We start from the raw sequence: 138,602 nt of genomic DNA, 5'->3' as shown, positions 1-138,602 counted from the left end.
CTGCCCCTTGACCCGAGTGCTGAAGCCCGCGGGGTTGCAGACACACGAACAGGAGCAGTTGGGGTCCTGGGCAGCGGTGTCGGCCGGGGGCGCACAGCCCGCCCCCCATTCCCCGGCTGCGGGGAGACCCCATCCCGCTGGTGGGCTCGGCGATGCCAGGCCGGTACTGCACAGGCACTGGAGCCGCGTTCCAGCGCGCGCAGCTCAGACATGCTTCTCCGCTCTTGGTTGTTTTTCTTTGATGAGCCAGTAGTTTAAAACTTGAAATAAACAACGATAATTGCCTGATTTGAGGGGAGGACGCTGCTTCTCTTCCTGAGCCAAAGGAATTTGTCAGAACATAAAAATACCGTAGGCTTTCCCTACACACACGCTGCTCCCGCAGCAGCCGGCCGGGTGACTTGGGACACTCCAGCGTCCTGGTACCAGATTTTGGGGAAGCTCTTGTGTCACGTTGTCACCCTGGGGTGCACCCAAGGCCGGTGCGTGGTGTGGCACCGGGGCAGGCGGCTCGGCTCCGGGGCAGCGCATGCAGCGGGTTTACAGGCAGCGTTCGGTGGCAGGCGGGATGCTGAGCTTCATGAATCTGTAATTGCAAATGTAGGGTTGTGGTAATGAGGGAATTCAATGAATCCACAGATTTCATATCTCCGCTGACCCTCTGTGGCCCATAAATGGTCTAAATACTGATCCTCTTGTCTGTGGCCAAGAGGGAACAGTTAGTTCTTGTGTTTTTGAACAAGGCGGCATCGTCTGGCAGCGGATTTGAGGCTTTATGGAGTCATAGTCTCTGGTTCTCAAAAGCTTTTTTCAAAAGTCATTTCTTTCACTGAACCTTTAATTGCTGCCCTTGTCCCGTCGCAGCCCTTCCCTGCTCTTGTCGCATCCCCAGCCGTCACGTCCTTGTCTGATGTGCGCCGTGGGGCTCCTCTTCTGCCACACAGCACATACGGTGAATGGTTTAACCTAGACAGGCTCCGCTTCCCGCCCCTGGGCACCGTGCGCACAGATCCTCGCTCTCCTCCGCCAAGAAGCTGTGAGCAGGCAGGAGAAGGTGACAACACCGAGACAAGGAGCTGCTCCCGGACGTTGCACAACCATGAGGGTTTACAGGAGGGATCCGGCTGCACCACGCACCAACGCGCGCCAGGAGGAGGCTGGCAGAGAAATTTCTTTTCTCTTCTATTCAAATTGTCATCCCACCCCTGTCACCACCGCAGCCAAGTGTTTCCAGCTTCCACATGAAATGACACAAGGCAATCGGCCGCCTTGCCCTCCACCGTGCCCCCAGGGCGAGCCGCGGTGGGCACCGGCACTGCCGCCGTCCCTGCTCCCGTCTTGCGGCGCTGGGGCTCCTGCCGTGCCGCCCCCGCCGCACCCCTGCCGCCCCGGCTCCCCACGACAGAGGGGTGGCTGCTGCCTCCTGACGCCCGCAGCAGCCCAGCCCGGTGCCCGGTGCCTGGTGCCCGGCATCGCGGTCCCAAACACCCCGAGCACAGCCTCGGCAGCCGCCGATCCCAGGACCCGCAGCCTGGGACAGACAGGCTCTTTTCCAGCCAAGCAGAAATCCATGGCTTGGCTCTTTTCTTCCTCCCATCTGCCCAAGTTTATTTTCCTTGTTTTCTGTTTATGAGCTAGGCGAGTATTGAATTTCCCGAAGTCATTGCCATCCATTGCCACAGGTCTCGCACACAAAGACTCCCTCGGTGCCAGGATCCAAGTTTTGCAATTGGACCAGTTCCCTTTCCCTCCAACCACTGTGGAAACAGCCTTTGTTTTGCTTCAGGATCTTGTTCATCAGGCCCAAATCAAGGGCCGCTATCCAAAGCCTGGGTTTTTTGAAATCCGATTTCACTGCTTTAATGAAAACAGCATATTATTTCAGGGGACAGGGCTGAGGTCCTTGAACAGTAGGATTTTTTCTGCAGGACTTGTATATCTCTGCAAAAGCTGCGCTGTCCAGTCCTGCCAGTTCCCTCTGAATAGCAGGAACTGGAGGGACAGGGCATGAACGCTCCTCAGGGAGTTGTTAAAAGAGAAAGCTGGCTCAGAATCTCCATCCCAGCTGCAAACTGACAGCCAAGGCTGAACACCCCGCGCCCTCGGAGAGGTCGGGGAGCTTGGCAGGCATGGGAGCCTCCCCACCGTGCACGCAGGGAGCAGGCTGCAGCGGCGGCCGGGGCGGCGCAGGCTCGGCTGCGGCTGAGCGGGAACGGCCGCTGCTGCGTTCCGGCTCCTCCAGGGCATCGGTGCCTCTGTGGCCCCGAGGAATGCAGCTCCTTTCGTCGGAGCCAGTCGTCGCGTCCGGTGGGAGATGCCTCTGCACCGTGTCCTGGCAAAGGGCAGCCGCGCTCCTCATCCTGCGCAAGGCAGTCGCATCGACCTCAGACTTTTCCGATGAAAACCCCATTTATTCCAGGCCTGTAAGAGAGGAATCCCCTTAACTGCGTGCTCAGGCATGTGCCGCAACTGCCCTTGTGTATGTCAGAGCCAGGGAACGGTTCTGTAATCACCCATTTTTATTTAATTGTAACGCCCCTGTCCCACTAACTGTTCCAGATGCTCTAATGGTTCCTAGCTCTGGGCTCTAAAACATGCTGTTCTTTTCACCCTGGTCCCCGCCCTTCAAGCACAAACAATGGTTTTGCTGGGTTTTGAGCCTTATGTGTGCCAACGGGATGTGGGGAGAGAATCCCCTCCATGCCAAATTCAGTTGATAATAAAAAACAGGAAAGGAGCTTAGATGCCAGCTTAGAAGGAGCTGAGCAGCCCTGGTCTGCTCGCTGCGGCGTGCGGATGTCGCCATCGCCCAGCAGCAGGGTGGGATGCAGGGGGAGGCGAGGGGAGAGGGACGGGGTGGAGGAGGCTGAAGTTTCACAGAGGGGCTTTGGCTCTGGTGAAGTCGAACCCTGTGAGTCCGCACACAGCAGCAGCGATGCTCCCCACGGCCCTCGGCTGTGGCCGCAGCGCCCGGCGGGTGCTGGCTGCTCCCAGCGAGCACCAGGGATGGTGTGGGGGTGAGGGGACCACCGGGGACCACGGCAGCGTGGGCAGGGCCCTGTGCCGGGCACACCCAGGCGCTGCCTTTGTGCATCAGGAGGCGTACCGGGGGCTGTGAGCATCCTGCGCCCCGGCAGAGCCACGAGCATCCCGTGCTGTGGCAGTGCCGCTGCCTGCACACCCGCAGCCTGCCCCACCAGCAGCCGCTGCCCTGCCAGCAGCCGGTGGATGCTGCGCTCACGCTGCTGGCACTGCTGCCCTTCGTGGTGGCTACTGGCCGTGGGCAGGCGGCAAAGGCTGGTCCCTGTGGGAGCCCTGGCCTGGCCTTTGCAGAAACCAGGCTGGGAAGCCTGGCTGCTCCATCCTGCCCACTGCACGGCTGTTGTGGGGTGCTAACGAACGGCCCTGGTTATTAACAGCCTAGCGTCACCTTTGCTGTCCCTTGGGGGATCGGTTATCCGCATCTCCGTGCTGATGGCGGAGATGGGGAGGAGCAGCCCCGGCTGCAGCCGGGAAACCGGTGTTATCAGCACTGGGGGCACATGGGGCTGGTGGCCGGAGGAAGAGGACCCTGGCTCCCAGGACTGATTGTTGCTATAGTCTCTGCAGGTTCCTACATCTCCTCTTTTATCCCTTCTTCATATATATTTCAGAATGATATAAATTCTCCGCTATGAACCCCGCTGCGTGAGCACAAAAGAGAAGTTGCAGGCGGGCCCAAGAGAAAGGGAGGATAAAAAAAACCACAGGAGAAAATTAATAAAGCATTTGAGAAAGGGAGGGGGCGCCTCGCTGGGAAAGTGTGTAGCACACAGGGCTCCCCAAAGCACATCAAAGCCTGACTCTGAAATTAGCCCAACTGTTGGGAATGTAAAGCAGGGGATTCTCCCACTGGGCTGTGGATTGAGAGTCCCCCCACGGGCTGCGAGGCACTGACATTTGTATTTATCCGGGCTAGAAGCTCCATCATGGAGCTTTTCAAAGGGCACTGCTGGGACCCAGCAGGCCACCTCCCCAGCATGGCAAACACTGCACTTTTAATTACTGCTCCGAGACGGCACATGTGCCCGACCCCCACACTAATTCTTGTTGCAATTACAGCGATCTAATTGAGTTTATTCACTCTCTGCAGCTTTTGTGTCTTTCTTTCTTGCACTCCCTGCCGGTGAGAGCCGGGGCCTCCATTGATCCGCTAGGTAGTAATATGGGCAACGCCGGCGTGCCGCCCCTCGGGGTCCCGCCAGCCTTATTGTGTCCATTGAGCTGCCGTCGCTGCTGGGAAATGCCAAATCCCTCCCGAGCCAGAGCCCTGCCCGGCAGCGGGGTGACCCCTCCACCGGCTCAGACGCCGAGCCGCGCTCGCAGCATTTCACCATGTCGGCATGCGGCGTGCGCTCGACATTTTGTTTGGAGAAGCAATTTTACATTTTTATAGGAAAATTACTTCCAATTAACAGAGACACGGTGCCATGGAAGTCGCAAATAGGCCCTCTGTGCGCAGGGATGACGAGCTGTCCAACGGGGACCATAAAGGTCTCCAGCCACGTTCATGCAGCCAGAGGAGAAGCCGGAGCCTTTTGGCCCCAGGCAGTCGGGGGGCCCCGTGTCCCCCTGTCCCCCCCCTCGCTTTCTGCAGTTGCCCCCGGGAGGTCTGAGACCGCCGGGTTCTCAACCAGAAAATGCACCTGCCCGTCGGGGAGGGAAGGGCTTTTGGAAAGGGGGGTCCCTGGGCGCTGCCGCCGTCTCCTGGTTGCCCGCACGGTCTGTGCCCGGCAAGCATCGCCTCCCCCCGCAATGCCCGTATCGGAGGCTGCGGAGCTCGCCGGAAAAGTGCCTTCGCAGTAACCCCGTTATTAGCCAGGCACCCAGAACTCTGTGCCTAGCGGATGCAATCACGTGGCTAAATAATTATCTCCTTAGAGGCCCGTAGCCGTGCCTTGCACCTGCGGCAGACTCTGGCAAGCACTGCGGGGTCTGGAACGAGGACCCGGCTGTCATCTGCCCAGCAGGGCCCGGTGGTGTTAGGGAGTCCCAGGCGTGGTATTGGGAAGAGCCCCTGGATGCTGCCCCTCCGGCTTTTGGTTTTTTATATGCTGGCAAATGTTGATGTGTACTGAAAAAAAAAACCAACCCCCCATCTGCAAGCTACCATTGGAAATATTTTAATTTTGACTAGAAATCAAATCAAAATCCACTTGGTTTTTTGATAAAATCCACTTAGTTTTTTTGGTCTCTTGGGGAGTAGACTTTGCCTCCTCTTTTCCATCACTCTCGCCTCTTCTTTCTGTTTTTCCCTTCCCTCCTTGCTGTCTCCCTGGATTACACGGCAGTGGGGGGACGTGAACCACGCTCCCAGCCCAGCGCCCCAGCCGCAGGGTCTGCTGCCACCACTCGCCGGAGTGGCCTCTTGCTTTTTCGAGCCTAGTTGATGAACAATAATAAAAATAAAGCATATTGGTGCTTGAAATTAAACCTTTCTCGTGCAATAATAACTGAAGAAATGCTGGACCTTCTGCAGGGGAATGAACAGGGCACCCCCCTGAGACGGCCAGCAGGCAGCGGTGCCAGGACCGAGCCCCCGCGGGAGCTGCCGTGCGACGGCCGCCACGCCACGGGGTGAGCTGGGACCCCCGGGGTGCCCCCATCCCCAGAGGCTCCCGGAGGAGAACCTCTTCTTGGAGAGCCCTGGTGGGAACATCTGCCCGTGGCTTCTGTGGATGCTCTCGAAGAGGGAGCTGAGCAGACACATGGTAACTGGCAACCGGCCCAATGAGGGAGGAGGGGGAGGAATTAACTCTCATTTAAGTCCACTTTTGTTGTAAATAAACTATAATCACTTCAAACCTTTTGCTTAATCAGAAAAGGATGTTGAACATTAAGCAAACAGTCAGCAGGCTTGTCTTACTGCTGGATTAGAGATATTAAATGCCAGCGATACTTGCTTTTTTTAATCTGTCCTGCAGCTGCATTATTAAAACAAACACATTTGCAGACCTGCAAAAAACCTAAATGAAAACAAAAGATGAGATTGAAGCTTTCCCAAGGGCAATATCTGAAATCTGGATAATTTTAAAATCTACGTTTAGTCTTCATCTTTTGAACCAAATAATGGAGGGAAATGACACATAATAAAATTAACCACTGGAATTAGCAGCATATTCTCTAACGGAGCCAGGTTAAAATCTAGTAACCTCTCCATGCGGAGACGGCACCTCCAGAGCCCGCGCACTGCTCCCCGTCAGCACGGCCTGGGGCTCCTTCTGCGGTCCTGGTTTTCTGTTGGAGAGAGCAAACAGCCTTTGTTCTTACAAGGACACAACTTTTTGCAGTAACTGGTGGTTTTTCTTAAAGCTCCAACTTCTGGACTCCAGTGAATGAGCCCAGAGAGAGACTCTTGCAGGAGTTCATTAAACTCACACCTTTCTTTGAAAAAATGAAGGTTTCTAGCTTCCTTGGTGGCAGAGAAAAGCTTGAAAGTATGATGCCTATGAGTCCAGCTGGAGTTGAAGAGAAGCACATATTCATCGTTTTTTCAAGATTTGAGCACTTGCGCTGGCCAGGGAGCAGCAGCCGGGCCCCGAGAGCTTCGAGAAGCCACGAGGAGAGCTGAAGTGACCCGGCCAGTGTCTGCCAGGGCGTGAAACTCCGCTTTCCCAGAACTGCCCCCAAAATAGGTAACGGGGGGCGAGGGCGATGGGCAGCGGCACAGCGCGGGCGCAGGGGAGGTGGCGACAGCCGGTGCGTCGTGGGGTGGCCTCGGCTGGAGAGAGCGGATCTCGAGAGCAGAGCACGACGGGCCACTGCCCGACTTGGGAGCCGGCCCCGGGGAGGCACCGAGGACGAGGCGTCGCCCTGCGAGGCAGGGAGCAGAGAGCGGGGTCCTGCCCTCGGACTGGGGTGCGAGCGGGCCCCTCCTCGCCCAGCTGGAGTTACGCAGCCTCTGCCACCCTGCCCAGAGCTCCGGCATCCTTTTGTTCCTCCCTCCAGCCCCGGGGACAATAAAACCAGATTTTAAAGGCACCAGAGGAAAATGCCAGCTCCGCGGGGCTGGGTGGGCTGGGACGTGCAGCTGTCTCAGGACGGCAGAGTTAAAGTGAGTGTCCATTGCTGACAGGGATGCCAGCCAGCAATTTATTTTCCACATTAATTTTGATTATGAGTTCTTATATGGTCGCAGAGTCCAATTTTCACAAGGGAAATTTCCCCCCTACACACACAGGACAACAAATCAGATTGACCTAAAGTTGTTCTTTCCTAAATTTCTTGTGGAATCTTGGCTGGACACAAGTTGTCTCAAATGCAATTACACTGTCATAAATAATTTTCCACCTCTTTTTTCTGTCTCAACCATCCCGCTCCCCTGCGGTCAGTGGAAATTTCCCCCTTTTATTAGGTTAGACTTGTTGGCACTGAGAAAAACTCTGCGCTCATGGCATCATTGTCTGCACTGAGCCAAATCCTCAGAGATCTCCCTCCCACTAACACAAAGGCTGGATAACGAAGCCTGTAGCTGGGTGACGAGCTGCCACCCTTCCATGAGCCCGAGGTCTCCTTGTCCTGACTCGGGAAACACCCACCCGCGTGTCATTAACTTTGAGCACCCGCATAAACCTCGGCGAGCTCAGGAGCCGGAGCACCAGCTCTCCGCTGGGGTGAGGAGGTATGGGTTAAAGCTCGTGCTTCAAGTCAAATACGTGCTAGCAATGCTTTGCTGCAGCTAGACGTTAGTGAAGGGTTATTGTACGCACATTTCTCAAGGTTTTGGCCAAAATACACCGTTTTCTAGCACCTGCTCAGCTCCCGAGCAGCTCCCTGCACTTTCCTCGTGGCAGAGCCGGGCGTATGTGGCCGAGTCCTTCCAGACAAAGGGCTCGGCAATGTGACTAACATCTGCCACATGTGGACACGTCCTTCTGCTATTTAGTACTCGACTGTGCTCTTCTTTACTGTGCCTTTCATACGAGCTGCATCCCCAAACCACTTCACAGAGCAGACTAATTACAATCATGGGTACAAAGCCATGCAGGGAGAAAAAGCCCTCTTTAAGCCATCCAGAGAGTGGGGGGGTCACGTTCAGCCCCCAGGCTGCTCTGGAGGGTGAGGGGCAGATCCCTCCCTGGGCTCAGTCACACCCAGGCCAAGTCTGGGCAGATTTCTTTAATTCAGCACCTTCAAGGGCTGGTAAACGACTTTCAAGGGTCATTAGAAGTATTAGTGGTCCTAAAAGCCCCGTGTTCCTAGTAGGAGCAGTGCACTCCGGCTGCCGGCAGGAGCTGGGGCATGCAGCAGAGCGGGACAGCCATGGTGGGCACGGCGGGAGGCTGCGGCTGCCCCTCGGTTTATCCCTGACGAACCACCCAGCTCCTCCGGGTTTCCGAACACGAGGACACTGCCTCTGCCACCGACCAAAGGAGGAAGGACTGGCCGTCCCCAGCCTTCGCAGACCGCTGCGGGTGCCTGCCAGCAGTCTGCAGGACATGAGCAGGGCGTCTCAGGCCACAGATCCAATTTTGCAACGTTGCAGTAAAGCCTCAAACAGTTGGATACATCTGCAGCGAGAAGTTTGTTTCTTGACACTTACTTCACTGCCCTCCCAGAGATGGGACCGTCTCGCTCTGTCCTTACGTAGGTTCTGGTTTCTGTCCGAATGAGGAGCGCTCATCCTCTTCCCGTTCCTGTGCCTGTGTGTTTTGAATTAAATCATATATCGGAGACATTCAGGAAAGTGTGAAGTAATTTTTATTTAGAGGATGAAAAAGTGTGAGGGGAATAAAAATAAGATGATTTGATGAAATTGCGCTGTCCAATATTAGTAACTGATTAACAGGAAAATATAGAGGAGTCTGCAACCATGAGCCATGTGAGAGCGCTGCCAAGACTGCGAGCCACATTACTCAGTAAGTGGAAAGTCCAGGTAAAGCCCATCCCCTGGCTACACATGTGGTAGTGATTTGAGCAGATCCTCTGTCAGAGCAGCTGACATCATGGCGAGAGGTATTTACAGCCGACAAGGAGAGCTCGGTGCGGACCTTGGCCCCCCTCCCCTTTTTTTTTGTTTTATTCTGAGCTGTTATTATAAAGTATTATTTATGAAGTGGTGAGAGCATGAGCAGCACAGCCCTGCCAAACTTAAAGCACTTTTCATTTAACAGAATGAAAATTATTTTAACATGAGTATCTGAAGCAAAGATCCGCGGATTCTGGACAGCTTTATAGAGGGAGGCTATAAATTCTGAGCTCACAAATGTATTTTCTTCACCAATAGGCTTCTCTTCACCTCTGAAAGTTTATTTTCAATAAACACAAGCTAACTCTCCAACAGTTTCCAGAGGAGGATGTTAGCAGCTATTACTGTACCTAATCAACTGCGATCCGTGAATCGTTCCAGCGAGACACTTAGAGACATGTTTTCGTGCCGTCCCCGCGCTGCGCTATTGCACAAGGCTCACCTCCAGCTGCCGAGGTCGGCGGGGAGCATCGCGACGGCCCCATCCATTACGGACCTGAGCCAGGGCCACCGGAGGCAGCAGGACTCGTTCTGCTGACATCCCTGAGCTTTCCATTAAGCTGCAACAGGACAAATATCTCTTTGGCGCACCCACTTAACTCCTCTGACAGAGGTCAAGCTCCGCATCCATGGGAAGGGGCCAGCCGGGGCTGCGAGCGGAGCCCTCGCCCACCTCCAGCTCCAGCTGCACCGGCCCCGGCCCGGCTGCCCGCGCCAGAGAGAGATTTGCTCAAAGAGGGAGAGGCACCCCGCTCCCTTCCCCTCCCCATGCCGCCGTCGTCCCTTCGCCCGCGGGTGCTCAGCCTTCGTGGGCTGCTTGCCCCCCGGAGCGGGAGCACCCTCTGCAGAGAGTGACCCCTCATCCCTGGGGCGATTCGGGAACGCACTTGAACCCTGCCCTGCGAGGAGCCTTCACCTTCTCTGGACGTTACTGCCTGTGCTCACACGGATGCAAAACATCATGTGAGCGAGGCTGACACCAGAGGCGTCCTCCTCCTCTGTTTACTTAGGAAGACATTTTCCTCTTTTCCAGTCTCCTTTTCTCCCGCTCTTTATCCCTGCGATTGCCGGGGACGTGTAGCGGCGGGGGGGCAGCCCTGGCGAGGTGATGTGCCTTTGCTGCTGGGGGAGCGGGGCGATGCTGCGGGCTGAGCGGGACCAGCCCGAGGGGGCCGGGAGGCAGAGGAACACAGCGAGGGGGTGCCAGTGCAAAACCTGGATGAAAAGCCTGTGTGGATGAAAATCCACCAGAGCCCCCTCTGCTCCCGTCCTGCCCCCCGCTGCAGCAGGGCCCCTGCCAGAACCCAGAGCCAGTGGAAACGTACGATGGTTTTCAAACGTGCAATCGGGCGTTTTCCGCTCGCAAAAGCCAGCGATCAGTCGCAGGCTGGTGGGGCTGCGAGGCCCTGGCCCACGCTTGGGTACATTTTGCAGTAGAGCTGGAGGCCCGGGATCTCAGGTGATCTCCGTTTCCGACGCTCGGAGGTGACCTGCTGACGCTGGGATGTTTTGCTTTGCTTCCTTGTCTGGGCCAAACGCAGCCAGCGGGGTATTTGTATTTCTTTCTCACATAGCTTAGAACGCCAATTGCTGTCATATTATTTTTGTTTGGGATTTCATGTCAGTTCAGTATGCTACTGAAATGTATCCTCCCCACAGACGAAGGCTGTTGGGAAACCACAAGCTTCGTGAAATTCAAAATTGGTAAGCAACAAAATTATGAAACCACAGGAAATGAAATGAGCAATTCCTGCAATTCTTGCTTTTTCCCTCAACTCCTCCATTGCTCTTAGAAAATTGTGCATTAAATGAGGCGTTAGCAAATGCTTCCTGTCCTCCAGTAAGATTCCTGGCTTTCTGAGTGTGGAGTGGGTGCTGAGAAGGATGGAGGGGAAGAGCCATAGAGGGTAACGGTGACTCATACCAACAGACACCACAAAGCTGGGAGTGAAAAAAATACATCAGGATCAGCGGGCAGAGGATGACAGGAGACCCCCATGATGACAATAGGCAGTGACATCTGTGACCCGCCAGCACACAAGATGTACACTGAGGGCAGCCTGGCAGCTTGGAGAGCAGCGGCTCGCTCTTTGCTCTGCTCTGTGTTTTATGGGTTGGTACTTCGTCTTGCTGTTTGCACCACTGCAGCGGGACGGCTCAGCGCCGCTGCTCCGCCTGTTGTCCCCATCTCACACCAGGGTGCGGGACTGCACAGCGAGCGTGCACGATGCCAGCCCCGTGCCTGGCATTGGGCAAGTCACTTGACCTCTCGGTCCGATGGGGTGTTGGTCTTTCCCAACCTCATGGGGAGAAAGCTACCGAGTTTGGGAACATTAACCGCTGCGATGTGACCCAGAACAGGTGCAGCGCGGCTCGCAGCACATCTCCTTGCCGAGTCGAGCCTTGTCCCATGATGTGGAGCCCTGGAGTCCTTCATCCTCTCTCAACTTTTCATTGCAAGTGCAGTTACAGGCTAAGCGGCAAGCCGGCTGACGTGATTCTGACTATGGTTGCGCTTCTCTACTGCAATTTGGTTTGCATTTCGCTGTTGACATGTTTATGGGGTGATGATGCTGGGGCAACGGCCCCTGTGGGTAAGTGAGAGACATCAGCATTTTTTCCCCCGTTTGAAGAACACACTAGCTGCACGAATAGCCAGAAGCTGGAAGTTGTGGTACGACTAAATCCAGGACTCCATGACGCTCCGAGGCATGATTTGCGCTGCTTCACAAAAACAGCGACCGCAGCAGCCTCAGACCTTTTCTTCACATCACCAAGGTGCAGCTCCAGCCTGGCTTTGGAAAGGCAGGCCAACGCCTTGCAAGCAAGCACATCAGCAGGGTGCTGCTTGCAGTCGTTCTTATACTTCATCTTGCTTTTGGAAAGGGAGAGAGCGGTGGTTGGGTCTGTGGACTGCAAACATCCACACGTCTTCTCCAGACGTAGGGGTTTGCAGAGGGGCCGGAGAGGTTGCCAATGTTCAAGCGGCAGCCCGCGATTCAGTGAGTTATCCTTCCAGGGCAGACTTACTGCATTTCTTGTGAACAATTTCAGCTGTAGCGTAGGTGTCAAAGTGACTGCTTGCACAACGCGGAGGATGAGACAGGGTCTCCGGTGGGTATGTGCTGCAGCACACACCACTCGCACCGGGCCTGTTAGCCCAGAGCAGCATCTTGGAGAGGGTGGAAGAGCACCGCTGTGTTGCTTTGGTTGACACCGTCTCTGTGGGATGAAACGGGAGCGACAGGAAGCCCCGCTCTGCAGATTCCTCCAAATCCTTTATCAAATGGCTCAGCGAGGGCCAGCTGCCTTGAGGAACGTACTTTGCCATTCGAGAGACTGTCACAGCCTGCAGAGAGCGAAGCAGCAGCTCCCGAGCACTCGGCAGCATGTCGGGAGAGCAGCTGCCTCTGTGCATCGTGCGTTGCTGGCTCCGGCAGGATGTCCTGGTGCCTCAGATGAGCTGCGAGTCTCCAGGATTTCCCCAAGAAATGTCAAGGGACAGGGCAGAAAATGATGCTTTTCAATAACAAGGAAATATTCCCTGAATGAAACCAGATCTGTTTATTTTGAGTTCACTGTTGCGAATCATTGCAAAGAGAACCCAGTCCTACAGAATGGATCCAATGTGGATGTGAACCACATGAGGTGCAGGTTTGATCCAGCACAGAAACATTTTGAATTTGCTTTTTTTAATCTAATTTCTTATTGAAACAATGTGGTTTGCATGAAGGTTTTGATGTTTTGTTTTAAAACCACACATCTAATTTTAAATGTTTAAGGCTTATAAATAATACAGTAATTTTGATGCAGCCAAAGAAGATCTCATGCGAGAAACAGATAAATCAGTAAATCAGTACCTCATTTACATGTTTAACATGTGCCACATTTCATTCCCTATCCTCCTTGGATGGGACTCAAAGGGACTCTCCAAAGAATTTGCCCCCACATCCCTGCTTCATCCTGAGATAGAAACAAATTCCAGTTTGGACAAAACAGCTTTTATCACAGATGTCAGCAATTAAATTGTCCATTAAATAAAACATTCGCTCACCTTATTTTTCCCTTTTCTCATTTGCTAAGATGAGAAATGTTTCCCTCCATAGCTGCATTCCACCAAGAAGGCTTCCCGGCACATCCCTGGGCAGTGCTGGGAGCTCTCGTGGGACATGAGCTCTCGCAGGGGAACGCAGAGCTGCTCGGTGGAGCCGGGGCTGCGGAGCCCATTGCCCTCACGTGGGATCAGTCCGGGGTCCCAGCTGCAGTGGCAGGACGACGAGCGCCCGTCTGCTGCCGGAGAGAAGGCCTGCCATGGCCGGTGTTGAGACACCGGCGGGGTAACCCGGGCTGCTGGGGCTGGCCAAGGCCAGGATGCGGCCCTGCGCTGCTGCGTCCACGGGCACAACGAGCACACACCAAAGCAGCGGTGCGGAGGGAAAGCGGGAGCTGTGGCCCCTTAGCCCCCCTCGGGGGACCTGCCCTGGGAGTGAATGTCTCCTCCAGAGCTACCTTCGGCCAGCTGGGTACTCCCCGGATAAAGGGCACAGCATAAGCAAAAGCTTTAGGGAATTGAAGAATGAGCTAAGATTGCTTTAACGTACCCACACGTACCTCTGTTCTCCATGCCTGCGCCCATCTCCCCGGCGAGGACACCCACACCAGCACTGCTGCCGCAGAACCGCTCCTTTTCACCTGCTTTTCTGCCTGTCATCAGCCCTCCGATAAGCGCTCAAGTATTAACTGATTTCCTCCTTGCTTCCACCTAAGATACCTGCTGTCTCCTGCAGAAGGGTTAATCTCAGTCAATTAGTTCAGCCACTCCAGCCATGAAAATGAAACGTGCCCCAATTATTGTCTCTCCTCCTACGGTGTCAGACTGAAATCTCATTAGCACTTGCGTACAACCGAGAATGCACTAATGGGGGTGTTAGATGTGTTAATGGAAAACATTTTCCTTTATCCTTTGGCAAATCCAGCTGTTTCCACCAACAAAGTGTGGAAATTGATCTGGAAGAGTCTGCACGTCCAGGCTTTGAAGGTGTGAAGTGTTAAAAAGAACAGAGCACTAAGAAGTACACTAATCCCAGGCTCATCCAGCATCCCCTCGCTTCCCTGGTGTCTGTCCCTCTGTTCTCCCGATTAGCGCTATCGGATTTTTGCAAGGTGCAAGGACCCAAATTTTGAGCCATTTTATCAGCTGATGTGAGTCAATGTGTAGCTCTCAGCCTTATAAGAACAGCGCCTTTAACTCCAGCTGAAGGGCTGGCTAATCCGAGAAGAGCCCTGTACTTGGGAAAAGATACTATGATTGCAAAGGACACATTGTTTTGGCAATTTCAGTATTTCCCTGCAAAGTGGATGAGAAGAATGTGAAAAGCAAAACCTGAGTGTCTTTACATCCTGCTGAATAATTAATGTCCCATTTTCTTTACATTTTTGTATGAAAATAATACCGCTCTGAAAGCTGAATTTAAATGTGATGCCAGCTCACCCAGCAGTGCTATCCTCCGCTCTTAGTTCACACACTATGGAAAGCAGAGGTTTTCCACCAAATGGAAATTCCAGATTGTAGGACACAACTGTGCCAGCTCCAGCTCCGGCAGCTGTGTAGAGTGGGAACCCCAGTACGAGAGGAGACTTAGCACACTGCAGGCAGGAGGGGAAAGAAATCCTCTGGCAGAGAGAGAAAAACTGCAGAGGGGTGAGTGATATGAGGAACAAATAAATCTCTTTATCTTAATACGACAGCTCAAAAATTTCTCATGTCAGATAAATCAGAGAGCCAGAGGCAGGCGCGCTACGAGGCAGGCAAAAAAGGGGTGCAGAATTTCCCAAGGTCCAGGAGAGATGGCTGAATGTTCAGCCGCATGCTTGAATTTTAAGAAACTAAGTCGCAAACAATTGCAGGTCATTTCAAGCTCAAAGCATGAGCTTGAAATTCAGGTCCCCCCCGGACCCACGCTGACAGCAGAGCTGGCCCTGCCCCGGCTGCCCGGGCTGTGCCACACAGCCCCCACCCGGTTTGCGTTAAGGCTAAAGCTCCTCCAGAGAATGTAAGGCCAACGCAAACAGATTACGATTAATCCCGTCTGAAGCTGCAATGCAATTGTTTCCTGGCAGTGCTCTGCCTGCTCGGGAGCAGGACGGCGCTGTGCGGGGCTGGGACTCGCATTAGCAGGGAGCGAGTCTGCTAGCTCTGCGTGGGGAATGAGGCAGGGAAAATATCTTGCTGTTGCAAAAGGGTTTGATGAAAGCCAGGAGAATGAGCACTAGACCTCAGGCAGTGCTGTGTGAGCGTCGGGGGTGTACGTCCTGCTCCTCAAGCTTGTTGAAAGTCTCTGAGCCCATTTCTGGATATCTATTTCCAAAGTTCTGGTAGATCTTTGTACTTCATTAAAATTACAAAACTACATTGTGTTAAATCTCATCAACTTTACCAAATACAGCTAATCTAAATTCCAGGAAGAAAAAAACCATTTTTCACAGGGGCGTCCTGATTGCTACATCCCTGCATGCTGAAAGGGGTAGCATGGGGAAAGTGTGGCGGGACCTCCCGGGGCTGGTGGGACATCGCTGCCTGCCAGGGCCCGGCACGGGGCCGGCTGCTGCCCACCGCAGCCCCGGGGACCTCCCTGCATGAGAGGCAGCTGCGGCGTCACAAAGGCAGCTCGTGGCAAGGCTGCTGCACAGGGCGCCCGCGCCGGCCGCTGCGGCCGGGGAGCCCGGGCAGCCCGTCCCGAGACGGTGTGCCTGCAGGAGAGCCTCCTCCTGCACGCCGTGCTCCCGGGCATGCCTCCACTACGCCTGTTTGAAAGGTTAAAAGCATTCTTGATCTGGCCCCAGTGCAGGTCTGTATTAGAAATAAATGAAAAAGGAGAGAAGAAAAAACTATTATTTGACTTTTATTGAAGTTTCAGGAGGGATACAGGCCAATATAACTCTCCTTTTTATTGATAAAAGTGCCATTAAATGTTGCATTCCCCCATCCCTTTCCACTTCTTGTTGTAAGGTGCCTGGCAGTGGATGGGCAGGGGGCACGCTGCTCCCTTAGGGAGCCAGGATGTTTCGGTCCAGGGTGCCCCGTACCTGCCGAGGGCTGCTGGCCCATCGGCATGGTGCAGGGAGTGTCGGCAGAGCAGGGAATGACGGCAGCACGATGCCCCTTGGCGCCGATTTCACAGAGATGCTGTAGCTCTAACCAAAAAGATACTGTTTGTTTAGTTTGGCAAGGAAATCCACTTTTCTTTCACTGTGTTTATTGACATATGAATCAGAGCTGGCACCGAGAGCGAGGACTCAACAGTTGTGTACAAGCAAGAGAGCGTGTGTCAGGCAGCGCAGTGAAAGCTGCAGTAATGAGACTATTAATCATGTCACTCCCAGCCAGGGAAACCCCACAGTCCCCGGTGCGTGGGACACTCATGCTGCTCTGCGAGAGGGAGCCCCGTCACGTGGCTGCTGCGCTGCTGCCTGCGCTGCCTGCCTCCGGGCTAGGAATCATTTCAAGACGTATAGATGTGCGTTTGTGCCGCCGCTCCCCACCGCTGCCCTGCCACGGCCGTGGGGGTCCTGCTGGAGACCCCAGCCTGGCGACGAGAGCTGCCCCAGCCCCTGGGGGCTGCGGGACTTGGTGTGCCACGGCCCTCCTGCACTCTTCTGACCTTTCCTAAGTGCTGAGCTGAGATTATCCCTGACCTCCCCAAGTGAGACACCGGGGCAAAGCCCTCACCCCGGGAAGCCCTGATGGATGGTGTCTGCACCCACCCGTCCTTAGGTAGGGGCGGCCAGCAGCCCAGCTCGGCTCCCCGAGACAGTGCTGGCACGTCCTCGCACTGGGCTGCAGCCGAAGAGTCACGTCCCTCCCCTCCCCGAGCGCCAGCAGTGCCACAAAGCCCCAGCCAGAGCCAGCCTGGCAACAGGCCGGTTTGGTTTTGTTTCCTTCTGCAGTTCCAGATGAAGCTTCAAAAAGGAGCATTTGTGGAGATGAGGGAGACGGAGGGAAGCCAGCAGCCAGGCTGGGGCACGAGGGGCTGGGGTGGAGCTGGGCACCAGCAAAGCTCATGGCACCGTGGCAGCCCATGGCACCGTGGCAGCCCATGGCACAGGGCAGCCCATGGCACCGCGGCAGCCCATGGCACCGTGGCAGCCCATGGCACAGGGCAGCCCATGGCACTGCGGCAGCCCGTGGCACTATGGCAGCCCGTGGTACAAGGCAGCCCATGGCACAGGGCAGCCCATGGCACTGTGGCAGCCCGTGGCACAAGGCAGCCCATGGCACAGGGCAGCCCATGGCACCGCGGTAGCCCATGGCACCGTGGCAGCCCACACTGCCACAGCGCCCGAGTGGGCAGAGGGGGCGGATGGAGGGGGTTACTCCCACTGGTGGCAGTGCTCATGGCGGGATCCTGGTGCTCCTCCTGCCCCTCCGTCCCCAGCCCCATCTCACCCATGCAGGGCCGCCTCCCAGCATCCAGCCTGCTCCGGTCTGCATCCCCCTGCGCCTCAGCTCTGCCCGCCCCGCTGACTCCCTTCTGCTTCCACGTGCCCCCGCGCACACGTGCCCCTCGCCTCTGCCCCCCCCGCTCTGCCTTCCCAGAACTAGCAGGACAGCTAGTTAAAAAAAAAAAGCAATTTTTATTCAGGATTAATAGACATTTTTAGTCATTATTTTTCATAACTTGAGAGGATTTACTTCGTTTGATCCTGGGATATAAAATCTTCCCCTTCAGGGAAATTCCCACTGAAAGTACTAACCTAAATAAGAGGTTTTCTTGTAAAATTTCAGAAGAAGCATTCTTTTGAAAATGATGGCATTTCAGGGGGAGTTTGCAATGAGAGTTTTACTTTGAGTGCAACACTCAGTTTGACCTTAATTATGGAGCTGTCCCTGCTGCTTCATTAAACAGATAAATAATAATAAGAAGCAGATTTGCTTAATGTCAGTGTGGAGTTAGTGGGCCAAGTTCAGTTCAACTTAAGTGCTACATCAATGCCTATGCTACTGCTTCAAGCATGATAAGTAATGATAGCCGTTACATGTGGTGGACACGATGCCGTTGGAGCATCCTTCCCCCGTGAGGTCTCCAATCCAACCGGTGCAGGAGCCCGTCGCTCCCTGGCAGGCTGCGGCCGCCAGACGTTGATGGCGTCCGTGTCTCAGGATGCGGGTACACGTTTCGTCCCATTTCTACAAGATGATGTGTGAGCAGCCAAACCAGGCAACGTGCAACACGTGAAAGCTGAGCTTGCCTGTACACAAAAAAGCCTCTTTGTGTTTATCGTGTGCCAGCAACAAGGTTAACCTCCTCCTCTGTGCTGTGGCTGCTCTGGTACCGCTTGGTATCAATAAACTACTGGAGGAGGTTGGTGAAATCAGGAAAACACTAGCTTATGAGCACTGCGCTGGGTCACCCATTAACAGTCTCTTGGCAAATGGAGCAGTCATCACAGCATGTATTTCATTTATGAAAGTAGAGCCCCAGGACGGCTGCTAGTCATTCAGCCGGGGGTGAATGAAGTGAGATCTTTCTCTGCTTAACTGCAATCACACAAGGAGAGCACTGTGCCGAGCGCTGTGCCTGCAGCCCTGGCTGGGAACGGGGCTCAGCCCTGCCTCCGCCGCCGATTGCCTTGCACAACCCCAGCTCGCCCAGCACATGGCCCGTCCTGTCTGCCCCGGCTGGGGGCTCCTGGTGCACATCTCCCCCCTTGCTGCTGGGGGGCCTTGGCCGGAGAGCTGCATCCTGGTGAGGGAGGGTACGGACCAAGGTGGGGAGCTCCGGAGGAGAGGGAGGACGGTCGGAGGTCTGGAAACTGCAGTCTGTGGGAAAGGATGGGCAGGGCTGGTTCACGGCAGCTGGGTACAGTCCCCGAGCGCACTGGGATGGCGCCCACACATCTCCCCTTCCCCAGCTCCCCAGGACTGAGGCGAGGGCAGCACAGGCAATGCTGAAGCCCAGTTTTCTTGCCTGCTTTCCCCTGGCTCCCAGGGGCTCGCTCGCCCCCAGCTCTCCAGCGCAGACATTTCTGCGTGGATGCACTGAGAGTCACCGACGTTTCTGCCAACAGCAAGATGCCGCCTTGCGAACGCTCCCGTCCTGCCAGCCCCGGGCCAGCCCCGCTGCAGCGCGGGTGTGCGGGTCGCTGCTCCGGCGTGGCAGGATGGGGGCACGGCTGGTTGTGGGGGACGGGGTCTGCAGCCCCGCACCAGCCCGGCACCCGCTTTCCCACATCCAGGAACCAGCTCCAGAAAAACAAGCGCCGTCGCTGCTGCTCATCTTCTAGATATTCTGATTAGAACAATGGAGCTGATTAATGCAAACCAGATATGAAATTCAGAAAGAGGAGGGGGAGGATGAAAACCACTCGTCCGCCCTGCACCGCCCGGGAAGTCGGGGAGCCGTGCAGCCATGTCCTCCTCTTGCTGAGCGTTCCTGCCCCGCGTGCCGGGTGCAGCACGTGGTGAGGGCAACGCCGGCGCCGGGGAAGCTGCGAACACAGACCGTGCACCCGGGCCCCTGGCTGGCAAGGACACCAACACGTGTTTGGTTTTACTACAGCGAGTATTTCCACTGGGGTCTGTGCGCTAAGGGAATGCAGGGTATGGCCGAGATGCAGCGAAAAGCACAAGGTAAAGAGGACGGGTGAAACAGAGAAAAATACCCGTTCCTGATCTCATTCATTTGGAGTCAGCGCAAGATCTTTCCAATCTTAGCACATAAATTAAATTTTAAATTAAACATGAATTTTAAGTTGATGACACCCCTTTAAATAAACAACAACATCAGTATCTTGCTAGCAATCAGCTCCTGATCAATTATCTATGTTTTCACAAATGCACTGTTATTGTATAGTGTCTGCAGTTCCTTCATATATTGCAGCATCCTGAATCAAAGAAATCTTTCACACGAACATCACGGTCTGAAAACAATAGAACTGAACACCACTTCTTCAACTTAAATTGCTAACAGACCACAAAATTAAATAGATTTTTTCCATCTGAGAACTCTCCACAGCAGAGTCGATCATGAAGGACACAGTAATATCTCTGAATAATTGCGCAGGAAGTGGATCTTACTAATCGTTGCAGCTTTTGCTCAGACATCGGGGAGCTACAGCAAACAAAACCCGCGGAGCTGTGGCGTGTCTGATGCTCTGACGTCTGCGTGTCGTGCATGGTGCTCTGTCACCTTCCCTTACGGATATTGCATTTTGAAACGCTCCTGCGGAGGGCTGGGACAGCTCCACCCCACCTCGGGGGGCTGAGGTGTTGGGGCTGTGCTACCTCGGGTCACATTTGAACTGCTCTAAGCCACTGCTCAAAGACGGTTAATTATTCTCTGGCTGCTGTTCCTGCGCGTGCAGGACGGATGAACGGACCGAAGCTACCGGGAAGGTGCCCGGGCTGCGCCGCAGCGTGGAGCAGGCTGGAAGGCGAAACAGCTTCAGTCCTGTCCGGTGCCCACGAGTCCCGAGGGAGGCTTGCCGCGGTGGTGGCACCTGCTGCCCGCTCTGCACCCACGCCCGGCTAGCTCCCAAGGACGCGGGGGCTTTTCAGTCGCATTTTGGTCCTAAATCTCAAAATCAGAAAAAAGTTGAGCTAAAATTTAGCTTTCCCCTCTGAGTTACTTTCTTGGCAAAAGTACAGGCTGTGTGACAGCTGCTACTCCAGACACTAAAAATGTTCAGTCATCATAGAAAATAAAAATCCTTGTTGCTTTTCAGCCGAGAACCCATGTAATCACCATGTAACTAAATTAGAAATGGGTGACTTTGCTTAGTTTCAGTTTCACATGATCCAGACAAGACCTGTTTGGTTGACTCATCTGGGAACTGTACTTTATTACATCTTCAAAAGTTCAATAACGTTCAGAAAAAAAGATATCTCTTATGATATCTAGCTAGTGCCTGCCATGCGTATTTTACCACGATAACTTTTATATTCTGAATTTCTGACATCAAAACGAGGCTCTTTCTTTGAACTCAGACTTTGCTGTTTTTCTCATCGCTGGGATTATTTTTCTGCTGCTCAATTGGAGGTGCGATGCCCAGGACCCCTGGCTGCAGTACCGAGGACCTGGTGGTCCAGTGCCCAGGAGCCGGGGGTGCAACGCCGCAGCCCCCCGCCGCTGCCGGGCTGAGCCGATTGACACCAGCTGCAGAGGCTCCGGCTCCGCGTGTCCGTGGTGGCTCCGCGCCCCGCGGGGAGCTTTGCGCAAGGCGATCTGCTGTGAGGATTTGCACATAAGTCACAGGGTTTAACCGAAATCCAATTTGCCAGAGAGGAGTCTTGGTTTAGATTATGGAAGAACAATTCACTTGTGGGTGTGCTGGGAGGGGAGCGGGCGCAGGGCCGGGGGGGGGGGGAGGCCTTTCCCTGCCCACCGCCAGGTTCGGTGGAGAGTTCACTGAGCCTGAATGAAAACAAATGTAAAACTGATAGGTACATTTGTAACCCATTACCAGGCAGGCTTTATGAAACCCTGAACTTGCTGGCAAGGGGAGGGAGGTGGCGGCTTCCAAAATATTTTTTCTTAAATGAGAAAGCTGCTTCAGATCGCGCCAGTTCTCATGCGGGTGCTTGGACGAGGCCGAGCCCCCGTGCCTGAACCCAGGCAGCCGCCGGAAAACAAACCCCGGCTGCACCTTGATCTAATTACTGCCGCCGCAGAGGCCTCGCTTCCCTCCGCAGGGCTGCAGCCGCCCCGGCAGCTGCGTCCCGCTGGGGCAGGGGCGGGATGGGGGTCGGGGCGCGGGGTGCTGGGTGCGCGGTACAGGGTGCTGGGTGCAGGCTCACTGCCCAGCCTCTGCTGATGGAGCCCCCGGGGACTTTGCAGATGCCGGCAGGAGCAGGGGCTGCCCCCCCGCCTACCAAAGGGGAGCTGCGAGATGCTTCCGATGCCCGATGCGGCAGAGGCAGAGCTTGTGGAGGTTTGGAACGCAGCAGATCACATCTCTAAGACGAAGGTGTGAGCAGATATTTTCAGCATAGTTGAGCAGCTTGGCCAGCTATGGGTGGGGTTTTTTTCTTTCAAAAGGACGGCAAAAACTGCATCCCTCACGTGAAGCCTGCGCTCTGCCAGATTTCAGTCCTCTGGTTCAGGGCATGAAAGTACGAAGGATTCTCACAGGAGGGGTTTGCCAGAATATTTTTTTAGGCATCGTAAAAATTTCTCCCTTAGTCTCATTCTCAGATGCAACTGAACCATTTCAGGTGAAACTTTTCAGAAAACAAAACAAAATACAATGAAATAAAATGCGTCCTGAGGAAGGCACACAGTCGAGAAAATGTCAACCCTGTTGACTTGCATTTTGCAGATTTAATAGCAACTGCATGTAGGTGCTTATAATATGAGGCACCGGGCAGCCTTAGCAATGGCCTGTCTGCAGTAGGCTTTCTATTATAAGGGCCAGGGAGGCATTTTGAATTTCCTAGTTGTAGAAATAGAATTAAAAAAAAAAAAAAAGAATACAGAATAGAAGACAAATTAAAAAGAAATCAATCTAGTTTTCAGTCAGCACCACAACGGACTCTGGACTGTCGCTGCCCCCCCAGCACAGGGCTCCTGGCACAGGAGAAGGTGCCAGTTTGTACCAGCGGGGTGGGAGGGACGTGCGGCTCATTAAATGAACGCTACCACCCGTGGCAGCTGGGTGTTTGGTCACTCGATGGATGTTTGGTCTCCGGGAAGGGAGCCCCAGCGAAGCGTCACTCGGCACAAAGGGGCTGCAGAGCCGAGCCCGGGGCGTGAGAACAAGACGGCATCTGCCCTGGGCCGGCCCCCGGCTTGGAGGGGCTCGGGGGGCTCCGAGGGGTGCGTGGGACTGCCAGGGCGGGTGGGCTGGGGCTGCGCACCCCTGCGCGTGGGGCTTACGGGCCAGTGTGCACCCCAGGAAAGGCTCTTCTGCCAGGACCCCATCTCTGCCTATTATCTCTTGAAATTAAAAAGACAGCAAACCAGTTCTCTCCCCTGTGACTGCACGATGCTTTGGGATCTCTCCGTTTGCATTTAACCGTAGGTGGGGCAGTGTTTTTGCCGTTGCCTTTCCCCGGTGCAGCCAGCTGTGAAGAGGAGCCCCACTCGGGGAATCTCCCAGCACACGAACCACAGAGAGGGTGGGAGCAGCTTCCCTGCCCATTGGGGCTTTCTCTGGGCTCGTGACTCCCTGGGATGACTGGATGCGCCAGGCAGACTCCAGAACAGCAGCATCCCTCTCCCCAGCACAGATCCCCCCAGCTGCTGGTCACTTCTCCGGAGCTTCCAGGGATTTGTTCAGGAACTGCTGCCGGGACGTGGCGGCGCAGCGCAGAGGGGATGCGGGGGAGCGAAGCCAGAGGCAGCACCTGCGAGCCTGCGGGTGCACATGCGGGTCCTCCGTCCCCATCCACGAGCAGGGACATGCTCTCTAATCCACACCATTAGCAAAGGCCACTCCATTAACACGGGTGGGGATTAGCAAACAGGCCCCGGGGGAGTTTTAGCCAGGCAAGCTGGAGGAAATGAATCCCTGCACATGCTTCCTTTTCAGAGGGGGCACCATCACTTCATGGCATGGAAGCGATGTGTGAGCATAAGTATCCCATTACAGACATCTGTGCGATAGCCCGAGCGCTCCCCAGCGCTCACCACACCGGCCGGCTCGCTGAGCGTTTGAAAATGGAGACATCAAAGGTGTCTGCTTTATTTATGAGTCATGTTCTAGTGACTCATTTTGGTCAAAGCATGTGTTGGGGATGTTTTAGCCATTCTGATAATGTAGTTGTATAAAACCAGTACCCATCTGTTATGTAACAGGGCACGTTCCCCAGTCTCACAGGGACGGGGATGGTGTCACCGTAGGGATGCAGCAGCCCGCCACAGTCTCCAGGGCAGGAGGGTCCCTGGCGAGGTGTCCGCAGGGGGTCGGTGTGTGCCCCTCACTGGGGTGTGCCCGCGCCAGTGCGTGTCCTCAGCAAGTCCGCAGGACCTTTTCCACCTCTTCCCAGCATGGCGGTGGCATGGCGGTGGCACGGCAGTGGCACGGCGGTGGCACAGCAGTGGCAGCCAGGGCTGCGGGGCTGGGGGCACTGGCAGCTCCATCCAGACAAGGGGGTCACTGCGGGTCTCTGAATGCAGCCAGCCTGGAGCAGGCAGCCAGAGCCAAACAGACTGAACTGTGGAGTCATTCTCTGTTCTATTTTCAGGTAGTCACATTATTTTACAGCCCTCACCAGCGCAGAATCGGAAATCCTTCATGCCTGTTAGGTTGCGATACTTGTCCCTCAGCAAGGACACCAGTGGGGAGCCCTGAGCTGCTGCAGAACGGGAATGGGAGCGAATTTCCACCTAAGCAGCAGACCTGCTGCAAGGCTGCAACTCGCTTTGCTTGCTGAGCACCAGCACATGTTCTAGTATCGGGTTCCCAAGTGTAAATGACGCTACCTGCCAGTGCAGGAGCTTTTTATGGATGTGTTCACGCTTGAAAATTTGACCCTCAAATCCTGTGCAATGCACATGAATTTTGAAGGAAGAAATATTGGATTTTATTTCTTAAAGGAAAATAAATGTGATTTCAGAATAAATCAATAGAACATGACTTTGCTCAGTGGAATAAGCCAAGTGGAGACATGAAAAAATAAACTCTTTCTGACAACTCCTGCTGAAAGATTCTCATCTATCCAGGTCATGGGATCAACAGCAAGAATGGCAGCCACTTGAACTCTGGCAGGCAGCCCTCCGTGGCTTTGACAGATGTTCCTGGCACTAAAGCACGAGGATGCTTTGCTGATTGCTTCTGGTCCGGACAAGGCTGGCTCCTGGGCAGCCGCAGAGCCTCCGTGTGCCGCGCTGGGAAGGCGCAGCTCTGGGAGCGCTCCCTGGCTTTGGCAGGCAATGCCCTCGTGAAGAGTCCTGTGCTGGGCATCACCTGGGAGGGGGATCCCTGAGACCCCCCCAGCCTCCCCCTGCATCCCGTCCCGGCGTGGAGGTAGCGGGCTATGGTGGCACTGGCGGCTCAGGGGTTAAGGCAGGCGTTAGGGGCAGCGGGCGAAGAGCTCAGCCTTCACCAGCAGCCTCTGAAGATGTTGAAGCATCGCGAAGGGCTCCGGAGGCACCGGGGAACTGTGCGTCCGCCTCCCTTTGCACTGCCTGTAGATGTGGATCCCGATGTCCTGGGAGACAAGAGCCTCCCACTCCGGTGCAGAAGCACCCAGTTCCTGCCCACGCAGCCAGGCCAGACCTGGGGTGCACCTTGGGGCTCTGCGCTCCCGGGGGAGGCCCAGCTTCCCCATCCTCCCTTTGCCTACGGGAGATGACGGTATTAAGCCAACGAAGAGCGATCTGGGAAGGCTGGCAGGACAAAGTTCCGCTGCGAGCTCAAAAGGTGGCACCTGGAGTCCCAGCAAAGTCACTAAAATAGGGAGAAATTCTCATTTAATTTGGTTCATTTGTTATAATGATTCTTCACCGTGGGCCATATTAAACACTTCAGTGATTTTTGCCTCTAAAACCCTCTTGCAGGGATTGTGATGAAAGGTATATTTATTGTACTTCAGCTTGGAAAGTTGTTTCAGATGTTTCCAATTCATCAACCAGTTCAGACATCTGTTCCTGGTTGGGGCAGAAAAGCTTAACTTGCACACACACACAAAAAGCGCTCATTTTGGAGATTTTTATGATGAGCTTTCTAATCCTAACAAGTTGTCAAATAGCTCTAATAGCCAGGTCGCCCGTGGCCCCCCTCGCCCCCCGGCCGCCAGGTAGGAGCCGCTCGGCTCCGGGGGCTCGGTGATGGCCCCCCACATGGGGCTGCCCCCCAGGGCTGCCCCCCCGCTGGGGCCGGAGGGGAGAGACCCCCCCAGTGCCACCCCGCGAGGGGCTGGTCCAGGCGGGATGGGTCTGGGGCTGCGCAGCCAGACCAATGGGTTCGTCTAGGGATTGCAAAATCTGGCTTTAAGTCGGAACAAAACTATAATATTTAGAAATACGCCGCTACAGAAATTAAAACCTCAAAGCAAATTTTGAGGGAGGGGGACTGAAACATTTCATCGAGGCAAAAATCAATCGCTTTGTTTTGGTTACAACTTTTCAATAAATATAATCTATTTCACTCTACCAAAAAAGGCAGTGAGGTCATTCCAAATAAAAAATCAAAATGATTCATTCAGAAAATGTCAAAACAGGATGTTTTGATAGTGTCAGCAGTCTCTTGCCAGATTTCTTTCGAAAGATATTTTGGTTAAATCGACTAGGTTGCAGGAGGTGCTGTGATTTTGGAAGAAGAACCACATGCTCTGACAGGACACGGGCAGACCCATCTCCCTCCCCTATCCCTGGTCCACAATTTTCTTCCAGCACTCATTAATACTGGCCGCTAAGAGGACTGTGACTGTAACGAATCCCAACAGCTCCCATCCCAAAAGCTGAGTCATGAGGCCAAGTTGAAGGCAGACACTGTTTGTGCTTTGCAAAAATAATCCCCTCAAATCCAAGCAAGATGCACACACGCGCACACAAACACACACACACACATGCACTCCCCCCCCCCCCCCCCCGCCCCAAACCCCAGCAGCTCCCGGGCAGTTAAGGCTCTGGCTTTACCCCCGTTATTGCCCGGCCTTTCTGCTCTCCCCCAGGCTCCACCGTGCACAGCAGGACTGGACCTGCTGCGGGCTCCCACGTGCTGTCGCAATGCCAGGGGGGCGAGGAGAGCCCCCAGCCCCACACAGGGTGCTGCTGAGCGGCAGCTGAGGATACCCTGAGAGCATCGCTAAGAGCCCTTTGCAGCGCTGATGAACGGCAGCGCCGAGGCTCGGTCATTGCTGCAGATGCCTTTTGCCTGCAGACACGCTCGCCGAGCATACCTGCCGAGGAGGTACGATGGATGAGCTGAAGGCTTGTTTCCAACACACAGTAAAAGCTGTGGCCTGTTGGTACAAGGCCAATTAGCGCAGGAACAACTGAACATGGTGAACTGCAGGAATTTTGTCCTGGGTGCAGAGAAGGCTTCTCACGCTCCAGCCAAAGAGAAGGTGAGATGCTCTGAAGGTACCTGAGGATGGATCCATCACCCACAGCCCTGCAGCCCATTGCAACCAGATGCCGCTCACACGGGAAGGCTGGGCTGGAGCAAGCAGGGTGGCTTAGACCCTGGACCCAGGCTCTCCCTGGGCTTCAGTCCTTCCCCTCGGCATTTAATGAGGTCCTGGCAGTTCTTGGCATTTAATGAGGTGCCGGCAGTCCCCAGGGACTGCCAGGTCTGGACAGAAAGGACAGAGCCCTGGCAGGGCAGTGCCTCAGCTGCAAGCAGGCGACAGCTTTGGACGTCTGTCTAGCAGATAAGCCATAGGTTTTGGGGGAGCCAGGGGATCCCTACCTGGGCGCCCGTGCCAGGGCCTGCCCCTGTCCCCCATCTCGAGGGTCCCAGCGGGCAGTTGCACCCGTCTGGCGACGGAGGCCCGGGGCGAGCAGGCTCCGTTTGACCTGGAGCGTGTCCGGTTTCTCCAGCCACACCAACGCGTTTGGTGATGGATGTGACTTTCCAGTACAGCCACGGAGAGCGAGGAGCGAGGTGCTGCCTGCCGCCCCCCCCGAGGCGGGCAGGGGGGCTGGGGACCCTCTGGGCAGAACCGGCAGCTCTGGGAACCACCGGCTCCCAGCACCAGGCTGTTTTCCTGGGAGAGAGGGGCTCCGGGAATGTCAGCTCCTTAATTAATCCTGAGCCTTGTCACCTGCCTGGGGTGTGAACCCCCAGACACACTCTGTGTCTGGCCCAAAGGGAGAGTGAGAAAAGTTAATTGAACTACGTTCTTCAAATTCACACAGAAGCTCTCCTGTTTTTCTATGCCAAGCAGCCTGAGAGTTTCCTGGAGCCTAATCCCCGGTGAGAGACAGACTGTCTAGCGACTCGGTGAATGCGGCAAATCCGGGCCGGGTGAATCTGCCCTCTGGTGCCGCGCGGAGATTCTTTAATTAAAGCAAATGTTGCCATGGTGGGGCATAGAAAGCTCTTGACAGATGCAAGCTGGGGAACAACAGACAACGCGCAATCTCATTAGCACCTGCAGCTCCATCTGGTTATTGGATTGGGATGCTTTGAATTTTTATTGTATGGCCTCCTTAGGTTCTCACCCCTCTCGCAGTGCGAGGCGCAGGTTTGTGGCAGGTCGCAGGCATCCCCACTCTGATCGGCACCGGCTCGTCTCCCAGCGTGATGGGACCCTTTCTGCGGGTATTAGAGAAACAACAGCTTCTGCTCTGATCTTTGGAAACGAGGCAGGTTCGAGCGAGCTCGTGCCTGGCGTGGATGAGGTACGTCTGTTAACACAGCACCCCTCTGCGGACGGCAGGCAGGTGCGGATCCTGCCCTCAGCCCAGGGAACAGCCACCGACAGACAGCTGAGCATCTCACACCCGCCTCTGGAAGGGATGGGAGAAGCCGGGTCATCTAAGGGCTCCCGGTGCTGCTGCCCGCGCTCCCAGTGAAAGGCAGACTGGCTGCCCCACAAGCTGAATATGCCACACAGGACCAGTCACATCCTGGGGAGCTGGAGCGGGACGCACTGGTGAAATGGCGTGCAACGGCACAAAGGGGCTGCAGAGCAGGCAGCCGCACGCTGCGAGCAGGGTGATGGGACGGAGAGGTGCTGCCCTTGCTGCAGAAGCCAGGTTTGCAGGAGTGAGGGAAAAGAGGGTTTGTGCCTATCCCTGATTCTTTCTGTAAAATCCTGTTGTGGCCTCCCATGTTAGAAGCAATGACTCATGCTGGAGGCAGGCTCCTAGCTGGGTATGCCTGCTGTCCCATCCCATCCGTCCCATCCCATCCCATCCCATCCCGGAGCAGCTGCACCGGGGCTGTCCCTGTCCAGCAGCACACGGCCCATCCGCTGAAGTGTGGTGAGGAGGCCTCCGGGTCCATTTCTTATCCACATCCCAGGCAGCCGCCACAATCAGAAGAGTCTGCTTTTTGCAGTAATTATCTTATTTGCCTTTGCTCAGCCAGCTTTATTTGTAAACTGAATGGAAATCAGAATGATCCAACTTCAAAGCTGAGCCGGGATGCTGGGAGCTGGGCACCACCTGGTGCTCTTACCCCGGCCGATGGTGGCCCGGGATGAGCAGAGCTTCAACATTCACTGAAGTGCAGAGTCTTGCTATTTAGCATCCTCCATCCCACCCTGGCATATCCTCCCGTTCCCAGTCTCTCCCCATGGCCAGCACAATTCACAAACAGGGTGTGACGGAGCCTTTGAGGCAGCACTCGGCCCCGAAGAGCCGTGCAGCACTTGCTGTTGCTGCTGCTGTGCTTCCAATTAGCTCACATCTGTTACAGCTATCCTTCCCTCCAGCCCCCACCTCGAGCGCCTGCAAGTGATTTTATGCAGTAATAACAGAAATCACGAAACCTGAAATGAATCTAAACAAAAGGAATCATTCAAATTACCCTTAACCCTTTGAAGACCAGGCCCTGTCCGTAACAAAGAGGCTCAGGTTCGATGTACTCCATGACACAGATCCAGCATCTTGGCCAAATGAGTCATGACCTGCAGGAGAACCCAGCTGCACGGCTGACTCAGGCTCCCAAGCACAATGGATTATTTATGCTGGGAGTATCTGACACAGATGTGTGGTGCAGCACCCCGTGGTTCGCATGGCATCCAACCTCTTCGCTCGGCGCACAGCAAACCTGGCCTCTGCTTTGCTGTGCAAGCTGGGGGTCCCACAGTGACACCTGACTTCAGTGTCTAGAGTTTTCCTGCTGGAGGGAACAGACACATTTGCGTTGGGAAAGCTGCTGGGGTGTCCTGTTTTCCCCTTCCCTTGTGCGATGCAGTGTTACGTAATGTAAGATTTAATTTCTCCTTGGCTTAGGCAAGCTGCTCCTGCTATATTGCTCCAGTGCATCTGGGGGGGAGCACTCTCCTGTGCATTTCTCATGGCGCGGCTCCCACAGACCGCAGGGGTCCCTCCAGACGGGCAGATGGAGCACTGCGAATGTTCTCAAGAACAGCATGCAAACCCACGCCCCAGGACGTGGTGTCACCAGTGGAGTTCGCAGGGAGCCGGCAGTGCCCAGAGCGCTGGTGACATGCTGCCCGGAGTCTGTGGCTCCCTGCCCCGCAGCACACAGCTCTGTCCCGTGGCGCTGCCGGCCATGCCGCTGTCCCAAAGAACCGCTGCAGCCTCGCAGGGAAACGAGCAGGTCCTTCGCCGAGGTCCGCACTGTGGTTTCCCACAGAAGCAGCACCATCCAAGCAGCAGCTGCTCTCCTCCTGGAGTTCTGCTTTAGCAGCCAGAAGCTCTGCAGACCCACCAAGCGCTATCTCCTGGCCTCTCCGCTGTCCCTCTCTGGTCTGTGCGGTTGAGATCTCCCACTGGTTCCACCTTCCCACTGCAAAGGTCAATACACGTTACTCCCCTAAACGACTCGGGCTGATAACCAACGTGCTTAGCAGGCTCTGTAGTGACTGGGTGTATCACGGCTTGTGGCCAGGCTCATCCTGGGATGGCCGGATGGTTTTGACACCAGATCGCTTGGTCGTCAGAGGGTAGGCAAGGACTCACGGACTTCTGCGACGAAGCGGGCAGAGCCCGGCGGCCATGATCTTAGCCCAAGAATGGAGCTGTCCTACACCATGGCCACCCTGGGATTCCTGGCCTGGAAGGCTCCAGATGTCCACAGCGTTTTTATTACTGTACTCCAGAATTCTCAAAGGCCCAAATAAATAAATAATAAAGCTTTTTTTTTTTTTTTTTAGGAACCCACCAGCTTCTTTCAACATGGCCCAACTCCGAGGCATTTCTGTGGGTTGTTGCAAATGACCCCCAAGCAGGAGGTTAATGCTGGTGGTTGTGGTTAGCAGTCACCCACAAGCTGGAGGCTTCTGACACTGCTAATAAGGCACATGTGTGTGAACGGAGAATACAGCATGTGGCAGCACCAGGATTTCCTGCGTTCGGGGTTGTCTGAAGCTCTCCGGCATGACGAGCCACCAGGGCTCAGGTTTCCCTGACCTGCCGGGGCAGGCTCCCGGCACACGGCGCTCGGCCGGCAGCAGGACGGCACTGCCGTCCCGAGTGCTGCGCTTCTCCTCTGCCACCTGCAAGGAGCTGGGCGATGAACACCAGTTCTGGTGTGGAGGAGGCTTGTACAGCCACGAGCATCTGAAAGGGAATCACGTGGGTGGGCAACACTTCCCTCTCTCTGCCCCACCAGCGGCTCAGCACACGTCCTCCCCTTTCCTGCTGGTCTCCAACAACAAAGGGTCAGAGGGTTCAGATTTTGACTAAAGATCCATCTACATCTAAGGCTGGTTGTGATTTAATACTGGTTATTTGCACTACAGAGACCTGTGTCCAGGAACCTGTCTTGCGTGGCAATGAGCATCTCTTGAGCCTGCCCACACAGCCGACATCTCTGTAGGCTTTCTGTTCCAGCAGCAGAGAGCTGCCCTGCACACAGCAACCCAGCCTCTCCTATTTTCCCTGCTCCCCTCCTTTCCAGGCTCCAAAATTCCCAAATAAGCTCAACCCCAACTTGAGCAGCTGACTGGGGACACAACTGCAGAGCAGAGAGTAAAGCACCGATTCATCCATGTTGGTGTGGTGACCACAACTAACGGTTACTTACCCTTCTGTATCCCCCATACGAATATGGATCCCATGTGAACACCTGGCTAATCTAAGGGAAAAAAAAGGAGCATTAAAGATGATATATTCAATAAATTAATGTCCACCTCTCCAGAGAGATGTCAGAAGAAGAAAAGGTGGAGAAGGCTCCCAGGCAGGATGAAGGGTGGGAAGAAGGCGAGTTCCCCATGGCACACGGGAAGGTGGTGGCTTGCTGGCCACAGATCTAAGTATTTGCGAAGCCCATTCTCATCTCTGTCAAGCAGATAAATTACTCCAAACCCAGAATTCTTAGGAATTTGCCTTACAAGCAGTGCAGTATTTTGACAAGTTGCACTGCTAAAGAAATGCCATTTTTGCAGCAGCAGTATCACATTTTGCTATCACGCTGTAACAGCTATTTTTGCAGAGGGGGATCTACACTCCTCTTGCTCTGCAGTCACAGTAAATGTGTTTTTCACTTTCTTACCACGCTTAAAAATAGCATTAAGTTTTTGCTGATCACATGATTAAAAAAAAAAAGCTAATTGAATGATGCAGGGAGTAAAAACATGTGGCACAGTAAAAACAAATTAGGTTCGCATATGTTTTGTGTAACCCTCAAGACTTGTCTGTATTAGATATCAGTAATGAAAAGAACATTAAACTCTAACAGCACAAAATACCATACGCTTAGGAATTCAAAGAGGAACAATGTATTTGCGTTGGATGCTCCTGAATGGAAAATGCTCACAAATAAGCATTTTTTCCTTAGCTGTGGAAAAAAAACTATCGTTCCTCTACTTTTCAGTAACTTTTTAGTAAGCTTTTAGGCGCTGCTGCCGAGTCACTGGAAGCTGCCTGTGCATTCACCCTGTGCGGCGGCTGCTGGCCCGGGGGCGTGGGAGCGGGGGACCACGGCCACGTGCCCGGCAGCGGGAGCAACACGCACGGGGGGCTGCTGAACCCCATACGCACGGTGCCTGCTGCGGGGCTGCAGGCAGGGGCTGGGGCAGGCAGGGTCGCCAGCTCCTCACCCGGGCTCTCCTCTGACCCACAGCTCGGTGACAGCCACAAGGACACAGGCTTTGCCTTGGTTTTGTCCTGCGTACTGGGGAGAGGCATGGGTGGTGGTGGGGAGCCATGCCTCATCCCTGTCCCCATCCCTGTCCCTGTCCCCATCCCTCTCCCTGTCCCCATCCCATCCCATTGCGAGGCCCCCGGGTGCAGCCCCCGGCGGGAGCGTGTGTTTATCCCTCCTGTTTACGAGCTGCAAGTGGGGATCCTCGGCGTGACTCACCGCCTGCAGCCACCAGTCAACCACAACTAGTTTGCCTCGGAAAAAGGGGGGAGGGCAGCGTGAAGAGGGAGGAAGAGCTGGAAAACGTTAGGAAAAGGCAGCAAAGGCTCTAAAGAGACCAGAGGCAGCTGAGAAAAACAACAAACAGTCTTAGAAGGGTATTAACATTTTAACGAGAATTCCTTTAATTTAATCACAATAAGATTCACCAAGAGGAGGAAGAAACAGAAAGCTTCATCTGAGCCCTTAACAAAAAAATCTTCATGCTACGGGCCAGTGCTCCTGCAATTAATTCCCCTTGGTGGAGCGTTTCCATGTGCACCTCCGGAGTCAGAGCTTTCACGCCTTGGCATTCGCAGAGCAGCCGAAGGGACGGCAGAGATTTATTCGCTTTCATCTTCTGCATCTTCTTCTGATGTTTGTGGCATCGCAGACATTGCCACAGCCGCTCTCTGGGATGTCCCAAGTGGAAACATGTGAGGTGGCAGGAGGCTCTGCCCCAGGGCCCTCTGCAAAAACACCCTGCGAGTCGCTGGGCACGGGGCTGTGAGCGGCGGGGATGCCTCGGGGGGTGGGGGCTGGGGCCCCCCGAAATGGGGTGCTGACAAGGCACCAGCCAGAGGTGTCCGGGAAATCCTGCTGTGGGCAGAACTGAGCGGGAGTGCGGCCGTGTTGGTGGGAGCAGCATCTGCAGAGGCTCTGCCGGGGCCCTGCGCCCCCCGTCCCGTGAGACCCCCGGCGCGCTCACAGGGGGACTCGAGGTGAGATGTCCCCAGCAGGCAGGGTGACCCTGCCCAGGGCAGCAGGGTGTCACGTCTGAGCCAAGGAAGCTGCTTGGTAAGTGCTTCCCTCGCCCTGCCCCAGCAAATAAAATAAACTCATTTGGGTTTTACGTGGAAGCAACATTTTACTGCCTCTGAGATCAGCCGTGGTGCAAGGGAGCCCAAGACAGACAATACAAATGACACGTCCTAAACGGCATTTTTAAAAGCTCAAGGCAAGCTTGTAAAGATTTTATTTGTATACGAGGCTGTAATGAATAAAGGAATTGGCATTGCCGCCTCCGCCACCCTCCAAGAGCCCTGTCTGCTTTCCCGAAGTAAACGCACCAGGGAGCAGCGGCCGTGACGCCAGGACCTCGGCGCCCGGGCGGCCGCGGCGTGGGGCTCGGTGCACGGCCGCGCTCGGGGCGCGGGCAGAGGCGGCTCCGAGGATCTCATGCCCCCCCGGCTCAGGGAGCAGGGCTGGGGGCACCTCTCCCCATCGCCCCGCGCAGCCCGGCTCCGCTCACAGCCACAGTGTTGCTGAAGGGCAAAGCCGCTGCCGGCACTGCTGGTGACAAGGTGCCCCCTTTCCAGGCTTACTGCTTTGGGAAGTATTTTAACAAAAACATATTTTGCATTTAACCATTTTCCTTGGGAAAAAAGCGGGGCGCAGAGATGCTGAGCGCCCGGGGAGGGCTGTCCTGAAGCGCTCGGCTGGGATCCTGCCAGCCGGGGCGGCCACGCAGTGCCCTGCTCCAAGCCAGGCTCCCACCGCCGTGCCCGCACCCCGGCTCCCCAGGCGGCTCCTGCCCCCCCCGGCCTCCCCGGCACAAAATCCACCGCTGCCCTTTCCCAGACGCCCTTCCCAGGCTGCGCAGGGTGATTTCACCACGCTAATCCCAGGCAACTGCTGAACCATTGTCTGCCCAGCGCTGAGCTAGGATATTATGGCTGGGAAAACTTCCTTCCGAACTGCAAGCTGTGTGAACAGAACTTGTTTAAAATAGCTGCTTTAACAAACAAACAGGGCCAGCTCCATTTCCATCAGCATCTCCCCTCCTCAAACATCAACATTTACGTTTCGGTAACAGAAGACCACCTTTAGAGCAGCCACAGCCGCGGCCACGGTGATCGTCAGAGCTCTTGCCTGCATTACTGGCAAAGGGCAGGAGAGAGGAAGCCGCTGAACGGCCAATTTGTGCAGCGACAGAATCCCAGGCATCCCAGCGTAGACGCGCCGGCACCCACTGCCCGGACCTCGGCTCCACAGGGTGGCCGAGCAGCAAGGGGCACCACAGGCACCACGGGAAGGGGCTGGTGTTTCTCGGTGCGTTCCTTGGGATGGAAAGGAGTGTTGCTGTCAGAAAGCCCGTGAACCACAAAGCATCCCAAGGATGGACTTTGAGCCCACATTGTTTTCATCTGGATGTTATTATTAAAGAAGTCACTTGCATGTTTTCTGGTAAAACAGTTTGCTGAAATGTTTCCTCTTCTCCTCCAGCTCAGACCAGAACCCGATGGGAGCACACACGGGGCCTGACTGTGTGCACGTGGGCAAGGGGTCAGATGGGATGGAGGTGCAGTTGGCTCAGCAAACACCTCTGCAAGTAACCGGGGCGGAGGTGGGAGAGGGCCAGCGGCCGCCCAAGCATCAAGGCATTGTCAGGGCTGGGTGACCCTGGGGTACCCGACCTTCCAGCTCCCAGAGCTGGGGCTGGAGCTCGCAAAGGGCAGGGCCTCTCTGGGACACCAAAATACAGCTGGGTTTCCAGCACTGTGCAGCCTTGCTGCAGGCAGTGCAGAAGCAGAGGAAAGAAGTTTTGCAGAAGAAGGAGAAGCCCAAGCAGCTGGCTCAGCCCACAGCCGCTCCCACCGCTTGGGGTGCCAGTGGGGACGGGCCACCCGCCTGGGCAGCACAGCACCGCACGGCCGGCACGGCTGTTCCCGCCAGGCAGGGCGAAGCTCAGCCCATCCGTGTTCGTGGCAGCTGCTGTGGCCAAAGGCGGCACCGGGGAGCTCACGTCAAAGTCTGGGGCAGCCGGCTCCCTGCAGCGGCCAGCCCGTGGGCTTCTCTGATGCCAGCCAGCCCGCACAGGGGACACACAGTGAAGCTGCTGCAGTGCTGCAGAGAAATCATGTTGCATCTAGAGGTATCTGATAAAGCTAAACAGTTGGGCTTGTCCAAAAAAGAAGCATGGCGTTGTGATGGGCAGGAACCCAGGGGTGCTGCCGCTGCCTCTCCAAGCCAGTTCTGGAGAAGAAAGGGTGGCCTGTGCTTTGGAAACCACTTTCACCGACTGGTAAACCCAGAGGATCCCTGCTTAGCTGGAAACTACCCCTCCAACAGAGCAAATTAATTATGTCCCAAGGACAGTGTGAGAAGCAGCGAGGAGGCCAGCTGGAAGCAGCGCTGAGTCCTCTCGCACCAAGGGCCAAGTTCCACTTCGCATGACATCAGTGGGTGCTTTGACTGCGATGCCAATGTAATCAAGGTCTGTCCCGGGTGCAGACAGCTGCCTTCATGGAGAGGAGAAAATCCAGGCCTCCTCCATGGCGCTCCCAGTGCAAACGGTCCCTTCCCTGCTCCGCATTTGCGAGGGGATTTGGAGTGCATCACCCTGCACTGCAGTTCAGGCAGACTGCCCTTGGCACGCACGCGGCGTCCTCGAGCCGCTCACCGGGACAGCCCCATCGCCCGGAGAGCCCCGGCGAGGAGGAGCCGGTTTGGGACAGGGCGTCCCTCTCCGGCGTGCTGCCCGGAGGTGGCAGCCCCGAGGGGCTGGGAAAGGTGGCGGGGGCTGCCTGGGGGGCGGTGGGCAACCGAGTGTGCAGAGTCCCTTTGCCCTTGGAAGAGGGCAAGCACAGCCATGTGAGATGCTTTCAGCCCTGTGGAGCAGGGACAGGGACGGGCAGAGAGCTGTCGCTGGGGCCTCTCCTCCACCCGGGCTGAGGACAGGACAAAAACCTCACTGAGGGAGACCATTTCATTACAGTAAACAGCTCTTTGGGGGCCCCTCCTGCTGGTGCCGGTGCTTTGCTGGGTGACAGTCCGTGCGTGCAGCCCCGTGTGACACGCAGCAGGCCGTGATGGACGCGTGCAGCTCGCTCCTTCCCGCACTGAGCCGGGCAGCGCCGTCCCTGAGGACGTGGTAAAGAAGGTGGGAAGCGGCGCAGGAGCAGAGGGAGGAGAGAGCCGGTGCCAGCCCCGGGGGACTCCGCAGTCCTCCTCAGCTGCAGTTGTGTGTCAGGGACGGTCCCTGCTCAGCCTTGGCATTTCAGCTTCCTGCACCCCTCTCTGCTTCAGCACCAGCCCTTGGAGCCCTGCCTGCCTGACATGCAGGATGGGGACATCCCTCCTGGGAGCGAGCAGGGCAGCGCGGGTGATGGGCACAGGTCCGACACGGCTTGTCCGAGCCCATCCCTGCGCTGCTCCCGAGCGCCGGCAGAGCCAGGCAGGCGTGCCACGAGCTGGGGGAGGCCTCGCGCCGTGCGCTGCCTCCCCTGCCAGCAGCGCTCAGGTTACACTTGACATCGTGAAGTGGCAGCAAAATGGATTTAATTTATTTACTTTTTAAATGTAATGATGGAAAACAAAACATGTTGCAAAAGTTGTTTGTTTCGTACCAGCTCTGCACAGACCCACTGAGGAAGGAGTGGCTCCTGGCAGCTCCCGCTCTTTGGAGACCGGCGATTACTGAGCCGACACGCTGTGCCAAGGACCAGACGGCTTCTGGAGACACCCTCCCCACCCAGGGGCTGCGCTGGGCACGGCTGACCCTCAGAGTGGGCCATCTCCCCGGCTAGGGTGCCTGCGCCCGCAGGGGCTCCCGGGGCCGGCCAAGCTGCATACCCGCTGCTGTGCAGAGGCGTAGGTGCCGCAGAGAGAACCCAGGCTTCAGGAAGCCCGAGCGAGCGATGAAGGTGGAGAGAGCTGTAAGCGAAGGGCATGCTCCTGCACACCCCCCAGCAACACGCTCGGTCTGTTTTGTCCTGTGCCTGCTGCAGGGCTTGGCACCCCTCCGGACCGGGCACGGCGCAGGGGCAATGCAGGGAGCGTGCCTGCCCTGCGCCTCTTGGGAGAAGGGGAACCCCCCAACGCAGCCTGCACCTCCCAAGGCAGGACGGGGTGTGTGGATGAGAGGGGAGCCGTTGGCAGAGCCCACCGGCCCCGCCAGCAGCGCAGGGGCTGGTGGTGCCCGGGTGCCTGGCACGGAGCAGCCCTGCCGTGCTGGCAAGGGGCTCGAACGTGGCGCGGGGTTGGGGCTGGGTCGCATGGGAGGGAAGGTGGCTGGTGCGTCCTGAAAGCCGGGCCCCGAGATGCCCCTGAGGCGCCAGGCCCCTTGGTCCGAACTTTCCCGTGGCACCGTCAGCCCTCAAAATTTATGATGGACCACCGAGCCTGGGCATTGTCAAGCGCCTAATTGAAAACACTGTAATGGCAACACGGCAACGTAGCCTGGGAGCCCGATGCTGATGGCCACCCAGGTGCCCCGTGGCACCGGGGTCCCGGCACGGCGCAGCTGGTGTGCAGTGGAGGTGCGGGGCTGGGGTCCCGTTCGCTGGGTGCTGCCTGGCCCCGGGTCCATCCCAGTCAGGCATCTGTGGGCAGGGGAGAGGCCCCAGAGAAACCTCCCGCAGACGTGCTGCCTCCTGCACGGGAGGGTGCTCTTTCCCAGAACTTTGGTTAGGAGATACTCATGAGTTAATTAATCCTTGAGTTTTTAAGCAGAGACATATTTATGAGCCTTGTAAGAGGCTGGGGCCCGGAGAGACATTTCTTTATTCTTCCTCCAGCTCAGCTGAAGGAAACCATAAGGGGAAAGAGCGACTGAGCCACGAAAGCATGGAAGATGGATTTCGGGCTGGTGATGGGGAAACAAAACCCAACTTGCCTGGGTGGGAACAGTGGCCAAGTGACAGCTCCCTTCCCTCTCCTTTGTCTTCTCATCCTTTGTCTACAGGGTGCTTGCTAGAGCCTGGCTGCTGGATGCCAGGGTATCTCCAGCGTTTGAAGTGCATATGTGAAGCACACATGTGGCGTGAGTGCCCACCGCGAGCCTCCCTGGCTCCTTCGGGCTGGAGGGGGCAGCTGTCGTGGTCCCATTGCCCCCCGCCGGCAGCACACAGCACAGGCAGTGCCGGCTGGTGCTTTGGGGTGAGGGTTCGGTCCCTTGAGCTCCTGGCACCCCGCAGCTGGAGCCACCCAAAGAACAGCTAGCGAGGACAGAGGCAGGGACCGTGCTGCCTGCACCTCCCTCGGGACGGCCCTCCTCCCGCAGCCAGCTCTCTCCTCTCCTCTCCTCTGCCCTCGCCTGACTGGGCTGCCCTGAGAGGGCCAGGGTCACCTCTGATTTCTTTCCCCCCACACTGCTGCAGGGCATCCTCTGCAGCCCCTGCTCAAACACACCTGCATGCACTCGCAGCTCTCCAAACTGCACCATAAGAGGACTTGTGGATAAGGAAGGTGTTAAACCAGCTTCTCGTTCCCTGCGATTCTCGTGTGCAGTCTCCCGACACCAGTGAGCGAGCGCTGTCCCCCAGGAGCCTGCATTCCCCTGCCGAGTGGACCTGACGGGCTTCTCTCTCAAGAGATCTGGGACACCACTGGGAGCGGGTGGAAATTGCCATCGGTCACCTGCAGCCAGGGGAGCAGAGGAGTGCAGCGATGCTGATTACCTCAGCCAAGACGCCGATGGAAAACCAAGAGTGGAAGAAACATCCACTGTGCTTTTGCTGGGCTTCTCTGCTGCATCACAAGCAGCCGAGAAAGTGCGTGAAGGGGACAACCAGATGCCTTCCTGGGCAGGGCACATTTTTCCAGGGTAAGAGGAACTTCGAACTGAGGTTATTTTGCTTTATCCCTTTCCTCGGAGCGAGCTGCTTATGACATTCCCTGTCTCTCTGCAATCACCGGTTTATCTATCCACCTCAAATGATGCTTCCGCAGCTTTACTGCGCATCTTGGCCAATAGCGGCAGAGAAATGTGGCCACCACATGTTGGCAGCAATTGAATCCTGGGCACATTTTTTCTCTGCATAGCCTTTAAGCTGTGGGAACCATTTCAAAGGAAACCATTCCCCCTATAACATGCTTGTGATCTGAAGATGTCTATTTAGATGGCAGCCCGGCATTAATTTAGCAATTCACTACAGAGTTTGGCGTGATGTTTAAAGCACTAAAATAAATTGTGGTGAAGTCGTTTCCCTCAAACCAGATTGTGTGGTTTACATTATTTGTCAACCTTAAGTACAACTGGCATGTTTGTATCACTCATGCAAAGCCCCATTGTGCCTCTCTAGAAGGGGGAAGAATCCGCACAGAAACGCATCCAAGTTCCTGCCCCGGCAGTCTCATGTCCCTGGGAGATCTGCCCCGGAGGCACGCAGCCCAACTGTCTGGAAGAGAGCCTGGGCTTTCCTCAGGATGATGGGTGTTAAGTGCAGGCTCATATAGGTTATATTACAAAGGGCCGTTTTAATCAGACGCAGATTTGTACTTTCTGCCTGCAGTGCCTAAAATCCACTGAGCCACAATGACTTAGACACGCACATACGAGCGCACACACATGCACACCGCCATGTGAACGGGGCTGCACGGGTAACCCGGGCGGCTGCTTGCCCACCGAGGACGGTGCCCACCGCCAGCACCGGGTGGGTGACAGCCTGTCCCCGCCGCCCCACGCTCGGTGGCCTCTCGCCCTGCCTGGCGTGCCCAGGGGACGGTCGTGGCCAGGAGCTGCAGGAAGGGAAGGGGCAGGTGAGGGGGAGGCTGCCCCAAGCCTCTCGGGAGCCTGCTGGGTGCCTTGGGGCTGCCTTCTGGCAGGTCCTCTCTCTCCAGAGCGGCTGGTTTGATGTCCCAGCCACACAGGCAGCCAAAGGGAGCTGGGACGGGCTGAAGGCTGCCAGTCTCACTCAGGGGACATCTGGGGAGGTGTTTGCCTCTGGCCAGGCTGAGATGCTGCCCCAGCCTGGCTGGAGCACCAGGCACCACTGCGGGGTCCCCCTGTCTCACCGGCCGTGCCCAGGTCATCGCAGTGCCACCAGACCTGCCTGTTCCTGCCACCTTTGGCTATTGGTGTGCCACGGGGACGTGTGCGGGGTCAGGCGGGGACAGCACGTCGGCACTTTCACCCACGCCGCCAGGAGCAGGTTGGAGGGGCGTGCTGTGGTGCTGCGCCTGCCTCTGGGTGAGCAGGCGGGATCCCGCCTGTGATCTCAGTGCTTTATCCCTTCCTTCCCTTCCCTCAGTCCCGGCAGCCAGAGAAATCCCCGGATGGCTGTCACGGCTCTCCGCACACAAGCTGGCTGGCAGCGCCGAGGGTGTTTCATTCCTCCACCTCCCAGTGACTCACTAATGCCAGAAGGGCTGTCCTGCGGGAAGCGGCCAAGGCTTTGCACTGACACAATTGCACTCGCACGTCTCCTCCAGCCCCTGGCAGCTGTCGCAGGCTCTCACGGAGGGTGCTCCCCACCCCACTGAGCCGCCCCTGGGCGCCGGGAGCACAGGGCAGGTCTGCTCTGCAGGGAAGAGGCAACCTCCCAGCCCTCCGCTCCGACGGTCTCATCGCATGCCCTGGGGATCACTGTCCAGTGACCGAGGGTCCTCTGTCTCCCTCTGCCCGGCCCCCCCAAGCCACCTGCCCCCTCCTCTGCAGGTCTCTGGACCCGGTTCAGAGCACGTTCCCCACCGTGCTGCCCGGAGCGGTTCAGCAGGTGTGTACCCTCCATGCTCTCCTCCCGCAGTTCACCGCGCTGCAGCATACTCTCGGAGAGCAGGAGCTCGTCAGCTGCATTTCTTCTGCAGCATCTCTGGATTGTAAAAGACACCCAATTTTCTGGAAATTGAATTCAGACAATAAAAAACTCTGCTGCTCCCAAGAGCCGTCCGTGTGCGCTCTGGCCGTGTACAAGTTTGTGCTTTCATTGGATGATGGCAGAAACTCCCTTGCTCGTATGAAAATTCAAAGGGACAGAGCAGAAGCGGAGCCAGGCTGCACAGACATCTGGCAGCACTGGCTGCAGCCTCTGGAAGCAGACGCCCGTCCCCTCTCGTACCCCGCACCCCGCAGCCCTGGCAGCCGCACAGCCAGCACCCAGGTAGCCTGCGCAGTGTTTGTCCTCGGCAATACTTTAGATGAGACATTGCCCAGTACAAACACATCGTACTAAGGGCAGCACAAAAGCTCCCAGCCACTGCATTAAATAATTGTCACATTTTTCTTCTGTAAGGATTAACATTCCTGCTAACCTTGCAAACCTTCATTGAACTATTGTCACCCCCCGAAACGCGGCACAATCGCCAAGGGATTAGGGTGTCTGCGGAGCAGCCTGTCCTCGCCATTGTGCGCTCCCGGCAGGGTGAGGAAATACTGCGACATCAGCCGATAAGTCCCTGTGGCGGGGACGCCAAATTCACTGCAGGGCCAGGCACAAGGCAGCCCCGCGGGAGCCGGGGGCTGAACGCCTGCGGTGGCACCTGGGAGCCGTCCCTGCAGCCGGCGGGCAGCTGGGACCGCGGCCGGGCCGGTGGCACCCGCGCTCGGGGCTGCCCTCCCGGCACGGGCAACCACTGCCTTGGGCACCGGGGAGCCAGGCGGGCCCCCAGCCCTGTCCCCTCCTGGCAGCAGGTCTCTCTGCTCGGCTCTGCCAGCGTCCGGCCGCTGCCCACACCAGGCTGCTGGGCCTCCTAAGCCAGGCGAGCACGTTCATAAATCTGAATGCTGAGGAAATCCCATAAAAATTTAACAGGAAATACAGAGCCATAAAGGGAAGCTGTTGGCATTTCTTGCTGGCTGTCGGCAATGCCCGCTGTGTGTGCTGCGCTCAGGCACCTGGCAGCCACAGCGGGACCTTGGCCGGGACAGACTGGATTAGCAGCTAGTTCCCACGGCCCTCCCTTTGGAGCAGGAGGAGAGGAGTATGGCAGCAACACAGACTGATGCTCTCAGGAGCAGGACTTCAGTTTCTGCAGAGCTCAGTCTCACAGACATACAGCACAGGCAGAAGCTGTGTTGCAAGGATGCAAAAGAGAAAAAGAATGCTAAAGCAAACACAAGCTTTATGCACGTAGGTCCCAGGAGGGTCTTACAGTGCTTATAAATGACAATACATGTTGTCGTCCCAACACCCGTGTTCAGTAGCAAAGGAAAAGAAGTGGGAAGTGTCTCCAGCTCTGGAGCCATTGCACAATAACAGAGGATGGAAAACAACTTCATCTGCTTGTCCCCAACATCTGGGCCCTGCATCAGCATCCCCACTCCCATAGCACTTTCCCAATAGAAAGAACCATCCCCTCCAGAGAGAACTGGGGAGGATGGAGAGAGAAGAGAGTCCAGAGAGAGTGTGGTGCACTGGGAGCAGAGCCCAGCATGCTTCTGATGTGCCCGGTTTGGACCGCTCAGCCAGCGAACACCAAGCGCCTGCTCCAGTCCTCTGCTCAGCGCAGATAAGGACTCTTCTAGCAAGGACAGAGTGAAGTCTCCATCATGGATGGGTGTCAGTTTTTTGGGCATTCATTTCTGGCAAAGGGCTTGAGCAGGCTCTTGGAGAGGCGGCTGGATTGGGGCTTGTCCTTTGCAGACCTGCACGAAGAGGATCTGCAATGGCAAAAGCAGCATCTGGACCCCCGCAGCCCAGCAGGATCTGTGCTTGCCAGCTCTTTGGCAAAGCACTCAGTATTTGGAAGCCAGCACTTGCTCATTGTTACTGCTGTGCAGTGGGATTTCATGGTAGTTTTTCATCAGCTTTGCACGTGTTTGATTGTACAAATAGGGACTGAACCTCCCCACAAGTGACAGCAGCCTGGCTGCCCAGGGTCCGTTGGGGTTTTGGAGGAAAGATGTTCGTTCTCATCCAGAAACTCACTGTATTCTCTGTGCATGTGGGGAGAATTTGGCTTCTCTTTTCTGGCATCATGGCAGGGAAAGGGCTTCTCCCTCTGCCTTGGGGACGTGCAGGTGGCCACGCGTGGGAAAAGAGCTCTCCTAAAACATGCCTTCTGCAAGGAAGTTCAGAACAAATGTGATGCCAGCATGAACATAAAGAGAAGAAGGTCACCCAAAGCCCAAGTGAATTTCCTTTTCATTGGGCTTTGCCAGCAGGTGGGAGCGAGCGTCCTGGGGAATGGTGTGGGTGGCCGTGGGACCCCCTGGGGCTGCACCGGTGACACTGTCCTCGGCACCGGGCTGCACCGGTGACACTGTCCTCGGCACCGTCTCCCAGGGGGTGCATCTCAGGACACACGCTGAGGGTTTGGCTGGTGGTTGGCCATACAGCAACCGGGAGCTGCCCCTGCTAAATCCTGCAGCGGGAGCTTTCCCTGGACACCTCTGCTGGAGGCGATACGTGGGCTTTGCATTTTAATCTGTTTTGCTTCGTCTGGAGAAGCTTTGAGAAATGAGTCCTGCAGTCAAGCTGGCTCTTCTCGGACTAATCTCATGAGGCTGAAATGAGCCCTCGTGGGCAGAGAAGGACTGGCTGGGGCACTCAGAGCCTCTGAGCGCTGGCTGCACCCTGTGCCGCTGCGGGACTTCTTCTCATTGAACCCTTCTCAGACCATCCCTCATTTTCTATCAGGGTGCCCATTTTCAAAAGCAGGTGGTGACTCTGGTTACCAGGATCCATCCCAAGACATCTGGAGGGAGGCTAATTTTCAGGAGACAGCAGCAGATGGGCCTATGGCCTGTTGAAAATTCCTGTATTGTCCTGAAGTTTCTAGTTGGTTTTGAAAACACAAGCAGCTGCAAAAATCTCCATCTTCCGAAGGCAGGAGATGGTGATGACCCCTCTTTGCTGGTCTGGCTCCTGCGCAGGGCAGAGCACAGCGCAGGGCAGCACTCGGCCACGCACGCGCAACTGCTGCCACCATGAAATCGGGAAAGTTTCACTGGATTCATTTTTCACCAGAGAAGGTCATGAGGTCCGGGATGGGCATCCCACCCTGGGAGGAGAAGTTGGCTCATGCCAGCGCAGCCACCAGCGCGGCGGTCCGAGCCGCCGGCAGGCTGGGGCGGGCGGGAGTCCCCGCTTCGCCCGGCTCAGCGTGACTGATAGCTATTGGCTATTCCGGAGCTGGTTTCCATGAGGACTTTTTTTTTTTGGTAAAAACGTTGAACAATTCTGGATTCATCCCCATGTGGAGCGGGAAAAATTTTGAAATCTCGAACATTTTTGAGGGCTTAAAAACAATTTCCCACCCAGTTATAGCCACCAGTCTCATCAGGATGTGTTTGAAACCACTCCAGCAGGAGCTGAGCAGAGCTGGTCTCAGCTGGATACCGCTCTCGACGAGAAATGCCGTGGTCAGGGGTCATGTTTCTTCAGAAAAAAAGTATCTTCAATAGCTCAGGAAGTTATTAGTGTCTGCTAACAATAAGAGCTTTGGATTGATTCAATAGATGCTCATTTTAATTGTAAAATGCCAGTAATGAGAAATGTGCCATCCAATGACTCATTTTTCCCTTGTAAAAATTATTGGACATTTTTATTAGTTTTACAAATGACAGGACCTCGTATTTCTGAGAACACTTTATACAAGCCTTGCACAAGCCCACTCTCATAAAAGCGTGTCTGTGGTGACATCCGGAGCCACAAGAAGGGGAGCGGTAGAAAGGCCCAAAGTGGTGAGGACAGCCCACAAGTGGAACTGGCAGGACCGAACCCCAAGAGGGTGGGAAGGGGTGGATACAGTGCCGGAGACATGAGCTTCGGCGCTCCTTCCCAGCAGTGCCTTTCTGGAGAGGCACAGGGCAGACAGGGGGATGAGTGCCAGCCGGCGCCCGGAGGTCCGCCCGGCACAGAGCCCCGGCGTGGGGCAGCCGCGCCGGCGCTGAGCGGCCGCCCGGGTGGGCGATGCGCCGGGCGCAGGGAGGGCAGGAGCCAGCCCCGGCCGGGCACAGCTGAGCCAAGGTAAGCGCCGTCCCCAGCCGCGGCCCCTCTGCGGCCGGCACCGGCCAGAGCGGGACCACGCAACCTCCTCCTCCGCTCCCGACGGAGACGCCGCTTCGCGCCGTTAACCCCAGCGCCCGGCTTTATCCATCTTGGCGTTATCTCTGCCGGCAGACAGCAGGGGCCCAGGGTGCGCCGGGCTGACCGCGGAGCGCGCCTGCCCTTGGCTTGCAAGAAACAAGATAAGGGGCCAGGGAGCAGGGGGCAGGGGGCAGGGGGCGCGGGGACATCCCGGACCCAGCCCGGCTGCGGCAGCATCGCTGCTGGGCTGCGCGGCTGGACGGGGCTGGTGGGGAGCGCCAGCAGGATGTTCCTCCTTCTCCGGAGAATGGAAGAGCTGCTTTGGCCAGACCGTGCTCTTTTCCAGACCGTGCATGGGAAAATCCAAGCAATTTCCCATGGAGAATTAATTTGCAGAAGGGGGAAAAAAATCGTTTTAGAGAATTTCTCATTTCAGCATTTCATTTCTCCTCTCTGGTTGACATTATTTGTATTTTTGTTTACTTCTCCTCATGACAAGTCATCTGTAATTCTGCGCAGTGTACCATGAGCTGGCATGATATGACATAATGCAAGAGCTGAGATAGCCTACTTCTATTTTAGTTTGGAGGATATTTTAAACTTTATGTTATCCAGGAAATTTCTGAAATATTTGTCTTCATTCCAAGCCAGAATGAAAACAATTTTTGAAATGTCGGAAGTTCCCGTGAAACAAGTAGCGAGAGCTTCCAGCTCCACTGCCGCGTGCGACAGGGCGGCCGGCGGGGAGGCCCCGGCCCCGTGCCGGAGGGCGGCAGCAGGCAGCGGGCAGCAGGGAGCAGGGAATGGGCAGCAAGCAGTGGGCAGCAGGCAGCGGGCAGCATGCCTCTCCCCGTGCCTTGCTGCAGCCTGGCACGTGTTTGCTTTCCAGCAGCACGACTGCAATTGTGCATTTAGGGCAGGGGGTTAATGGGAGGGATGGCTGAAGGAAGGGCTCAGGGAGACAGCCTGGCACGTCCCTGTGCCCGCAGGCAGCAGCAGGCACAGGGACGGCATCGGCTTGGACCTGGCACATGCCACAGCCTCCCAGCGTCATCCAGGCAAGGAGCTGGGACAGGGAGCAGGACGTGCCGCAGTGTCAGCCGAGGGCCATCGGGACAGGCAGCTCCGCCACGAGCCTGTGCAGCAGGCACAGCCCTGCATCTCCCTTCCCATCTGAGGCAGGACACGATGGCGGGCTGGGAGGGCTGTAGAGGTTGGGTTGTGGCAGCTTCCCCCGGCGCCGTTCTTGGTCGGTGCAGTTCTGGGCCTGTCTGCGGGCTCTCCGCAGGGGCGTCAGTCCACCCCAAGCCCCCGGGGCTGATGCCTGGCAGAGAAGGTTGAGGCTGTGTGGGGCAGAGAAGCGACTCCAGCAGCCTCCCCACGCTCCAGGGCAGATGGCTTCCTCGCACCAGGACGTGCCAGGAGGGACCCGTGGTCACTTTGCAAACCCTGTCTGGTTTGTGGGGCACCAGCCCGGGGAGGGAGAGGCTCAGCCAGCAGCCACAGGGCCGCAGGCAGGAGGGATCTGCTCCGAGCCACCAGCCCCTACACTGCATCCTCTGAGACTGAGCTGTCGTGGGACAGGCAGCGCTCTGCGGGGACTGCAGGAAGCCAGGGTCCCCGTATCTGTGTGTCTGGGTGGAAAGCGCTGTCAGGTTCCCCAAGTATTTGCCTTTGCCTCTGTGCTGAGACACTCAGTCCTCAGAGCTTTGTTTTGTGTGCTCTGGGAATCGACAATTTGTAAAGACATGCTGCTGGGCTAATCCTCCATCAGCTCCTGGAGCAGAGACCAGCTGGGATCTGGCAGCTCTCTCCCTTCTCCCACTTCAGTCTGCTAAAACAGTGAGTGTCTCTGTAACCAGTAGCTTACAGGTTTTGACTTATACGCAAAGCAGAGCAGCAGCTTTCTGCAGTCGGCAGCCGGGACTGCACAGGCACGTCGTCCTTCTGCGCCAGCACGGCGACCTGCTGGGCGGGAATGCCGGCTGCGCCAACAAGGTGCTGTGCGCCGCGCTGAGTCCTGGGGGCGATGCCAGCCTTGGTGGTGAAATCATCTTGGCTCTCTCCTGGCTTCAGAGCTGTTGTTATGCCCTGGAGACGCTCTTAGGGAAGGGAGCTCTTTCCACGGCACGGTTTGCTGTGGCTCCGGTCCACGAGCTAATGCATCAGGGAAGCAATAAAATTAGACTCTAAAAAAAGGTACCTTCCTCTTTGTACGCAGGAAACCTCATACACTGCACGTACCTTTAACAGAGAGCACAGTAGCACCGTGAGTCTTGAACCAAGCTAAAGATCACTTGTGCTGTCTCCTCTGTTGAGCCCCAGTGTGCCGGCTCGGTGAGCAGCAGGCTCCACGGCCGTGCCGAACAAGCACCCGGTACACCACTAGGCATGGGGAGACACGTGCTGCCTCGCTCGAGGGAGGTTTGGGAGAACAGGGAGGACTTGGATCTCCAAGGTGCTGAGATTTCACTGGGGCCAGGAGTCAGTGGGTAGATAGGTGCTGGCTGGCGTCAAACCCCAGATCTTTCCCATCGGTTAGCAGGTAGTGAACATGGAGCTGGAACCAGTGTGCACTAATCCTGGGTCTGCCAAGGAGAAAGGCTGCACAGTGACATCCTCAGCGAGCCAGCTGTCAGTGGAACATAAATACAGCCCTGAGAGCTGCGCTGTGCCCCAGGCTGCTGCATGCAATTTGGAGGAGGCAGAACAGCAGGATGCTGCTGTTAACCACTGGCTGCCCAAACAGACACCAGTGTCCCCACAGACTGGCTGGCTCACTCCAGCCGGACCCCAGCTTGCCTGTGCCCACTTGCTCCCGATCCCAGCCAGTGCCGCTGCGGCTCGGTTTGGGGTTAGCCGTGACTGGTGCCGTGGGAGGGCAGCACAAGTGGTGCCATCGGAGAGGCTGTGGGGCATGCCAAAACGTTCAGCGCCTCTTTGCCGAAGTCGTGCTCTGACGGGACAGCCGGGCTGTCACCTCCAGCACGCCATGTGGAAGCTGGCAGGAGAAACTTGCCGGCAGAGCCGTGTGTGCCGTGCCCATCACTGGAGTGCCGCCGTCCTGGGTTTGGGATTGAGGTCCCGGGGCCGTGCCCATGACCCCAAGGTGCGGCTGGCACAAGAGCTGCCCCATCCATCGCCTCTTGAGCTATATCTGGCAGCGGTGGGTGCCTGGGGGGGCCACGGAGCCAAGGGACCAGCTCTGCGGCACAAGGGGACCTGCCCCAGGTCATCTCAGATGCCAGTGGCCAAGCAGGGACCTGGCTCACCCCAGTTGTCCCCCTGCTCCCAGGTATGTGCTGGGGGGGCACAGTCACATGCTGGGGTGGGAAATCCGCTGCTGGCCGGGACCAGCGCGTGGCTGGGGTTTGCCCTTCGCAAAGACAGGCAGCGTCTCCCCACGATGGGAAGGTGAGGCAGGGGCAAAGGGACAAGGGTCCCTCGCCCATCGCCCCCACGGCACAGAGCTGCCCCCGCAGCGCGGCGGGGTCCCCTGTGAGCAGGGGGTGCCCTGGGGAACCGCGGGAGCTGGGAATCCATTGGGCTCGTTCCCGGAAAATGGGATCATCCCGCAGTCCTCCGTGGGAAGGTACCAGTGCCATTGCTCCGCATGTAAAGGGCCTGTGATTTTCAAGAAAACTCATTTTGAAGCTGACTGGAGTCTGTCAGAGCAAATTAGTTGCAGTTTCAGCTAGCCACTTGTTTCTGGTTTAACCCTGGGAAAGCAACTGGGCTACAAATGTTTACCTTATGAGGTAAACCATCAATATCCTTGAAACTTTGATTAAAAAAAATACCGGACTAGAGCATCTTGTGGGTTTCTTTTTTTTTTTTTTCCTGATTCGTTTCACAATATGCCAGAAGCATGGCTTGAGTTAGGGCTTTGGCAGGGGCTTTTATCATGATGGATATAGTGGAGGATAGAAAAGAAATTTGGTTATCAGAGGATGCCAGAACTCAACTTCCTAGCACATACATTTAATAATGCAAAAGTTCTCCTTTAAAGGTCTCCTTAGAACAAATCCTAGTCATCACAAAATCCATAGAGATAAATTAAATTACATTTTAATAGTGGAGAACTCATTCCTGGGCCGGGCGCAACAGTGAAAGTATGTTCTCTCTTAGACAAGAGTAGCCTCATCTCCCATCAAAATTCTGAATGTTACCATATGAAAAACTTAATTGGAAATGAAACCCCGAAGCTCCCAGGGCAGAGGCACTACGAGAGGCTGTCATGGCTGTGGTATCTCTCTTGCCGACATTACAGTCACTGGAGCATTATTATTCTCCCCTCTTGTAAATGAAAAGGCATCTCCAAGAAATAGCATCTAATACGCATTTGCTGGAACTGCATCCAGAAGCAGCTGGCCACAGACAGTTTTGTCCAGCATAACCTAAGCTCTTCCTCAGGGAGCAAAGATGGAAAGCAAGGAGCAGCACTGCGCTTCCCACACACGCTTCGTGCACTTTGGAGCCCCAGAACGGGCTTCGGTAGTGCCCGCTCTGCCGCCCAGCCTGGCGCGCCGGCGAGGGCCTGGCTGAAGCGTTCTTGCCTTCGCCTGGGATCATTGTTTTCAGCTCTGCCATCTTTTAAAGCCAGGCTCAATCCATTCTCTTCTTCATGCTGTCATCTTGAAGATATTTAGAATACGTACAAATGCTTCCCGTGCAGACACAGATATTTAAAGTGGACGGTGCGTGCAATAAGTGCTGCAGTACAGAGTGATGCGGGGTAATACGGGGTGCAGGCTGGGCCAGCCTCACCTCGAGGTGCTGCGTGATGAACACTTCCAAACACTGAAAGAAAGGGAAAAAAAGTCAGAAAGAGAGGGAAGAGCTGCCGCAGCTCCTCTGCTCATCCCTCCCGCCGAGCTGTGCGCCCAGTGACTGGGGCAGGGCTTGCCCCAGCATGGCGGGCTATCCTGCCCTTCACTTCCTCATCTTCCTTCGTCATCCTCCTTATCTCAGCCTCCTCCTTCCCCTTGCCCCAGCCCCGGGAGCCTGAATCCCTGCTCTCTGCCCTGCCACCTCCATTCCCGAAAGCAGGGCCTGGCCCCCCGTGCTCGCTGGCTTCCTCCCTGCAGCTCCCTGCAGTGCGCGGGGCTGGGCCTTGCTCCTCTCAATGTCTGTACAATTACCAAAATCCCTCGGCAGAATTAGCTCCTTGCAGAGTACTGCATTCAATTAATTATATAGTTTAAAACACAATACGTAGACATATCCCATCCACACCAGCAAAGCTTTTGGCTCCGCTGGAAATCTCTGAAAAGCCGCAGTGCAGGAGAAGGCAGGCTGTGCGCACAGGCCTAGCCGTGCTCCTTCAGCGTAGTCACAGGAGATAGTCTTTAATTGTAATTAAAATAATTATAGGTGTCCTGCAAATGTCTCGGAGAACGCAGCAGAGCAAGCACATTTCTACAGCTTTTGCTGCACAAGGATCCCCTCAACATATGTTTTCAGCTGATTTATTTAGGCTGGTTTCAGTACAGTGATATTCCTATCTGCCTGTGTGGGCCTGGACTGACCTGTGCGGCTCCTTCCCCAGGGTACACATGTCCGCTGTTAGTGGGGACACGGGGACAGGCACTATTCACCCTTCAGTGCCGCTTCGGTACAACCCGGAGCACCAGTGTCAGTGCCATGGCCCTTTGCGGGTCAGCGGGAACCTCCGGCTCATGCCCGTGGGGTTCCCAAATCACCCCAGGGTCCCAAAACTGCTCCAGGGTCCCAAAACCATCCGAGGGTCTCAAAACGGCCCCAAGGGTCCCTGCTGCCGGCACCCTGCTCTCTGCAAGGGTGCAGCTGGGGCAGCAAGGAGCCGAGCCAGGGGCTCACCCTGGCCCCAGCCACTCCTGGGCCCTGTGTCGGTCCCAGAGCCAGCCCAGCCGGCCATGGCTCTCTGCTCTCGCTGCTGCAGGTTACTGACAGGGGGACTCGGGACTCCCAAGGTCACAGCCTGCGTCCCCATGCAGCGATGGGAGCCCGCAACAATTACAAGCTTCCTGCGTGTCCTTCCTCTGGGGTTTTGTCACACATGATGTCTCACATCTGGGACTTGACTAGTTGGTGGGGATGGTAGTGCTATTTCCATGTCAAGCTGTAGCTTTTTTACCCCCAGCCGTTTCAGGGCTTACAGCTATTGTGTGGTTTTTTTAATGTTGCAAGAATTTATATTGGGAAAAAAGTGTCTTTTTTTTTTTCTTTTCTCAATGCCTTGGGAAATGTCATCCAGCAGGAATGTTCCCAAGAGTTGCTCGTGGCCAAGAGGAGGATGGGCTCGAGCAGGGGCCCGCATGCCCAGCTCCCGTCCCTGTGCCCAGCCTCCCGGGACTGGCTCTTTGGGCTGTGGCTCCCTCGGGTGCCCCATCCCTGCTCCCCAAACTCTGCCCCGTGCTCCTGGAAAAGTGGGGCCAGCCCGGCCCCATGGCAGCACCAGCTCCTGCTCCGCTGCTGCTGGGCGCAACAGCAGCAGAGGCAGAAGGGAGGGGGCAGATGCCTGGAGAGGAACACGCTGTTCACGGAGCCGCTCCTGCTGCAGAGGCTCTCAGTTTCGTGTCCTCTTGGCTGTGCCAGTGGCCTCTTCCACTTCCAGCTCTGGACAGAGTTACAAGAAACGCTGGAATTCCCAGCCCTGTGGTGTGTCATCATTTAAACTTGTCTTTAATAGTGTCCCAAAGCAATTTTCTTTTCCCGAACATCAAAGCCCCCAGAGCAATGCTGGGAGAGGCAGGGCTTCCCCCACGAATCCCGGTGGCTCCCGCGCCCCCCTGCCCTGCCCCGCTTGCGGGAGCTGGATGCCCTCCTTGGCTGCGGACGGCAGACCGGGCTGGTCGTCCCTTCACATGCTGGCCCATAGAGCAGACCCTGCTTCAGCCCGAGTGAGAAGTGTGATGTGCTTTGGAAATGGATTGGCACTGTGTGATGGATTGGAGCTTTGGCTGGGTTTGCTGAGCAGCTGGACTTTCATCCTGGGGAGAGCGATGCATCTCAGGTACGGTTGTGAGAGCAAAGGGAGGAAGACCTGAGACATTGGACACGGGATGAAAAGGCAGATCTTCCCCATGAAACTACAAGTGAGGTTTGTATTGATTGCCCCACTGTGAAGGTGCTGGATGCCTTTTTCCAGGCTCAGCATCACATCGCAGACCACTTCCACAGGACTCATTATGGGACAGAAAAGGCTGCAGGCAGAAGTGTCCGCGTTCGCCAATGGTTTTGCTATGACCGACCTCAGAGGGCTCTGGCTTATGTGTGGGGAAGGGAGGGCAGGGAGGAGCTGAGCTGCTGAAGAGCTGAGTTGTCCGAGAAAGGTGCTTGCAAACCTGCCTGCCTGTTGGGCTTTTATGCGGCAGGGAACAGATGAACTCAGAGAGAGACAGCAGGGGGCAATGCCGGGGGCCATGCCTGGGGCGTGGGGCAATGCGTGGGGCAATGCGTGGGGCAATGAGCAGGGCAGTGCACGAGGCAGTGCAGGGGCCACGCGCCGGCAGTGCAGAGGGAGCCCCAGCCTGCCCAGCACTTGGTGAGGAGCGTGGCGGCCCCAGCTGGGCCGGGGCTGGGGACGGAGCCATGGCCCCCTTGCCATAACCCTGCTGTCCCCCACGATGATAGCAGCGCTGGGGAAGAACAGCAAGGCACTTGTGCTCCAGCACTGGGGGGAAGGCTCCACCTTGCAGATGTGAAGTAAGGTGACCTGTCCAGGGACTGACACAGGGATGGGGCAGGTGCCGGCGGGCGGGAGCAGGCACGGCTTGGCTGCGGCTGTCATGTATGGCCTGATGACAACACACCTCAAAAACCCAGCCCCAGGAGCAGGTACCAAGGGAAAAAAAAAATGAGGAGAAAGAAATAGCAAGGAGATACCAGTCTGCATCTCCTTTTCTGGCAGGATACAGAGTGGTCCTCCACCCTCCTGCATGCCAGGGGATGCTGGAGGATGCTGGGGGAGGCTGGGGGATGCTGGGGGATGCAGGTGGAGCCACTCCTCAGTGGGACCCCTGTGCCCAGGGTGCCCCCACTGTCCCACCAGCACTGCCCTCCTCCCCAGCCTCAGAAGTTTTTATAGAAAAAATTGTAGCAGCTCCTGCCTCTACAAACACAGTGCGCTGCTGTCCCTGCCAGAGCTCAGTGCTGGTTTGCCTCAAGGAATCTGTGAGATCCGTCCTGCTGTGATCTGTAACAATATTGGGATTAAATTAGCTTCCCTGAGCTGCAGAGGGGTCAGTGTGTGAGGCCCCCTGGTTAATCCAGCAGGCCAAAGAGAACAGAAGCCTCCCTGCATTGGGAAAGGAAAACAACGGGGTCTGTTTGCAATCCGTGGAGCTAATTCAAACAGCATTCCTCAAACAACAGGGGAAAAGGGCCTTCGAAGCAAATGAGAAAGGAGCATTTCCCAACATGCGCATAACGTCGCTCCTTGGAAAGAGGTGAAATGTCCAGCCTGCACAGGGTGCGGTGTCAGAAAACCTGGCAGGCATGAAAGAGAGATCCTGAAAAGCAGGGTAGCTCGTCGGGGCACACACACGAACTCTGCCTCCCTGCCCCATGCCTGGTGAGCCCAAAGCAAGTCGATCTTCTCGGACCCCTCTTGACCTGCCCACGGGGGCGCGGGGGGTGCAGGCAGGCACCCGGCAGGCTGTCCGCGCCACGTCTGGGGTGGGATGGGGCATGCGGATCTTGCTCTTCCTTCACCCACAAAGAGTTTTACGCAGAAGTCATTTCACAGCTCTGCAGCTCGGGGCTGCTCAGCACCAAACAGAGGTGACCTCCCTGGGGATGCTCCCGGACGGAGACATGCTTCCCGGCACAGACGGCTGCCAGGCTGCCAGCACCGCCCCCTCCAAGCAAGGCCAGCGAGCAGCGCTGCCCGGCCAAAAGCCCAGGCTTGCTTGCTCTGCCCGGGAAGAAGAGGCATGCCTGGGTGATCCTATCAGAAAGTCAGCTCCCCTTCCTCTCACTCCCACATCTCCCCGTGGAAGGCATGATCCTGCGTGCCCCCGTGCCTGACCCCCCAGTGCAGCTTGTGCAGCCTGTGTCAGGAACTCGATAGTTGTCTTTGCAACCAGAGCAGTTGTTTATGCAGTAAGTTAGGCACTTGGGATAACTGTATTACCAGGGACAGAGGACTGCAGGTGTTCAGATATTATTAAAAACAATTGCTCAGGCTATCAATCATTCTGCAGGAGATAAGCCTTCTGAGAAGCAGACCTCTGTGTCGAAGCAGGGTGCAGAAAAGCAGCACACCACAGGTCAAGGCTAGGAGTGTCAGAGACAACTTCAGGACGTTCTTGCTTTCCTTCTGCTTTCTCGGCGAGCGTCTTTTTTGCTTTTTGCTTATGCTGAGATATTATCAAAGGCTGATGAGGCACCAGGGATGAGTAATGCACCCTCTGTGCCAGCTGAGAACTTGTAGGCACTGGTACCTGCCTCTGCACACAGGGTTAATGTCGAGGGCGCAGAGCCCTGGGTCTGACACAAGCTGCGGTGCTCAGTGCTGGAGCTGCTGGGTGCAGACCCACCGCCTGCGCCCCAGGGACCGCCCCTGCCCTCAGCTGCACCCAGAGGCTGAGGGACATGGCCCCTGGCAGGAGGCAGCTCGGTCCCAGCCTGGAAGTCCCCGTGGTCCCCGGGCAGGGTGGGCTTTCCATGGAGGAGAGGCCTTTCCCCTGGCCGAGGGAGGCAGAGGGGGATGCAGGGCAGGAACCAGAAAGGGATGAACTCAGACCAAAAAATGGCAGGTTTTTAATGGGGAGGGGAGCCTTGAACAGTGGGCTGGGGATGTGGGGGAGTCGGCAGTTCCTCTGCAGAAATGGGGGAGCAAGGCTCTCCCCCCAGCTTTGTGCAGAGCAGGACACGGAGCCTGGCCAGGGAAAGGCTGGAGCTGAACGGGCAGGGTTGCCCAGGCTGGGTGATATCTGTTATGCAGGATTAGACCTGCCGCTTGCTTTTCCACCTAATGCAACCAAAACTGGTGAATTCAGGTGGCCTTTGTCTGCTTCGGGAACGTCCCGATGCCCCTTTCCCCCAGCCTGGCGGGCACCTGCTCGGCAAGGACTTCTGTGGGCGGCAGGGGAAATCTCCCAGGTCAGCAGCTCTGCTTTCAATCTGGAGCCGCTTGGCGTGTCCCGCTAAAATGTGGAATTTCATGTCTTACAGTACAAGAGAGAAACAGCCTGTTTAGGATTAATTTAGGATCAGCCTCAACAGCCATTAGCTAAAGAAAACCAAACCGGTAAATTAGCTGCCTGTCAGAAGGGGAAGAAATGTGGGACTTGATGCTGGATTTATTGTTGAGGGTGTTAAGGCAGGATTTAGTGTGATTTACTGTCCTCTGCAATGATACCTTCTAACACCAGGGAGCTGGCAAGCACGTCTCCTTTGCCTTCAGTCAGATATACTGCTCTGTTCGCTAATTATTGACGTGTCCGGTAGCGCTGTTCTTGCAGCTGGGGTTGTCAGCATTTCCATTATAGAGCTCTGTCTTTGGGGTTTATTGCTCAGCTATAAACATTTGCTCCAGACTGAAACTTGATCTACAGCTGTCAACTGGAGTTGCAGTGCTGAGAGAGATTAGAAAGAAAAAGGTTTGGCTATTCAATGCAAGCATAAAATAGAAGATCTTCGGTTCATTAGATTTTTCACTCTTGCAGTCAACTAAGTGATTTTGTCCCAGAGCAACATTTGATGGTACTTCAGAATTTCCTAGAACAGAAAGTAAAAAAGCTCCAAATATAAATAGAAAAGGTCTTTAATATGGCGGCTTGCAACAGTGACCGCTTAGCATCTGCCCAATATTCAAAACACATTCACTAATGCTCCTGTGAGATAGCAATGATCTCAGAAGATATCGTTTACAAGTAGGAAACTAGGGACATTTAATGAGGTGCCAAAGAAAATTCAGGATGACTAAAACTTCCATATACATGTGCATTAACACAAACACAATGCAAAGGAAAAGCTGCGTAAAGGGTGAATTTTCCTTCTTGCCTGTTTTGGGTTATTTTGCATCTTTGTGTTCATACCTGCCCCCACACAAGTGCTGTGCAAAGCAGAGATGATTGCAAGTGTGTGAAGAACGCAGATCTGTGAGACTTTCCAAACCTCAGTGTGTCTGGGGGGCTGCTCTATGCCACGTCCTGTACCCTAGCCCTCCTCTTCCTCGGGGCTGCCAGTTCCGTACCGAGTCCCACAAGCGCTCTAGGGCTCGTGGCAGCGACTGCTGGGGATGCTCAGAGACCCGTCTTCAGCGGGGGCTCGTGGGCAGCCGAGTATTGAAGGGGACCTGCCCTGGCCCCCAGCAAGGGACCCGGGGGGGATTCAGGAGCCAACCGTAGGGCCCGTCACAGCCTTTGGGACAGCCTATGCCCGCCGGCTTCCAGCTAGGAGCCCTGCAAGCTTGGGGAGGATCAAGTGAAGATAATGCTGCTCCTCGTTGCTTCAAGACTTTTGTAAGCACTGCAGGGTGAGTCACCCTGCTTGGCATGGGTGTCTCACCCACCAGCATGTTGTCCTGTGATGTCCCTAGGAACCCTTGGAAGCTAAGACAGAATTTTACTCATTACAGAAGAATTATGGCATCTGCTCGAGTGGATCTTACACCTAAAATAAACACTGAAACGTGTTCAGATGGTTGGAGAAGTTGACCCACAAAAGGGGGAAGGTAAAGATGGAGCATTCAGTGCATCTCCTGCACCTCCCTGACTCCTGCCCATTGCAGGTCACTGGTTTGGGCTTTAAGGAAACTACCTTGTGTTACGGCCAAATAACCTTCATGTAGAGAGTTTAGAAGATATTGCCACTGATTTTTGCAGCACCCCTCAAAAAGCACAGCCTGCAAATTACCTTCAGCCAGAGAAAGCCAGAGGCAATTGGACAAGGAAAGCATTAGAGAGGGGCAAGCTTTCTGTCTGAGATTCCCAAGAGAGGGAAGGTGAACGTGAAGAAGCAGCAGCCTCCTCCACAGCTGCTGAGGCTGAGAGCGCGGGTGGCTCAGCAAAGCAGGGAGATGTACTACATCCTCATGTACTGAGGAAGATGGTCTTAAATGGTAAGGAAGGGAGGATGGGGCAGACATTGCCGTCCCTCCCACCGCACCCTTGTGTCCTCCCAAGCCCACCCTTGGGTGGGAGTGGGCCCTGACCCCGCAAAGCAGGAACGTGCAACCTGCCCACACTCCACCCTCCCCAGGAGACTGCCAGGGTCCGCGGGGCACGGCGCGTCGAGGGGCTGGCCGGCAGCTTGCCACACAGCCGTGCCCCTGGGACCACCCACCGGGACACCAGGGCTCTCAGCAGAGCCCCACAGCCACAGGCACTGCATCAGCCCCGCGAGAGCCGGGGACGAGGGTCAGTCATGGGTGGGGACCCGCAGCCGCCGGCCACATGGCACTGACGGCCGCTCGGGAAGCAGGCAGACACCGATTCCTGTTTATGGCTTGTACAGAGAGACACTGGTGCAGGGTCCAGCACGGCTCCGTGGCCACGTGCCCCGGGAGCACCAGCTCCCCGCCTGAGCCGCCGGTGCAGGGGATGTGAGAGGGGATGGGGACCCCCTGCGCCTCTCCCCAGGCTCCCCCAGGGCTGGGGCACTTCTGCCTCCTCCGTGGGGGACAAGCAGGTTGGGGCTGCCCGCTGCCGAGCGCAGCCGGGTCGGAACGGCATCACACGCCAGAAGGTTGGCGAGGGCGAGTTGCCGGATGATGCCCAGGCCGGATCCTGCTCAGCCCGCCAGGCGCGGTGGGTCTCGGGGAAGGTGCCCGAGCCTCGACGTTCCCCGTGCGCCCGCACGAAGCAGGGGTCCATCCCGCGTCCCTCCTGGCCGCCCCAGTTCGGGTGGAGAAGGGAAGGGGAGCTGACGACGGCACGGGGAGGCGAGCTCCTGGGCTGCTCAGGTGTGATGGAGGGCAGGTGTCCCAGCGCAGCCTCACCGCCGTCACGCTGTGCTCCTGAGCGTGAGCGTTTCCTCCGGCTGCACAGCCAGAGACTGAAAAATAAGCAGGCTTTCAAGCTCTTCGCCTTAGTGCCTTCCCCCCTCCAGAGGATAATAAGCTGCTTTTAATATTTGACATGTTTATTAACAGATGCAGTTGTGACAGCTGATGACTTCATATGCCAGTTACCACTGAAATGTTAGTAATAACTCGGAATTAACTGTCATAAATAAAAAAGACTACAAAGACAACTCGATGGTGTGTCACTCTGCAGTAATTTACTGAGACCCCGTTGGCTCTGGATGCAACGCTGGAAGGTCCTTTGTGGAGCTCCAGTCCGGGTTTTGCAACAGTCACAATATTTTGGCTGGATATTGTCTTAGGAGGTGGTACTAGTGGGGTGGAATTCCCTCATGCAGGAGTTTGCACTAGATGCCTTTACAAAGCTGGATACTCTGGTAATAATAATAATAAAAAGCCCCTACCCGGTGGATGGGGATGGAGTCTACGGCATTGAGACCAGGATTTATTAATGTGCAAATTGCTCTGATATGATCACATACTTTCTGCTTTGCATACGCAGGGAGCAGCGTGGGCTGATGGAGTATGAACTAGCCTGGGCGATCTTTACGAGCTGAAATCCTGCACATCACAGAAGGGTTTGTTTCTCTGCGCAAAACCTTGGAAGCTGTTAGAAACCTGCTTTAAAAAACAAGTGAACAAAATACCCAGACCCAAACGCACCAGACTTCTCCATGAACTCGCCATGAATATATTTTTCATTTTTTTTGACAGAAACGTGCATGTAACTTTCTCTGGAGGAACCGAGGATTTTTGTAGTTGGTCTTGTAGTATTTTAAAACTGAGAAACCAGTAGAGTCTTTTCAGCAGTGATGAGGGAGTGACAAGTCAGAGGTAAGGGTTTCAGAATGCATGTTTGTTTAGATGAAGCTTTTGCAATGTGGGCTGCTAATGAGGAACGCAAGCCTTGTCAGCATCCGACTTGCGGGTTTGCCTTGTGCAATGTGGATAATGAGTTCAGACAATGAAAGCTGTGAGAAATCACAGCACGATCTGTTGGGATCCCCGTCTCCCCCACCCCCAAGGTGCGTGGGGCTTTGCAGGGAAGCTGGGCTGCTGCGTGCTGTCCCCTGCCACTGTTTTACCTTCCCAGACCCGGGAAGGGGACACGGAGAGCTAGTCGCAATATCGATCAGTTTGCCGGAGCTCGTTGCTGATACTGGACCAGCCCCAGGGTCCCGCCGGCCGCAGCGCAGACGCTGAGTGCTGCGCAGCGGGCTGCAGTGCCCTGCCTGCTTTCCCACTGACTTCCAGAGACGGGAGTGTGCCCGAGCTGAGCAATGAGGGGACGAGGCAGTTAAGCAGTTGCTGTCTCAATATTTTCGTGGCTGCGCCTAACTCAGCCTCCCGCAGAGGACGGCACCCATGGGGGCACGGCAGGCACCCAGAGAGTGCGGGGTAAGTACGTACTCCCTGGGTTTTCGGATGGGGGATCAGTGGGGAAATGGTTAACAGCGATCATGGTAATAATCAGACGTCCGTGTTAACACCCCATGCTGATGTGCAGGGGAAGCGCTGCTGGATCTCGGCACTGGGCTGCCGAGCCCGTGGGTTAGTGAGGGCTCGGGGCTCGCTGCAGCGTGCTTCCGCAGCCAGGCAGGGACGCGGCTCCCCAACGAGGGCTCGGGTCAAGGTGACGTTTCAGCCTCCGTCCTCCTGGTCCTCTGCACCGACTGAGCCAGGGTGCTGTGAGACGTAGGTGCGGGCAACTGGGGAATGGTCACCCCTGGACTGCTGGTGTTTCTTGTAGGCTCAGGTGTGTGCATTCCCTTGAATGGCCCTGCAGATGGATGAGGGGGTGTTCAGGTGATGCGGTTTTGGTCTTACAGTAAAAGGCATTCAAATAGGGTAATACTGGCAGAAGCAAACGTTGCACGGCATGGCAGGCATGGAGTCTTCACTCTCCTGCACAGGGGTCAGTGGGTACCAGTGCAAAAAAACCTGTTACCTGAAGGTCTGTGAACTTGGGGCAGTGCTTTCAGTGCTGTTTGTGGTGGCCAGGTTTATGCTGAGATCCGCGGAGGACCAGCACTTGCAGCGAAATATCTGCCTGGAGTGTTCTCCAGTTTGAATGATTTTGTCTGAAGTCCATCCGTGACCCTGGAGCAGGTGAGCTCCTCACTGCCCGATCACCTCATCCCCGCTGCGGTGCCAGGGCTGCGGAGGCTGGGTGGGAGGATGGCGGCAGCATCGTGGGCCTGGGAATGCCGACGCTGCGACATGCCTGGAAACCACCCTGGAAAAAAGGCTCGTTTCAGCTGGATCAGCTCCCCGGCCCCAGCGTGGCTGCCGCGAGAGCAGCAGCACCACCCTGAGGGACACAGCAGGGAGCGAGCTGGGGGTGCAGGGGCACCCGCTCCGGGGCCGCAGGGGCATGGATGTGACCCCCTGAGCACAGCTGAAATGAGCCGTCCATGCCGGAGTGAGCAGGCAGCGGCAGAGCAGGGCATAAACTCCATGTTTCCATCACCTGAGCTAGACTTGAGCTGGCAGAGCACCTCCCTGCCTGCACTACAGGGCCATGAGACTGCAGTGAACACCAGAGCTGGGGGCCAGGTCAGCTTCCCCTGGCCTGTGGACATGGCCCCGGAGTGGGAAAGCAGGGACCACGCAGCCGAGAGAGGCAGGGACCGGCCGGCAGAGACACCTTCCCCGGGGCTGCGCGAGGGCGACCTGTCGTCTCCCCAAGGATGGAAGTGCCCGTCTTTGCCCGAGACCCTGGCAAACACAGAGACAGCCTTCCAGCTGTACCCACCAACAACCTGCCTCCGAGGATGGTCCTCTGGGACTGCGGCTTCCCCACACGCTCGTGTGCAGCCAGGTGGCGTGGGCCGGCTGCAGGATGTCCTTCGTTGCAAACCACCCCGAGCGATGCCAGGCTCTGTAGAGCTCACAGCTGGGTCCCCCTGTCCGGGTGGTGCAGGCTGCTGTCACCCCTCAAAAAGGCAGAACTCGCATGTGCTTGCGCCAGGCTCGCGGCAATGGCCGGTCTGGAGAAAGCTCAGGCTGCCCTGCTCGCTCCTTCCCTCCCACCAACCGAACGCCCTGTCCTGCCCGATGCCCAAAGCTGAGGCTGCTGGTTATTTTTCCCAGTTGTGTTTTCTTCTGCTGCTGAAATCGGTGGTGCTCCTGGCTCTGCAGGGCTCAGGTTTCCCAGGCAGTGACGTTTCAGTGGGAGAGGCAGTGCACTGGGAAGCCCTGCAGGAAGCTCACGCTTGGCAGATGCTTCCTTTGCACATGGCCAAGCAGAAAGCCCCAGGTGCTGTTTAGGGTCTTTGCCCCGGGCTTCGTCTCTGCTTTTGCCTGGAGAAGCTGATTAGCACAGCGGCTTGTGACTCACTGGGCTCCTGTAAGCCCTGGGAATTTGCTTTTAAAAAGCCTACATTTAGAGTCACTTGTGGAAGGTTGCTGTAGGTCCTTGTTTGGACACATCTACACTGAAATAAGAGGGGAATTGGGTATTGAGCTGAACGTGTGCACAGTCGTGTAGGATGAGAGCCTTAACAGCCCTGGCTGTGCTTCCCGTTTGGCATTAGACCCCCCTGCTCCCTGCACACTCAGGGTCTCCAGGAGTGGGGGCTGTACGCTAACATGGTGTGTATCCGCTCTGCGCCTCCCAGGGAATCTGCTGAGCGTGTCCCTGCATGGCAACAGGACCTTTAGGGTTGTTGAGGAACCCTTTTGATGGAAGAACGAGGTTTTCAGTGCCCTGGTCTGTGTTGCTCTGAAAGGGACTGTTTTGCAGTTCCTGATCTGAAATTTGCTTTGGTTGCTGCTGTTCTAGTGCATCTTGTCCCTGGTTGGCATTTGGTAAGTGACTTATTGAACTGTAGGAGGCTTAAACCTCCGTGACGTTGTACCTAATAGAAATAGGTTTGCTTTTTCAGTGACTGCAGCTAAATCCCCAGGCAGCTTCCCAGTCTGTGGTACCGGAGCTGTGCCTGCCGGGACGACTCCAGTGCATTTTCAGATGCTGCTCTGTTTTTGTGGAGAAGCAGCACACACCGAGCCTGCAGCCTGCTTCAGGGCTTTGCTGCTTCCTTCTCCTCCAGACCAGTATGCCGCCTCTCTGCGCTAGCAAGAGGGTAATGGAAATCCCCCAGTAAAAAATTTCCTGATGTTTTACAATGCTGAAGCACAAGCGCTCCTGGAGAGAGGCCTGTGGCACTATTAATCGCAGCATTACTTGGAGCAGCTACTGTGCCGGGCACTGCACAAGGCGGGCGAGGAGCCGGTGCTGAGCGGAGCCAGGGGCTGGAGCCGGCGGGGAGGCCGGGGTGCTGCTGCGGCAGAGCTCCGGAGCGACTCCCCGCTGCCAGGCTGGGGCAGAGGGGCAGCCGCAGGCAGGAGCCTCTCCTCGGCGTATTCCCCATTAGTGGGTCACAGCATGGCTCCGCAGATCTGGGGAATGCAGTGCAGAAGCTGGTGGAAGGAGTCAGACCTCAACAATGCTGTGGAGAACTCTGCTGCCAGATTGGTTTTTATTATTTTATTTTTTCAGTGAAGTTTATGGGTTAGGGATTTTGCAGAACTTGGCACTCGGATATAATATCAAATGAAGACCTTCTGGTTCGGAAATTTGACTTAGTGCAGCCTTCTTTTATTGCTTCAAGGATTAAGCAGAACAAAGTGGCTCTGCATGTGCATGTGCAGAGATGTTTGCTGGCTGGAGGCGTGTGAGACACCCTGTGGCAGTCGCAATGACTGAGCCGTGCGTGTGTGGGACCTTCTTCCGTGGAGGGTTTCACAGTGCTGCGCACGTAGCGTTAGCACCGTCTCTGTCTTGCCGACAGGGAAACACCCCTCGGAAAGACAGCGAGAGAGAGAGAGACCTTCCCAAAGAGAATGAGGGCCCCCAAACCTGCTACCTGCAGCACCGCGCTGCCTTCCTCCCGCTGCGGGGCTGGCAGAGCAGACAGGGAGCTCCAGCCATGGGGGTCACCCGGCGCAGGCAGGACGGTGCTGGCAGAGCAGAGGCATCGGGTTCGGGGAGCGCCAGCACCGTGGGCACATCTCTGTGTGCCTGTAAAATAGGAATAATGGTGCCGCAGGGCTGAACGAGCTGCCTGGGGTGCCCAGGCAGACGGGGTGCTTGGTATTGCTGGTCCTGCAGCACCCCAGCTTGCACCGCCTGTACAGCCCTCACCCGCTGCCTCTGCCTCCTGCCCGGAGGGTTTTTGTGCCGAGGTAGCCGCGCAGCCGGCGCGGGGCAGGCAGCCAGCACCGAGCCGCTCTTCGGTGCTCACCTCTTTGCCCCTCTCCCTTGCTGCTGCCCGCCGAGGCCGGCTCTGGTGATAGTCCCTGACCACGCCTGGATGAGGCTCCCGCTCCGTACGCCTGCCGGCACTCGCCTCCCCGGGGCTGGTTCCTGACACCCGCGTCTCCTGGCAGGCGCCGGGGGAGGAGGGAAGATGTGTGCTTCAGAGCCCGCTGGCTCTGCTCCCTCGCCGGGCTGGGGAGCCGCGCAGCCACACCTGGGGCTGCGAGCTTTAGATGTCTTGGGGAAGCTTTGCCTGCCGGAGACTTTTGCCAAGGGAGGGCAAGGCATGCAGCGAGATAAACGCGTGTGTGGGCTTCTGCTTGTTTGAAAGATGCCTCCTCTCCTGCTGGCTATATCCCACCTGTTGGGGTTCAGCCATGCTGCAAGAGCAGCTCGGCCACTCTCCGGGGCAGGGCCGGACTGGGGAGGGTGCGGGGGCTCACGGTGGCAGCAGTGCCTCCTGATGCAGGGTGCAGGGTGCCGGGTGCCGCACCAGCATCGCCCCATCCTACTGCTGCTTGACACTGGCTCGGGGGCTTTGGTGGGTGCCGGGGAGCTGTGCCACCCTCGGATGGGACAGTGCCGGTCTGCAGGAGCACATCTCCTCCTGCCCCTGCGTAGTCGCCTTTATCTCCCCTCCGGTACCTGCTGGGATTTGTCCCCCTGCAGCCCTGCTCTGGCTGGCTCAGACGCCAAGCAGCAGCTCATCGTGCCGGGAGCAAGGACCACCGCATGCCCCACAGACCCCATCCTTGCACGTGGCCCGCTCTCCTTACCAGCCCGCTCTCGTTTCCTCCTCCTCTTCCTCCTCCCGCTCCCCTCCCAGCGCCTCTGATATCTGGGTGCCATTATCGTTATTTGGCGGGCTTGTTGAAAGTTTACACAAAGGCAGGTTGGGGAATCTGCCGGCAGCGTGGAGCTGGCTGCTGCCATGAACAACCTCCCGGAGCCGGACTCTGCCTGCCCTGGGGCTGGGGAGGGCTCGGGGCGATTTGTCCTGGGTGCCGTCCCCCATGCCCGAGCCTGCCGGGTGCGGGGCTGGGAGACTGCTGGGATCAAACCAACCTGGGTGAAACCCTGCAAAACAGCGACTCTTCCTGCAGGCAAAGACAGTTCTGAAACCTGTTCTCCTTGTGTATTCACACCCCCTAAACAGACTACCAAGGTGAAATTCAGATTTTCTATCCAGCTCCAGGACCTGGAAACCCAAATTCCCCTGCACTCATAGCCGATGTCCAGCCGGCTGTTGGCAGCCGACCTGGCAGTTCCCGGGGGTTCATTATTGCTGCTGCTGCTGTAATCGGACTTTGTCCTGCCTCCAGCCCTCGCACAAGCATCTGGTCCTTCTCTCCCAGACTCAGTAAACCTTTGGAGAGCCCGTTTACATTACGGAGAGCCTGATACATTCAGCAAGAGGCAATATATCAGCAATTTAGTTATTGTGGATTAGGTCTCGAATATCCCGGGGATATAATGTTGGTCTTTCTCACCTTGTGTGTAGGAGGACTAATGGTAAATTATCCGGATGGTTTACATTTTCTGGTTTGTATTGGAGCTCCCAAGGACCAATTTATCCTGATTAAATTGCAAACAAGACTTACTGTCATCTCAGATGCAGGGGCCAGGTCTCTCCATAAACGAATTCAGAGCAATTCAGGTTACCCCAAATTCTTCCTGTCGATGGGATAATGGCATAAATCCTGCTAATGTTTAGACTGGAAATTGTTTGCGGCAACCTGAGCTTGACTGATGGCTGCAATAGCATAAAGAATCATAATTTGTGTCCTGAGGTAAGGGTGGGAAGAGCTGGAAGCCCGGCCCTTCTGCTGCAGCCTCTGCTGGTGGGCATGCCGCAGACACTGTGTGCTTGCAGGGAGGTTTTGAAACATGGGGATCGTGCTAGTGACCCGCCTTGGCACTGGCTTTCCAGCATCTGGGATGCCAGTAGCTTTTCTGCACTCAGTGGGCAGCTGCAGCCGGAGGCCCGGGCTCTCTTTGGGCTAGAAAGCAAGGGAACAAGGAGGAAAAGGTGTGTGCTTGTCTGGTTTGTGTTGTGGCCTCAAGGTTTCCCATGGCACTTCCCTGCCCTTGCACTGAACAAGCCCTGAGAGATGGGGTATGTGGCGGCGGCATAAGCTTCACGCTGGCTCTTGGCACGCTGGGGCTGTATTTGCTCCCTAAGAATATCCCTGCTGCTGTCCCCGCACCGAGGGGACTTTGCCTAAACTGAGAGTGTTGTGTAAACACTGCAGGACGCGGAGCGGGTTCAGCGTGTACTTCCTGCGAACGCGCTTCACCTGCAAAGCCGCCGCAATTAAAAACAAGGGGCAGCCAGACTGGGGCGGCGGCACCGGGCTCCTTCCAGCGCGGCTGGCGCTCAGCGGTAACGTGGGGAGAGCTTGGGCCGTGCTGGACTGACGCTGCCCCGCTCACACCAGCTAGCATCCCCGGGGTCCTCTGGCTGTGCCGTGCCGTGCTGTGCCGTGCATCGCCATACTGTGCCGTGCCATCTGTCCGGAGGGTCCCTCCTCGCCCGGCTGCCTGTGCTGCCTCACCCGTGCGCAGGGGAGCCCCGCGCCGTGCCCAGGTCCCCGCACGTCAGCACGCTGCGGAGGGAGGCCGCAGGGCTGGGGTGGGATCCCCTCTCTGCACGGCTCTCTGCTCTGGTAAACACTCCCCACAGCCCAGCTTAAGCACTTGACAGTGTTTATAAAGCAGCTTGCAGCAAACAGACTTGGAAGTGCAGAACAAGTTGGTGTTTACACAAGCGACTAATTATTTATTTGAAAATCCTGTGGATGAGCTGTGGGCTGTAACGACAAGCACATGGGGAGCGCTGCGCTCCTGCCCCAACAGCGCTCGGCAGAGTCGCAGCAGGGACACGGTGAAAAGTTCAAAGCCATCGGGGCGGGAGGACGACGGCTGTGCTCTGCAGCGCCCGATGGCCTCCAGGCCTCGCCGGCACACGCGAGCCAAAGCTGCCATGAGGTGCCCGCTCCGGGGCACATCTCGGCATCAAGGCACGTGCTGCTACAATGCCCAGCAGTACCCGGGTCACATCTCCCTGCAGCCGCTGACTCAAGATGCTGCCAGCCTGCTACCGCTGCTGTGGGCAGCCCTCTCCGTTCAGGTATTTTGCTGCCGTAGCTGTAACCACCCTACAGCTGGGCTGGAGCCGGGGAGCTGCTCTGGCCGGTGGCCCCTCGGCAGGTCCCCCACCCCACAGTGGGCATGGGTAGGGGCCAGCACCCCGGGGCCTGCGTCCATCCTGCAGGCAGCGCGCAGGCTGCGGCCGGGCTTCGTTCCAGCACCATCGCCACTGGCCATTTGGGGCATCGGCGATTGCGCAGTTATTTTAAAGGGATTAAAACCATTTTCCGTTTCATTTGACTTCACAGAGTGAATGTTGTCGCCTTTATTCCCACACAATGGCAGCCGTTGGTGGGGCTTCGCTCTGCCAGCTGCAGAGAGAAGAGCGTGGCCCTGCCTGGCAGTGCCAGAGCTCTCGGTGCAGCCCGGAGGTCACCCTTCCTGCACGCCAGCCGCAGGGTACATGGAAAACCACCTCCCCGGTCATTTGCCAGGGGAGCAGCACACTGCTCCGCAGCAGCCCTGCCTGCGCTGCCTCTCCCCTGGAGTCGGGCAGCGCAGGCAGCAGGAGCAAGGTCTCGGATGCTCCAGGGCGAGGATGGGGCAGGTGGCGGCTCCCGGGCTGCCTGCACCCGGAGCCCTGCACGCTGGGCTGCCATCCGGCAATTTCCCGCTGCACTGGGCTTCCCTTTGCTCTCCAAGAAGTTCGCGCAGAGCAATTGGTTTGTTGCCCAGCCTGTCCTCCCGGCATCGCCGTCTCATCGCCCTGTCCTGCCACGCACGTTGGGCAACTCGCCGCCGCCGCTTGGCGAGAGCAGCGCGGCACTTACAGACATGCTCGCTGCCGAACGCCGGGCTTCCTCCGCTGGCATGGCCGGGCAAGAGCTGGTGAGCCCTGGGCAGAGCAGCTCCTGCGCTCGGCCCCACCCGGCACTGCCTCTGCCCGCGCAGGCAGCGCTGACCCTTCCCAGCCACTCTGGGGGAATGGGAGCTGGGAGGTTTGGAAATTCCCTCCGAGCAGAAAAGCGGCGTTTCGAGCAGCTCGTGGGACGATCCCGCCCCGTCCCCAGGCAGCCCCGTCTCTGGCTTGGGACTGCAAGCTGGCTTTCTGCTTGGCTCGACTACCAGCCCCAGAGGTGCCCACTTGATGGGAAACATCTTGTGCGCTTGGCAGTCCGCAGAGGCCATCTGCTACTCGAGGAGGGGCGGCCGAGGGGGACTGGCACTATTTTAAACAAGTTACAGCTCTAACCGTATGCAGCATCGGCAGATGGCAAAGCTGCGCTAGGCGTTTCTACATGTGCTAACTGTTATTAAGCAATGCAGTGACTTGTGGATGAGGTTGGAGGGCGATTTGCCCCACGCCACTCCGGGTGCCGCCGTCTGCCTGCACCCTCTGCACGCTGCTCCCCCTGTTCGCCCCACAGCTTCCACGCTCGCCTGCTGCAGTGCCAAGCCCCAGCCGTTACGGGAGCAATGTCGACTGTCGAGTTAATCTGTTCTCCTCTTCCTTTGCAGTTCCTGCGAGTGCACTTGGAAACTGCAAGCAGCTAACGCTCGCTGCCAGAGCCCCCAGATGGGACTAGAGCCAAGCTCCTGTGCTCCTTACAGGGATGAAGGTAGAGCCATGTTACCTGCTACCTAAGCTCGCTGTTGCTGATGTAGTTTGTGGATATGGTCCCGTACCAGGCTTCATGCACAGACTCTCAGCTCTGATCCCGCCCGAGACGTTTTAGCGGCAGCAGAGAGATCCCCAGCTGCGGAGCAGGCTCCTCCGACCACCCTGCGACAGAGGGGCTGCAGCGCTGGAGAGTTACTATGCAGCTTGGACTGTTTGTGGTGGTGGTTTTTCTAAGCTCGATGGATCTAACAGGCAGCAGCAAAGTGGTGAAGGGCAAGAGGCAAAGACGAAGTATGTATGAAACGCTTTTCTTCTCTACTTCCTCTCGTGATGCTGTACGGTCCGTGCAGATGGTGAATGTGTTTACCAAACACAGAGAGCTGGGCAGAGCCTGGGGTGACCCGTGAGCCCTCGGAGCTCCCCGGGTCCCACTCCCGTGCAGAGACGTGCACTACCCTGTCCCGCTGGACCTGCCACAGCCCCGAGCCGCAGGCAATTGCCCCGGCGCCCCGGCAGCTGCCCCCACTAACCCCGCAGGCAGCGCCGGGCAGGGACGGGGAGGAGCTGCCCCACAGCCTGTGGCTCGGGGCAGGGACCGGCCAGCGCTGCTCCCCGGGGCTGCGGCCTTTGGGTAAGCTGGTGCCCACAGCAGCGCTCATGGCCGGAGGAGTTTGCTCTGCAGAGCAGGACGGGGTCGGCCTCCCCCCTTCCCGCAGTGCCCCCACTGCCGTGGCCCCTGCCCGCCTTCGGCCCCGCAGGCACTGAGCGGGCAGGCAGCAGCACGCATCCCACCCTGCGCCCCGCCGAAGCTGGCAGCCTCCGGGTCCCCCACCATCGTCAGGCGCCTTCCCGGGAGAAGTGAGCGGTAGAAGGAAGGGAAGGGAGCGTGTGAGCACGAGCCGAGCATCGCTCCCCATCTGCCTCCCCAGCGCTGCTCTGCTGGCAGGCTCCTGCCCCGCACCGTCCTTTCTCCTGCGGCCACCTCGTCCCGCCCGGAGCCCCCCGGCAGGCTCTGCCCCGGGCAGCGGCCATGCACGGGTGCCTGCTCAGCTGCTGCAGGGGTGTTGGGCCATGGGGCAGCCGGGCCGCGGTACAACCTGAGGTGCACGGGGTTTTAATTATCCCTCCAGCCCAGACGGTCCTTGGCCGGTTCCAGCTCGGGGCTCACACACAACAACCAGGCTGAATCGGCACAAGAGCAGCCACATGGGTTTGCCATCATTTATGTAAGCTAGTTTTAGAACTGGTTTACATTAAAACTGTTTTAAATTAAATTATATAAAAATGATTTTATATTAAAACTGGGACTGCTGAGCCCTGTGAGAACAAGGAAAACTTGATGTCATGGCTAATGCTATAAAGTGCAATTTCCAGCAAGGGCCCGGTTTATACCTTTGCCATAGAGGCAGACCTTGGCACCGCGGCCCAGTGCTGCGGGAGGGATGGGGCCGGGTCCCCCGGGGGTCCCTGCGTACGGGGGGCCAGGGCCCAAAATGCCGAGGGAAGGTCCCAGCCCAGACCTGGCAAACCCTCCTGGCAGCCGGGCACTGAGGGTCCACGGGGCTGGGGACCCCCTCTGCATTCTGTTTCATTTCCCAAGGCTGCGGCAGCCTCCGTGCCCCCAGACCCAGCGATGGGGCTGGGACAGGCAGCGGGGGAGCTGCCGGGGTCTCAGGTCACTGTGGGGGGAGAGGAAAGTTTTCTTACCTCTCGGTCTGGCATGTGAACACTATGGTGCTCCACGCTTGCTTTTGAAGTGTAGTAAACACAGTATTTAAAAGAATACATTTTTTAAATACACAGCTTTTCTATAAACAAGGACACTGCTTGCATAATAAACTAATAAAAATAACCTGCATTCTAGCCTGCAAAGAATGCTATTGGTTTCAAAACAAGCAGCATTTTATATGATAATTAAAAGCAGAAAACTCACAAAACATGGGATTGAGTATTTTTCTTGGACTGAACTTAGAAGCTGAGAACACATCTCTATTTTGGGGGCAGTGAAATCTCCTGCGCTGCCAGATATAGTTAACATAAGTGGGGTCAGAGCGAGATCTAGCTTGGGACGCAGCCTGGCTCGAAGTGCAGCACAGAATTAGTCAGACGGTTTCGCTCCAGCACCGCGTGGCTCTGGTCCCTGCTCGTCCTGCAGCGCGCCCGTAGCTCGGCACTGCCAGCTCCGAGAGGGGACGCGGCGGGGAGGTGCTGGCCCACCCGGGCACGTGTCCCTCATGGGTGTCTGCCCAGCACGGGCGGCCGGGCTGATGGAGAGGGCTGGGAGGCAGGGGCTGGTGGGGAGACAGCGCTGGGACCCTGTGTAGAGTTGGTGGCTGCTTCTGGGTCCTGCTCCTCACTGCTGCTGCTGTCGTGACCCTTGCGCCTGTGCTTGGCGTGGCACTGGCGCCTGCAGGCATGGGGCACGGGGCCGTGACGCCCGGCTGGAGCGGTGCCGGGAGCCGCAGCGAGCGTGTCACTGCAGCAGGAGCCCAGTCCTCGGGCTGCCCCGGTCCCTGCCCTTCCTGGCGGTGGTGCCGGTGTTTTGAGGCCGAAGCCGGTGCATGCAGAGCCCGGCCATGCAGACGGGCACTAACCGCTGCCTCTCTCTTGCTCTTCCAGTTAGCACCGAGCTGAGTCAGGGCTGTGCCAGAGGCTGCGACCTGTGCTCCGAGTTCAATGGATGCTTGAGATGTTCCCCCAAACTCTTCATCCTTCTGGAGAGGAATGATATCCGGCAAATTGGGATTTGCCTACCATCTTGTCCACTGGGATACTTCGGCCTTCGCAATACAGACATGAACAAGTGCATCAGTGAGTATGGGGGTGGGAGGGAACGGGCGAAATGCTGTGGGGTGGTGGTGCTTTGCGGTGCTTTGCAGGGGATCGTGCTGCCTCCGGTCAGGTGAGAGGAGATGCTGTGGCTGTATCGAAGGGGTGAACGCAGTGCTGAGCAGGGCAGCGGTCTACCCAGGGAATAACCCCATAATTTATGCTGATGATGGCTAATGCACCTTGAGCGCCCAGGCGCTTCCCCGCCGCGGCACTGTGCAGCTGGGGCAGCGTGCAGCCAGGCTGAGATGCTCCTTCCCTTTGAACAGCCGCTAGATACTGCCCGAACAGGGCCCTCAGAAGGCGGGTAAGCATCCACTGCCCCCACATCAGCCCTTCCATGCAGGTTTTGACTTGAGTTTTGGCCTTCCTGGTCTTTGAGAGCCTCTGTGGATCTCTCCGTGCTGCGGGCAGGCGGTGGTAACGGACCAATTGTCCATCAGCAGAGGCACCGCAGAGCCTTCAGGGCTGGGTTACCCCTTCGCAGCACGCTCAGCACCACCCAGGTACGCTGTGGACATGGCATCTTGCAGGACATTTGGGAAGCTCTGTTACCTGGGCTGCCAGACTGGCACCCTCTTTCTTTGGGAGGGAGGAGGAGGAGGGAGATCCTTTCAGCTTTTAAGGTACTGCTCGCACAAGTACCTTTTCTTCTCTCCTCTGCCCGTTCACCATAGCCAAGCAGCTCTCTGAACGCGATCCTTGGCCTGGGGCTGCCTCTTTCAGCCAGAGCACCAGGAAGAAGCTGGACATGGAAAAATGTGATCACTTCCCTGGCAGTTTCATGCAAACCACCCTCACGGCCAGATTTCTGTCTAACTCCATTTCTTTGCAGCTCATACTGTAGCTGCAGCTGGAGCAGTTGATACGGCACTTTATTCTTTGCACTGTCCCACTTTGGCTGACTGATGCTCAAGCTGAACACCCGCCCAAACCTTTTCCCCCCTGCCTGATTTCGATCTGGCAGCGGCTGCTGCTGGCTATGAGAGCTGCAGCACAGTGGCTCTGTCCTGTACCAGGGAACAGTGCAAAGAAAACTGACTCCTATCTGAGTAGCACAACCAGGCCTGGCAGGACGTTCAGAGACTTGCCCTGGCTGTTGGCAGACCCCTTGGAGCCAGGAGCGAACTCCAGTTAGCAGTCAAGAGCTTCCTGAGTCTTTTGCTCACATCAGACTACATGACGGCTTTGTGTTTTTTTCCCCCAGAATGCAAAATTGAGAACTGTGAGTCCTGTTTCAGTCGAAACTTTTGCACAAAATGTAAGGAAGGTTTGTATTTGCACAAAGGGAGATGTTACGTCACATGCCCCGAAGGCTACTCTGCTGCCAACGGCACCATGGAGTGCAGCAGTCCTGGTAAGCGATGCTGGGGCACCTTTCACTGAGCTTTTTGTGCATCTGTTGGGTCCAGTCGCACGTGTTGCTACGGTTTGGTTTAGATGATAAAATGAACCCCTGAGAGACGATGGCTCATCGTGCCCATGTCGAGGGGGTGACGGTACAGGGCAGACCCAGCCCTTCAGAGGGCAGAGCCCTCTGGAAACCAGCCTAGACGGGGAGCAGCACCCCAGCGTTGCTGCCGCGTGTTTGTGAAGCGTGACTCAGAGTTTGTGCGGTACGGCAAGGAAGGGGGTGCCTTGAAAACTTAGGAAGCTGCTGGGGAAACACACGTACCCTTCAAGCCTAAAGTGGGGGAGAGGTGCGGTGCTGTGCAAGGGCTCCGGGAAGTCCTGAGGCAGCAACGGAGAAATGAGAGTTACTGCTGGCCTCTCTTGTTATCTGGCAGCACAATGTGAAATGAGTGAGTGGGGGCCCTGGGGGCCCTGCTCCAAGAAGAGGAAGCTCTGTGGCTTCAAGAAGGGCAACGAAGACCGAACGCGGCGGATTCTACAGGCTCCCTCCGGAGACGTGTCCCTGTGTCCTGCCACCACGGAGGTGCGGCGATGCACCGTGCAGAAGAACCAGTGCCCCGAAGGTGAGCAGACGTGGAATATCTCGCCATCCCTCCCCAGCACCCTTTATTTGTCAGGCACAAGTATTCAGCCAATTGTCCAGTATCATAAATGTGCTGCGCATCCCACTGCCCCTCTGCGGTACAGGGAACACGACGTGACGGCAGCTAGAAAGACCCCTGGGTGGAACTGGTACAGACCCCTGGGTGGGTGATGCTCAGCACAGCTTGCCGCGTGTCCCCTGGGTTTTCAGATATTTTAGCTTCTTCCCAGGCCAGAGAGCAGCAAGGCAGCTGAGCAGCCGAAGGTGCACGCCTGTGCGCTGCGGTGGTGGGAGTCATCTTCTCCTCTACCAGAATGCTTAGGTCTGTGTTTTTCCCAGGAATCAGAGAGTCTTCAGGATGAATGGTGGTTTGGTCATCCTCTTACGGGATGGACAAGGATTGCAGCTGGGTTGAGTGTTTTGAGGGAAACCGGTTCTGAGCAGTGACTAACACCACAGGGCTTAAACAGCCGGGCAGGGGGAGGCAGACACGGCCGATCTGTTCCTCTGATGCACACAGCAGCGTGCGTTAGCTAAGGGGCTTGGTATGCAGCCGCGGAGAAATGCAAGTGTTAACACTTCTGCTGGAGACGGACAATTACAAAGCTAAATCCAGATTTGATCCTTCTTCCCTGTTTATATTTAGGCAACAGCTCGCACTGCAGAGCACAGCCGGGCAGACAGGGCGGCTCTCGGGCACCTCTCTGCGCGGGGACGGGCGCAGGCCCTTCGGGCCACCCCCGGCAGCAGCGGGCCGCGGGCCAGCTCGCTCTGCCGGAGAGCCTCACGGTGCCCCTTTGCTTTGCTGCAGGGAAAAGGAAGAAAAAGGAAGAGCAAGGAAAGGAAGACAATGCAAATGGGAACAGAAATCAGAAAGACACCAAAGACGCTAAGTCTGGCACCAAGAAGAGAAAGAGCAAACAGAGAGGGGCTGCGGTCCCCGCGACGTCCGCTAGCCCTGCCCAGTAGCTGCCCCTTTATGTCACCTGATGGCAAGACTTCATTGCTGCTATGTATATGAAAGCTTTATTGAACCAGAGCACTGCTACACAACATGTACACGTGTCCAGAAAAACAGACATATACTCCCAGATCAACCCACAGACCCAACAGAAACCACGTACACGATATTTAAGGAGGCTGCACACACACGCACCACCCAGGATCGCAGAAGGATGCTGCCGAGAAGAGGAGTGGGAGCGCACACGGAGGGAAGCCCATCTCCCCAGGGCTCCACAGGGCACGCTGCGGGGAGGAGAGGTGGCGTATGAGTCAGCGAAGGACCCAGGCGCGAGACTTCATGACCAAAGGCCTCAGCTCGAGACGGGACGCGTGGCCCCAGCGCAGCACGGCCGCAGCCAGAGGGACGAGACTGGACCCGCACGGCCGCTCTCCCTGACCTGGGACCCGGACTCACACAAAGGCAGGGGCCTCTTTCTCTTCCCCCCACCCTTTATTTTGTGTTTTAAGCTGTATGACTTTATCATTGCGAATACATGTTAAACGTTTGTGGTAAGAGGTCAGTGGTATCTGCCCTGAATCTGCTTCAAAGAGTTATTTCAAATTAAAAAAACAAAAAAACAAAATGACAACCAGCTTCCTGAGTGTGTGGTTCATGCCTTGGCCCCTATGGAGGCTGGTGTCCCACAGGACAGAGACTCACTTGTGGAAGGGAAACTCACCAAAGCTTTAAGAAAATCCCAGAAAACGTTGCCAGCTGCACTGCAGCCACAGATCAGCCGTCCTGCGCTCGCAGGAGCCCAGCTGCGCTCCGCGGAGCCCCTGAGGAATTTCCCACTGAAGGATCCAGTTAACATGCACCAGATTGAGAAAATGAGAGGTTACAACCACGCTCGTCCATCTGCCCGGACACCACCCAGGCGGTAGCAGGAGGGAAGGCAGGTGGGAGGGGGAAGGCACGGTTCGGGCTCTGCAGAAGAGAAGCAAACTTTTAAGTTTGGTGGAAACTACTGGTCTGCATGCCACCGACTGGAATTCCCTGGATTCAGCACAAGCACTCCTGCTTTGCAAGAGCCAACGCCCGGGCAGAGGAACCGGGGTGAGGACCGTGCAGGACAGAGACCGAGTGAGACCCGCGCGGGGCGCACATGAACGCTGCCTTCTCTGCACAGAGAGCTTTACCCCCGGCAGTGTCTCGAGGTGGCATACTGCTCAGTTTCCCTTCTATTTTAAAATCTGCTTCCTCGATATAAGTATGTACAGACATTTAATTCCTCTAGAGTTCAGCAAAAGCCCTCTGGTCCTGAGGGACGGAGCCAGGGGAGGTGCCGTGGCTCCCAGAGATGTGCCCCGGGGCGGATCAGTGACCTGCTGCTGAAGCTCCTAGCTCCCCTGGTAAGGTGACGGGCAGGGAAAAGCTCACCCCAAAGCTAAACCTGGCGAATACAATCTCCGCTGCGCTTGCTTTCGTACCGCCTTCTCTGCTCTGCGGTTTTGGAGGGCAGAGCGAGCCAGCGAGTGTGCGGGGACGCCTGCGGGAGAGCCCCCCGCTCGCTCCGACGGGTCGCCTGCCCGCGCCCGGCACTCCTGGTCTTCTCCTGCGAAGAGCCGGCGGTTCGTGGCGCCCGCCGAGGACTCGGCTCCGGCGGCGGACACCTAAACTCTCCCTTCGCCCCGTCCGCTTTGCGGCTGGTTTGGCTCAGCGCAGAACGTGGGAGCTGCACAGTTGTTTCAGCTCCGGAGCTGTACCAAGCTCTCCGTGACTGCTCTGCTGGCAGCAAAACCTTTCAGCCCATCATCCACTTTGTGTTTAAGTAAACAAGAAGCCGTTATATCTTTTAAAGGGGATTCCATTTCAGCACAATGATAAACGACCAGCGTACCAAGCAGAGAGAGAAAGAGGTTCTTAAGTCATCCTTTGAGTTGTTTATGGATCGTGTTCAGACGATTCCTGAAAGCCTCCCAGCTGAAAGATCAGATCTCACTTTATTTTCTAGCCTCAGCTAGCCTGTGAGATAAGTATTTTGTTTGTGCCATGGCGTTGCATGTAAGCAGAACCGTTTTTCCCTTCCGCTTTTTAGCAGCAATAATCAGTAACCCTTTCATGAACCTCACCAGCTTGCTAATTCATAAACGACTCCTCCCTCCCTCCTGCTGCAGTATCTCAATCCAGTTCTCAACAAGGATTAGAGAAAAGAGAGAGTGCATTAGTAAGGTTTTACACACGGAGGCTCTGCTAACTGACTGGATTCCCTACAGTAACTCACGGCAATATTAGCACAACTATTTCAAAACTAAACTGCATATAATAAATCCACACAACCTATTTTATAGAACTCTCTAGAGTTTTTTAGAAAAACTGACAAACATCTTTCTGTTGTAGCCTTTTCCCTTCTGTCTTCCTTTTTCATAGCAAAACGGGAAGAAAAAGGGAGAAAGGCAAAGGAAAGTTTAAAATGCATATTAAGAAAATCCAAGATTTTTCAGTATGGGTGATTTTAAAATTAAATTGTTTTAGAAAAATTAGGAGGAAAATACAAAAAATAAATCCAATTTCTTTTCTTTTTTAAATCAGCTCGAGAATTGTGCTTATTCCCACTCCCAGAGAGCTGGTTCATTTATGAATTTAGAAACATTTTGCCTTTGACCAACGTGATTTGCACGCTGAGCTCAACAGTCCAAGCCGGAGATTTCCTTAGATAGGTTGATGTCATCTCAACTCACATGCACATGAACGCTCTCTTTCAGCCCACCAAATAAAATCTGTTGTGGTGTTCTCTCCATGGCATCACTGTAAAATATGCTTCTTTAAACAAATAAATAAATACATGGGTTTGCTGAACAAGCTTGGTTTGCTTTATTCACCAAAACTGGAGCCAAATCCCAACTCATCAAAAACGTCTCGAAAGAGAGAGCCTCTCCGAGGTAACTTCTGTCTACTGTCCAGACGCCAACCGTACCTATACGGATCATGGCATGGAAATGTTGCTGCTCCGACTTCGGCACGTGTTCGTGTTCTGTACTTTGACCACCTAGTTGCTGAACTGGAGAAGTAGTTGCTAGATGTATAGACAGACAGACAGATCCTTGTCAGAAACTCTGTTGCATAGAAAACATCTTCATCTTTACTGGTGAACAAACTGGTGTTTATTCACTGGACAGAATTCTACTCAAAATCTGCAGGACAGTTTCTAGGCAGTTTACTTAGCTTTTGGGTAATTCATGCCATGTAATGGGGAACAAAGGGCAAGGAATAATGTATTAACCGCTGACTATCGTGGGTTTGGAACTGTTTAATTGCTGCCTCATTTGCCGAGATTTAGGAGCTAAAGCAGATAAATTTCACCAAACACAGGTTGGTTGTATTATGTTCTTATCCTCTCTGTGTAATACAAATGTGTATTTTTCATCAGCTACAGTCAAGTTAAATGTGTGCACACATACTCCTCAAACAATAATTTACTAGCTTTCCACCCCCATGGAGATGGAGGCAATGTATATACACTTTTTAGTTCATGTTTACATTAAAATGATTTCTCACTCAGAAGAAATCTTAGCTTTGATTAAAGGAAATAAAGTAGGATAGTGAAACAGGTTATCCCTAATACTATTATTTGGATTACATTGTCTAAGAACACTAAAAGGGATATTTTATATATATTTACAGATTTTAAGTCAATAGTCTTCACAGAGAGAGATGTTAGGCATAACATTTAAAAAACCCCCTCTATTAAAATTACAGAAATACCAGCTGTACTTAACCAGTCACCATAAATAAACCATGCCGATGGCATTTAAATACATGATAATACATTATACCCAACTGAATGCCAAACCATAGTGTAGATGGAGCTGCTTGCCAGAATCTCCATGATTTTTGAAGAGCAGCAGGATCTTAGCAGAAAATAAAGAGGCAGCCAGGTAGATAATACATTGTTATTTACAGCACAAGCTACAACGCCTGGTTAGAACCTCGTCTGCCATTCACCACTGAAACGGCCTGCACAAGGCCACGTCAAACCCTGCGACGCGCAAGGCTAACATGCACGATGCAGCATGTGCAGCTTTCCAGAAAAGAAGTCACTTTTCATGAGTATTAAAATCAAATCACAAAAGTAAAACATTTATATGTAAATGCTTTAGCTTCCAGATTGCTAGTAAACACTTAATTCCCGTGAGAGAGATCTGCAGCACTGGCGTACGTTCAAGAGTACAGCAGAAGGCTCTGCAAGCCTGCGAGAACCGCGCGGGACTGAGCACGACGTTGGCTCCCAGGGCTCGACCCCGCTGGGCACAGCGCAGCCCGCGCTCCCAAAGTCCTTTTTCTCCTTTTTGCCTTTTTCGCTTGACTTCGGTTTTCTCCTCCCGCCAGCTTTCCCCTATTGCTTTCGGACGCCATTTTGGGAACTCCAGATCCAAGGCAACGATATCTGGGATCGCTTTGGGTTTTTTTCTGTTAAGGAGCCATCAAACCTCGAGCCTCTTGCCAAGGAGCCCTGCCTCCCACTCTTGCAAGCTATATCCCTGAAAACCTATTCCTGAGGAACTGCGTTGGGAAAACTACTGTGGTGATAAACCATCTACGGTATCTTCTGGCCGTGCTTGGGATGATTTTGAAGGCTTGCTACGAAACCTACTTCTGTCCTTGTGCTCTGCAGGGAATCAACAAGGAGAGTAAGATGGCTGATGTTGCCTTTATGCTGTTAAATAAAACAAAGTAGCTCAATACCACACCGAAAAAGTGCTCTGAGTACAAGTTCAGTCTTGTTCTGAAGTCTTGGAAATCTATTTTTCCTTCATTTAATTGACAAAATCTGTAGATCATACAAGGAAGACAGTCCCTGCCAAAAATCAAACATCACTAGTTTTTAATAATACAATGGGAATAACCCCTTAGAACATATGTAATTATGGCAATGAGTCATTCTGATGGCATCACATAACCACATTCACTGGGATTTTGACAAGGAAGAGGCCACATAAAATTCAAAGTGATTTCATTTCAGCAATGGTCAGGCTAGTCCTGTCAATGAAGCCGAGGCCGTTTGGCAGATCCAGCAGGCCTGGCATCTATCACTAACCCCCCTGTCCTGTCTGGTACGCAGTATGGACAACATCCCGCTGTAGCCAATTTAAAAAGAAGAAAAAAAAAAAAAGTTAAAAATTGAAACGGGAGGATGCATCAATAGCAAATGAAAAGCTTGTGAGTCATACAGCAACAAAAAATTCGTTTAGTAGAGTAAAATATCTGACTCGTATGTTATCAGATACAGAAGTAAACAACCACAGCTACAGAGATACTGCAAGTTAAATACTAACTGTTAGCCCCAGTAATGTAATTTTGGTCAGGAAATCCATGAGAGAGAGGAGAGCGCAGCTGAAGGGATGAATTTGTTCCAGTTTGAATGCAATTCCCCTGTGTTATCAGTATAATCTTTTCTTATGACAGAAAATACAGGCTTGTAGCCCACTCCGATTGGGACGACAGGGCTCACCCTAAGCAAGGCTGGGGAGAGCGGTGCTGAGACCTGCCTGTAAAAGCTTTCAACGTGGGAATTCAACAATTAACTCTGAGGCATTACCAGTAAGAGTTCTCCACGACATAACCTCATGTCTAAAGCTAGCTATTTCTATTCTTTCACAGGAAGAGACAGCAATTTTCTGGATGCACTCCAAGATATCTTGCTAACAATAAGAAGAGTGTTTTCTTAAGGAAAAGGAAGAAAGAGTGGGGGAGAACAGAGCAAGTATTACTCAACTATTTAGTCTAAAAATTTGAAAATCAAAAGGATCTTCTGACAGATTGATATCAACTCTAATAGAAAACACTCTTGTCCTGGGAAAACTCTTCTACATGAGCCTCAAGTCTGATAGCTTAAACAATTATCTACAATTTGGAATTAATTTTTAATGCCCACATCAATGTGTATTTTTTAAATGCCCAAGGCATAGATAATTCTATTAAGAGGAAAAACAGAAATCGTAGGCTTAACCAAAACAGACTCAAAATTCAAGACCGCCATCTTACAAAACATCTCAGAAGTCTTGACTCATTAGGACTTCATTGTACCACAGGGACTATGCATTACCTAAACGCAAAATGCTGAAAATCATTAAAAGAACAAAATCTCAGAAGCTCTGTTCTTGTTCTGGATTTAGAAGAGCATTAGCAGAACTAGAAGGAAATCGAACTAGCCATGAATACTCTGCTCCTAATGAGCATTTCAGAACGATGGGCCAGACCTTCGTTTTGGGGAATGATTCCCCAACGTGCTGAGCAGTTTGGCCCCAGGCCAATCTCTGGTATAAATTAACACCGTTTCAGCGGAGCTTTGTTAATTCCCCCTAGGTGAGGATCTTTCCAATTTCTATTAAAATCTGGCAGGAACATGAATGTAGGCTTAGTCTTTAGACATATAATTTGCCTAAATTTGATTTCAGTTACTGCACTGTCCATGCGATTCTTTACATGCGTATAAAAAAGCCAGTGTTATTATTTCTAATTTTAAAGTCATTGCCAGTAACCCAGAAAAAACAACCCTGTGTGCCTATAAACATCCCACCAATACTGCCCTGCCGCATGTAAGTATGCTCTGCAACGCCAGTGCTCCCACCAGCATCCCCGTACCGACAAACCAGTTTGCTGACCGCACGCATTCATCTGCAAATGGAAAGAAGCATTAATGCCAAGCTCCCAAGTGATTCTTATTATGTTTCTGTGAACAAACAACATTTCACAAACAATGAGGGCTCCTGTGCCAGCACCCTCGTTATTACAGCCTTCTCTTCCTTTGAAACGGCCTGCGGTCCCGCCGCTGCCCAGGGCGGGAGCCCGCTCCAGACAGCGGCGTCCCGAGCGAGGCACAGCCGGCGGCAGGGCCGCGTCCCGCCCCCCGCTCCGGACGGGCCCCCGCGGCCCACCGCGCTTCGCCCGCCCCGCAGGCCGCGCTGCCGGAGAGGAGCCCTCCCGCGAACCTCGGCCTGGCGGGGCCGGGCGGGCCGGGAGCGCCCCGCGGCACAGGCCGCCCCGGCGGGCCCCACGGGCCGCCGCCCCTCTCGCCGCGCCCGCGGGCGGGTGATGGCGGACGCGCGGCACCCGCGGCGTGGCCCCGAGCCGGGGAGGCCCCGGGAAGCCCCGGGGACCGGGGGGGGACCGGGGCGGCGGGGCCGGGCCGGCCCCACGCGTTGCCATGGCGACCGGGGGGCGGGGCACACGTGGTTGTCAAGGCAACCTGAGGCGACTGCGCAGCCGGAAGAGGGGATCAGCGGAAGTGCGTCATGCCGGTGACCCCCACGCCGGAAGTGCTTGTGCGGCCGCTTCCTGCTCGGTGCGGCGTGTGTGGCGGAGCGGCCTTTTCGTTCTTCCCGGTCCGGCCGTGAGCGCTGCCCCGCCCCGCGCAGGGGGCTCTGTTCAGCGCGATGGTGAAGCCACGCTACAAGGGCCGCAGCACCATCAACCCCTCCCGCGCCAGCACCAATCCCGGTACGTGTGGGGGCCGCGGGCCGGGCCGGGCCATACCGTATCGGGCCGGGCCTGACACTTTCTTGTCTCCGCAGATCGTGTGGGGGGCGCGGGAGGAAACAACATGCGGGACCGAGCCACCATCCGGCGCCTCAACATGTACCGGCAGAAGGAGCGGAGGTGAGCGCGGCTCGGCCCGAGGGAGGCGGCGGGGTCCCGGCCTGGCCGCGCCGCCGCCGTTACCGGTGCCGCGGGGCGCAGGCGGCTCCGTGCGCCCGCCCGGGCCTAGGTGCTGCGTGGTTTCCCGCGGGCCAGGCCGGGGCGCGGGGCCGGGCTCCCGCCGGGCACGGCAGTGAGCGGGCGCCGGTAGCTGCGCTGTCGGTAACGCTGCCGGGCCGCGCCCCGCGGGACGCACCGGAGCCTTGCGGCGCGGGGAGCGCGTTTGTCAGTGCAGACCGGCAGTGTGGCCTCTGGTGCCGGCACGTTCAGCCGGTGTGGCAGATGGAACCGCGCCGAGGGCAGCTGCCCTTGCTCTGGTGCCAAAATGCTTGTTTATTGGCGCGGAGCCACTCCTTCGTGTTTTCCGTAATACCGTGAGCTGGGAGGCCTCATCCTCAGCTCCAAACAGACCAGCGATGTGTATCAGGGAATGCGGCTGGAAAACGTGTGATGCGGAACAGCTGATATGATCTCACTGGAATGTCGTGAACCCAAAAATGCCCAGAATTCCTTTATTTCCCACAACAGCATAACACAAAAGCTCATCTCAAAATGTCTGAAGAGCCTGACTTCCATACGGCTCCTTCGCTGAGAGACACCCCGTCACTCTGCTTGAGAATCACTGGCTGTGGAGCAGCTCCTGCCTTGTAAACACATCTCTGCCACGTTGGAGATGCCGCGGGGGTTTCTGAGAGTCCTGGTTCAGATTAGCAGTTTTGGTTTGTTTTGCCAGATTTCACTTTGTTTTGAGAGCAGACTGGGGAATATGTATTTTAAAAAAAATTAGTAAATTTAAGCCAGGTCTTAACTTGGAAATTATCTTACGATGAGTGTTCTGCACCAACGGATGGGTAGAGCTGATTAAAAGTTCCACGTGAGTCCATGAGAGAAGAAAGCGACGTTTACTAGGACATCGTTCTTTAGTGCTTTTTGCACCCCAATAAGCCATTCCCAGTCTGACATAAGCAGCCTTCATCAAGAGTCTGGTCAAGCTGGAGTGAGACTTAGGAGTGTGCACTGGCTGACATCACTTCTTCTGTTCCAGGGTTTAAGTTAATTAGCCTTTACAGGCAGTACCGTCCCTGGTAACAATCTCTGGGGTGCCAGTTCTAGATGAAGGGTCTTTCTGGATTTTGTAGATGTACTTCTGGTCTAGTGAATGAAAGTGCTAGAGGGGTGTGTGCTGCCCTTGCCTATTTACACGTGTTCTCATTTTTCACTTAGAAACAAACATGGTAAAGTGATTAAGCCTCTACAGTATCAGTCAACAGTGGCACCAGGCACAGTTGCAAGAGTGGAACCAAATATTAAATGGTTTGGTGAGTGGTTTTTTTCAACTTTCAGACTCAGCAAGCTGAAAAACTGTTAAACTTTGTGTGTTTGGAGGGTGTTTATGTCAGAACTGTGGTCTCAGTGCTGTGTGGGACAGATACTGAAAATGAAGGTGAAGGACCCCCACCGCAGGCGTGCGTATGGGCTCACACTTTGCGTGTACCTGTACTTTGGGTGTTTGCTTTCCGAGCACTCCTCTAAAGTGTGGTTATTCTGTCTCCTTTGGTCATTTTCTGGGGTTTGCCCATGTGTAGGTATGTTGTAGCCTATGTATGTTAAGTGTCCTAGGGATACATTAACACTTTTTTATTCCGGATGGAGTATTAATATTTTATTAGTGTACCTGGGTCTTCGAAGCAGTTAAGATGAGGACTGGTCAGGTGCAATATTTATTTTTACACGCAGGAAATACTCGTGTGATCAAGCAATCATCCCTACAGAAATTTCAAGAAGAGATGGAAACTGTCATGAAAGATCCTTACAGAGTGGTCATGAAGCAGAGGAAGTTGCCGATGTCCCTTTTCTATGATCGGATTAAACCACACGTGGGTATCATTGAGCTGTACAGGGTGAAGGCTGGATTATGTGCACAGCGGTGTCACGGATATTATTTATGTGTGGGGGATTGTGCTGTCTCTGTTCAGTCTGGTGAAGCGTTGTGTTCTAGAAGCGTTGGGAGGGGCAATTATAGCGGATGACTTGGGGAAGGATGTTTTTGAGAGCCTGTCACTGTGGACATCAAATGTGAAGGCAAAGAAACAGTGTATTACTTCCCCGTAGTTGTGAGAAGATCTATTATGTATTAGAAATTCTCATTTTCCGATAGGAAACTTAGGCCAACCTAGGATGTTTTAGGGTACCAGCTTAGGATGGCTGTAGCAGCTCGCCACCTTATGTTCTAATGCTTCTGATAGCTTGTGTGACAGAGGGGCCTTTTCTGAGGGCGCTTTGCGCTGCAGACACTGTCCTGTGATGAATTTGAACTCAAATATGTGCTTTTTATCTTGAATCAGAATTTCTTGTGCATGCAGCCTTCACTTCTAGTACATCAAGTTTTAGTTATTCCCAGGTTTCTTTCATGACATCTGAACTATTATTTTGGACTCTTGCTGGCTGTTTCTTCATACGGAAACTTTCCAGGTTAATGTCATAAAAATGTTACCTAAATTAAGGAAAAAGTTATAAGAAACTAAAATGTGCATTACAAAAACAAATTACTTCTTTCAGCAATGAATTATATGCCATTCCAAGAAAAGTTGGCATTCGTTACAGGCTTTAAAATCTACAATTTTGATTGTAATGATCCCTGACAAAAATCTGTGAATTTGGCGAGATTTGTGCACTTGTTAGAAAAATAAGAAATGATCAAAGACAGCAGCTAAATTTTCATCATTGTAGCTTTAATTACATTTGACATCACTTATGGTGAAAGAACTGAAGCATAGTTCTTTGGCAAGTGCAATGTGTTTTGTTGCTTATTAAATATCCACTCTTACGTTTCTCAAAGATTAAGCTGGAAAACTCAAACATTGTTAGGTGGGCGCCTGTAACTCTTGTCACAGGTTGCAGAGTTGCGTTGAACTAAGGTCTTGTTCATTGTGTGTCATGAGAGATGGAAAAAACAGTGTTTGTGGGTTTTTTTACCAACCTGTTTTTGCTTAGACCTCCAGAGTTCACATTCTTGACACAGAAACATTTGAAACAACATTTGGCCCCAAATCACAGAGGAAAAGACCAAATCTTTCTGCAAGTGATGTGCAGTCTCTGGTGGAGAATGCTGAAGCCTCATCAGGATCTTATGATCAGGGCAAGGACCGAGACCTGGTGACAGAAGACACCGGTGTAAGGTAAATAGAAAGGGGAAATTATTCATTGTTTGCATTTCTGAAAAGCTAGCTTTATTTTTAAAGAAGTATCTAGTACAGCCATCGATGCTGTTACTGTGTGAGGAGTAAGGAAAGTGAAATTAGCTGAATTTGGGATTTTTTAATCCTGTTTTGTCCCTATGTGTTTAACCGAACTGTTGCTTCCATGAGACTCTTCTTTCTTTATTCATAATTCATTTTCTGTTGCATGTCAGAATATCTCCAAACTCATGTTTTGGGTTAGATAAGGAACTGACCAGTGGGCAGACAGGAATCTTTGAAAGACTCATGTTTTGGGTTAGATAAGGAACTGACCAGTGGGCAGATAGGAATCTTTGAAAGAACGCGTGTTTGTAGGATCTTTCTGCAAATGGGTAGACTGAAGGCGGAGGACGGGGAGGGGGGTTAAATCCCAGCTGTCTGTTGCTTGGGCCTCATCTCTTTTGTCTGTAAATGGCTTTAGAGAAGGCAACACTGTAACCCTGTTATTGTGGTTGCTGACGTCTCTGGTAATCCACTTCCAGGGATGAAGCACAAGAGGAAATATATAAGAAAGGACAGTCCAGAAGAATCTGGGGTGAACTCTACAAGGTAAGTAACGTTTATCATTTGCAGCAGAGTCACACCTATCTTTCAGCCTTTACAAAGTCAGGTGCTTCAGCACAGCATTGGAAATCCTCTACAGCAATAATCAGAAAAGGTCTAAAAACCATTTATTGCTCTGTTAGGGAAGCTTTGATACAATTGAATTTGCTGTAAAGTTTCTTAGAAACGTTAAGACAGTGACTTTCTTCATGCAGAGATGTCCTGAGTTTGTCATTCCCTTGCCTGCTTTCCTGTCAGCCTAGTTGAACTGGCTGACTTGAAACCATACACCCTTCTTCTGGTACTGATACAGTACATAAAACACGAATGGAAAAAGCCAACTGTAGAAGAGAGCAGAGATCCATTTTCAGATCTCTGCCTGACTGAGCTTGATTCTTGAGCTCTTGTCCCACTGGAACGAACATCCTTAAAATACATGATCTAGAGATGGACTGGCAGAGCGAAGGTATTAGCTTCTCTTAGATTCCTGGTGCTTCACCACAAATAAACCAGTCACGTGCCCTTAAGTTTCTTTAGGCATTTCTAAAAGCATCTGGCGTGTTGATAGAGTCATCTTTGGAGGGCTCTGACCCTCAATTCCGCATGAGCCACCTTGACTGCTAGAGAAATGGAGACTGAGAATGAATTAGGTTTGTAAGAGCAGTTTGTGTGCTCTCAGTGACTGTTAGGTGTGAAATTGCTTGACTTTTTGCTCTGAACTTCTGAATGTAGCTTAAAACCTTTTCATTTAGATCTAAAAACACTGGGAATGATAGAGCGAAACAGATTTCAGTAAGATGCTGCCAAAAATGCAGGAAATAGCTGTGAAACAAATTCACTTGGCTTGAAGCAAGTCATAAAACAACAGCTCCCTGCTGTAGATGCTTAGTGGACTAACAGCAGGTTCCTGCTTGGTTGTGTGTTTGATATTGATCCAGAAAACATACTTTATATCCTGATCCTTTATGAAATGGCAGAATTGAATTACTGCAGAATGGATGGCGAGCGTTGTTTTTGTCTAGTGAAGCAATTAATTTTCCCATTTGGGTGCAGTGTTTTCTTTCCCAAGTGCTACAAGCATCTTCCTGGTGCATAAGAACAGGTAAAAGCTATTCAGCTGTCCAGCCTGAATTTGGAGGGGAGTTAGGGGAAGAGAGAGTGGAGGATCAATGGATGTTAGTCTGAGCTTCTAGTCTATGGGGAAGTAAATGTTGTTTGTGAAGGATACAAGGTTTTTAAATTAATGATGTAGTTTAGAAAATTACCAGTTTTCATTTGGGAGGTATAGATGTCTTACTTTCTGTAAAATCCTTTCCTTCTGCATGATTGTGGTTTTTTTTCAGGTGATAGACTCATCAGATGTTGTTGTTCAAGTTCTTGATGCCAGAGATCCCATGGGCACTCGCTCCCCTCATGTGGAATCTTATCTTAAAAAGGAGAAACACTGGAAACATCTCATTTTTGTCCTGAACAAATGTGATCTTGTTCCTACCTGGGCTACTGTAAGCACAGTCCTGCCTGTTACTCCTTGGACCTTCTTTGTTCCTTTTGTAGCCTCTGCTTTAATTCTGTTGCCAGTCCTCATGCTGGTCTCAAAGGGCATAATGTAACTGGGTCAATGGGAACTCTCTGCTTGCCTGCTATAAAAGTAACAATTACAATGTAAATCTGTCCAAGTTTGGCTGAGTTGAGCAACACTCGCCAGCCACAAATTCTCTACTTCCTCTGTCTGGATTTAACAGTTCAGCTGATGTCTCCAGAGTATGCTAAATGTTAGTCCGCTTAAGATCCGTATCCACCACAGCTGGTTTGCTTTATGTTGTTAAACTAATTAGTTTTAGCTAGCAGTGAAGGCGTTTTTGGGAAATTGTTTGTCTTTTATAAAAACAATACTCAGTCCTTTTAGCTATTGGGTTGGTGAAATGCTTCAAAGGTTCTTACATAGCAATTTTCATAGACAGTTGCATTTGTGACCCAAGTGAAGATGCTGTCTACTTCTGCTCATAAGCAGATTGTTTCACCACCTTCGCAGCACGGGATCCCTAACCGAGTCATGTTTTCCTCTTTAGAAGCGCTGGGTTGCTGTCCTTTCCCAGGAGTATCCAACACTTGCTTTTCATGCCAGCCTCACAAACCCTTTTGGCAAAGGTGCTTTCATACAGCTTTTAAGGCAGTTTGGAAAGGTACAGAACAATTTTGGGGATTTGTGGTGTTTGGGGGGGTGGGAGTGTTTAGTGTGGAGTCTTGTGTTTTGTTAGCATTTGGGGTTCAGTACACTTCCCTATGGCCATTCTGTCAGCAAACGACTCCATCAATAAAGCTCCCTTCTTTGGAGAGAAAATGGAAAATGTTCCTTCAGATATGTTCAAAATGTTTGTCAAACTGAGGAGATCCAGAAAGAGTAGGTTTGACCATCAGTCTCTGGCCTAGGTTTGCTGTAGACAGAATATCCCGTTGACACTCTTAGGTCTCATTTGAATGTGTAGAAGAAAGGAACATATTTCACACCTGTTTGTCCTGCGTGTATGCATATTCTATTAAGGTATTCTCCTTTTAAGTGTCTTCATTTTTCCAAGAAAGGCACCTTCTGTTGCCTTTAGTTACTGTCTCTTCAAGCCACGTCTGTATTCTGTCCCCAGCTACTGTTTGTATTTGCTTGGTTTCTCAACCTAAACGGTTTCTAAATAAGGCGTTCACGAGGAATTTTAGAGCAACAAGGAATGCAAGGGGTTCACATCTTCCTTTTGAAGTAGCAAATATTTTCTTCAACGCTTGGAGTTCTTGGATGGCAAGTGGGTTGCACCCTTTTACATTTCTCTTGATAGAAAAGAGCTGATATCATTTTTTTGATCAGATACTTTGGAGTCCCCTTTGCTTTCCAATATAGTGAGAACAACAGCTGCTCAAATGTTCAGAACTGTAGTAGTAATTCTGTCTTTCTCTATGAGGTGTTAAAAAGATGTGTTACCTCTTAACAGTTACACTCTGACAAGAAGCAGATCAGCGTGGGTTTCATTGGTTATCCGAATGTTGGCAAAAGCTCAGTGATCAATACATTACGGTCTAAGAAGGTCTGCAGTGTGGCCCCTATTGCAGGTGAAACAAAGGTAGGAAGAGATCCCTACATTAAAGATAAAAATTAATTATGTAAGTGCATTGTCAAAGGCAGAATTCGTGTAAAATTAGCTCAATGCCATTTTCAAGTCTAGCACCTGAGCTGTACAGGCTATGTGACCCTGAGTCTGAGGAGCTGCTGATCGGCGGGCATTTCTCTGAAGCACTGCCACTGGAAGCGTTCCGGAGTTCCCACTCTGCGTGTACTGTAGCGCTGTGATCTGAATGCTCAGCTGCCCTGACTCAGTGTCTGTGCTTTCCCGAATCAAACGATTGGGTGTATTTGTGCTGTCAGGCTCTGTTTGTGCTGGTTTTCTAACTCTGTTCTTCAAGAATGTGACAGTAAACAGGAAGACAAAGTTACAGGAATCTTCTTTCCTAGCCTGTTCATTTTACTCCTAAATATCACTAAAGTTAAGAATCATGGAAGAGGAAATCCATAGAATATTGGAGTTTCTCGTGATTGTAGTTTCCTCACCTTGGTCCTGTGAGTTAGTAGTTTGATGCAAAACCTTAGGGATAGCATTGGCTGATACAGAAGGAGCAAGGTGCAATGCCTCTTGGCTAGCTAACAAAAATGCCAAGTTATATTCTGTGTGTTAATACCAAGTTCCTAACATGACTCCGGTGTATTAAAACCGTGCATTTAAAGAGCAGAACAGAGGGCTGTGTGGAAGGAGGTAACATGGGGATACTGATCTCTTTCAGGTGTGGCAATACATTACCTTGATGCGGCGGATTTTTCTCATCGACTGCCCAGGTGTAGTTTATCCATCTGGAGACACAGAAACAGACACTGTGCTGAAGGGAGTGGTATGTATCTGCACTGAATGCTGGAAAATCTTTGCTGTTGTCAATATGATGGGTTCGAAGAAATGAATGAACTTTCCAAAGGGTTGATATTCTACCATTTGTTTTCAGGTTCAAGTCGAAAAGATTAAGAGCCCTGAAGATCATATTAGTGCGGTGCTGGAAAGAGCCAAACCAGAGTACATCAGAAAGACGTACAAAATTGATTCCTGGAAGGATACAGAAGACTTCCTTGAGAAACTTGCTTCTAGGACTGGAAAACTGCTAAAGGTGTGATGACTTTCTGCATTTGCAGGCTGGAAGAGCATGTGGCCTGTTACTGAACATGGGAAATATGAATGTTTCTGTTGCTTACAGGTAATAGAAAGGTGGTATGCCTTGCAAACGTGGACATAAATTGTTACTGGCTTCTTTCAGGGTGGTGAGCCTGACGTGCAAACCGTGAGCAAGATGGTTCTCAACGACTGGCAGAGAGGCAGGATCCCATTCTTTGTGAAGCCACCGAATGCAGAAACAGGTCCCCAGGTGGGAATGTGATGCTCGTGCCTCTTCTTCTCACATATTATTCAGTTTTCCTAATTGTATTCACCGTTCTTTTTCCCAGAGTGCCATGTAACTTGGGCAGCGCATGTCTTGGGCTCTGCCCAAGTCTGGTGGTGCAGGTGACACTCACTTGAATTTGGTGAGGATCAGGTAGCAATGCTCTTCACAGAGATGTCTGAGCCATTTTACAATCATCTGACTACCAGAAATGTCAGTGATTATCCCGTTGTTAGCCTGTCATCTTAGGCTTTTGCCAAAGAGGTAAAATGGAAATTGCTCTCAGATGGTGGGACAGACTTTGTGGATAATATATCCATTACACTCTTTCTTGTAGCCTCCTGTGTTGGAAGCAGCTATGACATCAAGCCAAGATAATAATGAGGAGAAAATCTCTGAGTCGGTAGCATCAAATGTGGAGCCAGCAGAAGAGAAGAGTAATACAGACACTGAAATTAAGCAACTCATGTCACATGTACGGCAGAACTTTGGGAGAATTAATGTGGCACCTCAGTTCTCAGAAGAAGACCTGGTTCCTGTAGATGTGCCAGGCTTTGATGAAACAGACAGTGATTCTTCTGGAGAGGAGGAGCAGGAGGAGGAGAAAGAGGAAAATGAGCAACATCAAGATTCAGTAGAGGAGGAATCGCAGTTGGCTGTACCAGGTGCCAGGGAGAGCTCTAAGGCAGTTCTTAAGGCTTTGGAGGAGAAGATTGCAAAATACAAAAAATTTCTGGATAAAGCCAAAGCCAAGAGATTCTCAGCAATAAGGTATCTGAATCTGTTCAGTGACTCAAATGTTTCGCAGAGGGGAAAAGGGTTAATGTGGTTCTGCTGTAGTTTCACTCCATTCATGATTTGTTTGACTGGTTCTCTGTCTTGCCACACACAAGTTGCCACAGGTTATCCACTTTAGCCATAAATATTTGAACTTTGGCTAAGCAGCAGTTTGTTTTTGAAAGATTATTCCAAGAAGTTCTATTTACCAGCATAACTAAAAATGTTCTCACTTTTGGAAAGCTGCCTCTTAAGCTATGGATTAGAAATCTGTTGGTATTCTGGGTAGCAATATTGCATCCTTGGATCTCTCCTTGATGTTGGGTTCTTTCCTGAGCAGTACCAAGGCTAATGCCCTACCTGGATATGCCACCTGGTCTCCATGCATGTACAAGAGTATCCTAGCTCACGCAGGAGGCCCAGTTTTAGCAAAGCTCATCCACCAGCTTTGTGAGGACTAAGATTTCAAGGTTAAGTGTTATATTTTATCCCTTTGTGCAGCGCACAAGCCCAGTAACTCCAGAGGCAAGATTACTGTAATATGTTTTTTAGGTGGAAAGGCTCTGGCTTTGCTGCTGATGGGCTACTGGGATCTACTGGAGACTGATCACTTGTCAGAGATGGTTACATTTTGTGTTACGACATTCTTTTATTGCTTATTTTATCTTTTGTAGAATCCCTAAGCAGCTGAGTGAAAAAGTGTTTGCAAAATCCATGCAGAAGTCTGAAGAACCCAAAGAAACTGAAGACAGAGGTAAAACAAGATTAGTAGATGTTCTTAATCTACATTTGGAAATCTATAAGCAAGAGAAGAGAGGGAGTTAGGGGGAGAAGCGTTCATTAGCTCCTGATTGCAAGTTCTTTTTCCCCTAAAGCTATTTAAATCTTTCCATAGCTAACCTAAGGGCTGCCCGATGACCTTGCTGTAGCCTTTCTGTAGAACACCTGGCTGTATAGTAACATATGTCCCTGTACTAGTGAATGAGGGTAAAGTGAAGACAAATGTTGTATTTCCAAAAGAACGGTGCTATGGGCAGATTGCAGTCTGAGCAACTTCCGTTCCACATGGTGTAATATTACACAGAAGGGAGTGGAAGGGGTTTACGACATTATAAAAGCACAGAGCTACTTCAGGCTATAGGTTTTACTGTGGTGACTTCAAGGGTCTGTGGCTTCAGTTTCCATAGTAAGTTTTATTAAAGGCAAAATCATGTGGGAGAACCCTCTTCTGACAAGACTAGGAAATTCTTCTGGACTTGCGTGGGTCTTTGAGCAATCTGCTTCTCAAGAGCAGTTTTCATAGTAATAGCGAGTGATTCTCTGGCAAGGAACATGCCTGTTGTTTTGGTAGAAGCTACTAAAATGCGACCAGAGGAATGCTTTGCTGAAGTAGATGGGATGGTGACCCCAGTCTTAAGTTCTGCAGACAGATGGGTGTTTTGGAAGATGCCCGATTATGTGATCTCTGCTGTTCGCAGGCAGCACAGAGAAGAAAAGAAAAAGGAAAGCAGAAGAGGAAGATGATGATGATGATGATGACCATTTGGGTAAACAGCCTTGCAAGAAACTTACATCCAAAGAAGTAAGTGTGATTTCTTGTAGTACAACAAATGGGCAGGGTAATAGAGCTGGCTTGCTTTATACATAGATGGCCCATTAGCACGTAAGAGCTTTGAGACTGGGCGCTAGTAGGAGGGAGAGAGCGCAGGGACTGTAGCTGAGGTAGGGCGCGTGTGAAGACAGGGTGACTTGCTGCTGATGTGAGATGTGACAGCAGCATGTTCCAGCTGAGCACGGACCCGTAAAAGGGTCCAGCAGGTAACCGCGACAGAAAGAGCGTTGAAGGGGAGAATCCTCTGGGTAACTCTTCCGCTTTCAGCGTTAGCTTGCCCACTGATGCTGTTGAGAGAGCAGGGGTCTTAAACGCCGGGAGATGGGAGAGTTTGGAACTAGATGGGCAGTACTGTTCTGTCTTCAAAGAGAGCTGCTGCTGCTATTTTCTGTTCGTGTTAGTCAAGTCTAAACAATTCTTCTAGAATAACTTAAATACCAGGTGAAATAGTCTGTCTGTAGGACTTTGAAAGTGATTCGTAAGCAAACTTGTACAGCAAGGGCTTTTTGGAGCGTTGTTGTGGACGGTTAGGACTGTCAGAGGGGAGCGGAAGACTGAATTCCGTTTATGAATGTTCTGTCACATCTTCTGTTAAAGACCTCTTACGTGACTGCACATCAGGTTGCTATCTTGTTTACTACTTTTGTAAAGATTAAAGCGTATCTTCCTTTGTAACATTTTAAGAGCATGGGTGGGTGGAATCCATACAGATGTCCATATATTCACATCAGTAATGTTTTGTTTGAAATTATTTATTGTACTTAAGGCATGTGGAATGCAAAGTGAACAACACTTGAAAGAATGTGAACAAATTCAGGCTGTGGATACTGTGGATTTGCTAATGTGTTTTGTGTGTATTTGCAGAGAAGACGAGCTGAGAGGCAGCAGCGCTCCAAGAAAGTTGGAGTCCGGTATTATGAAACTCACAACGTGAAAAATAAGAATAAGAACAAGAAAAAAACTGGCTTGGAGGGACAAAGATCAAAGCACAAAAAATACAAACATAAGCAATAACTGCTTATTCTATTAAATTTTACATAAAACAGCTCTAGTATGCAGTGGCTTTTTTTTAATATAAAACTTGTAGTTCCCATTCAAAGCCTAGTTTGACTTGTCTGTCTTGTTCCCAGGAGTAGCATCTCGCTCTTTGTTTCTGCATCATCTGAAAGTTCTTTATGCAGTTGGAGATCGTGGTATTTCCACATCACCATCTAAGGGCAGTAAACACTGCATTGGCAAAACATATCCTGAAGTGTTATTCAGTGGTGGTGTGTGTTTGTTTGTTCTGGAAACTAGCTTTGTGCAGTTCTTCGTATGACTACAGTGAATTATCTTTCCCATGTCTGCTTGCTGTGTATAACCAGCTAGTTACACAGGTACCTCCAGTAAAGATTTCACTTGCTTCCACTGAGAAGCGATGCTGGGAATGGTATCGTACCCCTCTGTTTCATTAGAAATAACCATGTAGAGAGCTTTGGTATCACTCATCCTAGGTTACTACTGACGGTTCTGATGAGCGATTTTGATGTACAGTTAACAGCAACTTGCACGTACTCAAGGAAATACCCTCCAAACACCTGTCCAAGAATTACCTGCCATTTGATTCTTAGTGAACGTGACACACTTGTTGTAGACACTTTGTATATTGCTTCTGAATTTTCTAGGATGTTTTCAAAGTAATAATGTTACAGAGATGCTTGCATATGAAAATGTTTATTAGTTTATTGCTTTGAAGGTCATCTAGCGTATTACCAACAGGCAAGTCCCAGACAGGTTCACTATTCAAGGAGCTGAATGCTGAGATGGCCTTGAAAGAGGGTGCAGTAATTAACGAAGCTCTTGAATTTCAACTTTTCAAAAGAAAAAGAAAGAAATAATACAATTACGCTGCCTTCAGTTACCGGTAAGTGAAAATTCAAGATTGTTTTATGAAGACAAATCTTTGTCACTAACTGCAAACTTCTTGCTCTGACAGCTCTTCTGAGCACTGCCTGGAGGACAACAAAAAAGTCTACTTATTTGGTGCAATGATGCTTTCAAGTTGGGCCTGAAAAACAAATGAGAGAGTAAGTCAAATTAGATTCAACCTAAAAAATAAACCCGTGTTGCTGTAAAGTGATAAATTGTTAGATATTCAAAGCGAGGAGCTGAGGGATGCTGCAATAGTTCAAGAGAAGCAGTCCAGGGTTTTTTTTTCCCTAGCTATTCCATTCCTTACTACATGTTTTATAAATTAGCTTTTCATTCTTGGCATACACACTTGTTGCATTCCGAGAAGAAAAGAGCTGGCCTTGGTTCCATACAATGAAAGACTCATTTTATAATGTAAAGCACTGAAGAGGAAATTAAATAAAAGCTGTTGAAACAGTGGTCTGAATTCTCTGATTTCAGGCTGGACTATGTTAGCTAAATTAAATATTTGGCGCTCTAGCATTTGGAACACAAGCTCTGACTCTGGGACAAAAGTAGCTGGGAACAGCAAGTTTTTCAGTTACTGAGGCAACTTGACGCCCAATTAGTAGATTGATTGGAGAGCTACCCGTGCTTAGGGAGCATGTAGTGCGTGAAGCTTCCAGGACTCTTAGATTGTCCTCTTCCTAGAGCTGCCATCAAAATAAACTACAACAGTGGTATGTACACAGCTGTTAGAATACTTGTACTTCAAGGAAGAAACATGGATTGAGTGGCAACACATATTGGATCTAACAGTTATTCCATTTTGTGCCCTCGAACATGTCAAGATGGCCTGAAGATGTTGAAAGTTTAGAAAGGAGAAACTGTAGGAACAGTGAAGATAAGGAAAGCAGCTCAGCGTAAAGGAAATGTTTTTAGCTGTAGCCAGAAACGTTTAACGTTGTTCATGGTAACATTTTTTCTTTACTCAGAAGATGTGGGATTTTTTTCCTTTCAAAAGCAAAGTAATGAGCAGAAGCTCTGTTTTCACCAAAGCGGCATGCACAAAATTACTCCTGTAATTATGCAGTCCCTACTGCGTAAGTACACAATTGTTCCTGGGTAATATTTAATGGTAAATGGTGTGTCTTGTTATCAGGGAGTCAAGTTTAATGGCCAACAGCAAAGAAACAAAACATCTTAATTTGCCTTCACTAGATTTTCTATTTTGTAGTTGAGAAGGGGTGCTAACTATTAGAACCGTACAATCAAGTTATGCAGAAATAGATTCCTGGGGTATCAGTCAAGTTTGAAGCCTCTGCTTTTGGGGTCCAGCTGCATGCATCTGCTCTTCTCCAGCTGACTGTAACAATTTATCATTTTCTGAACAAATTCTGATCTCTCCCTGGCAAATGTGTGTATGACTAGAATTGAGTTAATCTGACCTGCTGTTTGCATCATCAGGTTTACTAGTAATGACCAATTGCTGACTGAGCAAGCAGGCAGAGAATGCAAAAGCACTATTTTCCTATTTCATTGAGAATTTAAAGAAAGCAGAACATTAATACAAAAGCATAATAAATGTAACACTTCTGAAACTATGAGGAGAAAGTTATTTTTGTATCTTTCTAACTACAAAAATGAGAAGTTTTACCATTACTATGTGGAATTGTGTTTTTTTACTAACCTTCAGCTGTTGATTTGTTCGTTTCAGGAACTGAACCTCTTCAGTGTGTTTCTTTTCTTCTATCTGTTGCCTTTCATTTTCACGCTTTTCAATAGCTTCACATTTAGCTTTCTGTTCGCTCACTTGTCTTTCCAACTCCCGCTTTTCCTCTTCTAGCTCTGCAATCTTGGAAAAGAGTACAGATCTCACAAGTTTTGTTTGTTGTTAATCAGTTTTCAGTTAAGATGGGACAAAGTTGTATGTTGTACAGTCTTTAAAGTGTTCCGGATACAATAGCATATAATTTATGAAGTGCAATTAAGCCCTAGGAAAACAGTAAGGCAAGTAGTTCGATGATCTTTACTGCCATCCAGTGGAAGTAGAAATAACTGCTGTCATATAAAATTTTATATGTAATATTCTTATGCTGTATCACTTGCAGAAAACTACATTATGGGGTTAACAGCCCAACTTACTCTTTTTTCCATATCAGATTTGCCTTGCTCAGCCTGTAGTGCCTTCCGCATGCCAAACGCAACACTGCTCTCGTACAACGTCTGATAAGCAGCGATTGTCATTTGGATTTCATCCCTGACTCGAAGCAGCAACAGTCCTCGCTCTGCACAGTTAATTGTAGTTTCACGGATCAATTCATCTTTAAAGAAAGGGTACAACAATCTAGTTAGAGTAGCTACAGTACGTTTGTCTGGGAATGCTGGATACACATGGCGTCCAGAGCTGCTTGTCTTCTACCTATTCTCTGCACCACAAAAGCAATGTGGATTTACTAGAGATAGTCATAATTTTGTTGTTGTTGTTGTTACATTACAGCTATAGCATCAAGTGCTAGCAAATAAAAGCAGAGTGGTGGTACAGAACCTATGGTAACAACAGGGATACTGATCCACTAAAGCGGTAACAGCAAGCACCTAAAAATTTGTAATGATTTTTTGCAGTTATCAGGAAGCCTCCAGAAGAGTCAGGAACCTGCAGAAGAATCCTGCTCAAACCAATGGCAATCTCTTGCATTTGGAAGACCAGCACCACATCATCAGAGTGTGTAAGAGTGCTTAACAGTTATACAGTGTTTTAAGTTCTTTAAAATTAACTGTTGGGTTAAGTACAACTAAGAGAATGTTAAGCTGCTTTGCATCTTTTATGTATGTGTAGGCATACTTTTATGACTTCTTTTGAGTGTCAGCTTTGTGAATAAGAAGGCGCTGTAAAATGCTCTGTATAAAAGCTGACGGCGTCGGCAGGTGTCAGCGGTCACGCCGCGCTGATCCGCAGCGCGCTGAAGAGCTGCAGGCCCGCAGGGAAGGCGAGCGCGGCGCGGCTGCTGGAAGAGCAACCCTCGCCCTGCGCTGCCTCTCTCGCTGCCGGCACCCGTCAGCCCTGCCCGGTGGGGCCCGAGGCTGCGTTAAACCCTCGGGAAGGAGGAGTGCTGACAGGGCCATGGACTGGGGAGAGGGTGAGGAGCAAGGCTTTTCGCCTTGGCTGCTTTGGGCACTGACCGAAGCACTGCGAGTAGAGCTCCCTGCGGACGGGGCAGATGCCGGTCTCCCGCGCCTGCCTCTGCTGCAGCCGCAGGTCCAGCTGCTCCTGCAGGTGGACGACGTCCAGGCGGGTGCTGGGCGCGCTGGACACCTCCTGCACCCACCGCCGGTTCTCCTCCTCCCACTCCCTGCCACGACAAAAGCACCGGGCTTTACGGGGCACCCCGCGGGCCCGGCGCGGGGGGGGGGGGGGGGGGGGGGGGGGGGGGGGGGGGGGGTTGGGGGTGGCCGGCCGGCCCCGCTCACCGCGGCGGCAGGATGGCGTTGAGGAGCTCCTGCGGCTGCTTCGCGGACTCGGCGGCGGCGGCCGCCGTCCGGGGCGGGGGCGGGACGGGCCCCGTCGGTGCGGGCGGCGGCGGGGTCCCCTTCAGCGGGCGGGCCTGCGGAGAGAGAGCAGAGCGCGGTAGGTGCGGGCGGCGCGCAGCCCGCGGGGGGCCCCGGCCCGCCGGGCCCCGCTCACCCCGGGGGAGCGCTTCTCCGTGCGGCGGCTGACGAGCACCGGCGGGTTGTACCGCAGCAGCGAGTCCGGCGGCGGGATCATGGCGGCCGCGGCCGCTGTCGCCATGGCGACGGCGCCGGACGCTGTACGGAGGGCGCGGGCGCGCGCCCCGCGCAGGCGCAGGAGCGCCCTCGGGCGGTGCCCGGCGCGCGTCCCCGGCGGAAGTGCTTCCGGGTGGCGGCGCGCGGGCCGGAAGCGGCGCGCACTTCCCTTTGTGGCGGCCGGCGGCGCCATGGAGGCGGCGGCCGAGCGGCGGCGGGAGCGGCGGCGGCGGGAGGTGGCGGTGAAGGCCGAGAAGCGGAGCCCCCGGCGCTCCGCCTCCCGCTCGGCGCGGGGCAGCCAGTCGCCGCCGGCCGAGGAGCGGCGGGGCCCGGCCGGGCCGCGCCAGGGCAGCCGCGGCAGGAGCAGCAGGTAGGGCCGCCAGGCGGCTGCGGGCCCCGCCGCTGCGCCCGGCCCGGCCGCGGCTCCGCGGCTCACCCCTCCTCTCGTTGTTTTCAAGATCGCCCAAGAGGAAGAGCAAGTCCGGGCGGAGGAGCCGGTCCCCGCGCGGCAGGAGGAGCCGGAGCCCGCACCACGCCGCCGTGAAGGTGAAGCAGGTAAATCGCGTTGTCGGTAGCAGCGAGGCCCGGTCCTGCCCGCGGAGGTGTGAGCGGGGCCTGGCGCGCTTCCTGGCCCGGCAGCGACAGCCCTTCCTGTGAGACTCGGCCGTGCGAGGTACGAAAGACGACTTCTCACCTGGCGGTTATTTTCCTCTGGTCCGCGTGGCGTGGCGTGGCATGGCGTGTGAGGCGAAGGAGGGTCTTGGCGGTTCAATAGCTCGTGCTGCCCGCCGCAGGCTTTGCCAGGAGCGACTGGGCGTGCGAACGCACACGTGTGCGTGAACCCAGGCTTTGCCCCTTACGCAGGCTGTCCCTGCAAGCTTCTTCATGTGCCCAGAGCGGATGATGTGTCGCGCTGTTGCTTGATCTTGCTTTATCCAGTGCGAATTGTGGGAATCCAAATAGTTCGGCAAGGAAATAAGTTTCTCTCGCTTTCTGTTAGATCTGCGCGCAGCACGTCCAGGTACGCGTTTTCCACGTGTAGGACTGTGACTTTCTTAAGAGCTGAGGTAGATTCACTGCTCTTTCATTCTGGTTCTGAATACATCACTATAAGCGATTCTTCATTACAGGAGCGAGATGATCATTGTCGTAGAGGAAACGAGGAGCGAAAGCAGAGATACCCATCAGAACAAGAACACAGGAGAGAGAGAAGTGGTGACAGAGACAGACACAGAGACCACTCAGACAGAAGGAAGAATCCAAACGAAAGGCCTGGAGTTCGAGGCCACGAGCGAGAGAGGGATGTTCAGAATATCCGTGAGCAGCAAGCAGAGAGGGAGTTTTATAACGAGAGAAGACGAGAGCATCGACAAAATAACGAAGGCGGTGCCGTTGACCAGAATCCAGAACTCGGGCAATCTGATAACAAACCTAAAGAAAAAGCTTCTGTAAACAAAGAGAAGCCAAGCTTTGAACTGTCTGGTGCGCTTCTAGAGGATACCAACACTTTCCGAGGTGTTGTGATTAAGTACAGCGAGCCCCCCGAAGCTCGGATTCCGAAGAAGCGATGGCGCCTCTATCCTTTCAAAAACGATGAGTTTCTCCCAGTCATGTACATCCACAGGCAGAGTGCTTACCTTCTGGGCAGGCACCGCAGAATCGCAGATATTCCAATTGACCATCCCTCCTGCTCAAAGCAGCACGCTGTGTTTCAGTACCGGTAAGTATTACTCTGCCTTGCTGGTGGAACAGGATTATTCAGGAACTTCTGAAGAAAAAACAAACCAAACAAAAAAACCCTGGATATGCACACTTGAGAGGTACGAGTTTGCTGTAAGTACCTTAGGGAGAGATGGAATTTATGTTTGACTGCTGCATGTCATCCTAGCAGTAATCAAAAATACCTGTAATTCCTCTCATTTAAGCAGAAGCAGCCTTTTAGTAAGACAAATAACGCAGCAGGGTTAAACACAGAACTGTGCGTGTATCTGAATTGGAATAACCCGGCAGGTGTTAATTGGCAGTAAAAGTATTTCAAGGAGAGGTTTTATTCATTTGGTCTCTCACAACAAAGTCTGCTGATCTCCTCTGAAGCAGCAGGGGTTGCCTGCTGCTGGAGACAAAGATGCTCTCTTAGGGAACAGCCATCTGTTCTGTTGTAGGAATTACTGTATTACATCATCAGAAGTTTTAGAAGGTGATGCAGTCTGTCAGAATCCGCTCAGTCTCACACAGTTTCTCATTGCTCTCGTCAGACTTGTTCAGATCTCTGCAAGTACAGATGAGTATTGACTGCACTGGGGCTCCTGTTGGAAAACCCGTCTGCTTTTGGAGTCCGTTTTCTGTCTCTCGTGGTTGTGATTGAATCGGTGTTCTTTGTTTTGCTAGGCTTGTGGAGTACACTCGTGCCGACGGTACCGTTGGCCGCAGAGTAAGGCCCTACATAATCGACCTGGGCTCTGGGAACGGCACTTTTCTAAATAACCAGCGGATTGAACCTCAGCGCTATTACGAACTGAAGGAAAAGGATGTACTGAAGTTTGGGTTCAGCAGCAGGGAGTATGTTCTTCTCCATGAATCTTCAGATAAATCTGAGGCCAACACACAGGACGATGATGAGGAGGAGGAGAAGGAGGAAGAGTCTGACAGTTAACAGACGAGGAGGAAATTGGGGGGGGGGCAGGGGAGAGAAATTCTTTGCAGTTGAACGTGCATTGGGATGTAAACATTGGAGCATCGCAGCACTGATGCCTCTTATTGCCTTAAAGTCCTTTTTCTGTTGCTGATCTCTTCTCGTAGTTTATTTTGGGGGACTTCACTGATTATTCATCTTTGATAGTTCTGCCTATCAGGAAATACAGCTTCTTTTTTTTTTTTTTTTCCCCCTGCTTTTTTCCCCCCTGACAAGCAAAAGAGCACCTGGATGTGAAAGCTCTGAGGCTGGAAATATTCAACAAATTTTGAAAGACTGTCCTTTTCTAGGAAACGATGTAAAATGCAGCTGGCATATTTAAAATTATTTTTATTAATTGTTTTGTCATAGCCCTTTGAAAATGCTACTTAACTGAAATATTAGTTAGAAAGTAACCCCATGCATTTTGTAACACGTCTTGTTTGGTAGAGTTTGCCAAATTCCTTTGCCTGTTGGGAGGTCTAGGCAGGAGAATTTACCCGGCTTGCTACTAAAAAGGCGGAAACGTTGCAAAGCCCCTCTTGTATTTGTATGTTTTGGGCCGTTAGTTTGCCTTGTGACAACTTTCAGGGACGGGCATTTCACTGGAAGACACTACCTGAAAATTACAAGGTAATTTGAAATAGAAGCCAAACGCTTCCTGGGATTTTAGGTGAACTTACTGTGACTTGGGGGTGAGGGCTAGGTCAGCGTCTGCCCAGTACTGTTCCAGCGCGCGGTGCTGAAACTGTTACTGGGTGTTGAGTGTCAGGCTCTAAAGCTGGGGCCTTTATTTCTTACACCACCCTGCCCCATGAATAACTTCTCCTTGGTTTTGTTTGTATTACGCATAAATGCATTTTATGTGGTGACATGTTTTAACCAGAGTTTGCACTATTTAAGTTTTCTTTTTATAAAAAGTTATAGAAGTCACTTGTTTAGTCTTCTCCCCTGTAAAAGAAAACAATGCTTTAGGAAGAGAAAAAACAATTCCACTCACTGAAAGTATTGCATCTTGCATATTTTTGGATGTCTTCTCCCCATTGCTTTATGGTATAAGAAATGTATATTTTCCACACTGTTTACTAATTTGCCTGGATGTTTGTTCTGTGGTCACAAGCTGTTCATACCTGCTGTGTATATACTTTGTGTATACAAGCCTTGCATATTGTATACACAGGCTAGAACATGTATGGTGTAAATATGGGGCATTGATGTAGGTTTTCAAACAGCGGGTAGGATGAATTTTGACTGGGAGGATCTCCTTTATATATACTCTAGGGGTTTTTAAATAAAGAATTTGTAAATTTAGCCCTAATTACTTTTAGTTGTAATATTTTTCTAGTGTCCCTTTTCTTCCCTTAATGTTCCTTGAAATAGGTGAACTTTCAGTACTCATTTCAGCATTGAGGACACCAAGTAAGTTACAAAAAAAAAAAAAAAGTGCACGGTTGGTGTGCGTGAGGGGCTGTGAGTGCGGAGGGATGGGCGCGGGGGGCTGCACCGCACCCCTCCGCTCGGACCTTTCTTACCCGAGCGTGACCCGGGCGCCCTGTTCCGTGCCCGGGCCGGTTGCCCCCGAGGCAGACAGGTTCACACTCAGGAACGTGGAATCGGTGCGTGGTTTAAGCCGGAGATGATCAGTGCCGTGAGAGGGCCGACGAGCCCCTCGGGTCTCGCTTACTGCAGAGCGTTCCGGCTAACACGGTTTAGTGGAAGCGTGAACCTAGCTAAAAAATTTTGACTGAATTAGACAAACGTACACGAAGCGTGCAGAGCGCAGGCCGGTGTGTGTTGAAATGACCTACTCCGGGCTAGTTTTCCACGAAGGGGAGGCACGGGCTGGGACGGTGGTGGAGAAGGGAGGCCAAGCGCTGCCTTGCCCCGGTGAGGCTCCGCGCTCCGTCAGCGGCGCTGGGGTTTGTGCCCGTCCCCGCTGCGCTGCCGGACCCCGCCGTGGCGGCTCTGGGGCCGGGTCCCGCCGGTCCCTGGCCTGGGGCGAGCCCCCCCCCCCCGCCCCGGCAGCGGCAGAGTGGGGCTGTGTCTGGGGCGCGAGTTCACCCCCTCGAAGCTCCCCGCCTGCCCGTTCCCCGCCCGGTACCGGGCGAGGGGCGGCGGGCCGAGGCCGGGGGTGGTGGAAACCGAAGCCGTCCCCGTACAGCAGCCCTGCAGCGCCCGAGCCGGGGCCTCGACCTTTGGTGCCGCGTTTCCAGCGTCCGGTTGCCTGATACCGGGGCTCCCGTCCTGCCGGCACGGCGGGCTCGCCGCGGGGTGACCGAGCGACGCAGCGGCACGGGGCGGGCGGGACACCCCCGCGAGGCCGGGCCGGGCGGAGCGGAGCGGAGCGGCGGGGCCGGGCCGGGCTCGGCGCTGCCCCCGGCGGCTCCTCCCGGCAGCGCAGCCGCCGCCGCGCTCCGCCCCGCCCGGCCCGCGCAGGCCGCCGCCGCCGCCGCCATGGCCGCGCTGCACGCCAAGGCCGGCGGCCCCCCGCAGATCCCCGACACCCGCCGGGAGCTGGCCGAGCTGGTGAAGCGCAAGCAGGAGCTGGCGGTGAGCGGCGGGCGGCGGGCGGCGGGGCCGGTTGGCGGCGGGGCCTAGGCCGCGGGTTGCGGCGGCGGGGCCGGGCGGGCGGCGGGGCCTGGTCCGCGGGGCGGGCGCGGGGCCGGGCCCGCTCCATGCGCTGCGCTGTGCCCGGCAGGAGACGCTGGCCAACCTGGAGCGGCAGATCTACGCCTTCGAGGGCAGCTACCTGGAGGACACGCAGATGTACGGGAACATCATCCGCGGCTGGGACCGCTACCTCACCAACCAGAAGTGAGTCCCGGCGGCCCTGCCCGCCCTGCCCGGCCCTGCCCGGCCCGCCGGGCCCCCGCGATGTTGTTTCTCTCTGTTTCAGGAACTCCAACAGCAAAAACGACCGGAGGAACCGCAAGTTCAAGGAGGCCGAGCGGCTCTTCAGCAAGTCCTCGGTCACCTCGGCAGCGGTAAGTGCCGGGCCGGGCCCCAGCGGGGCCGAGCGGACGTCCGTCTCCCCGTCCCTCTCCCCGTCCCTGTCCCCATCCCCGTCCCTCTCCCCGTTCCTTGGGGCTCCTCGGTGCAGCTGGTCCCATGGCGGGCACCCAGGCTGCTGCAGGACCAGTTTTCCATTTAAGCTCCTGTACCTGCCCTAACTCCCCCAGCCTGAGCATCCTCACCCCCCGGCGCAGCCTCTTTCAGAAACCCTTTTCCTCGTGCCTAGAGAGGTGAAAGGGAACCACAGTCAAGAGCCACCCGTGCCACACACTTGTCACTGCCATCCGTGTCTCTGTCTTTTTGGTCCTAACCCCCTTCTGCTGTGCCGTGCTGGTGCTTGGTCGCGAGCTCTTCCAGGCAAAGGCCTGATGTGTCTCTCCCTGTGAGGCGATCTCTGTGTTTTCAAACGTGTGAAAAGTGGTAAGTGAATTACTGCTTTCATTAACATCCCTTTCGGTTTTCTAGGCAGTGAGTGCATTAGCTGGAGTTCAGGACCAGCTCATCGAGAAGCGTAAGTCACTTTTTCATTTCTCTCAGAATTTGGAAAGAATTACACTTCTCCCCACCATTCAGCTGTGTCTCCAGTTGGCAGGATCCATGCTGTACTCGCCGCTCCCTCGCAGCGCTCCCCGTCCAGGGACCTGCGGCTGCTCCTCTTAGGCCGGCTCCTGGGTGCTCCCAGCGCAACCGCTAGCTACACAAGTCAGCAAAGTGGCACTGTGAGGAACAGAAGTAAAGTTGAGCTTCCTTTCTCGAGTAAACTTTTGTGCTCAGCAAGCGTTTATTGTGCATAGAACTTTTACTTAAATGGATTTGGTGCTCTTTGGAGACAGAGGCTAGAAGAGCTGAAGTAACACATTTCGGTTTGTCTGTCAGTCAGTTGCAAGTGACATGGGGAGCAGGCACTTCAGGATTTTTAAAAATGTTTTTGTAATCAATACCAAATCGGACGCAATTCTAGTGTGCTTCAGGTGCTGAGGAGGTAGCTTGCTGTCCTTCAGAAGTATTTTTCAGGTTCTATTGTTTACCTTCTGGTGCCATAAGGCTCAGCGTGTCTCTGCTGCCCTGTGTACTGTTGCTGGGGCTTGCTTCTTCCATGCAGGGCTTTGCCAGGGCAGCCTGGGATGTGAGCTGCGGGGAGGTGACCATTGTGCTCCTCTGTGTTTGTCATGCTCTAGGGGAGCCAGGCAGTGGCACAGAAAGTGACACTTCTCCAGACTTTCACAATCAGGAGAATGAGCCCAGCCAGGAGGATGCCGAAGAGCTGGATGGGTCTGTGCAGGGGGTGAAACCCCAGAAAGCTGCTTCCTCTACTTCTTCTGGGAGCCACCACAGCAGCCACAAAAAACGGAAGAACAAAAATCGACACAGGTTAGTGGTACCGGCAGCCTTCTTGTCATGCCTTCTGAATGGTTCGCTGTTGCTGAATTTACTTTATTGTGTGGAAGGAACTCGTAACTTGTAAGAATAATGAGCAGCTCAGGTAATTTGTTTTGGTAATTTTTCTGGCTTCTAGTTGTATGCATCCTGTAGCGTTCATCGGGACCCCATTGCCCCTGTTGTACCAAGGAGGGGAACGCAGGCTGAAGAAGTTGAACAAGCAGCACAGGGTGCTCCCTCCAGCTCTGGTACAGCTATGCTTTTGACCAGGCTTTTTCAGTTCTCCTGTCTGTCCGGGAGGATAAAGCTGTCTTCCTTCCAGTAGAGGAAGATTGCAGTCCTGGCCTCCTGTGCTTGCTTCTTGGTTTCTGCAGAACCAAGTGAGATAGGAATGTCAGTACTTTCTTTGGAGAAGGAGAGTGAAAAAGCAAATTGGAATGTTTTGGGGGTTGTGGACACTCCCGGTATCTTCACTAAGATTTCCACTCCAAGCCCTTTCAGCTGTCCTGTCCCAAACTGAGTCTCTTTTGACTGTGGCATAGAAGAGTTGCTTTGTCACGTGAACCTCAAAGTGTTTGTTATTAAACTGACCTGAAATTCATGTGAAACAAAGATTTCCTGAACTCTTGATGGTTGAATTTAGGTGACCGGTTCTGCCCCTTAAGGTGTGCCCCTCAGGCATGATGCAGCATGGCGGGCTGAAGGCTCAGAAATCTGAAATAAACTCCCTGCCTTACAGCGCTGCTCTCCATGGGCCGACACAACCTGCTGCTTACCCATGTCTCGGTGCCCCTCAGCAGAGCTAGCCCAAGGCTTTCTGCAGGGTATGGCAGTGCTCTGTGGAGTCAGGCCCTACGGGGAAAAAACCGTGGAAATCCACGCGCTTGGAAAGAGGAGACATTTACCGCAGAACTGCACCTCTCTGGAAATGATTGCTGGAACTGGTACCTGAAGATTATTAGAAGTAAAGGAGCTTTTACAAATCAAGTGTTCTTGCTAACTTTGGGCTTGTTGGCTTTGTGTATGGATGGGCCTTCCTCTTTAAGGGACCTTCCCATACAATTACAAGAGAGAAATGTTTTAAAAGTGGTAAAAATTTACAGAGATTGCTGGGGGAAGGTTGGTTTGGGAGATACGGAGGTAGGTATAGTGCTTGAAAAATGTTTAACTACTTTTTCTCCTTCATTAGGTTTTGAGTCATTAGTGTGTCTTTAATTCTTAGATCAGAATTTTCTTCCTACAGCAGTCTTAATTGGGCAAACATCCTAAAGTACTGGATGTCCCTTTGGTTCCTCATGAGCTGGGAATCCAAAGGAGTTCAAAACTTTTTTGCCTGTAGACAATTGGAAAGAAGTTCAGGAATAACACAGGAAACTACATCTGTGAACAAGTTCGGAGAAACAATCTGTAAAACTGAAGTACAGCTTAAGAAAATTGCTATTTCAAAGAAATTATAAAATATTCCTCTAAGCGCTTACATGGCCAGCAAACCAATCCACTGCAGATGCAGTGGGGTGCAATACAAATGCTGCAAATAATATAAATTCTTTTGCTCCGTTACATAACCCGAACTTTAGCGACAGGAGTTAGGACGAACCTGCCGTACTGACAGGTTGTGTTGCTTTGGGGTTTCTTCTACATTCCTTCCACTGAAGCAGCTGATGCTGGCTACTGTTGGGGACAGAATGTTGGACATGAGGAGCCCTGGTCTGAGCTGGTATGGCGATTCTTATCATGCTAAGAGATATGTCAGACACATCCACGTTACGGAAACGCTTAGTAAGTTAGTGATTGACTACTTTGTAATGCTTAGCGTGGCCAGATAGGTACCTAAAAGAAGAAAATAATTAAGTTTGTCTGTAATAATCACAATTTTAATGGAGTTTTTGCCATTACTGACGATCTCCTAAATTTTGGCGGAAAAGACCAAACAATTTTCAAGTCAATCTAGGTTAAAAAGACCCCAACAACAAAACAGTCCCAGTCTACTGAAAGTATAGCTAAGTGCTTTAAAATGCATTGCAGGCCAGAGTGCTCTTTCGGAAGAGACCTGCCTGTCTGTTTCTTGAGCGTCATGGAATGAAAAAGAGAAAAATGAAAAGAAATATTGGCGTTTCTTTTTGTTCAGGAGCTCTGCCATTTGCCAGCATAGGTTTGAGTTCTGCTCACTTGTTCCTGAAGCACTGAGAGGCGTTGGGAACAGGCACCCTGAAGGTGCACTGACTCCACTGGATTTTCTACTTCGTATGCCACCGAGAGCAGGGTGGGAAGTTGGATTCAGACTGGGCAGAGCTGGTGTGAATAGGCAGTTTAACTTAAACAGTTAAAAACAGGGAATCAGATGGAAGTTACAGTGTCTTTATTGAAGTCATCCTCTGTTCCCTCTGAGACCACAGGAAGGCCAAGGTGATTATTTTCTGTGTGCTCAGCAATTTTCATGGCTAAAAAGTATTTCAGGAGAAAACAATACTGTTTCCTCTCAGGAATTCAGTGCTGAAAAGCTACTAAGTTACAGCTGATTTGGTGAGAAGTCCTTTCCAGCAAATACAGTTGTTAGCTTTGGGGCAGAACTGTTTCTAGGGCCAGTGCTGTAGTATCCGTGTGAATGCTGAGTCGAGGGGTGGGAATGTCACCAGACTGTAATTAGCTTTGGCCAAATGACTGTGTTCTCTTTTTAGCTCTCTGAAGGAAGCGAGTGCAAGAGGATGTGTGTATGCGTGTGCATTATGAGAATATTGGAGTGCAAAGTTGGCCACTTAGTTCGCTGTCGTCTCCACCTCTGCCTGAACGAGCTTTGCTTTGCCGTAATACTCTAGACAAAGCCGCTGCTTTCTGACCACCCGCTCGTTTGTTTTTGCAAGCGAATCAGTTTTGCTCTCTGCCTGTGAGCCAGTGTGCACTCTTACGAATCTGATAGCTTCCTTTGTCAGCACCTAAAATTCCCTCCGTGAACCCACTCTGCCTCTGTTCTAACACCTCTTTTTCCCAGAAATCCAATTGGGGAGGGGGACTCTGGATTGCCCAATCTGGAGTGCTTTTTGTGCCCAGTTCTGGTTAAGGTATCTTAAGAACTTTATGGCATTTGAACACTGGCTTTATTATTTATTTTATTTTATTTTATTTTTTAGTAATCTCGCTAGGGTGGCTAATCAACTAATTTATTTAATTCATTAGTATATTAATTTCTATTGCTTTCTTCCTTTCAAATGCTGCCCCTCAGCCCGTCTGGCATGTTTGATTATGACTTTGAGTAAGTTTGACTTGAATTAGTACTTGTGCTGTGTTGTTAGTGTGTAGACACCAATGTGCCTTTTGAGACCTTTCTAACCCATAGTTTATCTGTTTAATTGTAGGTATGTATATTAGGTTAGGCTGGGAAGTTTTTTTTAAAAACAGAAAAGCGTGATGGAGGTAACATTTTATTTAATAACTTCAGCAAAATTAAATTAACTTCACTCTTCTTTACCTTTCTATTTCATTTTTAAATAGATAAACTTTTTAACTTAAAAACTTAGTTTAAAAACTGATTCTTCTGGCTTTGCTTCTTAAGGAGATTAGTGTAGACTTGGATATTTCCTTCTGGAAAAATGTAATGAACTCAGTACCTTTGACTCATATAATCCCTGTCATCTTAAACTCCTATCTCTATTCCAAGTAAATAACCATTACCACTATGTCTGAATAATTACCTGTGGCATAGTTACACATCTAACAAATTAACATAGAGCATGCGTATTTAACCTTATTCCTTTATGCTGCATAACTTCCCTGTGATTTTTATTATGAACCTTTATTAACTCTTTTTTTGAGTGGACGGAATATGCATTTTGGCAAATAATAAAGAATCCACTCTCCGTCTCTTTGCTGCTCTCTTGTCCAGTAATATTGGGACAGTGATTTGGCTCAGCCGAATTGAGAATGTGGATTGAATTAACCAAATAGTCTTTGTTGTAGCCTGTGCCATATGCAGTAGCTGGTTCTTTGAACTCTAGTGTTGGTTTAATGTATTGAAATGGACATTTCTCTTATCTTTCCAACCACAGGATTGATCTCAAGTTAAACAAAAAGCCAAGAGCCGTAAGTATCAGTGCTCTGTCCTTGTTTTCATTGCTCATCTGTAGACTTGAGTGGCTGACTGACTCCTAATCTTAAAAAGCCTCCCTCTGCTGTAATTTAAGATCTTATTTTCATGGTTGAGGAATATCATGGTATGAAATAAGCATTGTCTTGTGGATTTAACAGTAAATAAGCCCAGGTAGGCTTGTTATGAAGCTAGGTCACAGTTAAGTCCTGTGCACTTTTTATGAAAAAAGCTGTTTTGCGTCCTGTTATCTTGCCGTGATCTGGAACGTTAAAAGCATCTGGTTCTGGTTGATGCGTTCTTGAACTAAGGTTTTGAAGAGTCCTTTCTCTTGAATGTTTAGCTACAAGAAAAAAACCTCTTTTCTGTTTTGCCTGCAACTAATGGTATGTAGAAATGAGAGAAGACTGAGAATCCCAGCTCTGCAAGCAGAATTGAAGGTAGAAAGGTCTTAATGTGCCTGTCCTTTCCTTTCTCTGCAGGACTACTAGACTCATCAGTGCTGATGCTTCTGGGATTTAGGTCTACGTGAATCCCCACTGAGAAAAATGCCAGTCGACTGAATGAGCACGATGGCAGCTCTCTGGCCAAGTGTCTGCAGATGGGAGTGGCTCACTCTAAAGAACTTAGATGGGGGGAGAAAATCTTGGACCATGTACTTTCCATCATTTTTAAATCACCTGAGTTGCAGGAAGACTAAGGTGTAGTAGTAGTAGTAGTAGTCCTGAATTCCTGACGATTCTGTGCTTCCACCTCAGTCGGGAACTTCCTAAAATTGGCTGATCTCGCTGCTGCCACCCCTGTCATCTGCAAACCCATGGAGAGGTATTTCTTTCTCCACTGGAACTGGGGTATGATTCAGTATGTCCCATCCATGTTGTAAGACTTAGATTACTTTTGTTGCTGATACTTAGCTTTGTAGTTTTGTTTTGGGTTTTTGTTGTTTTTCTTTTTTTAAACCAAAGCGTGTAGTTAACAAATTGACTTTTGGTTTCTTTGTTTTAATCCATGTAGAGTGGAAGGTTCTTCATTTTGTGGAACAGCTCATTTTGATTCTTACTCAAGCAGAGAAGAAGGTGGTTAACCCTTTTCTCTAACTTTGATTTTAAACACCATCACCTAAAATTTACGCAGTGCTTTTAGATGCAGGGAAGGCTGGAGCTCAAAGCCATCTTGCTCTTTGCTATCTTTGAGGTCGGGTGGATTCTCTTTTTAATACAAACTTCTGTCATTTGTACATAAACAATAAAGTTACATGTTTGTCTCTCTTCTCATATTTTGTTCAGTCCAAAATTTGACTCCTAGTGCTTTTTATTGTCCATCTGCTTTATGAGGACTTTGCTGGAATTCTTCCACTTTTGCATAGTAGCTGTTCCTTGTCTCGTGACCCTTAGGAGGTTTCCTTTGTGCTTTCTTTCCTCTGGTAGACATAACATTGAGTACTTGAAAGGATTGCCAGGCACTAATCTCCAGCTGTATTCAACTAATCCCGCTTCAAGGTAGGACTTGGATGTAAGTCAGTTCTTGCTGATACTGGCAGAACGCCCGCAGATAAGGGACGAGCAGTCTGGATTGCCACTGGAAGAGTACACAGAGGGATGAGTGTAGGGTGCTTTTCACAGTAGCCAGGTCAAGATATCAATGCTGATGTTGAAATAAGCTTTGCTTTTCCCAAGGCGGTAAATTGCCTTTGTTACCGGCGCTGTAATGCATTTGTGTCTGCTTAAACGTTGCCAATGGAGAGAGTGCCATGGGAAAAGTTGTGTCGCTTGCCTGACAGCCCCCCAGCGCGTGCCTGTGCATGCGTTAGAGCCGAGTGTTCGTTCCGTTCTGCTACGCCTCTGCTTTCCTGGTGTCTTGGGTCTTTTTCAGCTCCCTCCAGGCAACCGAGTCAGTGCAGTGCCGTACCTAAGAGCGAAGGCAAATGTCTAGGAGCAAAGTTCTCCCTTGTTCCGTTGTCTGGTTCAGGGATCAAGGCAGCTCTGTATTTTTTCACGGTGGGAGCTGGCTTATCCCGCAGTAGAGTGAGCGGCTGGCACTCTGCTGTCAGGGGCTGGCGGCTGCTTATCTGCGGGGGGTGTCGGGATGTGACGGCTTAATGGGAGAGCAGCGAAGCTGTCCTGCTTTTTTTGTGTTTTAAGTTACAGAGGTTAGGTACAAGGGGGGTGGAAGATCTAGCATAAACTCCTAAAAGGCCTTGCTTTTCCATAGTTCTGGAAAAAAGAAGTCTTAGCTGAATGTTTTTGATTACTTGTCCTTGGTACAAAAGCAGCTTTTCTCCCACTACTGCTGCTGTTCCAAAGCAAGGATTGCAAGAGTGCCTGAACTTCAGAGAGAAGCAATCTTTGCTGCACCTCTTTGACGTCGAGGAAAGCTGCTGTACCTTTTTGGCCAGAACATTTACCTGCAGAGAAACAGCAAAGGGCTCGTGTAACTTGGGGTCTTGTGTGTACAGGCGATTTTTGTGGCAAAGTGTCAATCACCTCTGCTTTCCCTGTGATACGCGTTAGGGGTGCTGTGGGGACAAGGGGAAAATGCAACCTTTCCTGCCTCCGGCAGTGTTTGTCCCTACAGGAAGGGGACAGCCTGTTCTGATGAGGACAGTGTCTGGTGGCAGCAGCCCTGGGGAGCCAGCACATTGATCAGGGCAGAAAGCTAAACGGCAAACGCTTGGTTCGCAGTTAAAGGCACCCCATCCTGCTGATACGCAGGTATTCCCTCCCAGGTCCTGCTGACGGGCAGCAGCCCTTTGGCTGCCATGAGACAGGCGAGATGAAGGGGCCGCGGGGCCCGTGCGGTCTGCCTCGGGAGAGGGAACAGTCGCTTGTCCCAGAACCCACGCTGATGGCCACAGCTCTGCAGCGCCAGCTTCCCTGCGGTGTTACTGTAAGGTGGGCGGAGGACAGTGTGCCGGGTCTCCGATCACTTTGGGAGTGTTGTGAGATGGATGCTGGAGTCTGACTCTGGCAGTTGTGCCTAAAAGTTCTATTTTGTTTCTGAAGACATCTACTTTTCTTCCTAAACAGCCTGAGTAACTAAAGATCCCCAGTATAGCCAGTGCCTGGCCTTGGACACAGGAGCCAGAGCAAGCTGCACAGGCTTTTACCTGAATGCTTAAGGAAAGCTAAAAGTAGTAGTTAAAAATATATCGGAAGTCCTTTGCTTGCAGAAGATGAACCCTGAGCAGAGCAAATGAGGGGTGGCAGAGCAGCGACTCTCCTTATGGCCACCAAAGGTAGAGCAGGAGAAACACTAATCCCCTGCACAGCCTCGTCACCAAGAGGATTAGGCAGGAGTTTATCGTGGCCGAGCAGCAGCCGAGAGCTGACACCAGGCAGGAGGGGCAGCAGCCGCCCCGGGAGGGGTCCGTGCGTGGTGCATTGCCAGGTAAGGGGGCAGAGCTGGGGAGGGGGAGCAGGCATCCCCACTGAGCACATGCCCCACGTGCTGGGATCTGGCCCCCAAACACTCGCCCTCCCTTTTGCTAGCCTGGCACTCGGCGAGCCGGGCTGGACACCGGCGTGCGGTGGTGCACCCCGCGGCTGCCACGCGTCCCTCCAGTGCGCAGAGTGTGGCAGGTGAGCGCGGCAGCGGCTCCCGGGGGTGCGGGCACATCACCTCTCCATCTCCTGGTCTGCAGGGTCCCCATGGGCAGGCAGCGCGGCCCGCCGGTGCCGAGGTGGAGGCAGCTCCTGCGTGCTGGGTGCTGGTGGCTCCTGTCGCTCTCCGGGACGGCGCTGCGGGGGCTGCGGTGGCTCTGGAGGCTGGCGTGGGTGGGTACCGCGGGGCCTCTTCCCCGAGGGCCTTCATGCACTTGTGTCGGCTCCAAACGTGGCGCGTGCCCACAACCAGGGGCCGGAGCATGGGGTGGGGGTGCTGCTGGGGCTCCAGCTCTGTACTGGTGGTGCTGGGCGCTGTGGTTCGGTGTGGCTGGGGCAGCTGTGGTGGGGGTCACCATGCCATCTGACAGCATGGCTGGGGGATCGGGACCCTCGTCCTTGGGATTTGGCTCTTGGCTCAAGGCACTGTATGGTGCTGCCCACCAAGAGCCCTGGGGACGTGGGGACATTGCTCTGGGCTCTGCCCGCCCCGGGGCAGGTTTGAATCTGCTGCTCTCACCGCACGGCCACCGTCCTCTCCCCCAGTACCTGCTGATCTGCTACAAGAGCTGCTGGGACGGCGCCTTCCAGGTCACCGAGGAGGTAACTCCCCAACGTGCCGCCACGCCGCGGGGGCTGCGGAGATCTCCGACCCCCTGGGACACGGCTGAGCCCGGTGACGTGGTCTGTTGGGTGGCCCTGTGGCACCAGCGGGGCTGTAGGTCCCCAGGGCATGGCACGGCAGGGTTCCCCAGTCAGAGTCGGTGCCGGGGGCCAGCTGGGCTCAGCTGCCCGTGGACATGTCAGTCCCCACTGTCCGTGGCGGCTTTCAGCTCGGCGCAGCACTGCGGTTGAGGCTGGAAAGTGGCAGCGAAGGGAGTGAGGAGGAGGATGGGGTCTCCACTTCTGCGCTGGAGCCTGGGCAGGCAGGTGGGTCCCCGGCACGGCGGTGTGGGCAGGCGGGAGGGTCCCTGGTGCAGAGGCCGGGTGGGGCGGGCGTCGCGGGAGCTGAGCTGTGGTGCCAGGGCAGTGGTGGAGCGGCAGCGGCGCAGTGATGCCAGTGAGGCTGTGCTGGGGAGGCTGGAGGCACTGGAGGCCGACGTCCGCTTCCTCTGCACCGAGCTGGGCGCCGAGAAGCTGCTGTGGAGCAGCCGGTTCCTGGAGCTGCTGCGGGAACAGCAAGGCCTGCGCCAGCGGGTGAGTCCCCCGTGGGGCCCCCAGCCCCCCCGGTCCCCTCTGGTACCCCAGACCCTCACACCCCGTCCCAGCTGCAGGAGCGCCCATGGCGATGGGACAGCGGTGACAGTCCCGAGCTGCTGGGGGAAGCGGAGGACCAAAGTGCCAGTGGAAGTGAGGGAGAGAGCCCGGCAGGTAGCGGCTGGGGACTTGGGGGGCATGGGGGGGACGGGGAGCGAGTGGTTGGGGAGGGGAGGACCTGCAGCCAGAGCTGGGGATGGGGCAATGTGCTGAGCTCTGCCAGTGGGCACTGGTGGGCACTGGGCTGCCCTGGGAGGTACTTGGGAGGAGAGGGTGCCAGGGAAGGCTCCCAGTCCTCTGCACCAGTCGCCACCAGGAGCCTGGCTGGGCGGTCCCGCACTTGGCAGAGCTCCAGCCGTCGCTTCCCCTCTCGCCCTTTTGCTCTGTTAAAGGACGCCGGTGGATGGAGCCCCCCTGGCAGCCGGCCCCGGGCAGCCTTTTGGGGCCAGCGGCTCCGTGACAGGCAGAAAACGTAAGTGAAGGTGTAAGCAGGGCGTTGGCGAGACAGGAAGGAGCCACATGTCCCTCCCTGCCCAGGCACCGCAGGACATAGGCCAGGACGGCACGGTCCCGATCATGTTCCTGTGTCCCTGTATGTGCCTCCATCCCTCAGTGCCAGCCGGGCCCTGCCCTGTCCTGCCCAGCCCTGCCCATTCAGCAGAACTGCAGCCATTTCCCAGAAGCGGGAACCAGCCGGGAGGCAGCTCAGGGTGAGCCGCTGCCTCCTGGGCTGCCCAGGGCAGGTCACAGCCACCCCTCGCCCAGGGCCACCCCTGGGGCTGACTGTGCCCTGGGCGGGTTTTCTCTGGTGGAGCCCAGCGAGGAGCATCTTCCTGATCATCTGCAACTTGTTGGGAGCTTCCAGGAGCAAGGAGTAAGGTCACCGCCAGCTCCCGGTCACCTTGCACAAGCTGGAGATACTGGGGCCACGGATGGATTGCAAAACCCAAGCGCTGCCCTTTTTACTTCCTCCTTGGCCAGATAACTCCCCTCCGTCAGCTGCTCTGCACACATGTTGCAACTCTCGGCCAGCTCCTTGCAAGAGCACGCAGGGGGAACCGGCTCTCCTGGGGGAGCTGAGGGGCCCTTGTCCCTAGAGAACGGCTCAGCCAGGGATGCTGTGCCACGGCAGTGCCAGCCCTGAGTGGAGCAGGCTCCGAGCTGCACGGGGCACGCCTGAGCAAACCCGCCTCTGCCCCCTCCATAGTGCTGTGTTGGGTCAGTCAGCCCCTGGCCCAGCAAAGGGAGAGGAAGCGGTGGCGGGGTGGAGGAGGGCGCTGAGCCTCCCACCCCCAGGAGGGCAGATCCGACACGGCCACAGGTCCCCCCACACGCGGCAGGATCGGCCTTGGGCTCCTGTGCAAGGCGTGGGGGTGAAGGGCCGCCCTGTGCCCAAGCCCTGGTCCAGCCTCGGGGGGCTGCATGCTGCTCCCACCCTGCCCCAGGCTCCCCCTGCGGCTGCCAGCTGCTGCTCTGCTGCTGTAAAATACAGGCGGCCACTTTCCACATGGTTGTGTTTGCTTGGTCTTTCCACTGCACGGGCTGGGACAGCTGTGCCACCACCATGCTGCAACGACCCTGGTCCCACAGCTCCTTGGGGAGGGGGTGCCAAGACAAGCTCTGGCTGAAGCAGAGAGGGGAGCGGTCCCCAGCCCATGGCAACCGGGGCGCCTGGCCCAGAGCGGCGTGTGCCGCAGCGGTGATTCAGTCAGGGAAGTGTTCACTGCAAACATGAACTGTGCTGCTGAGGGGAGCGTGTGGCAGCAGCACTTCCCGCCCGGGAGATAATCCTGCCTTGCGAGAAGGCTATGCAAACCAGCCGCTCCTCGCCACGAGATGGGCAAACTCTTTTCATCGCTGTTCCCACTGCTCAAACTGTGTCTCGCCAGTCCTGTGCGCACAGTCCTTCCCCGCAGGCCCCGGCACCGCGCCGCCTGCCACCGTCAGCTCCCTACACCCTTGGCAGCAGTGACCCCACAAGTGTCTGGCACTTAATAACTCCCCAAAAGTGCCAGGTGAAGGGGGAGCGAAGCTACTCGCTGGCAACCAGCCTACTGCAAAGGCTGTAGCTGCCCCTGAGAGAAGGCAGCCGCTAATACAGGGACATCTGCCCTCTGGCAGATCTGCGAGATCTACAGGCGCAGCTCGCTAGGAGCCCGGCGATGCCACCGCACACGTACACCAAGACCCGGCCTGTGCATTAGGCAGGGAACACAGTGCTGAACAAATCTGTGCCCAGAACTGGCTCCCCGCTCCCCGAGCAGGGCAGATGCCCTGATCCCCCACACAGGCAGGCATCTTCCTCTGGGCCAGGCCAGAGGAAACTCCAGTTTCTCCTGCCTCCTCTCCAGCTGCTGCTCACTATGGGCTGGAGTTTTCACTTGGGGTCAGTGCAAAGAGCTCCCCGTGGCACACGGCTGAGGGTCTACCAGTGACCCTGCTCCTTGCAGTCCTGCAGCCCTGAGAACTGGCCTCCAGCCCTAAGGCTTTTATGGGAATACTTTCATTCTGCTTTTATTGCCAGCACCAGGCAGACTTGTCTGATGCTGCTTGGGAATTAACCCCGGAACACTGTGGAACAGCTGCCTGGACCCCGGGCCTGCTGCCGTCCCCAGGGCCCTGAAGAGCACATGGAAACCATCTCGACAGCCGCCACTGCAGCCTCCGCGCCCACCCCAGGGAGCTGGCTGGATGCAGGGACTGGGGACAGGCTCCTACAGCAAGCAGGGATTGTTCCTCCCAACGTGCCCATGCAATACCCCGCATCAGGGAACTGATGCAATGCAAATAACAGCAGCCTGACTCATCCTGCACCGACCTGGCTCCTGCACGGTGTTTGAAGTGGGACAGCTCCACACTTCTTAGAAATACCAAAATAAATCAGGTCCTGCAACTGAGCCACTCTTGGGTCCCTGCTGCAGCAAAACCCCAGACCCAAATTGGCCATCCCCTCTCCTGCAGGAATCACAGCAGCATCCACACAGAGACCTCAGGAGCACCGGCGATGTCAGACAGCAGCTTTGCAGCGACGTGACAAGGTCCCGGCCCTGCTGCAGCCACAGCTCAGCTCTCCTGAGGCAATCCACAGGGCTGTGCTGGAAATCCCCTGCCAGCCCCGCTCTGACAGCAGCTCAGCGACTCTGCCGTGGACAGGGTTTTAGGAGGTGGGGGCTGAAATCAAGCAGCATTAGCTATATTCACCAGCTCTTCCTCCCCACCGGAGCAGCCCCCCGTGGGTGGGCAGCCCCCGCTGCAGCACTCTCACCACACTGCCTCGGAGTGAGGCAATAGCTGCCTCGCAGGCTGCGGAAACCTTTCCCCCCAGCCAACACGCCATGCAAATCCTCCTGATCTATTGCTCAACCAGATGCTGTATTTACTCCAAAACATTTGTGCAATGCAGGCCTTCGGGGGCGCGGGGGATGCACGCCGGGCCACCGGGAAGCTCAGGGCGGCTTCTCGCTCATGGCCCGTGGCTTCGCCAGAAGGGCTGAGCTGGGTGCTGCTCCCCCGCATCGCTGCAGCAAGGGGTTTAGCTTTGCTCAGGGCAGCCTGCTCAAGGAGAAACTGAGGCAGAGACACAGCACTTCTGCTGCCCTCACGCAACTCCTCAAGGGAAAACTTTTCACAGGCAAACCCTGGCCTTAGGGAGCGCAGGGGTATTCAGGGCCTAAACCCCAAGGCACTGAGGAAGACTGGTGACAGGCAAACTGAAAAATGCGTGGCTGGAGGGTGAGCACCGACAGGTACCTGCAGAGGCAGCACTCTGCCATCCCCAGCACCACCAGCCTGCCTGGCTCTGCCTGCTTTCCCTCCCTCTGGCAGGACCCAGACCCTCACCAGCTGTTGTACCTTTCTCTTTCCTTTGGTGCAACATTTACTCTGTGGAGTTACTCTCTTCCTGCCTTTCTGTTTTACAGCAAGGCTGTACCCCAAACTGCCTCTGAAACACACAGTGCAGAGCTGCTGCCGTGCTCGGGACACCTCTTCCTGTCTGCAGGGAGAGAAACAGCCCTGCAGCCTCAGAGTTGGGTGAAAACAGCGGTTTGATGCTGAACCTGTTTCCTTGTAAGGTGGCCTGCCCCAGACGGGCGGTATCACCGCAGCCCCCATGTGACACCACACATCTGTGCTTCCATTACATAGCAGCCCCTTTCCCACGGCCCGTACAGGAGCCTTGGGTCAGATTCCTGCCTCTGGAAACGCCTTAAAATGTTAGAGTTGAGCTAGCCACATCCTGGAAATCCCCCGATGGGAGGGAACCAGATGGGTTCAAACGAAAGTTCAGCAAGCAAGAAGGGCACAAGGCAGCTGGCGCGGGGGAGAGGCGAGCAAACCCTGGAGAGCAGGCTGGGGCCCCGCAGACACCGGGTGCCTCATCCCTGCCGGGCTGGGAGCCGGGGGCTGCATCCACTGCCCAGGGCCCTTCCTGGGTCACCGCCCAGCACAGAGGAAGGAGAGACAAGATTCCAGCAGTCTCTACCCTGACCTCTGCCACAGCACAACTTCCCATTTCTTCCTTCCCTCTTTTGAGTATTGATTTTAAAAAAAACAAAGTCAAGATATTCTGCAGCACTGACTTCTGAAGGAGGGCTCTTCCCCTGCCTGTTCATCCTTTTGTTGTGCAGCAGATGATACTTATTACCTTTTCCATCTATTTCTAGCACAACTGGGAAGGCAAAGAGGAGAATGTTCTCCTTCTCTACCCCCAAAACACACGGGTGGACCCCTCATTCCTCTTTACAAGCGCCCTCACTCAGCCTCTTCTCTTTCACATCAAAGTTTTTCCTAACCCACCCTCCCTGGTTCCCTTTACACTGCATTGGGGAGGATGCAGCCACAGCAATCTCCTCGTGCTGAGAGCAGGCACCCGGCTCGAGCAGGAAGCACCACAGATGACAAGTGAGAATGACTTGACCACTGCTGGAGGGTGAAGGATGACACGCTCGATTTGGAAGGAAAGAGCTAGTGATGGATGCGCTCACCAGACTTGTCTTGCAGAGCTCACAGCTGTCCAGCCAGCTCCCATTGGCCCCACTGTCCAACAGAAATAGCCTTGGGTCATCTCAGCAATTGTCCTTCTCTTTCCCATGGTTGTGCCCTGACACTTTTCAGGAGCCTTCTGCACCCCATTCTCCAGCTCAGCCTGGAAGCTCCCCCTTTCAAAGAGAACAGCAGTGATTCCTCACCCCGTCGGGGTAAGAAAAGCTGCTCAGAGAGGAGCCAGCCTCCTGCAGGGCTCGGCACAAGGCTTTACCAACGGCACAAGGCTGACAGGATGAAGGCAGGGCAACCCTGCTGAAGTACAGGAAACTTTCAGCAGGGTGCCTGTGTGTGACCTCCTTAACTTTAATAGATCAGTAAGTTGACAAGAAGATCTAACCTATTTAAGATGGATAAGAAACACAATGCAAATGCACAGCAGTCATGACAGGTCCTCCCCGCCGATGCACCCCAAGGAAGCGGTAAGCCACAGGATGCGTCTTGAAAATTCCACAATAACAGCACAGCGAGAGCCTGCCCGAGCGCAGCAGCCCGCGGTGCGCAGGGAGGCAGCTCCTCTGACTCAGTGCGGACAACCGTGCGGGGGGGAAAAATACGCAGCAGTGACAGTTCTGATCAGTATTCCCCACATTTCCCGAGCTCCTGGGCACCACAGCGAACAGGTCCACCGGGATGCCTGGCACAGGAGGAAGCAGTACTTACACTCAAACACACAGGGTGCTCCAGCGGCAGGAGGTGCAGGTTCACTCACGCAGAAGCCTTGTGTGAGAGAATGAAAGAATTCAGAGAAACAGTGGCTGGATTTCAGCTGGGTTTTCTGGGTGGCATGGCAGCATACACAGCAGAAGTTTGGGGGAATAATTTTGACCAAATTTGTGTTAGGGACTGACCCTCCCAAATTGCTCCGTGTGCCACCAGGACTGTCACTGCAATAGAAAAGGGCCGTTAACATCATAACCAAAGTCACCACCAGCTCTTCCTTTCCTGGTTATGGTAATGAACCTCTGTGGTTCTGCACATTCCTTTAGTTGTTTCAGTCCAGCTTTGATAGAAGTAAAAATAAACACTCCCCCCACATCTACACATCCTGCAAAACTAAAATTATCTATTACGGTATTTTACAGGAAGACCACCCTTAAAATCCTGCTACAGGATTTTTCAACTACAGACCCCACTACAAGCAGCAGAAAAGTCTTCACCTGGTTAAAAGGTCTGATCAAGTCTATGATGCATCACTTAATCCCCTCCCCACCAAGACCCTAGCCATCATACCCGCACAGAGCCACATGAGCTTACTGTCACTTCAGATGATGTCCTCAGGAGGCCTCCTCCCCCACAGCAATAAATGACCTTTCCGACTGTGAGGTTTCAGATTTTTTTTGAAACAAAGCACTATCTCCAGGAGCACCTGCTTCCCTTGTTTTTGATTAACTAGAAATAGTCATTGCCCTGTATTAAATTAAGAGCACAAATTTGAATAAAGACCATAAAGTTATTTAACAAGTCAGATAAGAACATGCTGTACAGCAGGTAGGAGGGGAAGATTCTTATACAGAAATGTGAGCATTGATATTCCTACTGCATTTCCTTCCCAGTTCATAAAAAAGCTTTAGAGGAAAGTCTTGACATGTTACAGTTAGCATATTATCATACTCAACATCTGACACAGATGTGCTATATAACTGGATACAATATGTATTTATTTCCAGACTGTACTGTGGAATTGCCCATTAAAACTGAAGCACAGCCTGCACTATTCATTCCAAAGTAGTGCACAGCATACTACTCTTTAGCACCCAAGACATCCAACAACGCTGCAGTTCTCATCCGGCAGTCAGAGCCACATGCAACACACTGCTGCCTCATTGCACCTCGACTGCCAGTGCATCCCCTGTGCAGTGAGCTAACTTCAGTAACACCAAATAAGCAGTAAACACTGGACATGCTATTATCTGCTACAGCAATTTGGAGCAACTTGATTTTTTTGACCTGTCACACTGCATCAATTAACAAGCCTGTCAATATCCAGCCATCAGACTGTTGCTGCCATCAGACTGCATACGGAGATCTAAGATTGTCAGAGGAACCCCAGTGAGGAAGGATAATTTCTCTGACTTCCCTGGAAAGCCAGCCAAAATGTTGAATGGTCTTCCAAAAAGCCACCAGAGACCAAATAATTCAACTCAGCAGTTTTTATTCAGGTAACACAAGTTCTTACTTTGCCATGGCTTTCACACGGCTGCCTCCATTCAGTACATAAACTATATACTGCATAATGATATAGAAAGTTCAGTAAAATGTCAGCTTGTGAGTATAAAATGTTAATCTTCTGATTGCTAGAGAAGAAGCATATATCAGCATTCCACCAGAAAAACAAAAAACACCACGCCAAATAACACAATGGCTGAGTCGAGAATAGTACTAATTAAAAACAGCATCAAGCAGCACGTTGCTGGACAATAACATTAAATTACAGGAAAAATGGTTTTTACAAATATGCAAAGTATCAAGTTACTTAAAATTAAGAAGCATTTTGCTTACTAACATGAAACATTACTAATTTGTAATGTATCATAATTAACCAGGTATACAGGTTTCTGTGTCCCTGTGGTTTTTATGGCACATGGTGCCAGTCTGGGTAGGTCACTCCTTGGACAGTCAGAGGGAAGAACAGTAACAGACAAAACCGCTTCTGAAGAGGGTTCTCAGAAACAGCTGTATTCCACTCTCCCCTTCGTAATTTGCCACTCAACAACCTTGGTTTAACCACAAGATGGACATATTTAAAAAACATTAACAAAACACACAGATACAATGTGTATCAACAAATCAACTGCTTCTGGCCTGCAAGTGCAAGAAACATCTTCGCATTCTAAGCACAATGAAATTCCAGGACCAGAACCAATTACTACAGCAATTGGTTTTGCATATTTAAAATCTGTTACAGTATCTACAGTAAAAAACATCTTACAGAGTAAGAGGGAATGAAAGGGGAACAGTCTTACCAAATAAGTCTTATTCTACATTTTTGGATGCTGCTATAGTTTGACAAAGCTGAAGGGGACAAGAAAACATTAGTAAGAAGGAAGATGAAGCAACAGTTTTACAGAGAAAAATATTAAGGAATTCTCAGGAACAGTACTGGCAGCAGTCCAGACATGACTACAGCTGTTTTACTGAATGCTCAAAACTATTGCTGTCTGAAAACAAAAGGCACATAATCATAAATCCTCCTTGTCAGTGTTGTACAGAGATAGCCTAAGACAGGTTACCAGGCAAGGTCAATGTTTTAGAGCAGCATCAACAGTGTGGTCATCCACATGTTCCGACAACTGCATTTTTCAGCAAACGCTGAACACACAACTCGCATGTAGCTTTGGAGCAGTGTCAGACCTCCCATCCTGAGAAAGGATTGCACTCCTAGCTCCCCTTATTTCTGGGAGCTGAGCAGCTTGCTAAGCACTTGTGGTACATATTGGAGAATTGCCTCATCTCAGGAAGGCAAGCTTAAGTGGGAGGGGTATGGAAAGCATCATTAAAGAAGTGCACCAATAAAACCAAATTAAAGTCAGCTAAACCTAGCTTCATATTAGATTTATAATCCAACATTTTCCACAGATCTTCATGGTAGGATTTAATAAAGAGGCTTAGTTAAGAGCTAAGAACAGCCCTGACAATGCATTTCAGTCTTCACAAATAAGCCTCATGCCACTGCAAAGGTAGTACCCCCTTATCTTTCACAAGCCCTGCGGAGTCCTCCCTCCGTATGCCTGATAATACACTAAGCCATCTCAAAACTGAAGCTAATGGGAGAAGGTCACATTCAGTTCTGAACAACTGCAGGAATTTAGGGTGTGCAACCCCAAAGGAAAAATCCTGCTCTGAAGCTGCAGCCTCTTCTCCTGTTCAGCACCCAGAGCCTCTTCAACAGGCTCTGGGGAAGATGGGACCCTAGGGTGCTCTCACGTCTAAGAGGGGCACACTGTCATGTCTAGACCAGAATTTGCTGTGAGCATACCACATCTGCTATCCAGCCTCCAACGGGAGCCTGGTACTTCCAAGGAATAAGGAGGAGCCCTCAGAAGGCATCCACAGCAGCTACAGAGTGCTAACACCGCCCCTCAAGCTTTTCACATGCCTGGCTGCCCTCGGCATCTGCCTCATATACCTGGGTTCTGAGACTTGTACGTTAGTATCTCTGCAGCTAGCCTTTGGGGATCCAGCAGCTGAGGGAAACGGCTCATCACAGCATCAACTAAATGGGGATGGAAAATGCCACACAGCTTGACATGCACATTGGCCCGTTCCTCTGCGAACTGGTCAGAGACAGCCCACTGGCAGGAGTCCCCGTACGCTGGCCCCGGGGCTCTCTGTACCGAACGAGGATCTCGCACACTGGTGGATCTCACCTGAGGAGGCGGCATCTGGTATGGTTCAGACCAGTACTCACGAGAATGGGCTGGAGAGGCATTATACTCATTGGGCAGACTGTATTGCCCAGCATTAGCTGGGTGTACAGGTACTCCATAGCCTGAGAAAGAGTGAGGCGGTCCCGAGCGAGATATCTCGGGGCCATACTGCAAGAAGCTAGCACCAGAGGAAGAAGATTTATGGGAACCATGCTTGTAAGAGACCAGACCATTTTGCTCTAAGCTGGGAGAATGTGGGTAGACAGGTCTCCGCCTACCGCAGGTGCAGACTGCCACCTGATCGGCATGGGAATGATCACAGTGACTGGCAGATCTGTAAGGCCACATGTCAGATAGTTGGTTCTCCAGAGACCCAATGCCTGAGTCGAGATGCTCCTGAGAGATATAAGACAGAGAGTCCATATGAAGCTGCTGGTACCTGTCAGAGGACCTGTGGCTCCCACTGTTAGGAGGGACACTGCCTGACACACAGCCTTTGACCTGAAGCGGAACATCGCTGGGCTTTGCTTTGTGGGTCAAGCTTTTTCTCTCTGCAGAGACCTTCTGCAAAGAGCTTTTATCACTTTCTGTGGGCAGAGAGCACAAGAGCTCTGCCTGGGAGCCTCTTTTGCCCTTTTTTTCCTCCTTGGCACTGGTACTTCTGGTAGGAGACAACCTTGCATTGGCTCGGAGTTCATCAGCTAATGAGCGCTGGGGCTGATTGATCCTTTCAGGGTGATAGAATTTACACTTAATTCCGTAAGTGCATTTCTTCCCTGCAAGGAAAGGCAGAGCATGGAATGAGCAGGGAATGACCAGCTGAATTTTACTAAATGTATGAATTACACTTGCACGGACACCTCAGTCTTCATGTTTAGAAGGCAGGTCTTACCATAAGGGCACTGTTGTTTCTTGTGTTCTGGCACCACAGGTTTCTTTCTGAGAAAGTTATCCAGGCTGGGGCCATGTCGCCCTAAGGGATCATCTGGAGGCATAAACCTAAAGAAAAATAAATCTCAATCAGGAGCAGTTTACTTTCTTGGGTCAGGGTTTCATTTCTTCTTGAAGTCTCCCATTTCATTGAAGATTAAAAACCATCAGAGCCCTGAAAAGCTTTCCCATTTCATTGCAGAGACAACCCTCCTGTCACCTGGTAAAGACCAGCATGAAATGCTTCACTTCAGGCACAGAAGAGGTTTTGTGCTCTATTGCTGACCAGAATTAGTACTCGCTGCTGGGCCTGCTAATGATTGCTCTGTGAGGAAATCAAGCCCTGGAGCTCTCCTAGGAACTCCACTACAGCAGAGCTTCTAGCTCCAAACCATGAACAGCTAATGTGATGACTCCAATTCCTTATGCCTTTGTACCTCACTGCAGTTGGGCAGTTCTTCCCACCACACTTCCTTCTACAAAAAAGATATCCCTACAGGGTTTTTTTCATTCCGTACGAGCATTTTTCTCTTTTCATGCATCACTTGCTATTGCTTCATTAAAACAAGACAGCACACTCACACGGATCTTTTTTAAAAGCAAAGGAAGAATGGGAACATACTTGTCATTAACAAAGGAATACATCAGCAGACGCTCCTCAATGAATTTCTTCCACTCAGGACGCTCGTTCTGCAGGTCCCGATAAGTATCGTTAGAAACCACAATGCCATCAGACTCATGTGCCAGTTTCACAATGAATCGATCATCATAACAGACAACACGCTTGCCTCCAACACGCCTGGAAGGAGTGAAGACCAGAATTTTCTTCTTTTCAAGGTCACGGAGAATGTACTGGTCTAGAACAAACACAACCATGAACACACTTACACAGCCCAAAGGCCTTCACACAGATAAAGTAACATTATAAATAAATGACAAAATTCATGTCAAGTCATTTCATCTCTCCACAACCCAGCCTGTATTCTCATCTCTTTTCTTATACCATCCATCAGGCTGTCAGAGGTGGAAGCCTAGCCCCAGTGCCTGCATGGCACCCGAGAACACTCGGAGCCCACCACAGAGGCTGCTGTAATACAGCAAGTCCCATCCATGCATGCAAAGTGGGATTTGCATTTAAGACTGGCAGGCTGGTATCTTTTGTAGTGCCATACTACATGCAGAGATTCCCGAGTAGAGTTACTTAGAAATCTCAGCTGTTTGCAAGTTCAGAGCAAACTCCCCTCAATTTGAATAATTCTGACTAAGCTCCCATCAAGCTTTAACTTCTAGCATGTAGAAATTCTGTACAGTGTCAAATATGTTAGTCAAATACATACAATACATGAAGATGTGTCCCTGAAAGAGGAGAAAAATTCAAGTAATAAAAGACAAGAAGTTAGGAAGCAGAGTAGTACTACATTCTTTGTTCTCTAAATTATTCCAACTGATCCAGGCAAGAACTTGCTTAGGGGAGAAGTTAATGACTAATTCTCACTGGTCAGCTCAGCTTACTGGATCTCCTACTACTCAGATCTTCCATTCATAAGTTAATTACTAACTAGCCAGAACTTTGCAAGCTCATTAAGTGACAAAGCAGTAAGCCTCAAAAGCTACTTTTGGTTTTCATATTTCCACACCTGTTATAAGTACATCTGGTCGTGGCTGCTCCTTCCTCCAAGATGGCACAAAGACTGTAATATCCTTGTGTCCTCTGTCCCAAAACCACTGGACAGCCAGAAGGATACCGCGGCAGGAGAACACTTCTTTATTTCCATGGCTGCATCGAAGAAGAAAATTAATGATTTCAATATTCAGGTTATGTACAGCCTAGTCAGGCAATACACTAAGCAAATGGATCCAGCAATTCAGACAACCTTTAGGGAAGAAGTGTTAAGAGTAGCACAACCAGTATTTGTTGCTCATCTTGTGTAAATAGCAGCACTAAGATCTTCACAGAATTATTGTTGCTTTTGGCACCTCAGTATACCAATAAATACCCAAATCCTCACTGGGAGGGAGAAAGCAGCTGTAACTGTTGCAGCTGCTCTGAAGCAAAGGCTCTGTTTCAACTCTGGACTCCAGATCTTTATTTTTAGCCCTGAGTACAATGTGATCCTGAACACCCTTTGTCCTATTCCACCAGCTAATGCCAGTGGCTAACCTCTGCCAGTGTAAACTGCACCCAAAACACTAGGTGTTTTGCTTGTAAAGTTATTCTGATAACTGAAGGAAAACAAGACATTTTACACACTCTTACCTCAAGGACATCAGCACTGAGGAAAGATGCTTCTTCATTACATTATGGCCCAAAAAGTCAGTTACAAATGCACTACTTGCACGAAATAGCAACACCTCCTGTTAACAGGGTCAGTGCTGAATGTCTTAATAGCACTTGGCAGTTTGAGAACAAAGCTTGACAACAGTGTCAGAAGCTACATACCAATGCAAAAAGCTGCTTCTTAATCATTTATTAGGTCATATCAATAAGTTTCCAGAACTTCTAAGAGGAAACTACCACTCCTGTTTTACAAGTGCCAGTATTTACAGTGTAATCAGCTCTTCTGTTGATAATGGTTCTGGCAAACTTTCAACATTTCTGTATTACAGCCCGATTTGTCATTCTGGGGATCTAAGAGCCTGCGTTTCCTCATGACTCTGGTAAGATGTACTATACTGAAGATAACTGGTCTCATAATTCAGTAAGATTTTCCCCACCTGGGCACCACCCCTGCCCCAAGTCTTACTCTTCCCATCTACACTTGAATGACACTCCCACTACCACATTGCATGCCAGTGAACTCCTCCATAAAGTAATTACTAAAGGGCTTACACCCCAGGAGAGGCATTGCTAAGAAGCTCTACTGCTGTAGTACTACTAGAAAGAAACTGTACTTCTGCCCTCACCCTTCCCTGAAACTATGAAGAAAATTGAAGAGTTGTACCAAAATACTAATTCTAAAAGAATTTAGCGACATTTAGCGACAAAACTAACACCTACCGAGACACCTAACGTATCTTCATTAAGAATCCCAAAGTACAGAAAGGCTGACATTAACAATCAGAAGAAAGATGCTCTACCAGTGTTCTCCAATGTCAGATTGGTTTTGCTATAGATAGCCAGACACAGGTTACCAGAATCTTTTAGAGAAAAATGCAAAAAGCAGATTTTTTTTTTTTCTTTTGAGTCCCTGCTACCAGTCTCAAATGTACAGAAGGTAGCTAATTGGGCTGATCTGATTTGGCAGCAGCCAAGAAAAAATTCCCTTAGAAGGAAGTAAAAGCTAATTTCCACTATGATTTGCATATGTTTGTCAAGAGCTGTTCAGGGAGGCCGCTGTACACACTGCAAATGAATCAGCAGGGAACATCACACCATCAATACAGGAAGTTTCAGAATGGAATTCCCCTTCTAGCAAATTGCTTAAAAAAGCCAGACTGCTTTTCTCATGTCAAACTCTGTCCTATTGGCAGCATTATTACCACCTGACCTGCCCTGAGTCATATTTGCTGTGATCTCTCCTGCGCTTTTTGGGATAACTTTCATGGGTAAGAGGCTCCCCGTTCAAAAAACACAACAATTCTGTTGTGTAAGCCTGAGCACTTATCTAAGGCAAACTTCACCGCAAGAGTCACACTTATCAGCCCAGGTCTTACAATGGGCCATTCTCCTCAAGTGACTGCACAGCTACTGCAGGAATAGGACTGTGCTCTCCTGCAGACACCCACGTCAAATCTTTTACTCCCCGGTCCTGCTCTGTTGCCATCAGAATTCCTTATTTGCTTGCCCTGGGACTCGCAGGCTCTGTTCGTCAGTGGCACAGCAGACTGTCCCCATCTTTTCTCAGTCCTGTTCTCAGAACTGTCAACCACGGCTTAGAGAAAGCCACACCTGCAAACAAATCTCCACTCAGCACTTTTGCCTTAGACAAAATCTACAGTAATGTGCACAGCAGCTCTGTGTGCACGCAGGTTTATTTTTTATAAATAAGTCTGGGTACGCAAACCTACGCTACAAGACCTATTAAACTAAAACACAGTGAAGGAGGCTTGCTTTTGAACTGCAACGACAAAGCCCAATTCAGAAACCTGGTGCATTAAATTAACGGAGCCCAGACCCCGCTGCGGAGAGGTGGGGAGCGCAGCACCAGGGGTTGGGGTGGGGGCAGACAACGCTCGCCATCATGGGGAACAAAAGCCAAGATGAAAGCAGGGACATCAAGCCAATAAATATCCAGCCCAGAGATTCTGGGTGCCCCATGGATATTAGGGCTCCTGCACTCAAGTTACAGCTCCAATCCAAGCGGCTTCACAGGCTGCCTCTGGTTGCAGTGCCCGACAGGACCTGCGCCATCAGCACCAAACACCCGAGATGCTGAGGGCGAGTCGCAGCCCTGCCTTGGTGACACCATATACTAGAGTGGCCCGTCGACATCTCATCCGTTCTCTGCACTGTACGGAAATTTAACCAAAATACAGGAGTCACAATTTGGAGACTGGTCTCCAATGCAGGAGACAGCTCCGTATTACAAAGCCTTCTCTAATTAAACCTGTAATTATTTATTGAGCAACTTCTTGCTACAGAAACTTACATAAAGCCATTAGGTAAGAGGACAACGTAGCTTCAGTTATCCTCCTCATAAGCTAGAAAACAGAAGGAAATGTCTTTATTTCCCAGAAAGAACGCCCGCTCTTGTCAGAACCGTGTGACCACTGGTTATGGGCTGGCAGAGACCATGGGCAGGAGAGGCCGCCGAGGCAGACTTCATCTGCAAACGTGATGCTCATCCTCCTGAGAGCTATGCACACTGGTGAGGTGCCTTGGAAAATATTACCAGCCCCTACCAGGGCATCCAGCAGTAGCCGTTTGCAGTGAGAAACCCCCAAAGTTTTTCAGACTCCAAGCTCTTAGCGCTCAGCACACCTCATAGCTAGAGGTCACGCAAAACCACCACCTCACCGGGCCAGTGCAGCGAGCACCGACAGCCCCAGGGAGACCACCGTGGCCACCCAGAAACCCCAAACGCACCTCATGGCCACATTGCTGCCATCGATAACGATGGGCTTCAGGTTCTCGCCCTCTGTCTCCTCCGGGGCCGGCACAGGCGCGGGGGTCTTGTTCGCGGCCCCCCCCGCGGGACCAGCGGGGCCTCCTTGGCCTCCGGCGGGGCCTCGGTGGTCTCCCGCTCGGCCGGGCCGTGCTTCACCAGCTCCCCCAGCACAGTGTTGGTGTCGGCGTTCAGGCCGAGCTTCTGCAGCACGACGTGGATCTCCTCCGAGGAGTAGCCCAGCTTGCGGAAGAAGTCCACCTTCAGCTGCATCTCGGCGCTGTCACAGGGCTCCCGCCCGGGGCTCCCCGCCTCCTCGGGCGGCTCCGCGCCGGGCAGGCCGCCCGGGCCGAGGCAGCGGCTCTCGCACGGCTCTCTGGCGCTCATCCTCTCTCCGAGCCGGGACGCCGGCGGCCTGGCAGCCGGGAGCGCCTCAGGCCAGCCCGGGACGGAGGAGACGCTGCCCGCGCTCATGGCTCCCCGCGGGGGACTCCCGGCCGCCGCTCACGCCCCGGACCTGCGGGCCAAGACGGGCGTTAGCAGCGGGCCCCGGCACGCCTCCGCGCCGGCCCCGGCCCCCCCTCCGCGCTCCCGGCCCGGCCTCCGCGGGCCCCGCCAGGCCGCGGCCGCCGCGTGTCGGGCCGGGCCGGGCCCCCCGCCCCGAGGCCGCCCGTCCGCCTCTCTCTTACCGGCCTGCCGCCGACAGGCCGCCGCTGCGTCTCCATGGGGCCGGAGCGGGCCGGGCGGCGGCCGCCGCTTTATACCGGGGCCCGGGCAGCGCCGCGCCAACGCGGAAGGGCAGAGCGGGCGGGGGCGGAGCGGCGGCCGCTTCCCGGTCCGCCCCGCGCCCCGCCCGGCCGCGGCCCCAGGGCGGGGAGGCGGCGCGGCCCGGCCCGGCCCCGGCGTGCGGCCTCGCCTCGGGCCCCGCCGCCGGGCCTGCCGCTCCCCGGGCTGCGGCGCCCCGCCGGGCGAGCGGAGCGGAGCGGAGCGGAGCGGGGCCGGGACTTGGCCGCCTCCCCCGCCGCGTCCCCGGCCCCTGCGGTTCCCTTTGGTCCCCTTCCAGCCCCGCCGATGCCGCCTTGCGGAATAACCCCGGCAGATGTAGAGACAGGTCCCTGCTGCAAACACCTGGTTTTTATGCAAATCGTGTTGCAATGCGGGCAGATTTGCCCCGACAAGCGTGCTCGTTAGGTAAATGCTCCCTTCTGCTTCCTGGTCTCCTCAGGGACAGCCCGTGCTCCCCGCTGCGTGACCTGCGGCCCTTCAGCCCGGCCGACGCGGGGCTGCGAGCGGAGCAGGAGACGTGGCAAATCCCGAGTTAGCAAAGGCAGGCAAATCCTGGCTCAAAGAGGCCGATACGGTAGAGAAGCCGGTTCCTCAGAGGGTTTTCCAGCTTGTCCTTGGCTGCTCTTACTCTGAGGCTAAAAACATTAAAACATTAAAACTCCAGCCCTGCCCCCTTTTTACTTCCCCCTCGCTGTGGATGTCAAATGGTAACTGAGTCCCAGAGATCTGAAGCACGTGCTCGGTGCTTCCCGAGAGAGAGTGCATCTCCGGACCCGTATGGGGCGTGAGGCGGTACCAGCCTGCTGCCCCTCACCATGTCAAAGACCAGGCTTCGGCCTAAGAGCTGTCAGGAAAACATCGCTCCGTCCCCGGAGCACGCAGCGCCCAGTTGGAAAGCAGAGGACACCGGCCAGCTGAAACTGGAAAGGGAAGGAAATGGGACAGAGGGCAGGGGACGGCGGGTTGTATCACGTGCAGGGACAATCCTGCAGTCACCGAGGAGTCGCTGAGAATGCACCATAGCTGTTTAAGCCAAGCCTAAGCTGTAGGCAGCTTTAGGCAGAAGGAACGTGTGAACGCACAGCCACGAGCTTCGGGCACATCGGCAAAGGTGCTCTGCGTATTTTTATGTTCTGTATGAGCTGCACGTATGACACAGCATACGGTGACACTGAAGTCACCTGACGGATGGACGCGGCAGAGCGCGGTCAGGGGTGCTAGCAGCGTCTCCTGCCGTGGTGGCTCCTCCCGCGCCGGCAGTGACCAGCTTGGAGGGTGCCCACATAGGCTGCACGCCGGGCGTGCACCGCGCAGGAGGCTGGAGTCTCTGACACATGTCTCTGTGATCCCGATGTGATGCAGGTGGCTGTGATGCGGCCGGTGGAGGCTTATCAACCCGGGCTTTTAGAGGAGATAAGAGCCGACAGGAAGCATCTGTCAGCCACCAGTACCTGTCCCCTGACTATTCGCTAAAGCCACCCTTGCAGACTGTACGTAACTGCAGGAATTGAACTAACATTTCACAATGTGCAAAAATTTTATGTCTCTGACTTCTGATTAATCATTCCTAAACAATTTAATGAAGGTAGTTGCAAATTTGCTTCCCTGAGGCCACGTACCAGAGCCCAACTTAAGAGCAAGGGAACTCTCCCAGTTACAGGAATACATTTGCATTCATCTTCCTTGTGGTTACCCTGAAACAATCATTTTTTCTTGTCTCTGGCCATGTCTGAAACCGCACTGTGTACTCAACAGTAACACACACAGAGAGGCTAGATTCAGATCAGAGATAATATCCTTAGTCAGTACTTAAGTAGGTGCTTTCCCAACTCTTCTTTCCCTTGGAATCTTATCCAGTCAGCATGAATTTAGCATTGTTTGTGTGCTTTTGCTTCCAGGCTAAAGTCTATTGCATCAAAAAGTATGGCTACAGATGTGCTTTTTATAGGAAATACCCCAAGTAAGAGCCACAAAGCTGGATCTTCTGATTTATGCAAAGCAGCGACAGCAACTGCATGCTGCCTGTTTTGAGTTGGTAAAAAGAGAAGCCAGGATAGAGAGATGGTCTGTTGGCTTCTCCACCCTAAAAGTCAAAAGGGGTCATATGCTGGCCACACCCCACAACTCCCAGTGGTTACTTTTGATTTTTTTTTCTTTTTCACATTTGCAAACTGCTTTGAAGAGAAAGTGCTTCAGTTGTTTGGCATTGCAAGGGCTGTAGCAGAGGCTGCAGCTTCTGAGGATATGAAGATTTCCAGAACAAAGCCTCTGCTAGGATCAGTGGTGCACGGAGGCCCTTCACTACCGTGTAGAAGGCAGGAGACTTGGCTTCTTCCCTGAGGCCCACGAAGGGTCCCCGGCACGGGGAGAGGGGCTGGAAGAGCAGAGCTGTCCCGCAGTGCCGCCACCTCTGCCTGCTGGTGAGAAAGGCTCCTACGGCTTCTCAGTTCCAAAGCAAGAAACCGGCTCTCACTTAATTGGTGTGATTTGAAAGTCTATTGACCAGTTCCACTACGCAGCACAGAGGAGGCCGTATTGCGGTTAAATTCCTTGTGCAAACAAGCCTGGAGTGTCTTCAGGGACAGTCATGCCTCTGTCCCCGGGACCTCAGGCTGGGCGGCTGCTGCTGTACCACCTTCCCGGAGGTTTCCAGGAGCCAGCTGCTGTCCTGCTTCCTCCAAACACGCCCGAGGGTCTCTGCCCCTCTCTGCTCACCCGCGGGTGTCATATCCAGCAGGACTTCAGTAAAGCCACTGCCTGGGGAACAGGACCCTGCAGAAAACCATGGTCGCAGCAGCCCACTGACATCGAGTTTGGAGCAGCGAGTTGTGCTGGGGTGGGGAATGCCAGAGGAGCTGCAGAACAGAGAATCAGTCTGAGGGGAGGGAAGGGAGCCATATTCAGAGGAGCCTAAATAGCACCAAGTCTGCCAGAGACATGCCAATAACCATTTCATGGATTTCATAAGGGGTACTGTGAGCACCTCCGTGGTGTTTTGCAGAAGTGCTTTCTGACTTGCACACTCTGCTTCCAGGGCCAGACACCAACAAACACCGCTTTGTTTTGGGAAAGGCGTCTTGCACAGCTCATTTTTTGTGTTGTGCACCAGAGGTCAGGCCCTCATCTCTCAGCGATCTGACTTTCTTTCTGCTGGGCTGGTGGGGTTGGATGGTGTGCCGGGGGACATGGCCCCGGTCCCCAGGGTTGAGGCGCCCAGCGGGGCTTGCTGGGGAGGCTCGGCTGGGGAATGGGGGGGCTGAGCAGGAGGCAGCGCTGTGCCAGCAGTCGGGCGGCCACATCGTCCCCTTTCTGCCGCGGGACGGGCCGTCCGCTGGCACCGCGGGCTGCCGAGCGGCGCGCGTGCCTCCGTCCCGCTGCGAGATATCTGCACCCACAGGAAAGAGGTGGAAATCCCCTCTGCAGCGCACGCATGCACGGGGCCTTCCCTGAGGAGGAACTTGTGAGAGCAAGGGGGAGGGCAGCGGGCAGGCGAGGCCAGATGCTAGACCACAGGATGTGCCCAGCCGCGCCAGGCTGGGTATCAAGGGCAGCCGGCAGCGTCTCATGCTGCTGAAGGGTTATCCTTCTGAATCAGGGCTTCTAGTGAGTAAAAAATGAACAAAAGCATCCAGGGGCAGCAGTGACAGCGAGGTAAGCTGTGATAGCAGGAGCCCTGTCCTGGGGATGGGCTCACTTCCTCCCAGTCCTCCCAGTCCTCCCATCTCCTTCCACTTCTCTGCTGACTCAACGTAAGCCTTCCTCCAGTCTGGTTCCTTGCTCATGAACAAGTCTCGTAAAATCCTGACTTCACATTTTTCTAGGGATTTTTCTAGGGATTACCGCTCCCATGTCCCAGATTTTGAAGGAAGAGCTCGTCCTCTGGCAAAGCCTTTAATCTCCCACTCATACATTTAACGCAGTCAAAATAGGTGGTATTCAAGGATCTTATTATCTGCTGGTGGGGAAGAAGCCGGCCTCGTGCCAGTTCCTTGGGAAGAGATGCCAACGCTACAACACTATTGCTAACCAGCCTCAATCAGGAGCCTTGTCAGCAAGGTGGCCGCGGACCTGGCTTGCCTACCTACGGAAGCTCAAGGCAGCTAACTCGCTTTTAAAAATGGGGTAATTAAACCTCATTTATAAATGCCTATATGGGACCGCTTATGTTAATTAAGGACAATTTAAATGGCCTTATTTAGTAGCATTTGGGAGTAAATTAAACTGAATTAAGGTCACTTTAATTCTGAATGAGAGTTTTATGCAGAATTTTAATGCTCTTTAATCCACTTTAGATTTAGTTACTTCAATTTAACTTTCTTAAGAGTCCTGTGTAGACAAGCCCCGAGCAACGAGGGGCAGGTACCCGTACCTGCTCAGAGCCTGAGCTCATGCCTACAGCCCTATGGGAGGGGACGGGGCTGGGGCTGGCTGGGGCAAAGCTGTGCCTTCCCGACAGCTTTGGCATCCTAAATCCCCTGCTCATCTGTGGAGTGACCTAATGGCTTGTCTCACTGCACTTACCACCACGTGCTCCTGGGCGATGCGAACAATACCAGGTAGATTAACTGAATCCTCTCATCACCTCCAACGTAGGGATTCAAGAGGCTGGCAGAGCTGCATCTGAATTTTCTTTTACAGTGAGCAGTATAATTTATTACACAGTACTCAGCACATCCAGGAATTAAAGGAAAAAACAAGTGATGATTTATGCCCTTTCTTTGGAAGAGGGTCACCATGCCTCATGAGGAAAGCCGAGCAATAATGCTGGAAGGAAAGCTTAGCAACATCCCGTTATAGCAGTTTGCTTTTATAGCCGCAACCACTCACATTTATGGAGATGCTGACTGAGAGACCATCTGCTTCTCTTGCTTGCCTCAATAAAGACGTCTCTGATGGCAGCATCATAGCTGGTTGCCAGAGTGAGAACCCATCAGCTGACGCATCGCTCCAGTCTGGAAGCGTGCCCAGCGGAGGCACCAGCGGGAAGGTCACTCCCCCCTCGCAGGCCAGCTCCGCTCCTGTGCACGCGCGTCCACCAAGAGCTCCTGGCCTCCCGACCCTGGTGCTACGTGCCATAGTCATTCAAGAGGAAAAAAGATAGCTCAAATCCTCTCAGAAAAAAGGAAAACGTAGCAAGGGAGAACTAGAGGAGAAGCTAAACAAGGATTTGCAGAACTTACTGACTCACGTTTTGAGCCTGCGTGCCCACAGTACTCGTCACATCGCTAGCTGTCTTCCCAGCGCCGCCTTCGTCCACGAGTATGGGATTTCTTTGCAGCTGCAGACAAACAGACTGATTTTTCTCTGAAATATTCTCCCTTGAACTTATTCCCTGGCTTTTAAGGAGATCCTCATAAGCACTCTGCAGAGTAACTTACTCCCTGCATAGCCCGAGGGCTCCTTGCAGAGCAGACGTGTTTCGGAGGCTATCGCTTGCTCTGGAGGAGAGCGCACACTCCCGAGCGACCATGCCAGAGTAATTTATTTGGCTGTCACTGCGACTGCCTGTGTGCCTGACTAGACACGGCCTTAGGTACTACTCCAAGTAAGCAGCCTTGATCTCTACCTTTGGTCTTGGTGAATGATGTCATTAAGTTATAGGAGGATGGGCTTATTTCCTCAGTGACAGATGGATCGGGCACACCCTGACTATTTTTTTCTCTCGCGCTTCCGTCAAGGAAAAGAGCCATCCTTTCAAGGTCTTTTTGACTATAAATCTGTTACTGTTGAGGGCTGAAGTGACAGAGACAGCAGAAGCCTTACCAGCGCCTGGGCTCTCCCAGGTGCAGCGTGCAGTGCTGCGCGAGCGCGTGAGGTCCCGGCTGACCAGCCAGGGATGGTGACCCTGCAAGGGGGCTGCGAAATGAATCCTCCCCGTCTGTCCCACTCTAGGGCCGTGCAGCTCGGCGTGCAGCTCCTGAGGTTTTCCATGAAAGATAAAATTGCACACCAGCAAGGCGCTGACAAACCACGGCCAGTGTCAGACAGCTCCCAAGAAATCCTGTCACCGACCATCCTGGCAGCAAGGAAAGGGCTTGGCTGGGCCCGGGAAAGTGGTTCCCCCGCATCCCTGTGCCAAAGCCAGGGAGGACTGGTCCCACTGCCCCTGCCCAGGATGCATCAGTGACTCAATATCTGGATGATTCCTCCCTGCTGTGATCACCTTGTTGCAGCAGACGTGTTTAACAGACGTACCCAGGGCATTTGTGCTCAGGTAGCACCCTCTCCTTTCCGAAGCAGCGCTCCTGGCTTACCGGGTAACCTTGGGTTTATCACAGCAGAGTCAAACGCAGAGAGAAGCAACAGACTCAACCAATAAATAATGATGGGGAAAACCAAGCAGTTACGCAAGTGTCTGTGGCAGCGGCTATTTACCGTTTTGCTAAGCCCTTCCCAGTCATGGCCCCTCTGCCAGAAAATGTCAGCTGTCCCCTTCTCCAGAAATATCCCTGCCTGCTCAGCCTGAGTTTTGTTCAGATGCAGCATCTGTAGCCATGGATTTGCTGTACTCTGGCATGCCTGGGAGCATTTACTACTTCAGAGCTAAAAGAATAATAGAAGTTGAACAAACATTTCATAGTATTAACATAAGATGTTTAAATAGACAGTCACAGAATATTTTATCCCACACAGAGCAACGTGAAGAGCAGAGGATTTATGCCTATTGCTGAGCAAATACCCCTTGAGAAGTCACATCCATCTGGGGAGCAGTTTTTGTTCTAAGGAACTGAAAGCAGCGCACGCGTGAGACAAGCGAGCGGTGGGCAGCAGTGCTGGGAGCTCTCCTGCTCCTCCCTCCAGGGACGGCGGAGGATCCTATAGAGCGGACCTCGCCTGGGGGCAGGAGATGCAGAGCTCACCATGCCTACACTATGGGCATGCAGAGGGGAGACGGCACAGCTACACCTCCGGAGCCCCAGCCCCCAGAAGAGCTGGCTAGGGATGCCCCTCGCTCCGCAGGGAGAAGGGAGACGTGTTTGCTCTTTCCCTGTGCCCTGCACGTGTCGGGGCAGGGGACAAAGCCTCCCAAACCGCCCAGGGCTGAGATCGCTGCAGGTCTCGAGAGAGAGCCCTGGTGCCCAGTCACAGCCTCGTGGCAGCGTGTCCATCATGTGCCTCTGGCGTGCGGGCACGTGGTGACGTCGGGCCCCAGCTCAGCACGTGGGCTGGGAGCGAGCTGGGTCAGCCAGGCTGGCTTCGCAGCAAGGCGCTGAGACAGCGCAGTGTCGTGGCTCATACCTGTTAGTCATCTGTAGGCACGTCTCCGGGATGAATGGAGATGTAGCATAAACTAGAAGTGTCAAACGCTTCCTGAGCAAAGGGACGCACATCCCCGTGCTGTCTGCTCTGTGGTTTGTTGTTGCGTTTCCAGCCCTGAGAGCAGGAACATCTCCGTGAGTCATGGGGACGTGCTCTCACCTGACAGCTCTTGGTGCCTGCAGCAGGAGGGAGCAGCAGAGGGGCAGCCAGCCATCCCAGCCCGGGCCCTCAGCTCCCCCAGCCGAGGGCACTGGTGCCAGCAGCCGCTCTCTGACAGGCCAGTCCCGAGCAGCTGCCCACGCTGGTGGTGCCAGCGGGGCACCAGCCCGTGCAACGGGAGTGTTACAGGGAAGAAGGCTGTCCATCCGGGAATAACTTCCAGATGTTCCCAGCCTGGAGCGTGTGCTCTGGGCACCCAGGAGGTCAGGGAAGGACATCTCCAGTCCTTCCCTTATGAGCCCTGCTGAAGTCTACGAACCCAAGGGGTTAACTCCTCAACAGCAGCTTTGGGACCTCCTGTGCTAAGTGGGCTCATCGTGAACCCCTCAGGACACAGGCTGGGTTTCCCCAGTGCTCCTGTTAAGGCTGCGCGGAATGGGAGGTCCTGGCTCTGCCAGGCACCGAGCTGAGCGCACATTGCCGGTCAGGAAACTCATTTCCTCCTTCTCCCGGCCAGGACGGCGGGGTCAGCGCGGACCCCAGACACGGGGGCTGGGCATCGCCATTGGGGCTGCGCGCTGCCTGCCTGCCTGCCTGCCTGCGCAATGTGGGACAGCGCTGGCTGCCCCAAAGCCCTCCCACGAGA

The 138,602-nt window shown here is 53.4% G+C and overlaps 6 protein-coding genes across 10 annotated transcripts; 4 read left to right on the top strand and 2 right to left on the bottom strand.

The window, feature by feature from the left end:
- Positions 1 to 68,804: 68,804 nt before the first annotated feature.
- Positions 68,805 to 74,401, top strand: RSPO1 (R-spondin 1). Of its 2 annotated transcripts, XM_050909734.1 has the most exons (5): positions 68,805 to 68,898; positions 71,227 to 71,418; positions 72,644 to 72,793; positions 73,224 to 73,412; positions 74,244 to 74,401. In XM_050909734.1, exons 1-5 carry the CDS (start codon positions 68,805 to 68,807, stop codon positions 74,399 to 74,401), a joined length of 783 nt encoding a protein of 260 aa, XP_050765691.1. The 2 variants fall into 2 exon arrangements, with proteins under 2 accessions (XP_050765691.1, XP_050765692.1); XM_050909735.1 differs by lacking the exon at positions 73,224 to 73,412.
- A 7,361-nt stretch (positions 74,402 to 81,762) lies between these two features.
- On the top strand, positions 81,763 to 93,812 carry GNL2 (G protein nucleolar 2). The gene is made up of 16 exons (XM_050909731.1): positions 81,763 to 81,875; positions 81,950 to 82,034; positions 83,298 to 83,392; positions 83,811 to 83,950; positions 85,068 to 85,252; positions 85,795 to 85,861; positions 87,199 to 87,357; positions 87,925 to 88,038; positions 88,834 to 88,962; positions 89,678 to 89,782; positions 89,891 to 90,049; positions 90,197 to 90,304; positions 90,657 to 91,090; positions 91,771 to 91,850; positions 92,575 to 92,678; positions 93,573 to 93,812. Exons 1-16 carry the CDS (start codon positions 81,812 to 81,814, stop codon positions 93,720 to 93,722), a joined length of 2,178 nt encoding a protein of 725 aa, XP_050765688.1. The 5' UTR covers positions 81,763 to 81,811; the 3' UTR covers positions 93,723 to 93,812.
- A 787-nt stretch (positions 93,813 to 94,599) lies between these two features.
- On the bottom strand, positions 94,600 to 98,364 carry DNALI1 (dynein axonemal light intermediate chain 1). The gene is made up of 6 exons (XM_050909733.1): positions 98,284 to 98,364; positions 98,070 to 98,203; positions 97,782 to 97,951; positions 96,744 to 96,922; positions 96,289 to 96,453; positions 94,600 to 94,755 (listed from the first exon to the last, which is right to left on the bottom strand). The coding sequence occupies exons 1-6, from the start codon at positions 98,362 to 98,364 to the stop codon at positions 94,720 to 94,722; spliced, it is 765 nt and encodes a 254-aa protein (XP_050765690.1). The 3' UTR covers positions 94,600 to 94,719.
- Positions 98,365 to 98,554: 190 nt separating this feature from the next.
- On the top strand, positions 98,555 to 101,023 carry SNIP1 (Smad nuclear interacting protein 1). Its single transcript, XM_050909732.1, has 4 exons — positions 98,555 to 98,733; positions 98,822 to 98,918; positions 99,494 to 100,083; positions 100,752 to 101,023. The coding sequence occupies exons 1-4, from the start codon at positions 98,555 to 98,557 to the stop codon at positions 101,014 to 101,016; spliced, it is 1,131 nt and encodes a 376-aa protein (XP_050765689.1). The 3' UTR covers positions 101,017 to 101,023.
- A 2,465-nt stretch (positions 101,024 to 103,488) lies between these two features.
- MEAF6 (MYST/Esa1 associated factor 6) lies at positions 103,489 to 110,781 on the top strand. 4 transcript variants are annotated; one of them, XR_007767624.1, is made up of 8 exons: positions 103,489 to 103,584; positions 103,733 to 103,848; positions 103,931 to 104,018; positions 104,512 to 104,557; positions 105,225 to 105,417; positions 108,780 to 108,837; positions 109,470 to 109,503; positions 109,990 to 110,019. XR_007767624.1 is itself a non-coding variant. In XM_050909925.1 (7 exons), the coding sequence occupies exons 1-7, from the start codon at positions 103,489 to 103,491 to the stop codon at positions 109,996 to 109,998; spliced, it is 582 nt and encodes a 193-aa protein (XP_050765882.1). In that variant the 3' UTR covers positions 109,999 to 110,781. The 4 variants fall into 4 exon arrangements, 3 of the variants coding, with proteins under 3 accessions (XP_050765882.1, XP_050765881.1, XP_050765883.1); XM_050909925.1 differs by lacking the exon at positions 108,780 to 108,837 and having other exon boundaries at positions 109,990 to 110,781; XM_050909924.1 differs by lacking the exons at positions 108,780 to 108,837; positions 109,990 to 110,019 and adding an exon at positions 108,647 to 108,676 and having other exon boundaries at positions 109,470 to 109,962.
- A 10,769-nt stretch (positions 110,782 to 121,550) lies between these two features.
- Positions 121,551 to 130,225, bottom strand: ZC3H12A (zinc finger CCCH-type containing 12A). Its single transcript, XM_050910030.1, is given in 6 exon segments — positions 121,551 to 124,552; positions 124,669 to 124,775; positions 125,329 to 125,563; positions 126,344 to 126,483; positions 129,733 to 129,829; positions 129,832 to 130,225. Coding segments are annotated over 6 exon segments (1,998 nt in total). The 3' UTR covers positions 121,551 to 123,527.
- Positions 130,226 to 138,602: the final 8,377 nt, after the last annotated feature.

This window comes from Gymnogyps californianus, chromosome 22, assembly GCF_018139145.2.
Source record: "Gymnogyps californianus isolate 813 chromosome 22, ASM1813914v2, whole genome shotgun sequence".
Classification (NCBI taxonomy): Eukaryota; Metazoa; Chordata; class Aves; order Accipitriformes; family Cathartidae; genus Gymnogyps; species Gymnogyps californianus.
The sequence above is the reverse complement of the archived record's forward strand: the minus strand, read 5'-3'. Positions and strand labels throughout refer to the sequence as shown.

Coding starts and splice junctions, on each gene's coding strand:
- RSPO1 (XM_050909734.1), top strand. CDS start 68,805: ATGCAGCTTGGACTGTTTGTGGTGGTGGTTTTTCTAAGCTCGATGGAT. Junction 68,899..71,226: donor GGGCAAGAGGCAAAGACGAA/GTATGTATGAAA, acceptor TTGCTCTTCCAG/TTAGCACCGAGCTGAGTCAG. Junction 72,794..73,223: donor CATGGAGTGCAGCAGTCCTG/GTAAGCGATGCT, acceptor GTTATCTGGCAG/CACAATGTGAAATGAGTGAG.
- GNL2 (XM_050909731.1), top strand. CDS start 81,812: ATGGTGAAGCCACGCTACAAGGGCCGCAGCACCATCAACCCCTCCCGC. Junction 85,253..85,794: donor ACAGAAGACACCGGTGTAAG/GTAAATAGAAAG, acceptor ATCCACTTCCAG/GGATGAAGCACAAGAGGAAA. Junction 88,039..88,833: donor TTTTAAGGCAGTTTGGAAAG/GTACAGAACAAT, acceptor ACCTCTTAACAG/TTACACTCTGACAAGAAGCA.
- SNIP1 (XM_050909732.1), top strand. CDS start 98,555: ATGGAGGCGGCGGCCGAGCGGCGGCGGGAGCGGCGGCGGCGGGAGGTG. Junction 98,734..98,821: donor AGCCGCGGCAGGAGCAGCAG/GTAGGGCCGCCA, acceptor GTTGTTTTCAAG/ATCGCCCAAGAGGAAGAGCA. Junction 98,919..99,493: donor CCGCCGTGAAGGTGAAGCAG/GTAAATCGCGTT, acceptor TCTTCATTACAG/GAGCGAGATGATCATTGTCG.
- MEAF6 (XM_050909924.1), top strand. CDS start 103,489: ATGGCCGCGCTGCACGCCAAGGCCGGCGGCCCCCCGCAGATCCCCGAC. Junction 104,558..105,224: donor GGACCAGCTCATCGAGAAGC/GTAAGTCACTTT, acceptor GTCATGCTCTAG/GGGAGCCAGGCAGTGGCACA. Junction 105,418..108,646: donor AAGAACAAAAATCGACACAG/GTTAGTGGTACC, acceptor GCTGCCCCTCAG/CCCGTCTGGCATGTTTGATT.
- DNALI1 (XM_050909733.1), bottom strand. CDS start 98,364: ATGATCCCGCCGCCGGACTCGCTGCTGCGGTACAACCCGCCGGTGCTC. Junction 97,952..98,069: donor AACGCCATCCTGCCGCCGCG/GTGAGCGGGGCC, acceptor TTGTCGTGGCAG/GGAGTGGGAGGAGGAGAACC. Junction 96,923..97,781: donor GCTCTACTCGCAGTGCTTCG/GTCAGTGCCCAA, acceptor CTTTCTTTAAAG/ATGAATTGATCCGTGAAACT.